This window comes from Myodes glareolus, chromosome 13 (assembly GCF_982192425.1).
Source record: "Myodes glareolus chromosome 13, mMyoGla1.1, whole genome shotgun sequence".
Taxonomy (NCBI): Eukaryota; Metazoa; Chordata; class Mammalia; order Rodentia; family Cricetidae; genus Myodes; species Myodes glareolus.
Window position 1 is genome coordinate 74,970,588 of NC_142038.1, and position 144,179 is coordinate 75,114,766.

Here is a 144,179-nt window from a genome sequence, read left to right on the forward strand (position 1 = left end):
TCATCGATGAGTTGATGCATCTTTGGTGAGTGTCTGAAGTAGACAAGCACACCGTGTACTTATGAGGCCAGTTCCAAACTATAAGGCAATATGAGCTAAGACAGCAGTAAAGTCATGTGAGCTAAGACTGCAGAACAGCAAAGCCAGGTTCATATGGGTGGAGGTTTCCCTTCTCTGTGTCCAGACTGATAGTGAGGGGAAGTTTGGTTCTCAGCTTCAAACTTATTCTCCAGCTTTCTCCTGTCCATAGAAAACTTTGCCCAAAGAGCAGTAGCTCCATTTGCTGACCTCACTCCTCCATCCCCCGTTCTGTCCCAGGTGCGGTGGTTTGGGTTCACACCTCTAGGGTAGTGTTCATGAAAGTCCTTAGCAGTGTTCTCAGCTTTGACTCAAGTTGAGACTCCCTCATCTCTTGGCCACATCTCTCCAGCTTTCTCCTCTTGAGAATAGGTCCTTGTCCTGGCTTCTATGAACCACATCACTCATTGTTCCCATCACTCTCTCCCTTTCTCCCCACTCTTCTTTTCTCTTCTTTGCAGATGCCTTCGCATCTGCCCTGTCATAAGATGTTACTGCCTCTCAAGACTTGGGGCCGTGTCTTCTCTTAACTGCCCGTTCTTTCTGTGGTGTGCGAACTCACTGGCCATGGAAGGATTCATCCAAGTCAAATCAGAGTAGAAGAGAGCAAGTTCTTTTTTGTATCTGTTTTTGTTTTATAATTTATTTTTATTTTATGTGCATTGGTGTTTTGCCTGCATGTATGTCTGTGTGAGGGTGTCAGATCTTGGAGTTACAGATAATTGTTAGCTTATGTGGATGCTGGAAATTGGATCTTGGGTCCTCTGGAAGAGCAATCGGCACTCTTAACTGCTAAGGCAGCTCTCCAGTCCCGAGAGAAAAGTTTACTGCGTGCATTGTAAGGGAGCAGCAGCCAGGGCAGTTGGCTGTAGCGCAGCCTGTGAGGTGGCGGCTGTGGCTGTTTCCATGTGCAGCTGCCCTTCGGCAGTAGGTGTGTGCAGTTAGGCATGTACCATGCAAATAGAGGCCCTGGGCAATAGTTGCCCCTGGCTGGGGGCTGGGTTTCTAGAGCAATGGTTTTGGGTATGAACCCATAGTCAACTTTGGTTGTTCAGTCACTGCATTCCTGCATTGCCCCTGCAGGCTCCCTTCTCCTGGGCACTGCTGTGCATTCGCACTGCTTCAGCCATGCATCTCTCTCGTACAGTCTGGAGCTTTGGACCCAGAGTGTCTCACATCCCCTCTGAGTGGCTTCCAAAGGCTCACAGTTTGGGTTCTGGAGACTTTAGTGTTAGCATTATAACAACAACAACAACAACAACAACAACAAAATCTCCGAGTCCAGGACACAAGGATTTATTTCCCATTGGTATTTTTTTTCTGTTTGGCTGGTTGTGTCTCCCTGTGTGGCATATTAGGTACCAAAACCTATTTTGCCTCTGATTTTTCTTCTCCCTCCATCCTCCAGTACTCAGGGAGAAGAGAGGTATAGAATCTGTTACCCCACCCCCATATGCCCTGCTACAGAGAGATTAATGTCAGAGAAGCAACTCATTCTGCATTGCTTCTAAAAATACGAACTGTGACTTGTGGACTAGGGGTCTGGCTCCTTGAAATCTTGAGTCCCAACTTGGGCTCTCTGACGTCTGGCGTACATGAGAAGCCCTGCTGGCATCAGAGTCTCTGACTGCCTTCTGTGAGCTTTGTTAGGACACCCCAACACCTTTATGGCTATGGTTGTCAAGCTTGGGAAGGGAAAAATGCCACATGAGGATGCCAAATTCCCAGATGGCACCTCCAGAGAGTCTGCTTTCTACAAGTCCCTGGGTGACTCTGAGGACCACACTGAGAAGTGCTCATCAAATGCCTCCGTATCCCCCAGCAAAGGGGCTGCTCTAGAAGAGTAAATTGGTCTCTGGAAACTTTGTTTTTAGATTTATTTATTCTATGTGCATGAGAATTTTGCCTACATGTATGTATACCATATGTACGCCAGGTAAGAAGTCAGAAGGCGGCATCGGACCTCCTGGCACTGGATGGTTCTGAGCCACTTTGTGAGTACTGGAAACAGCACCTGGGTCCCCTGCAAGAACAACTAACATTTTTAACAGTTGGGCCAGCTCCCCAGCCTCCTGTGGAAGCTTCTTTTGGCTACAGTAAGAACCATATCTCTTAGCCAAGATTTTAGGCCAATAGGATTCAGAGATGGAATTTTTCAGTGAGGAAAAGTATTAAGAATGAATAATCATCTCTTCATTCTTTCCCCTGCAGGTCTTGATTTCATGTCTTTTGTTTGTTTTTTTAAAGGCTTTCTGAAAAATCATATTCTGTGGAATATGTGGAAAAATCATATTCTGTGGAAAACTGAGAGCAGAGTCTAAGCATCCTGGAACAGCTGGGTTCGCACAGGTGTCTCACTGAGGCCAGGCTGTGGCAGCATGAGAACTCTAGGGAACATTCAGAGAAAGTGTGTAAAACCCAAATGTTTACATGTTCAGAGGGCCATGGAAAGCACCCAGCCACCAAAGACAGCAAGGCATTGTAGGGACTTCCCAAGTGAGTGGCCAAAGAACTCTCTGTGCAGTTGAGACCACAGGTGTCTGTGTGCTCAGAGTGTCCAGCCTGTCACTTTGCATTCAGTGGGTAATGATGAGTGTAATGTGGGGCTGTGTGCGAGGATCCACGGGACAGTGAGGATTCACAGGACAGTGAGGAAAGGACATGGCAGTGTGGGGCTGTGTGCGAGGATCCACGGGGCAGGGAAGGACGTGGCAGTGTGGGGCTGTGTGCGAGGATCCACGGGACAGGGAAGGACATGGCAGTGTGGAACTGTGTGCTCAGATCCACAGGACAGGGAGGATCCACAGGACGGTGAGGAAAGGGCATGGCAGTGTGGGGCTGTGTCTGAGGATCCACAGGACAGGGAAGGACATGGCAGTGGGGAACACACCAGCCTCAATGGACTCCCATACCTGGTGGAAGCCGAAGACCAGAAAGAGATTGGGGAAGGACAAGAGATGGGACAAGAAATCCCAGGCTTAAGGCAGGTGCAAAGAAATGACATGGAGTAGAGTAGAGAGGAAGAGGGATTAGGTGGGAAGCAGGCTGTGGGGTTGCCAGCATAGGGGACAAGCAACCTGGGGAGTGAGTGACAAAGCAGCTGGCGAGAAGCCAGTGAGGAGGGTGATGCTGGTTGGTTCTGTAGACAGAGGCATGCCTTGGGCTGCGGCATGAGGAAGTTCCGGGGTGGAGTGGAACTGCCAGGTGACCCAGACCTAGAGAGAGTCGCTAGGGTGCAGACTGCCCGTCTGGAAGAGCTTAACTGGGATTTGAACTTGAACCTAAAAGGTACCTTGAGCCGGTTGTATGTAATAATACCCACTCTGAAGTTCATCTACAGCTTAGGGATGAAGCTTAGTGTCCTGAGACCACGTACATACTAGATAGCATTAATCTGAGGGGTTAATGATCTAAAGACCTCAGGTAGACGGAGACTCTCTGGACATGAAAGTTGGCTTCCCTGGTGGCACCTGTGACTGTCAGTGCCTGCTGGGAAGTTCACACATCTCTGAGTGATGTCTTCCACCTTGAGACTGCAAGGTCACTGGCCTGCAGGTGGAATCTTCTATCCCCAAAGTCCTCTTTCCACCCTATAAAATCCCCAGCCCCTACCCCTCCCCCACATACCATGTGGGCATAGTCTCTACTCTGTCAGAAAGACTGTGGCCTTTCAGGTCTTCTATAAAGGGACAGTTCTGTCTCTGCTGATGTCAAGCTGTTTCTTTTATTTCCAAGTTGTCTCCATCAACCTTGAACTAACAGCCAGGCTCCCATCTCTCAGCAGTGGGCTGAGTTGGGTCTTACTGGGTCATGCCTCTTCCCAGTCCACCCCAGGCTCTCCAGGGCGAGCAAGGGCAGACTGGCAGCATTCCTCACCTGGCTCTGACTTAGACAGCCCATGAGAGTGGTGCTTCAGTCACTGCGTCAGGCTGACTGTCTTGTACATGGTGTTAATAGACGTGAAGATCCCCAGTTCACACCCGGCTTTCAGCAAACCTCTATAAAAAGGCTTCAGGTTTAGGGCTCAAGGGGAACACTGAGGCAGATTGTTCTCTTGGGTAAGAATTTTTTTTAGAAGAGTTGCTGATGTCATAGGCATACAGACAGCATGCTGGGAGCTCTGATGAGTGTTCAGGGACAAAGGGGTAGAATGGGGACTCTCTTCTTTCAGGTGTCAGACAGGGAGAGGTTTCATGTATTCAGGCTGTCTCTGATTCCTTGGCTGGGCAGAGGGGAAGTCGGGGAGAGTCTTGGCATTAGGAAGCCAAAGGCCAGCTCTCAACTCTCTGCATGGGGACAGAGAAAGAGAAGCCATAGGCAACTTTGCTGGCAGGTGCCACCAAAGGGCTTCTGGAGGGCTGCTCAGGATGGGACCGGGGATGACCAGCTTCCCTGTCTGTCACCAAGGAGGAAGACTCATCCACAGGGTGCTCTGAGTCTCATGAGCGGCACGAGCGACGTAACAGGCATGCCATACCCGTCAATCTGTCTGTCTCTTGAACCACCTGCCCATGCAACACTTAACTCAGATAGTTCATCCTTTGCAGCTCTTATCAGCTCTGCCTTCTATGGCACTTCTGGAAGCCGCCTTTTGTTTGAGCCAGTGTCTGCCTGAATTATGCGACTCCCTATCTGAACTGGTGTTTGCTTTCTCCTCCTGTCCCCAGGAACCCCCACTGGTAGCATTGTCTTTATCTACCCCAGGCGATGACTGCAGGCTACCCTGCCCGTGGGGTGTTCCCTGCAATCCCCCTTCTTGGGGAGACTTCTTTCTTCACTAGGGGCACAACACCTGAGCTCACCTCTCTTCTCTTCTTGTTTGATTCTTGCAAAGGGGCAGCAGGCAGCCTGGCTTCTCCTGAGTTACCAGAGGCCGCCAGGCCTGGAGGGCAAAGTACTTGGCAGCTGAACACTGAACAGGAAATGTCCGAGAGCGACAGATAAGGAACTGGAGCTGTTGGATTTGCTGTTGCAGGGATGAAGGGAACAGGAAGGAGTAACAAGGAGGGGAAGGAACCTCAGTCCAGTCCTGCTCCCTAGTCACTAAGATGGGACATGTGACACAGAGTGATTTGTGTGAAGTGACCACTCCAAATGGAGCCTGCTGCCTGATGATAGCAGACTCTGGTTGGGTTTCTGACCAGAAAGAAAGGGCTGAGGACAACAAACCCTTGCATTTGATACAGCAGAGGGGAAGTGGCTGGCGGGGCTTCCTGGACGGTCCGGGGAGGCACGGGAACTGACCCAGTTCTCATGGGTACCACTTTAGTGATTGATTCTCAGCTGTGCCCTCGCATCCAGGGCTGACTGGAGCAGAGGTGCCCAGCCTTGCAGACCAGACTGGGGTCAGCCTTGTTGTCTCAAGGAGCAGGTAACTGAGCAGAGTTTTCTTAGAGACTGCCCTAGGGAAGCTTCAGGTCAGTCCTCAGAGGACTTCCCCCTCTGATAAAGGCAAAGGGCAAAGCCACAGAAGCTTCTAGAACTGGCCTTCCTGTCTTTCTCACAGCGCAGGCTCAGGTTTCCTGAGTCTGAGTGGCGTGTGTTCCTGACTCTCCTCGTCTTCTGTGGCCCCTGGAAAGCTGGAGTCGTGACCATCAGCTCCGGAGTCCTGTCACAGAGCCTTGTGCTCATGAAGGCACCCCCTCCGCCAAGGTAAAACAAGACTCCCGCCTCCACACACACAATGCTTAGACTAAAAGGGAAAAGACTAGTGACATCTTGAATCCATGTATAGTTGTTCAAACACGAATCATCCCAAATCCAAGAATATAAATCTGGTTTCAAGATACAGGGAAGCACTTGGTCCCCCAAATCCCAGCTTGGCACCTGGGAACTGTTTGGCCAGCTCTACCTCCAGAAGTCTTGACTACCGGGGTAGTTATCTCTCCAGCAGGTTCTGAATGAGGGGCTGAGAGTCCAAAAGCACACCTGGGTACATGGTGATAGATACCTTCAGCAAAGGATGGCCAGGACATCCTGATGGTCAGGAAACGGAGATTTTGGAGGCTTTGTGCTTCCCAGTTTGCTTTGTAAGCAGTGTGTTCCTTAAATATTAGTTGAACTTTGAGCAACCAAAAAGACCATGTGCCATCATATCCCACCCAACTGATACTTGGATGAGGAAACTTGCTAGCAAGATATTTAGGACTGAATTCAGCTAAATTAAGCCTAAGAGTCTTCATGTTCTCACGGCAGCTGCAGCTTCTCCATCTTGTATGGGCGAGGAGTGCTAGTGTGCACCTGCTGTCCCGGCTACTGGGAGGCTGAGACTGGACAACACAGCGAGACCATGTCTAATAACAAGCTTCAGTTTCATAGATAGGGTAGGGCATGCCTACATCCCACTGAGGCAGAAAGAGTTCAAGTTTGAGGCCAGCCTGGGCTACAGTGAGCGCTGCAAACGCTTGCTTCCTCCACACTTCTCCAGGTAATTAGAGGGTCTCAGCCTGTGACCTCACCAGGACTGCCAAGTTCTGAGGCGGCATGGATGTGAGGAAATTGGCTGTAGAGGTGAGTGCTGGGTGTGTGTGTGTGCTGGGTGAGGTGTGTGTGTGTGCTGGGTGGGGTGTGTGTGTACGTGTGTGTGTGTACTGGATGGTGTGTGTGTGTGCTGGGTGGGGTGTGTGTACTGGGTGGTGTGTGTGTGTGTGTTGGGTGGGATGTGTGTGTGTGTGCTGGGTGAGGTGTGTGTGCTGGGTGGGGTATGTGTGTACTGGGTGGGGTATGTGTGTGTGCTGGGTGGTGTGTGTGTGTGTGTGCTGGGTGGGGTGTATGTGTGTGTGTACTGGGTGGTGTGTGTGTGTGTGTATTGGGTAGTGTGTGTGTGAGTACTTGGTGTGTGTGTGTGTGAACTTGACACAAACTAGAGTCATCAGAGGAAGGAGCCTCAGCTGAGGAATGGCTCCATGAGATCCCGCTGTAAGGCATTTTCTCATTTAGTGATCAATGGGGAGGGCCCAGCTCATTGTGTATGGTGCCCCCTGGGCTGTGTTCTACATGAAACTGGGTTGAGCAAACCATATGGAACAAGTCAGTAAGCAGAGCCCCTCCATGGCCTCTACATCAGCTCCTGCCTCTGGGATCCTGCCCTGTTTGAGCTCCTGTCCTGAGGTCCTTCAGTGATGAACCAACACTCAAGTGTAAGTCAAATAAACCCTTTCCTCTCCAACTTGCTTTTTGGTCTTGATGTTTCGTCACAGCGATAGAAACCCTGACCACAACAAGTGGCTGAGACTTGATCTTCACACACACATTTATGTATATGTAAAAGAACAAAATATTTTAATTCTTCTTTTCCAAGGCCATAAGCTTTCTTCAGTAAAGTTCCACCTGTACACCAACCATGTGACAGCATGGTCAGTACTGCAGGACAGGCAGCCCCAGAATGAGTCAGGACAAGTCACAATTTGTAGTAACAATCAACTTAACCACAGCTTGAAAGGTAGTTTGTCCCAGCTGCAAAAGTCACAAGACTCCAATCATGCGTCTTACCCCCAATACAGACTTTTAAAACATACACACATATATGTATTTAGCACAATAAACGCGCTCATTACGCACTCTAACATAGAGTACAGGAATACACGCTATGGAGTGCAGCCTCATGTCTCCACAGGCAGGAGCTGGAGCGTTAAACAGAAGCCCGTGGTGTGGTGGCAGGAAGTTCGGAGCGCCACTCTACACGCCTTACCCTATACCAGGAACTGCTGCCCCTCCGCTGGGTGGCAGGTACAGTCTCTAAACAGTGTTATTTCCTAAGAGCAGAGATGTCACTCTGGATCTGAGTCATTGTTACCTAGAAATCATTAAAAGTCAGCTCCATAGAGGGTGGGGATTGGCTTGGGAGTCAAGTGTCACGGTGCCCCTAAGACACTCGCGCACCCACACCCTTGTGCCCAGGGAAAGTGCACTTCCGATGGCAGATATAAAAATAGATTGGCACACTCTTGACACAGGGAGAGGGAACTTTAAGCAGCTTCTCCCAACCCTGCACATTCGGCTCCCTCTGTTCTAGCACAGCGCGCTCCCAGTCAGAACCAGTCTGCAGGAAAGGCCCTGAGCAGCTTCGGACTTCACATGCGCCTGGAAGGAATGGGCACAACTGAGTTCCGCTTGGGGACCCGGGAAGGCCTCATCCCAGCACACGCTTCTCCTGGTAAGCCTGAGCGACATCTCCCTAGCCGGTTCCAGGTACGGCTTCTCCGTAAAAATACAGCTGCCAGGAGACTCAGCGTGGTAGGCCTGGCTCTCGCCCTCCTCTCTGGTAACAGAGAGGCCGCCGCACTCAGAGGAAGCATCCTGGCCTTCCTGGGGCCTGTGCTAGGAGCTCTGGATCAGGCGTCTGTAGTGGGGCATGACTTCGTGTTCTGGAAGATGAAGTGCGAACTCCAAGGCCACCAACACCGGAAATTCAAAGGCAATCAGTTCTCTCCTGTTCAGCCGGAACTTCTCTTCCAGTTTCTGTGAAGTCAACAGAGCCATTTTAGTTTTGCATTTAACAACTTGGGCTTTTTTGTTTGTTCTTTTTCCAAGGGCAGTGTTTCTACCATCAAGTTAGTGAGTATCACAGACACATCTGCTCTCCACTGCTGTAAACAGAACTTTGGGTTCTGGGGGATTTTAAAAGAAAAGAGGTTCTGGAGGTCGGGAAGAAATCGGGATGCACAGCCATACAGCCGCACTCCTCACACACTACTCTTGTAGCTACTCTAGTTTCAGGAGACATCAACTCCCAAAAGATGGCACAAGTCCTCCTTGGTGTCCCCTCCCAACACCACTGTAGTGGAAAGCAAATTCTGGTGTGAGTTTCAGGGGTGAGGAAAACATGCCCAGACCACCATCCATCTGTCTGTCACAAGGAAGGTACCGGAGGAAGAGGGGACAGTCAGTACTGCTGGGCTTCCTGCCTTAGCTCTGGTGGTACAGACAGGGTCAGCCGTCTTTACTACTCCACTGATGTTGCGTTTGCGCCCACTTTACAGGTGGCCACAGCTCAAGAGGCCGGAAACTGCTGCGCTGAGCCACCTAGCTGGGATTCTCACTGCACCTGCTATACCTGAGTCAGGCTTAGAGGTCAGAGACCTTGGCTAGCAAGCACCACAGGCAGTCTTGGCATGGCATGAGATTTGTGATTTAGTCTTTTTATCGCTCATGGGACCCCAAGTCCCTATGAGGCTGTCGGCTGAGTAGCAACGGCCCCTCCCTCACCTGTTCACTCGGCAAGGCAGGCTTCCAGGATTAGAACCAGAAGAGACACTGGGGGACAGAAAGTTTCCTCTTTTGCTAGAACACTTGGCCTCAGTTTAAGCTCAGCTTTTGGCTAATGAAGAATCTCACAGGGCAGTGGCTGACGGTACTGAGGTAAAACTAAGAGACCTCACATCAGGGTGCCACATTCAGATCAGAACTGTTGGTCTGTGTTGATACGTCAGCGTCTGCCATGTGACATAGTACTGAGCTCTGATTAAATGTGTACCGTATGAATATGCTTAGAACTGTGTGAGCATTACTTCTAAAGATGCATTTGTTATATGCATAGTATATAAATTTCCCACTTTATCTGGGGACCCCCAAGTAGATTCTGAAAACAAAATACCATATCCTCTAGATACGTAATAAAATAGTATATCTATAGTAAAACTTGACTTATTGTGCCCGATTTATGAGCGAAACAGTAACTATAGTGCAGTGAAGTTCCACAAACGCTTTCTCTGTTGCTTATTCTGGGCTGAGCCATGCAGTGCCTTGTGACGAGAGGAAGGCATTGTGATCCAGGCTCTCATAGGAGTAGGTCGGACATGCACACTATGATGCTTGGGTAGCCAGTCTAGCAAACAAGGTGGCTACACAAGACACATGGCAATTCGTGTCTGAGGTGGACAGGGAGAACTGTCACCACACTCTGAGCCTGGTGTACAGCCTAAAACGTACATATGGCATTTTAGGACTTTCCTATACAGTATTTGGGGCTGTGGTTGCCTTGGGTAACTGAGACCAGGAAAGGCCAATGGATAAATGGGGACACCTGTATAAGCCTATTGATGCTCAGCTTGGATTTGGCACTCAATGGTCACTTCCATGTTCATGTATCTACTGCACACACTGGACCCTGTACCATTTCTGAAAATTAGTAAACCATGACCTAAATAATATTCTTTCTTTAAAAAAAGCAGCAAGTACCTACCTTACTCTCTTCATCAGTAGAGACAGTGGGTACTCAGATACATAAGACATCGTACCAGCTGTCTGCTCGGTGCCTGTAACAGCTTATCCTCACTGCTGTCCCTGCCTTCCCTGACCACACTCCTCCTGCTGCCCTCAACAGTTAGTCACATATCGTAAGCCTGACATGACATCCTGGCAGATCTGCCCTGTGGCTAGGATCGCTTATCAGAGTGTGACTCCTGCCCATAAACCTGGTGAGTCCAGCTGCTCTGAGATCTCAGCCTTGCAACGAGTCTGCCTTGAAGCCCTTTCTTTGGGACCGTCCTGGAACCAGGTCTGCAGGGTTTCCAGAAAGCACAGCAGAGCCTCGGGACTTCAGCAGTAAGCTGGATGATCACTTTTTGTTGGATGCAAAATTGCTAACATTTACAGGGCACTTAGTTGTGCATGCCAGGCTTTGAGCACTTACAACACCCACAGTCAACAGTGGACACTCCCATGAAAGTGCTTTTAAAACGCAAGCGTTCCAGATCCTTCCTTCACGCTGATGAGGCTGCTGTCCACCTGCAGGCAGTCCAGCACGGATAGGCATTCTTCAAACTGGCCACTCCTAGGCCTACACACCTGTCTGATGAGTACCCCTTTCTGGAAATAATAATGAAGACTCTTGCCCACAAGTTCTTCCCTTTCCTTCTGCCCCCATAGGGTTCTGATCATATACACTGAAGGTGTGGCTCTCACAAAGGAACGGTGCTGGCCTTGGCCCCAGTGAAGAGCAGTTAGGAGATAAGACCTCTGAGGATAATTAGGCTCAGAGGAATTGGGTGGTCTTTATGAACTTGGTGACCTCAAAGGAGATCAGATTTAGAAAAAAAAGGCACATCCGGCTTTCACAGCGATATGATGTAAGTTTCTGTTGTTTAAACCAGCCGTTCCATGGCTGTGCTACAGCAGCCCACAGTTTCTCTTGGGAACTGTGAGTGTTAGCATATTTTCTCAGTGGCAGTTGGCTCTTGATCAGCTTTTCTTTGTTTATTTATACACTACAGTACACATACAACATATAATATACATTTGTGTATTAGGAATGGGAACCTTGGGCCTCACACGTGCCGTGCTAGGCACACATTCAACACCGTACTACATCCCTCTCCACTTTTTTTTATTATTTGAGACAGGGTCTCACTAGGTTTCCCTGGCTGACTTTGAACTTCAGTCCTCCTGCCTTAGCCTTGCAAGCAGGGGTTGGCTACCCACCCCGGGCAGTCAGGGTGTCCTTGTTTGGTGGTGCTGTCCTTTAGAAGTAAGGTCATACCATTACACTGAACCCATAATTTCTGATGGGTGTTCTACAGTCATGCTGCTCACAAGACTCTTGTAGTTAACATATGTGGTGGTTTGAAGGAAATGGTCCCCAAAGAGAGCGGCACTATTAGGATGCATGACCTTATTGGAAGGAGTGTGTCACTGGAGTGGAGGTGGGCTCTGAGGTCTTCTACGCGCAAGCCACATCCACGTCACAGTTCACTTCCTACTGCCTGCAGATAAAGATACAGGACTCTTAGCTCCTTCTCCAGCACCAGCACCATGCACACCACCGTGTCCTACTACCATGATGATAGTGGACTAAACCCTTGAAACTTAAGTGCCCCATTTTGCTTTATAAGGCTTGCCATGTCATGGTGTTTCCTCACAGCTATAGAAACCCTAAGATACAAACTTCATCATTCAAGCTCTCTCTGAGCAGGGTTTTTAGGTCATGACTCTAATGATGGCTTTTTAATCTTGTCCAGGTCGATCATCCATTTCCCTACAAATCATTCTACAACCCTCATCCCTTTAGCTGTTAAAGTCTATCTGCCTGCCAGGGGACCCCTGGACTGAGTGCACCCTCAGCCCCCCATCAAGACCCAGCTCACTTACATCAATTAGATGCTTGACTTCATGCTTTTTGAGGTCACTTCCGACCTTGGCTGCTAGCAGCACACACGCTCCTGCACAGAGCTTCCGGTTCTGCTTGTTCAGCTTCCCCTTGAGGGCGAGCTTCTCAAAGTAGACAAAGGCCATGGCCACCGTGGGCTCCTCAAAGCCACAATCCTCCTGGGCAAGCTTCCGCATCTCTCTCTTCAGACTGGAGAAAGACAGGAAGCAAGGAGTTCTAAGAGAGCTCTTGGGACCCACAAGGCGACTATGACACCATCTGGAAAGCATTTTCTCTATTTCCGTCCCGCAGGGGGATGTAGGCTGAGATTAATCCACACTGATGTGGGAGCAGCTAGGGCTCTGGCTCCTCTGTGGGTCTAGTAACACAGACATAGCACGGCCCAAATCACCACTTCCAAGGATTACGGGCAGGCAGAGCTGCAAAGAGCAGGAGACAGATACCACAGAATATTCTATATATCTGAGTCCCCAGGAAAATGGGTCGTGGGGCTCCTCAAAGTGAAGAAAGGGATCCATGCTTATTTTAGAGCTATAGCAGGTGTTTGGTCTAAGTTCTGCCAAGTATTGATTAGACTCTAAGTCAGGTAGAAGAAGTGTTCGGCCAAAGGTAAAACCACTAGGGTCCTCGGAAAGCTGCCTAGCAAAGGTACAAAGCATGGATGCTTAATTCTTTTTATTCTTTGGTTTGGAAAATGCCAGAATCAAATCTGTGTTAGGATACACTAAGTACACCCTGCACATACTCCAGCATCTCAGAGGTGGTGAGCACACGCCTGTGATGTTGGAGGTATGTGGATACCACAAGACAAGTCAGCACCTCTCTATCTTGACAAGGTGAACAGCTGGCAGATGTAGATCACCGCAAACCCATCCAATCATCTGCATGGGAAATCTTGGCCTGTGTCTCTGTTCTGGCTTCAAAGATAGGGCCCTGAAGTCATGCCTAGGTAGATGGAGTTATCTCATGCACTTCTGAGGTGCCAATTCTATGCACTTCTGTTGTGCCTGCATCCCAGAAAGCTGAGACCTGAATGCTGCCCACCAGGGTTCAATTGTTTTTAGACATGACTCTTGTTTTCAGATTTCTGCTCTGTCTCCCAAGTGCTGGGATTATGGGACTGTATAACCACGCCTGGGTCGTGTCTCTGTGCATGGAAGCCCAGCACTCTGCCAACCGAGACCCATTCCCAGTTCCATCCTCTCACTTTCTATAACCTCGGTTTCACTGAGCTGGCAAGCTGCAGGCAGATGGCACGAAATGGTTTTTCTCACTGAATGACTCCCCTAGAGCTGTGCCAACTAGCGGGTCAGGAGTTTGGCCTGACGCCTGATGCCCTGGGCTCTCCCATGACATCCAGGCACGAGTCAGTTAGCAGAGGATGAATGTCTACTGAACGTGACTGTATTTCTTTTCCTGAGGAACAAGGAGAACTATAGTACAACGTGAGCCTGAAGTGGGCCTGGAGGGGGCCTGGCTGGAAAGTCCAGGGTGATACATAGCTCCCATACCTCCTGATTTTGCTGAGTGTTAACTTAATGTGAGGAAACTTTTCCTTAAAAGTTTCGTTCATGTCCTTCTTGAGATCTGAGGGCTTCACGTAGTCAATCACCGTGGTCTGTAATAGAGGAGGCAAGAAACATCACTGTAACCATGGATCAGATGTATGAACAATGTACAAGTTAGGCCCGAAGCAGCCAGTAGACAGACAATCAGGCCTGTGACTGTCTCAACCTGTTGTCCATATGAGGTTAGGATTGAAAGGCTCCACCCTCAGCCCCTCCCTGGCTTGACTTTGGGAGACTCATTTACCCAGCATCTCACGTCCCACCTCCCCTGGTTACCTTGGGAACCATGAGAGGTGCTCTGTACAAGTCCCTGCACATTACAGATGCTCAACACATTCCAGCTGCTGGTTAAATATTTTTTTGTGAAATATGACAAAACATGCATAAAATTCACCATTTAAGGCACCATATAGTATCATTAAGAACTTTCACCTTGTTATGCGACCGTTACCACAACTATATCCGGCATTCCATCTCCCTGTTCACTTTCTTGAGCCCCAGCAAGCATTTTCGTTTGTTTGCTTGTTTTCGAGACAGGGCTTTAGGTAGTCAAGACTGACCTTGAACTTCGTATTATTCCTGCTGGGATTACATGTGTGAGCACTATGTAATTTTTTTACATTTTAATTTTATTAAACATTAATTTGTGTGTGTGTGTACACATGTACATGCATGTGTGTTGGGGGCGGGCCAGAAGATAACTTGTGGGGGTTGGTTCTCTCCTTCTAGTATGTGAAGTCAAGAAATTAAACTCTGGTTGTCGGGCTTGGTGGCAAGAATCCTTACCTACTTAGCCACCTCACGAGCCCCCAGCCAACTTTTGCCTCGTGTAAGTGAAATAGCGTGTTTGCTCTCTCATCACAGGCTTCTTCAGTGTTAATGCAGGTTCCGCCGGCACTGCCCTTCGGAGGCAGAGTGACGTTCCATTGTATGTATGGAATGGTAAAATTCTTAGTAGTCCCTTGATTAAACTCTGCCTAAGACAGGTTCCTTTTGAAGCTTAGGAGTGTCCTGGGCTCCCTTGCTCAGTGCTCTGCATATTTAACCCTGAATTTACATTTTGCTGGGTCATGCCAGTCAATTTCAGCTCATCCCCAGAGTGCACCTGCCAAGGGCCAGTACTCTAGGCTGACAACAGAAGTCACCCCAGCAGGTCACTGCTTTCCACAGGATGTGATGTGGAGGCCACCCAGCCACAGGGATGACCCACTAGCAGCAAGATCCATTCAACATTTCTCAGTGACCCTGACTAAAGTTGTGGATTTTTCTGAACACTTGGTTTGATGTGATGCTTAATGAAATTTTAGATTTTGGCGGTGCTGAGAATTGAACCTAGGGCTTTGGGTATGCTCTGGCAAGTGCTATACCACTGAGCTACACCCTAGCTTGACAAGACTTAGAATAGGCACATGTACTGCATTTGGTGGCAACTAGAAGCCACATATGCCCAATGAAAAGTGATCTCAATGGCATTTTCCTTCCCTGGAGCATAAACACTGTTAGCTATATTAACTTGACTCTGCTAATCCAGCTCACATTTGGGACGACGAGAAATTAGGTGAGTAACACTAAGCAAAGACACCCAATTCAAATGGGCATTTGCATTTTCCAACAGGTCTGTCCAAACATTTGAGGCCCAGATCCTTTCCTGCAGTAAGCACTGCAGCTGGCTGGATGTGGGACTATGAAAGCTCACCTAACGCGTCTCTGAATGCACCCCATCTTAACTTGCATGTGAGGAAACTGAGGCCCAGTGATGTGGGGAAGCTTGTCTCAACCTCAGCAAGCTGCAGGCAGGGCCAGCAGTAAGATCCTGGCCTTCCACTTTGGTCCTTCCAGCTCCCCTTACACACTGTCTTCCAGGCTGTTCTTCCCTAATCAGACAATGGACAGCTGACAGCAGCTGCCTTCTCGTGGGGCTGTCATAAAGAGGTGTGAATACAGACAGGACCAGAGAAGTGGTCACCTTAGCAAGTCAAAGTCACCCAATCTCTGGTCTAGGAGCCAAGATATTTCTACCACAACTTATTTTTTAGTTGGCTTCTATGTCTGAAGTCTAGAGACTTGCGTATCAGATTATCCTTGCCACCTAACAATCCTTTCCATTCTATTCTGTGACGCTGCATCCCGAGACTCATCCAGCTAAGTTCCCTATGACTAACTATGACTACCCTTCTCTAAACATTCTGCTTCATTCTGAGACGCGTTACTCCGTTACAAAGACCAAGAACTAGCAGTTATGTTTCCTGACTCTTGCAGCTGGGATGACAAATACATTTCTGACCGGAGAGGAGGTGGCACTCCTGTTATTTCTGCTACCAAGAGTGGCTGAGCGGTTCTAGTTCACTGGCTGTAGACATCTCTCTTGTAGGTGGAGACCCCAGCAAGGGCAGCATGGCCTGCAGCCAGCAGCAGTACTAGCGGGTTCCCAGCTGTGGAAGTTAGGAGTGGACAACAACCAGAGGACAACCTCAAGTAGCATCTTTAGGAATGCTGTGACAGGGCCCTTCATTGACCCAGAGTTCACTAATTAGATAGGGCTAGTCAGCAGGGAGCCTTGGGGAATCTTTTCTGTTTCTCCACCTCCCCAAAGATGGAATTACAAGTGTGCTGTCAGGCCCAGCCTTTCCACATGGGTCCTGAGAACCAAGCTCAGGTCTTCAGGCTCACAAGGCAAGCATTTTCCCAATAGAACCATGTAGCCCCATCTGGAGTGGATGCTGAGTGGTCTGTAACAGACACACATGTGCAGTTCACAGGTGGTTCCATCCTTGCTGTTGGGGTAAGGAGCTTGGGTGTCCTTTGCTGGTGGTGAGGTGAGTACAGGCTGGGCAACTGAGTATTGGTGTGAGAGCCTCAGCCCAGTCCTTGGTCATCAACTACCAGGATGGCAAAGCTCTCAGGTTCACAGGGATGTCGCTGGCAGACATAAGTGACATCTGTGCCACTCTCTACCTGCTGTGCACTTGTTTCTAGCTGTAGCCCCATGTCCTCTTGACTGTTCGCAGCACACAAGGCTCAGCTCCAAGGTGGCATTTGACTTGCTCATTTATTTGGGCTTCACCTGTCCCCCTATTATCACCACGTAACCCAGGCTTGCCTTAAACTCCCAATCCTCTTGCTTTAGCCTCGAATGCTACCCCACCATGCTATTGACGTTGGGTCTTTCCTAAGTTAGATAATTCATTTTGAGGCACGTGTAGGGTCCTCTGCAAACGTCAGCGGTGGTCAAAGCCCAGTGACAGGCGCTGTGAAGACAAGAAACCCCTTACTAGGCTTCAGGGAAGCTGTCTCTCTTCAAGCTTCAGCATCTGACTGCCAAGAAGTTGGCAGTCCTCCAGGAGGAGTGACAGAGGAAGCCCAAACAAAGGTGTTCCTCACACGAAGCATGATCGACGCATGGCCAGGTGAACCAGTGGCCCAGGACCCTAGAGGGAGGCTGGTGACAGCCCACGTCACTAAGGCAAGGGCCCAGTAACAGCCACGCTAGCCTGTCTGCCTCAGTCTATTTTGGGGTGTGTAGGGGGCAGTGAAACACCTCTAGATACGTTGGGAAGACAGCTGTGGTAAGCTGTGCTCTGCGAGACCGGCTGAGAACAGGAAGTGGCCGCTTTGGTTTCCTGGCCTGCTGTAACAAGCTCCCACCCTCTGGGTAGCTTTGACAACTGCAGGTTGGAGATCTAGCTGAAAGTCTACAATTTGGGCAGGTTGACAAGCTGTACTCATGGAGCATAATGCTATGACTCAGACTCCAGAATGTTCCTTGCTCCTCCCAAGCTTCTGATATCCAAGACTGGCGGATGCCTTATTACAACACCTCGTCCTTTCTGTCCCTTCCTACGATACAATCATGTCAGACCAGGGCTCACATTTCTCTCCACTCACCTCTCTGTACCTCGTTCACATCTACAGAGAACCTGTAGGACAGCAAACAATGTCCTAAGGTCACAGGAAGTCACAGCATCTCTTAGGGGGATGCAGTCCTGGCCACAGTCATGGGATGGACCTAAGGTGCTGCTGTGCAGCCTTGCTAGCCTCTGACCCCACCTGTTCTCTGAGGCTGAGGGTTCAGTCCCCTGTCCAGGGTCATCTCAGCCTCCCAAGAGTCAGTCTTAACCTCGGTCTCGGGGGGCTTCACAGGCACCTCCTTTCCCTGCTTGCTGTGGCAGCTCTCCTGGTCTCATTGTTCTCGCTTCTCAGGGAGACTCAGCCAGAGCTCTGCTTCTGCGCCCAGCTCTGTCACATAGCATCCAGGTAGCCTGGAGCACACTGTTGAAATACTCAGCCCTCAGTTCCCTCCTCTGGCATCTCTACAAGATACCTGCTTTGTGCTGACGGTCACAGGACATCTGATCGGGAGGCTGTCCCTGTGTTCTGCTCACTCACCCGCCTGGAGTTAATTAGGTTGAGTGGGCAGTTCCCAGTATGGCAGTCCAACTCCAAACCTTGTAGAATGCAGAAGGGCTACCCTGTACCCTAGCCACCACTGTCTTCTGAGCTATAGGCCTCCTGGAGGGAGCTGTACAAAGACCACTATGGCTGGCCCTCCCAGTCACCCCAGAGACCGCTGTTCTTGCAGTGATGACATGAGCCAGAGAGGCAGTAGTGGGAGACTCGGCAGCAGGCACGGGATTCCCAGTCCCTGCTAGCCACCCTTTCTGGTGTGGGGAAGAATAAATGAAACAGAGCTGATACTTCAGGCTTACTAAAGGTCTAACACACCAGTTACAAAAACTTACAAGGCTGGATTTTGCCAGGTGTGTTACTATAAATCCAAGTGCTAACCAAACAGGGCACAGCTCCTTCCTGGCCTGGAAGCACACACAGCACATCACCACCTAACTCCAGGCCACAGGGCTCCTCCGGCCTGCGGCTGTGGCTTCTGACGGCAGGGCTGGCTGCAGGATGGACGGGCAGCTCTGGCCCTCGTCACTCACATTCCCAATCAAGTACCCACAGTGAGGTCCCTGGAAGCACCTGCTTGCAGCTTTCTGGCTGCAGGAAGTAGTGTGCACTCAGCTGCGTAAAGGAAAAGAGGAGGGTCAGCTGACGGGAGGAACCCCATCCCAAAGACAACTTTGTGATTCACAAAGGAGCGTGGTCCTCACCAGAGGCAGGAACAGGGAGAAGGGGGAGAGAGAGCGAGAGAGAGAAGGCCCAGAAAAAGATGAGAGGCCTACAGCTGACATTGGGGTACACTGCTTTTTATAGTTACTCCACCTTGACTTATGAAGGAGGGAAGTCTAAGGAGGTGAACTTGGACTCCACTCAGCCACACCAGCTATGATAGAGTGAAGAGAGACCCCTGGAGTGCAGTGGCGGAGGGGAGGGAGCCATATGCCTCAGTAATGATACTGGAGAACGGTAGGATGTTAGAAGCTAACAGGTGGCTGAAGCTCTGGCCTCCTTCCTCGAGGGCTTAGAGTCTGAGCATCCTCACAAGCAGCTCTGAACAGAGGCAGGCATGCTGTCCACTCTGCTACTGTCTCTTGGGGCCAAAATTCACCCTTACCCTCGTGGAAACATTCCAAGGAAGTGAGGCTGCCTCAGTTTCCCCAGAGTGCCTTAAGAGGAAGGAACAGTAGCAGGCAGTGATCTGGGCAGCCCCTTCCAGTCCTGCAAACATCAGTGCCCAGTTCTGCTTTGACTGCACTTGTCCGAGAGCCATGAGCATCCTCAGTTGAGGGGAGCGGTGGAGAGTGGACGTTCTACTTGTTCAGGGTATTAGGTGGGGTGCTGGGGACAAAATCCATCTGACCAACAGCAGTGGGCACTTCCGCTATCCCGTGCATTGAATCCGCTTACTGGAGACAACAGTGACCGATAAGGAGAAGGATGACGATAGGGGTAAGCTGGAGGCCAAGTCTACGCCTGGGATTCCCAACCCTGGAGCCTCGAAGGAAGCAGAGTGCGGCTCACACAGACACAGCGTGTCCGCTGTCAGACATCTGATGGGCAGCAAATGCTTCACATCTTGGATATTCTGCAACCGGATAGGCACCTAAGCCACCAGTATAATTCTTAATGAAAACAAGCAACAAGAATAATTCTGTCTATGGAGGTGGGGGCAGAGTCCAGCCACCAAGCACCAAGCAAGGCAGGCCAAATGAAGCTTTATACTGAGTCCTCCATTTCCCACTGCTTAGCATTTCATAGTGTATTGGAAAATAGAATCCTAACATATATTTCTACAGCTTAAGGGTGAAGCAAGGATGCTGTGGGCTTGCCAGAGGACCAGGATGCTGTGGGCTTGCCAGAGGATTAGGATGTTGTGGGCTTGCCAGAGGACCAGGATGTTGTGGGCTTGCCAGAGGACCAGGATGTTGTGGGCTTGCCAGAGGACCAGGATGTTGCTAGTAAGTAAATGGAATAAGAAGAGTTTCACCAGAGACCCATCTACCAGGTATTCTGTTGAGATGTGAGTATCTATAGACATCATCAAGGATGTCTGTCAGTTTTTTATGTCAGAGCAGAATAAGGGAAGAAAAGAACTTACCAATCCATTCGTCAGGGTTAATTTTGTTGACCTTAGCTCAGTTCTTTCTCATAATCTCTCCTTAATTGCTTTTCACACCCATAAAAGGAGAAAGGAAACCAGGTAATAATGAAACCAACCACTGCCAGTACAAGCTGCCAGGTTCTAAGGATAAAGAACCACTCGCCAGTGAAACTCAATTATGGAGCAGGCAGTGTAGGGCACAGGAAGCACGGTCCTCGGGCTGGACGTTAGCTAATGCCCGGCAAGAGCCTGCACGCAGCCAAGCAGCTTGACGTGCTTTCATGGTTTGTGGTCTCCTTTTATGACGTGCTTTCGTGTTCTGTGGTCACCTTCTAGAAGTTTGCAGGCTGAACCACAGGTGCAGCAGCACTGTGGTTTCCATACTTGCCCTGGGAGGTTTCAAGTTCAACATCTAGCTGTTGCCTCTTCGTGGTGGCTGAGTGTAAGAGTGACCTACTGGGTCATCAATTAAAAATACAAAAGTGAAAGAGAGTGCAAGGTCACCTTAGGGCCACTTCCACTCTGGAAGTGAGGGACTTCTCCTGTGGACCCTTCCAACAGGCCGTCAGTGACAAGTGGCTCTTCGACACATCACCTGGAACAGCATCTATCCATCTACAGCCTGGATGGCTGATACTGAATGTCCACCCATAGGGACTTATCCAGGGGAAAAAGAAATCCATGCCCACAAAAAGTCACATACAGAAATACTGACGGCAGCGGTTTTCAATGATAGCCTTACGCCAGAGACAACTAGGTGGCCATCAGTGAGAGAATGGGTAAACTATGTTCATCTGGCACTGTTCAGCAATTAAATATAACTCTGTGGGTGAGTTTCACTAACACCAAGTTTGTGAACAACAGACTAAAGAGAGTGTATTGCTTCTAATTCCATTGTCACAAACTTCCAGGATAGGTGAAAATCTAAACAAAGTTCCAGAAGTCAGAAGAGTGGTGGCCTTAGTGGAGATGGGGAATTAGAGAAACAGACTCGATCTATATTGGGACCAAAGGTCAGTGACAGAATTCATGAGATTACACACTTAAAATGGCTTTAATGGGGCCTGAAATCCCATGACACACAGTCCCAAGGCCTCAGGCTTGGGTTCTCCACTGGTTTAGACAGAATTGTGGTCTGAGAAGATGATGCTGAGACAGCAGGATCCAGAGGTTGCTGGTCCCTTGCTCCCCTGAGCTGGCAGAAGTGGCAGGAGGAAGCGCTGGGGCCAGCAGACAGCAGAGCCAGCCTCAGAGACCTGGCATCCACCTGATGGGATGGCTGGCAGGGTGCGGTTCCTCCTCATGGGCCTCAGGTTTCTACTGAGGGCCCTTCAGCAACTGCTCAATTAACTCCAACACTTACTGTCCCTCTTGGGAACCACCAGCCTATTACAGATGCAGGCTCGTCACTCTACTGTCTCACCTCCACTCTGCACACATCCCTGCCTTCCACAGGGAACCCACCTCTGATCCCCCCTTGTCAACTCCTATCACTTTTCCAGGACGGCATCTTCCACACCCTCCTCATGACCACAGTCATTTGCTTCCTTGCTTGCTGCTGGGCTTTCCCTCTCATTCTAAGGCCGATGAGAGGAGACTTTGGATGGTTGGTTCTCCAATAAACAAGGACGCACATAGTAGGGTGGCAACTACATTTGCTAAATGAGCAAATTCTAGATTTGCTCCCCAGCATACAAAAGTCAGGCAAACCTGTGAAAAGAAAGAATCCTACACTCTAGTTTCTAGGAGATCAATCTAAATCCCTGTAGGCTATAGGCTCCTCTGAGTTGCAGAAGCTGGCCTGAAGCTGTTTGTCACACATTGTCAACAATTTAACTGATAAGACAAAAAAATGGATGTCCTGTTTTTTTTTTTTGTTTTTTTTTTTAAATCAAAAGTACCAGAATAGATGGAGAGAAGCCTCACAGCTTGGACTAGGATGGAGCTGAAGAATGATGGCATTCTGTAAAACATAGACTCTTCCTGGAAGCCCAGCGTCAGCACATGAAAAATGACCCACTTGGGAACACAGGAGGAGGAGGGCTGGACACATACTCTCACTTGGAAAGTCATCCAAGTGTCCAAGGGGGGCAAATCATCTGTGTCATCTGTGTCTGCACAGACTGGGGCCATAACTTCAAAGCTCACGATAAAATAAGGAGGTATATGGGATCTGGAACCTGCCATTCTTGTCAAAGGGAAGTCGGTGCTGCCACAAGACAACATCTCCTTAGGGGAGTCCCCTGCAGGACCCCACCATCAGTCACAAGCAGTACACCTTCATACTCTCTCAAACCTCTAGACATCTGTTAATCTTCTAGTCAGAGAATGGTCCTCATACCCTGCCCTTAGCCCCCACTGCTGACGGCACAGAGACAGGCCATTCAGAAACAGGTAGGCGAAATCAGCGAGCAGATCCCAACTTAGGAGCCAGGGGCTCAGCACCCCACTTCCTGCCAATAGCAAAGGGTCTCCCTGGGGTTCTGAGCAAGTTTTCTGCCCAAATTAGTTAACAAAGTGGCCATCCATAGACACAGTGGGCCACACTGAAAACAGCAACTCCTCGGTGGTTCCTTTGGCACAAGGCACAGGATTCTGTCACTGGGTTGTCACTTTGATCACTGAGGTGAATGAGTCTTGCTTTGTTCCTTGAATGAACAGGGCATGGGACAGAAACAAACAAACCTGTGAACATTTAAACCCAACAATCCCCACCTCTACACAACCATGTTAGGAGCTGAGGGGTCTGAGGGGTAAGTAGTTAAAAGTGAGGACAGTGGTCACTTTAAATTAAATGACTTTGAAAGTGCATTCTACCCAATATGACACAGCAGGGCTCTGACTACAAACACTGATAGTAACCGGCAAAGGCCCAGTGCTGACCAGGGGTTCTAAACTCTAAACACACAAACGCAGGCAACTTTTGAGGACTTGGAGTTGTTTTGCTCCTTGGCATCTGTAGATGCAAAAGACCTCGGTGAGAATCCTTGGGATTAATGCTGAGGGTAGGGCTTCTCAAATAAGGAGTTAGAGTGAGCCAGGGGAGGAAGTGCCTTGGGATGCAGAAGGCACAGAGAGGCAGGGATCTGGGCAGATGTTCCCTCTGCTGATGCTGTTATTGACAGGCCTGGTCAATCCATTCCTCTGCATAGTAGACTCTTTCCTGCTTCCAGCAATTAGGCAGCTCTACCAGAACCTGCCACGGTAGGGAAGGTAGTCAGCCAGACTGTATCATCAAAATTACACAAAGGAAAACCAGGAAGTCACAGGAAGAACAGTGTTGCTTGTAACACCTGTATCCTACTTACCCGTGATTTGGGGTGTTGTGGAGACTTACAGTCACTGAGGTGATCCAAACACAGCTCAGCTTGAACTTGGTGCTCCCAAGGAAAGGTCAGGCCCTTCCCTGGTGGAGTCTGGGGTGTGTATTCTGGCATGCCCTTCTCAGAAGGGAAGGTCTCTAAAGCTAGGTGGTAGCTTCCATGTCCACTGAACCCAACCTCCTCAGCCTCTCTCTAAGTGGCATTCCTAGGCCAGTTAACAAGAACTCTGTAACTCTGATTAGAGAACTCAATAGAATGTCCCAGGTGCAAAGTCCAGAGACCTCCCCAGGCCTCTGCAGGATGCTGTAGCACTAACAAACCCGCCAGCCAGTCAGCAGGTACCACTCACCATGTACGAAGGGAAAGTCAGGACTCGCTTGTGCTTGCCACAAGGCCACTGGGGGTCGTCCAGGAGATTTGGGTCATAGTCCAAAAAGTCTCCCAGGTCACTTCCTGAAGAGCACAAACAATGGTAATTAGGGGCTCCAGACTCCTTGAGGCTGAGGCTGCTGGGAAAATGCTGAGGACAGTTATTGAAGACAGGCGGCTTCAGGGCCACTGTCTCAGAGTCACACCAATGGCTCTAATGTCTAGGGACCGCCTCTACTTGGCAATGAGGTATATCCACACACTTACAAAAAGACTGGCCAATTCTTACCATTCTGAAGTTTTGCTGTTAGTAAATTATGTGGTCATTTCCCTGAGCCAGAAGAACACAAAGCTTGACACAGCATGTGCCCTGGGCTCTTGTAGGTCACAGCACAATGGTCCTAGACCAGCCTCAGGGAGAACTGCTAAGCTCATCGGTGACCTTTGGGGCCATGACCTGGGTAAATGTTTCCGGACAGGCTGCTGTGTGTGAATCAGGTCCCAGCCGTGATAGCCACTAGGAAACGCAGACACAAATGACTTTTGTAGGTGATGGGGAATTGGGACAGGGGCAGACTGACCTAGGGAATTTCACCTTCACTTGGAATTTCATGTGTGGGTTAGGGTTAGTGTGTGTAAGTGCATGTAAGAGTTTGTAAGTCTGTGTGCAGGTATTCAAGTGTGTGTGTGGAGACCAGAGGTTGATACAATGTTTCTCTCAATCACTTTTTTATCATCTTTGAGACAAGGTCTTTCACTGAACCTTGAGTTCACCAATACTGCCAGACTAGTGACCAGCAACACTCGTGGGTCTGCCTGTCTGTCTCCTTAGTGCTTGCCTTTTACATGGCTGCCAAGGATCTGAACTCAGGCCCTCATGTTTCTGTGGCTGGCAAAGTGCCACATTTCCTAGACCCTCCCCTGGAATTTCGCTAAGAGTTTCCATCCTTGTATGTGCAAACATGGAATGTGCAGCTCATCCTTCAAAAGTCATCCCAGTTCTTAACTGTGGGCGACAGAAACGCTCACCCAGCCCTGCACTCCAGATACAGATGCATACGGAGCTGGAAGGCTGGGAGAGAGCAACGGCTTCGGCTTCCCCCACGTCGGTAGGCCCTGGGCGCTGGTAACAGAGCAGCTAATTAAGAGAAAGGTCTTCTGTGTGTGTTTGAGCCTGTGTGGCCTGAGCTCATACCCGGTGCCTGCCCGCCTCACCTCACCCGTGGACCAGTTGTACTGTAAACTGAGGCACCTCCTGTCACAAGTCACCAGACCCTCTGAGCTAACATTACCTGTGTCAAGGCTCCCCTGGGTGCTGCTGGCCCGGCCTATGGAGAGGCTGCGGTGGCTCAGATTCCGGAACTGGGAGAAGGAGGAGGTGGAGTCTATGGTATTTCTCCGGGTTCCGAAGGCATTGGTGGGCAATAGGAACTGGGTATAGGACACGGTCTAAAAGGGAAGAACAAACACAGAGCGGTGGTTATGCCTGGGGAGGCCAGCTTGTCTTCCTGCCAAGCTCTGTTGCTACTCTAAGATCAGGTTTGCTTTTCAAAACACACGCAATTCTGGAATCTAATGGGACTGGAAAAATGCAACTGGTATCCCGGCCTGGTGGGTCCATCTTTAATCCCAGCACTCTCGAAGCAAAGGCAGACAATTTCTCTGAGTTTCAAGGCAGCCTGGTCTACATAGAGAGACCCTGTCTCAAAAAATAAAACAAAACAAAGAAAAAGACAACTTGTTTGGTATTCATTTTTGCCAAATTGGTGCCACTTTCATACCCAAACCTCACCTGAACAGATTCTGAACTGTGTAGTTTAACTGATCCCATCCGGTCTGTCTACCATGGTGGGTGGCCGAAATGTTCACGTGCCAGACAATAAGGTGACATCTCAGAATGTGCTGGAATGTTATGCCACGTACAAGGTATCTTATAATCCAGGAGAGGATTCAGGATACACCAGGCCTCAGGAGTCTCTGATAAGGACTTCTGGCTCCTCTCGCACATCCCTGAAGGTGCTGGCTGTGACCCTCCGCTCGATCCCAACCTTCCTCCTTCCTCGGTGCACACTCACCCTTTAGGGTGAAGATGAGCACGCACCCCACATACAGCCTGGACTAGCGACTGTGTCTCGGACACAGAGGTGACAGCTGCCCTGAGGTGAGGACTGCTCACCGGCAGGCACACTGGGAGCTTCTGCCAGGAGTGCCGGCTTTTGGAGGTTGTACGGAGACGACCTATTACCTAGTACCAGAGGTCAGCATACAACAGCTCACAGTACTGTGGGTGAAAGAGGAATGTGCCTGTTTAGTGGGCCAGCAAACTGACCACGGTTTAGTGGCCACTGGGCTGGGCTGAGGTGCTCCGGGCTTCCTGGGCTCAGGAGACAAAACTTCACTAGTGGTTGGAATATTGCTCACCAGCACCTCCAGTTCATAGATAGGCGAACCATCACCCCATCCTGGCATGTGGATGTGTGCTCATGTGTGAGTATTGCACAATCATCTGCAAACAGTGTTAGCAGAGAAATGCACATACTTCGGGACCTCCTGCCAGGCCTCTGCTGAGTTACTGACTCGCGTTTCTGCCTGCACACTGGCAGAATTGCAGTGACGTGGTGCAACCTTGCAAGTAAGTCTTACACCCTAGCTCTCTGTGTTGCATCCTGGGCCTTGTGTCGGATTCTGGAAACCTTACCTTCCCATCAGCACCCAGCTCCACACCATCAAGGCCAACGATCTCCTTCAGGCTCATGGCCCCTGATGACTGCCTCCCTCCATCCAATTTCAGGTCCCTAGGAAGGACAAGCCAAGAGGAAATGCTTGTGTGTGTTTCCCAAAAAGTGACACTCACTGTATAGAACAGCACAGTCACTCTGTGAAATACGGTTTCTCTGCCTTTCTCCGGGGGTCGCTCTCGCGTACCGCCTTCAGTGTATGTGAGGTCCGAATGAACAGAACACGGGAGGAGGAAGCGGGCTCAGAAACCCTTGGTTACCAACATCCTCAACATGACCTGTGTTTTGAGACATGCAGGCTTTCCTGGTGAACAGTGTGTCTCTTGGGATCTTGGCTTCTTTTTGAAGTTACCAAGATCACCTCTCCTTGTCACTCTTTGTCAGCTGCGAAAAATCCAGTTACTTGGTGCTGACTAGCAATGAAAGGGTCAGTGCCACAGTCGCTAGGCCAAGCTCCGTAGCAGTGCGTGTCCTCTCATGAAAGGGAAACCCAGTAATAACAAGGAGCCTTCCAACAGCACAGCCTTTCACCATCACATGTTTGGGGATTCTATTACCATTAACCTATTTTACAGAGGAGGAAATTGAGGCTTGTCGAGGCCACCAAGACAGCACGTTGTGGGGAGTGAGTCTTTATATAATGTTCTTCCTGACACTTAACACCACCCTGGAGATGCAAGACAGGGTCACTGTGACTACATCCAGGTAGAATTACTCACGGTGTCAAAGGATGAGCCCCTCCAGAGTCACCTAGTGCCATTCTGACTACCTACGGCAGTCGTACGGGCATCCTGTGTTAGTCAGGACAGGACGGAGCAGGGCGTCCTGGGCTTTCTCTGACACCCCAGGGCTCTAGGCTGTGACACCCCAGGGCTCTAGGCTGCAGCCATGTCTGGTCCTGCCTTCCAGCTTCTGTCAGATACAGTGCTTGCTGGTGAAGGCCACTTTAGACTGGCAGTATGACTCACCATGGGACCCGGATGGAGACTTCTGAGAATCAGCAAGAGAAGCCATATGGAAAGGCCGATGGTAACCCAGGAAGAAGAAAAGGGCTGGGGAGTGATGAGCGGAAGAGAAGGGAAAGGATGCCACTTCCAGCACAGGAAAGCAAACACCTCGGGCTCAGCTGTCACTGCTTTGATCTGTGGGCCTGCCAAGGATAGCCTGGGACGGTCTTCAGAATCAGCCAGCACACCTAGGCTGGTGCTACCTAGGCGCACTACATTCTTAGAGCCATTTTCTTGAGAGGAGATAGTTCACCACGCTCAAAATGATATCAAAGTCACAGGACAAAAGTAAACAAATCTTAGAATTCTCAGTTTATAGGGTCCGCTCCCTTCCCCTCATCTCTCCCTCCCCCCAATGAACATTATAAATACTTCTCCAAGACCTCATGTATGTAATTCCCAACATCAAGCTTGCCTTCCAAGTTTGGGAGTATAGCATAGAAGACTCAAAATAGGAGCTGGGTGGTAGTGGTGCACGCCTTTAATCCCAGGCAGAGACAAGCAGATCTCTGTGAGTTTGAGGCCAGCCTGGTCTACAGAGCTAGTGCCAAGACAGGCTCCAAAGCTACAGAGAAACCATCTCGAAAAACCAAATCAAACCAACCAAACAAAAAAATGTAAAAAGGAGGCACAAGTCATCCAAATGAGGACTTCAAGAATGTTCTAGGCAAGGCAACTGCTTTCATGTGTATCGAAGTCCTTCTGTGATGTCCTCTCTGATAAGGACCACCCTCCTTGAGGGCTAGGGTATCCAGGATTATGTGTGTGGCTTTTCAGAGCTCCTCTGCTGACTTTGAACTGGTCGCTAGGAGGACAGAGCATGCTAGGGAAAGAGAAATCAGTGCCGACAGAGGCCACTGGGTCCCCTGGAACTAGTCAACCCCAGAGAAACATCACCTGACTGATCTGCCGGCACATGAGCTACCTACAGTGATTCTCAAAATCAATCACAATTGTACCATGGCCTCCATATTGGAGGGGGCAGCATGCGTACCATTAAAAACTTGAAGGCTGACATTAATAGAAAGGTAGGTACCATCTTCTGAGGGTATGAGGGCAAGAAGAACCAGAGGAGTAAATTTCAAAGCCACCTGTGTGCAGGGGCCTACAGGAGTGTTTTATGTCTTGTCCATCTGCACGTATCTTTTGGTAAAGAAGTTAAGGCATTTGCCAGTGATGGTGTGGCTGCCTGTGGTGCTGTGTGGCTCCCATCAGGCCTTTCAGCCGCCTGAGTCCTCAGGACAGCCTGACTCCAGTCAGTTATTAGACGCACACAACACAGTGGACAGGGCAAGCCAGCCATGCCTCTTCCCACACCCCACAAGGGAAATAAAGCTATAACAAAACTACACTTCACACAGGATTCCTCCCAGGAGCAGACCCACAATCCCAGTGTAGAGAATCACAGATTCATGGACCCAGGAAATTGTCCAAGTGTCCAGGGACACTTGGTTCCACAGAGATCAGGCTAGGCTCCACCCTAGGCTTCCCCGCATGTGTGAATTCATGTGACCTGCTGGTGTTACCGTCCCCCCCTCCCCCCCCGCTTCCCACTATGTCATTTTACCTTCTAATTGAATATTCGCTGTGACTTGGCCAGGGTCAAGCTGGGTGAGAGAGTAATATAAAGATGAACCTTCAACTATGCCTTGGGTCAGATATGATTCAGGACGGACCAGTTCATGTTCTCCATCTGCACGGTCTCACACAGTGGTCACTGGCCACATATGAACTACGATCTGGCTAAGAAAGCTAATTTTTCTACACATGGAGACTGTGCTTTCGTTTTCTGGCCCCTCCAGACCTGAATAATCACACAGATACTATATAATTATAATACTGTTTGGTCAATGGCTCAGGTATACTCCTAGCTAGCTCCTACATCTTAAATTAACCCATTTCTATTAATCTATGCATCACCATGAGGTGGCTTACCGGCAATGTTCTGGCATCTTTCTCCTTCAGCAGCTACATGGCATAGCCTCGACTTCACTACTCTCACTGTCTCTGTTCAGATTTCCCGCCTGTCTTTGCTCTGCTAAGCTACTGGCCGAAACAGCTTTATTCATCAACCAATACAATCAAGATATATACAGAAGGACATCCCATATCATTTTTCAGTTGTATGAATGTGTGTGTGTGTGGGGGGGGGAGAGGTGAAAGGGAGAAAGAGTCTCACTCTATAGCCTATGCTAGTCCATGATCCTCCAGCTTCAGTTCCCAGAGTGTGGAGTTAGAGGTATGTACCACCACCATGCCCATATCAACTGTATGAAATTTTAATCAGCTTAATGTAAATAGCCATTGGTGGCTAGTGGCTACCATACGGGGCTAACTCGTAGTCCTTTCCTGTCAGGACTGTGGCTTCCATTCATTGGTAACTTCCATGATAATGTGTTTATTCATGTAGATCTGGTCTCCCCATTTCTTTCCCCAAAGTAGCCTGGCCATTTGCTGTCTGTAGCCTCAGGGATGTTTACCTTTCAAACAAGAGTTCTCTGAGGAGGCAGAAAGAACAATGAGAACAGCTAGGTGACCATCAATGGAGAGGAAATGGTGACCTCGGGGTCTTCTTGTTTGGCATTCTATCAGTACAACAAAACTCACAGCTACAAGTGGCCCAGGGCATACTGGAGGGGCCATGGGGTTGTAGTAACCCACAGTGCAGGTGGCACAGGCATACTGGAGGGGCTATGGGGGGCTGTAGTAGACTGTTGGCAGTGTCAGGGCACATTAGTAAGCAATGACCAGTGTGTGGCCCCCAGGTCCTAGTCATTACAAAATCCCCTTAGGCTTTCAACCTATAAGTAGCAATTCCTTTGGGGCTTGAATGACCCTTTCATAGGGGTCACATATCAGATAGCCTGCATATTGGATATTTACATTAAGATTCATAACAGAATGAAAGTAGCAATGAAGTAATTTTATGGTTGGGGGTCACCACAACATGAGGAACTGTATTAAAGGGTCACAGCATTAGCAAGGTTGAGAGCACTGCCCTGCACCTTTCTTTGTATAGTCATGGAGACTGGAAAGGGAGGTGAGGGAGGACAAAAGCATCTTTTCAGCTGTATCTGGTACACACATATGCCAGCCACTCTAGATCGTGACTTTGTGATGTTTGGGGTGCAGGTTTCTGTGCATTCCTTCAGGTTGGCTCTTGGGCGTGAGTTAAGAGCCCATGCACATATATGCCTCAAGGGTCAGATCCAGAAAACAGTTCACTCATGACATTTCTGATCATCACTGAATTTGGCTTTTCCTTTTTAGGATTTGATTTCAAGGCCCAGGCTGGCCTTGAAACTCACTAAGCAGCAGAAAAGTATCTTGAACTTCTGGTCCTTCTGTTTTTACCTCCTAAGGACCGGGGGCCACAGGCACGTGCCACTGTGTCCAGCCATCTGTGGTGTTGGGACAGGGGCCACAGGCACGTGTCACTGTGTCCAGCCATCTGTGGTGTTGGGACAGGGGCCACAGGCACGTGCCACTGTGCCCAGTCGTCTGTGGTGCTAGGGATTGAACCCAGGACTTTGCACGTGTTAGGCGAATATTCTCCCAGCTGAACTACATCCTCAGGCATGTATCCGTTTCCTTTCCTGAATCTGTAGGTAGCAACAATAGCCAGCGTCTGAAAGCAGAAGGATGCTGGCCATCCATCTTCTCTGGGTTGGGTTTTTCCCACTAAGTGCTCCAATAAATGTCACTGAAACCTGACATTAGCATGGATGTGGGAAATTGCCATTGAAGCCATACTTGACTGGCATAATAACAGCAATTTCACAATGGGCTCCCTAATATTACAGATAACTGCCTTGACCTCATGTGTGAGTTAATAGAGCCTTGGGTGTTGCTGGCTGCTCTCTCAGGAGGCTGAGTGACTGGAAGCGCCTGCAGAAAGGAACTGTGAGTTGCATTGATGCACCCAAAGACAAGCTTTAAAAGGAATATCCAGTGAAAAAAAAATTAACCAAAAGTCCCACTAGAGTAGGGATAAAATATTAGTGTTTTCTAAGACCATTGTTCTAAAATCTCATAAAATGTGATTAAAAATATAACGGGACTCACTCACCGCCAGCTGTAAACTCACAGTATGGACAGCAACACAGAGCAACGGCTGAATGAAGCCATTAAAAGCAGATTCAAGCCGCACGTTTTCTGAGAAGCCTAGGATCTTCTTTTAATCCCAGATATATGTAAGGTTCAAATGTTAATTTACTGAGACTGTAACTTCTCTTAAAAATCAAAAAGGCAGTGTGCATGGTGGCGTATGCCATTAATCCCAGAACTTGGAGGCAGGGGTAGGTACCAGGCCTGCATAGGAGTACCTGTCTTTAAAAGCATGGCAAGTTCAAGTCCTGCTTGGGGTATTCCAGCTTTGCACATATTAAGGCTCAAGTGTTGTACTTTTGCCCAGGGACAAATATGGCTTATGAGGTTGTAGGAGAACATCTTACTTCCATGGGAATCACAAAGCACTGGTGAAGAGCCACGGACAACTTCAGGTTCTAATTCCTTGTCGCCCCAGCCCCAGGGGACACTGCAGCTTAGCTCAGCTTTCCCACTCAGCTCAACTCTCAGACTAAACAAACTTGAACAGTTTGCAAATGCAGGGTGAAGACCAACCATGGAACTGGTCAGTTGGGGAATGGGGCGGGGGATAGAGACAGGGCCAGGGTGGGGCTGAGGCAAGATGAGAGGGGGTTATAACAGGAGAGGAAAGCATGTTCGGGGAGACAGCCAGCGGCAGTTACATGCTTAAAAAACCCAGGTTGGTTCATCTGGGGCTACAGCGCCCTTCACAGCACTGTGCCACAGCCCTGAGTCCTCTGAGTAAACAGCAGGACAGCCCCTGGACCCCAGTCTTAGCCTCAGCGGCGACAGTACAAAGCCAGCTCATCACATTCCATCACTGCTGAGTCACCTGATCAAAGCCACCTGTCAACCTACATTATCATGTTCTCAAAGGTTATGCACCCCTCCCCTATTAACCTCTGCATAGCCAGCTTCCAACTCTGTGTTTTCTAAAAGGCTCAGCTGGCTATCATTAATGCTCAGAACTGATCTTGGTAGGAAAACAGGGTTCCCTATCAGAAGAGAAGTTCAGAGTCCTTTCTTTCCCTTGGAGGCAAATATCAATGACCCAATCTAAAAAAAATATGACTGCAAATCAGTGTGTAATGGTGGACGCAATGCAAACCAGCTGAGCTAGTGTGATCCCCAGGACACATGGAAAGGTAGCGGAGAATCACCTGCACGAAGTTAACCTCTGACCCCCACATACATGCATCCCCACATCACATACACTCCCCCACAATAATACTTTAAAAATAAACAATTGAATACTTACACCTGGAAAGAAGATGGGGAAAAGCATGTGTGATCCAGTTAGGGACTTTCCAAGGCTTTCTGCTTCTAAGAGTTGGCTGTCCTGACCTCTGCCCATGGTGACATCTCTAATGGTGTCTTAAGTTCAGACTCACAGAGCAGCTGGGAGCACCAGCTGGGAGCACCACCCAGTGACTTGCTCTTTAAAGGACAACAATGGCTCAAACACTTGGATGTGTAAATAATTTAAGGGCTAATTAAATATTAACAGGATTTCTAAGCCCTTCAAAAAGAAGAGACCAGGAGAAAGCAGAGCTCTGAAAACCGGACTCGGAAAGGAAATACCCCTTGTGAGCGAGTCTTAATTAAGAGACCACACACCGTGGGACTCCAGGACACAGGTGCACTGTCAGGAAGCCCCATTTGTAGTCTGCTGTAGTTTGTCCCCTCAAAGGTCAAGTGCTAAATGGCTTGCTCCCTCACCTGGTGGAGGAGTACCTAGGAGGGCCCAATAGAGGACTTAGGTTAGGAGGTGGCCCTAGTGAGAAAACTCCTACCCCCCGTGTCTCTATCATAAGGTCCATGACTCAGTTCCAGCACCTGTGGTGAATGAAACATGGACTGAAAATGTGTAGGTGCATGTACATGTATGTGAGGGTGTGTATATGTGTGGAAGCCACAAGACAGCTTTGTATGTTGTTCCCGGGAGCGATGCACCCTCTTGAGGCAGCGCCTCACTGGCCTGGACCTTGCCTAATAGACTAGGCTCCCTGGCTACAGAGCCCAAGGATCCACTTGTCTGCCTCTCCAGCAACAGGATTTCAAATATGTGCCACTGCTCCATGGCTTTCTCATGTGGGTGCCAGGAATCGAACTCAGGTCTTTATGTATGCCCTCCCCCTCCTCTCCCCCAGCCCCAGACTGAAACTTCTAAAACCATAAACCTATTAACCTTTTCCTTTTCGTAAGTTCATCATATCTAGTATTTGTCAGTTACAGAGCTAACAAGTGCAGTGGACATCCTGGATCAGTTTCTCTCGCTCGCATGGAGGCGGAGTTATACCACCGAAGTTCAAAGTCAATGAACAAAGGCCACAACAGACAGAAAAAGAAGTGAAATCAAAGGCAGCTTTTAGCTGAGAAATCTTGGCTTCTAAGACTCTGCACATCACGGGAAAGTCATCCCCAGAAAGGCGACTGGCAGACAATGAAGAGGTCTTAAAGGAGCTTATACCAAATTCTGTCTAAAGGCAACTCTTGCAAACAGCCGGATAATGGCATGATTCACCCGTTAGATCATGCAGAATCGGTCGCTGTGTGGGAATACGCTTGGTGTGAGGAAAGAAACAGTTTGGAAAAGAGATGTTTCTGGGGCGAGTAGGTGGAGAGGAGGGGACGGGCTCCAGACCAGGCAGTGCATTTAGGCTTGACAGCTCTCTAAGAATAGAATTTGTTCTGTGTCACAGAATGACCAGTTATCAGGAAATGGACCTAAGCAGATGACCTCATCTGATTGCCTCATGCCAAAAGCTAAGGACACAAACACCATGTGGAAGCTGTTGACAATATAGGACATACCCCCAAAGACACCTTGCACCCCACTGAGCAATCTGCCTCCCGCTGAGTTTGTAGATGGTGGATCCAGTACCTACTGCTCAACTAAGGACTGTCACACAAATGGCTCCGCATCCACACAGTGTATCATAGACTCTGGTTTGGCAGGAATCATCTAGCTTGTTTTTCCAAATAGCTCCAAATAGCAAATCAACCACCGTGTCATTCTTACTTTCTTCTTTCTGGTCAGATGCCTAGGCAGAATCACCCACTGATGTCTGCATATTTCAGGGCACAGATGCAACACCTTTAGCATGGAAACAGTGCTGGGATAACCCTTCACATTCTGCCAACAATCTCACTCTAGTGCATTGTGCTCTAAAACCCTCTGCGCGGTCAGTCTGGAACCAGAATGCACCTTCCTAATGAATGCAATGTTATAAAGGGGGATTGGCCACACTACACCCTTTCAGCCTCTAATGGAAGTGAGCCAGCCTCGAAATACAAGCCAGAGGTTTGAAGTACAAACTCATCTGAGCAAAAGGCCAGGGGGGAGTCTCTCTCTTGGTTTCCTGGCTTGGGACTGACCCTTAACCAACTGTTTAAAAGGTCAAATTTGCAGTATTCTACCTTCCTCTCTGATCTGCTCTGGCCTTCTTTCTCCGAGGTCATTCCAGCTTCCATCACCATTTCTTCCATGTCTATATCTAACTCCACAAATCCTTTGCGGCACCTAGAGGTTCCACTCCTGGTCCCATGGTGGGGGCACCAAAGCCCAGGGTAGAGACTGGAGGGTGAGAGGAGAGGAGAGTCAGGTGGGGGCGCACGGCACACTGGTTATGAAGTGGGGAAGAGTCCAGAAGTGCATGCCAGTCATTTCATGTGCTGAGAGCTTCCAGGCCTGACTGCAGGGCCACGCTACAAGGCACAAGGCGGAGGACAATGACTAATGTGGGTAAAGCCTTGGCAACTACTCGCTGGAGGAGGAGGAGCTGGTTTAGGCTGGGGACTCTTCCAGAAAATGGTACAGTTTACAAGTGCCATCGGAGAAGTGTGCTTACAGCAATGAGAAGGCTTGATGTTCAAGCCATGGGAGAAGAGATGGACCACATCTGTCCCCTTTCCTATTACTGTGTTTCACCAACCAGCATGCTGTGAAAGGTGAGGGTTTGCCAAAACAAACAAACAAACAAACAAACCTGAAAACCACCTCTGTTGTGTCCTGTATTCGTGAAATCACTAGAGGGAAAGACAAGATTGGAGGAAAATGGACCAAAATGTTAACAATGGCTTTGTTGAGGTCTGGCTTGTAATTTTGACCTAATTTTTATGTATTTTCTAAACTTGCTTTAACATGCATATACTGAGATGGAAAAAACAAAAGAAAATCTGAAGGTGAACACACAGCACACTGGCGAACCTCACTGCTGGCTGACTGACTGGGAGCCAGGCTGGATTGCATCTGTGACTGTACAGAATGACCTCCCACTGATGTACCCCATATCACCACAGCCTGGCATGTGCTCCGAACCACCTCATGTGAACACCTGAGTTAAGTGGGGTTGGCATAGCTGCCGACTCCATTCCTTTGCCTGGCTTCATGTACCCATTGACATGGATTGCTAAGATGGCTACGGGAGCAGTGGACTCCCCCACCGCTTTAGAGCAGTTTTATGGGGAACCTCTTTAGGGACTGGAGTTCCAAGTAAACTTGTGTTGCCAGAACTGCTAGGAACTGTGAGGTGAAAAGGTGACAGCTAACTCAATGTCACTAAAGTTCTTCTCCAAGCCTCCTGACCTGAAGACGCTGCCTTTGTTGAAGCTGCTGGAACTGGCATTGCTGGGATACACACCATTTCAAAATCCTTCACAAATGACCTCCGGGAAGGGCTCCCATGTCCTCAGAAGAACTTTGTTCTCGAAGCTCTGCCTGTGAGCTGCTGGGTGAGGTGTAACCTACCCTTGGTGACTATCAGTGGGACATCAACCTCACATCTGGGTAATTTGAAAGAAATGGGCACAACCCACAGCCCTTTTCAGTCCAAGCAGGTCAATATTCCTTCATCTTTCTAAGGTGTGTACTTAGACAGAGATGGTTCTGTTGGCCACTATAAAGAGCCAAGAAGAAAGGGCTACAGGGAGTGATGACGGCAGGAACGTCACTTCACCCCAAGATGAAGTACCCTGTCTCCACCCTGTCTCCACAGCACTGATCTTGGGAAAACTGCCCCCTTCTAACTAGCTGGCTTCCACGTAAAAGGCCTGTTATTTAAACAGAAGCTGGGCACAACTGAAGAAAAAGTGTGTTGATCTGCGGGGAGTGGGGAAGGGGAACATGTGCTATTTATCTTTTGATCTGTTTTAGACACAGTCAAGCAACCAACTCTGACAAAAGTCAGGAGACGCCAGTGGGGCCTAGGAAAAGATAGAAAGCAGGAGCCACGTGACCTTAGCAATGAGCTTGAATGCCCAGCATGGCTCACCTGCCACACCCAGTGAGACAAAATGCAGTCTGCCCCAGCTGTGTGGACATTGGATCATCTGGCTAGTGAGCACAGAGGAGGGGCCTAGCTGGGGTTCACCGGAGCATAGGGTGTAGCTCCGGGTTTAGCAAGTTTCTTGTTGCTGTGACAAAGACACTTGGAGAGAGGCAGAGCCCATGGCCCCAGTTGGATCACCTCGTTATTCCCTTCAAAGCCCTTCAGTGGCCATCTGCCCAGCTCTCAGCTTCTCTGGAGATGGCCCTAAGGAACAAACACGTCAAGGGCTCCACAGAACACCTGCTCTCACCAGAGCATGCTTCCTGTTGCATTTGGTGGCACCATGCTCTGCTTCCTCCATGAAATGAGTAAATCTTCAAAGCCTAGAAATTCAGCCCTGACAAGTCGCCCATCCGTCCAGTTATCTAGGAAAGCGGTGTGTTCGTTGTGTTCCATGCAGAACTCTGGGACTCCTTTGAGAACTAAGATACAGTCCATGTCCACAAGTTAAAATACAGGCTGTGAGCCGGGCGGTGGTGTTGCACGCCTTTAATCCCAGCACACGGGAGGCAGAGGTAAGTGGATCTCTGTGGGTTCAAGGCCAGCCTGGTCTAAAAGAGCTAGTGCCAGGACAAACCCTGTCTCAAAAGAACCAAAAAACAAAAACCAAACCAAACAAACAACAACAACAAAAACCATGCTATGGGCACGTCCTAGGCCTCAGCAAAGGCACTGGACAGAGGTTATTAGCAGAGCCCTGGTGAGGTATGGGGGTGGGGAAGAGGCCTATGGAAGCTGTTTGGGACGGCTGACTTCCTTCAGACTAGGCTGGGATCAGCAAGTGACAGAACAGGATTCCAGATGGAAACCCTAAGGAAGGGAAGCCGGACAAACATCTACAGGCATCTTGCTGGCTCTGAGATGCCATGGGGAGAGACGATGCTAGAAAGATCCTTGTCAGGCCCACAAAAGAGGGCGAGCAGGGGCCTAGGCGTTCAGTGAGAAAGACGATGTGATTATTAAATACCAAGTCCCCCCCCCCCCCAGAAGGCTCATGTCACATGTTGTAGCTGCTATTCTAAATGGCTCTGTCGACTTTGAGTGACGGCACCTAGGTGGAGGGAATGGGTTACTGGGTGAAGGGGGTGTTACTGGGGGATTATATCATTGCCTGCCCCAGGCAAAGAGACAAGAGCATGGGGCTCTCAGAACAGCCACACAGAGAAACCACAGATGAGAGGCTCACATCAGTGCTATGGGAAGAACTGAGCGGGCAGATCAGGGACCAGTGTTCTCATCTCAGACACCACCACAAACCCAAGGCTGAGGGGGAATGAATGGATGGACAGGTGGTTCTACCTGCTGCTGAGCTCAGGGCCCAGGGAATACAGTTCCCTGCACTTGAGAACCCTCCTTAGGTGACTGGAATCTGATGAGCAGGTATCTTAAAGGGGAACACACCTACGGGGGATTGAAATTCTTAGGGATCGGTGTTGCCGTGGGGGTTCCTTTTGCGGACGATGCTGGAAAGGGGGCTTCTTCACTGGCCTCCCCAGGCTCAAAGTGAATATAAGAGGAATCTTCAATGAACTGAACCACTGTTGCCAAGACCACAGGCTCCAGAAAGATGGAAAACTACATTTCCCAGCTCCCCAGAGGTGGCCCAGGCTCTGTTAGAGTTAAGTGCTCCTGTGAAGCCTGGAGGAAATGAGTCACACCTGGGCAAGACAGGCATTCTCGGCAAGCCTGGGGGACCCTCGGGAACTGCAAGGGTAGCGTTTCCGTGGGAGAGGCCCAGGGGTGTGGCATGCGTCTGCCTTGGCTGCACTGCCTCCCACTGGGCTATTCCTGGCACGGGTGCCAGTTTTTGTTTCTTCCTGGAGAGTCTGTGAGGTCTTGGGCGCCTCCCACAACCCTGACCATGATAGGAATTCTGCATTTGCTGTTCAGGACACCGAGTGTCCACTGCGACCCTGCATGCACTCGTGTGTGCAGAGCCACTGTAGGGCATGTCACATGGGTGTCCTACTGCAGGCAAGACTGGTGTTTCTAATGTGAAGGCTCAGAAAAAAAGAGTTATCAAAATAATAATGGATGATTTTCTGAAATGTTACATGTAGGCAACTATGTAAGTCAAACTACACTTAGGAGCAATTAAAAGCTTTGTGGAGGCTGGAGAGATGGCTCAGTGGTTAACATGTACTGTTTTTGCAAAGGGCCTGAATTCGGTCCCAGCACCCACATAAGGTGGCTCACAATCACTTGTAACTCCAGCTCCAGGGGTGTCTGATGCCTCTGGCCTGTTCAGGCACTTCCACTCACACATGCCCCCATACATGAATAAAATCAAGTTTAATAGAAAGAAAACTGTTTGGAAAGTTCTGTCACCCATGGGGCAGTGATGACATCTTCTGCTATGAAGACTGACACCCTTACAGAAGTGCTGGACCCCCAAGAGGGGCAACGGTCAGACTTGGGAACAAACACTTACAAGTCCCTAAATCCCTTCCCAAACTAGAAGAGGAGGCCGGCAGCCTAGATGGGCCCTGTGGGGAAGGTGCCGGGAGGCTCAAGAGGGAGCACTTCAGGACAGCACCAGGAACAGGCATTCCGCCCTCTGTTCGCATCCGCCCTTCTCAGACTAAAGACAGGAAACACCACATGGGGAAATTATTTTTCATTTAAGACTCCACCCAGAGTAGGCATGGTGGCACATTCCCATAATTCCCATTATTCAAGAGCATTATGAGTTTGAGGCCAGCCTGGGCAACGTAGCAAGACCTTACCTCAAAATAAAAACAAGCAAGTAATCAGGGCTGCAGCTGTGGTAGCGAATTTGCTCTGGGTTCAGCACAGGGAGAGGGAGAGTCTGCTCACTGCCACCTGGAGCTACTCTTGGTCACAGGGTAAATAGCACCCCTCACCTTCTGAAAGCCATTGCCCAACAGCCTGACCACCAAAGTTCCCAGGAAGTGACCCCTGCGTGATCCCAGGAAGTCTGACCCTAAAAGTGTGGTTGAGGGGGAGGACAGCTGGGGCTAAGAGCTGTGGACTGAGCTATCTCACGGCAGTGGACAGGCCTGCTACCGTCCTCCCTCACTGTCCTCAGCTGAGGTTGCCGAGTCCCACTGTATCTCATCCTTCTCAAGCAAAAACGGCAACACAGACCTATCTTACCCAGTCCAGGAAAAAGAATTGAGCACACACACCGGGAGGCGCTAGGAAACGGCCCCACGCGGCTCAACATTCTGGTTTTAACACACAAAGCTGTAGCTATACCCTTTAGGAATCATAACAAAAACCGTTCTCCCTAACAGCCTTCCCTACACACTGAGGGAGTCTGAACTTTGGGGCAACTGTCAAATAATCAGGTCATCTGTGTCCACTGGAGACTCCAGCCACGAGCTGGCGTACACCTGGCGGCTTGCGTGTACGCTGAGCATTCCACATTGTTCTCAAGCCCTGTCCCATCACCCAGACCAGAACACTCCAGAACTCACCCCATCTGTGCATGTCTGCAAGTCTGAGAGTTTAAAAAGCCCCATGAAGAATAATTTTTCAGGTGAGTGCTAGAAGCCACTGATTGTTGACAGGTGGGGAGTGTGAGCCACGTCTCGCTCACGACTCTCAACAGGACTTTACTGCTTCCACACCAGCCATGCAAACAAGGACGAAATAACCACTGGACCACAGCTGCCTGGGAGACATGAGCCAAATATTCCAAACATAAGGGAATAGGGGTGAGGGGCTGAGTGATGGTCGGTCCTGTGAGACCTGGGGGCTCCCTATGACCTGGACCCCTGGCAAAGCTCCCTTCAGATTTCTCCCTTACCAGGATGGAAGACTGGCTCAGAAGCAGAGTTCCAGCTTGGACATGGCTCTCTACTGAATTCTTTCCACCAATGCCATTAACCATGCCAGAAGCCAGCTTACCCTCAGACATCTTTGGAAGTTCCCAGAGTCTCAAACATTTCTATGTCCCCAAGGACTCACGCACCTAGCGCAGTACACCTGCACGGAGCAGCACTCTGCTCCCCAGCTGTCTGAATGCTCTCAGTCCCCTCTTCTGGGCTCCACTTGCCCCCAGCATCGGGCAACAGCTTAGGACTCAGCTGTTGGTTGTTTTGTTTGGTAGGAGGTTTGTCTAGTCTCTATGAGAAGAGACGCTTTCACGCTCAACATGCCCACTGCCTTGCACAGGCCTGGCAACCAGCAGGCAGGCTCTGGATTCCAAGAACAAGACCGAATCCTGCGGTAGTGAGGCCTGAACATGCACACAGGGAGAGGAGAGGTGGGCGGGGCCACAGATCCTACACAGCAAAGGATGACCATGACGATTCAGGGCAACGACGTGTTCTCCATCACGGCCTCATGCACACTGGCGACTCCAATGTAAAAACGATGAAAACGGATGGGGAAAGCTCTCTAAAGACCAATCTGGCAGCATTGCTCAAAATCAGTGTTCACTTCAGGTGAAAAAACCACGCACAAGGCTTCGGGCCACAGGAGGAGATGTGGCGGGGTGAGGCAAGAGTATGGGAGACGGAGTTGGGAAGCTGATATGCCGTAAGAGAGGTCAGAAAACCCACACAGGAAGACAAGGCTGCCTATCTGAGAGATGCTTGCCCCGCAGAGGAGGTTCAAGTACATGCAGAGGAACTAGGGAGTTTCCTGTTTTTGTGACCCTCTTGTGATGAAGCAGCATCTCCCCCACTGGTGTGTGCTGTACTCAACAGTCTGGAATACCCAGGTTCTCTCTCTGGTCCACACAGAGAAACACAAAGTAAACATGGGAACCAGAAAACAGCTCAGAGTTCTAGGGGTAATACACAACCCCCACCTTAGTCCCATCTTGGCCACCCTGGAATCAAAGCAGGAAGGGCAGGTTGTCTGACCTCTGAAGGCCTTTCCAGCCTTGGGCTGCGGTGACAGATGGCTACGTCACAGGACAAGCTGTGGGAATGTTTTATATAATAAGTCAATGTGTGCACGATCCAAGACAGCAAGCGCTGTTACTAACAGATACTATCGTAGTGGACTGATATGTATTTTTCTTAGATGTGTCTATTAATATACCTTTATTTCAGCAGTTATTTCCCATTAATCATTAATAAAAGAATTGTAATTATCAGTGGATAATTATGGCAAATGGGCTATCATTTATTTATAAATAGGATGTCTGTTTATTAAAATGTCAAGAGCATAATATACCACCTGGCCACTCACAGTTTCCTTGTTACTTTGGTAGAAGGTAGACTCTGTTACAGACAACAAGCTGGTCCCCCTGTGGGTCTTCCAAAGAAACTGTGTTCTTTGGGTATAGAATTCATTGTTGGGCCACTTAGTTTCCTCAACTAAAAACCTTTGAGAAATGGTAGACTCGAATCTGCTCACATCTAAGACATAAAGTCACATCCAAATGTCTCTATCCAGGGCCACAATGCAGAACAGTCAGGCTCACAGGTGGTTTAAGAGCATTCCTAGCATCAGGGACACCAAGCATGAACAGACGTTGTTCAGGTACCAGCTACCTGGCAGCCTGCATTTCCCTGAGGTATCTAACAATGTGGAAGGCCACATGGAGCCATGTTGAGATAGATGATTCGGATAAGCTCCATTCAAACATTTTTTTAAGGAAAATACCCAAACCTTCAAAGCCACAGCTGAAAAACAGACACTCTTCAAACTTCTCCACACCGACTCTTCATTTTTTGCTATTAAAAAGGGGGGGGGTCTTGACCAGTGGGCCCCCACTCACTTACCTTTCAGCACGGCATGTGCCATGCTGGGAACCTTGTGTCCACAAACTCCCGTGAGCCTTGGGTGCCCTCTGGGAAGGAGGTAACATCAAAGCTCCATCCTGGAAAGATTGCCACAGTAGTGGGACTTATGTGGCTTGTCTGTGGGGGCTGGGGTGGCCAAGCAAAAGGATCCCGTTCCCACTCTTGCCTGGGACCACTGCTCCCACAGATCATAGTGTAAAAGGCTAAGCTCCTGATACAGCAAGGAGCAATACCTGCATATGGAAATTAACCCTTGGGGAATGAATCTAATGTGAACATTTCAAAGAGGAAATGAATGGAGAAGCCAAATTTTCTTACAGAGATAGAATGAGTCCTCGGCTAGGAAGGGACAGTGGTCACCTGTTGGAACATCTTCATCATCTATTTAAAACAGTGACATAATATATATATATGTAATCTGATTTGTCTTCCCCTCATGGATTGAGTTCAGGAGGATGGGTACCATGCCCATCCTCTCTCCATGCATTGCCAGTGCCTGGTCATGTGGTAAGTAGTATGCAAAGAAATGAAAGAATGCGCTGGAGCAGGAGGAAGAGTGCATCCATCAGAAGGGTCAGCCAAGGAGGGCAGAAAAATGAGGAGGCTCCCCAGGACCCATCCAGGTCATGGTCAGAAGAGGCTTTCCCAGAGAGATCCATCGGCCGCCGGCACAGGCCTCCCCGGGGCTGCAGAACAGGCAGGCTGTTCACACTCAGATGCTCTGGGCCTTGCCACAGTTGGTTTCCCTGGAAACGGGCTGCCTTTCTGATACAGCTGTGGCCATGGCAAGTTAGGCAGGTACAAGAAAGCTTCTGTGGGACATCCTTGAAGCCAGCCCATGGCTGCTCCTACATGAGCCTCAAACCTCCAAGCCGTAAGATCTGCTGCTACTTTTTTCTAGAGCACACCTCCTTTGCAAGGTTGTTCTAAGGGTGTGGAAGTAAAAAGGTCGACACTTGGTGCGCTCTGTAAGTCATTTATCTGACCAGTAGATGCTCTTGTAGCGGCTCCAGTCCCTAGTGAACAGAGGCTGGAGTTGCACCCAGCGATGTGTCTGACACAGGTGGCACACTGCCCTCCCCAAATACCAGCAGCCCCCCATGACAGGTGCTAGAGTAGGGCTGAGTCTAGAAAAGGGAGGAACCAAAGGCTGCAGGCAGTGGCGAGGAGAGGTGATCGTGCAAGGCCAGACCCCCTACCACTGCTTTCTGCTCTGAGTCAGAGGCAGGGTGGGTTAATCCAGCGAGGGGAGCTTTGCTCTCGCCAGGCTCCAGTTATGCACATCTGTTCCTGGTGCCACTTTGCTGTGACATGTTTGCCCTGCGGTGGTGGTCCCGCTCTCCTGTCAGTCTCCAAGCCAAAGCCAAGACACAAGATGTAGTCCAGTCACAGGATTGAGCCCTCACTCAACCTACCTTTTCCAACAGTCAGAGCGACCCAGTGGCATACGGTGAACCTCATATTTTTCTTGGTTTATAGTAATGGACAAGGTGATAAAATGGACATTTAGAAATAGGCAGATGGTGGGGAAGTTGCACTCATGAGCATACACACACACACACACACACACACACACACTCACAAAACCAAGGAAGTTTTCTGGCTGAAAAGAAAGTAGAACATACCCCCAAAATCAGACACTGAAATTTGTAACATCAAATCTAGGCAAATTCAGAACAGAGAAAGGCAAGTCACATTGTGCACATTGGTGTCTCAGCTTTTCACCCAGAGAACTGTAAAGCATGCATGCATATACATACCCGACTTGGGTACTGTCTCGGTACGGCAGCACGGAAAATATACTACAGAAGGATCTTCTGCCACTGATAAGGACTATTCTAAAAAGTAAAAACAAAAAACAAAAAAACAAACAACTAACTAAATGCAAAGACTCTAAATTAAAAAAACAAAACAAACTTAAAATAAGTTCTACAGCAAATTAAGCATTCACGGAATTCACAGCAGCTTTTGCACACTCCCGCACCTCCTCCAACAGATGGCATTCTGCTCTCCTTGCAAAACACAAGGCTCAGCACAGCAGAAGTTTACTGCCTTTCCCCACCCAAATATTAGCACGTGCGAGACCAGCCATACGTGAGAGGTGCTGCTGGGACGTGAGCTTGCAGACAAGGCGGAGCAGACCGCACTGAATCTTGGGTGGCAAGCGCAGGCATGGTGAACACCACATCAGGACTACTGATTTCTGCCCCACAGTAAACAATGTGAGGGCAACCGTGCCCAGAACCGTAATTTGGAAAGATGTTCAGATCCATTACCATCGTTAGCTTTTCATATTCTGGCAACATGTTAGGTCTGAGAATAGACCGAGGGAACAATTATGTAATCAGCCTTAGCCACCATCCCTGCTATAAAGAATCTGCTGGAGTGATTCTACCCGATGTTCTTATGCAATCAAAGCCACTTGAAAAAATACTGAAAACAAAAACAGAAGCCCTCAAGGCACTTATCCCGCCATCTGAGGATAACTTCTGCTCACGGAACTGCTCGTGAAAAGAAAAAGTGAGTGGAAGAAAACAAAAATCGTTGTTTTTGGCACGAGGTCAACACAGCTCACGAATGGAGTGATTTACTTTTCCAGTTTCCTTCAGTATCACAATGTCACAAGCAGGGAAAACAGCACTACTGAGTGAATCGGGGTTTGGAGATCTTAACCTTGTTTTGGAACTATGATGTTAAACTGCCCACAGCCCTGGGATGAAGTCAGCTCACACTGCCGGCCCTGTCTCTCCAATGTAGGTGACACGTTTTTTCCCATGCGTCTTACTGTGTCTGCATGCTGAGCACTTGCAGCGCTCCACCCACAAAAAAAGCCAGTTTAATCCCGTGTCTTTACATACTATTTCTCTGGTCTGTGACGTCCTGCTTAGGCACGCTCACCAAACTCCCACTGAGTCTTCAAAAATAATTGGGAAGTCACCCCAGCGCCAGGTGAGTGGCGCACACTGGGGGAGACAGGCTCCTAGTCACTTGTCTCCTCTCCTAGAGGGCGAAACTAAGGGGTCAGCACCGGGCTGTCTCTCTACAGATGTGTACCCAACGTATCCGACACAGTCTGGATGCAGAGAAGCACCTAAGCACCATCAGGGAGACCTAGGGCTGTAGCTCTCCAATGGCCTTATAATGGTTCCTATTTGTAGGGACAAAGAGGATCAAGGAGCTCCCAGCTCCTGATACCAGCCTTGTCACCTTGTCTATCTTTTGAGCCTTGATTTCCCCACCTAAAAAATGGTATTGAGTTGGGCACGGAAGCACATGCCTGTTTTCTCAGTACTTGAGAGGCAGAGGCATGAGGATCAGGCATCCAAGCCCAGCCTTGACTATACAAGTTTGAGACTATTATGGGCTACACAGGATCCTGTCTGAAAAAACAAAACATATGTGAGTGAATTAATGAATAAATGAATGAACAAATGGGTGAAATGAGGTAAAATTAGTAATGGTCTTATTGGGATGTTGGAAAAGAAAATGAGTTTGTAGTAGAAAAACCCTTGGGGCATTGCCTGGCAGACCAGATGCATGTTGTATAGGATTCATCTTCAGTGTAGACAGGCTTCTGGGTGGAGTTGCATTTAGAATCTCTCCAGACCTCAGTGCTGCTAAGAGGAAGAAAGGCAATGCTGGAGAAACACACAGAGCTCATTAGCTCTCAGGCCCAGTGGAAACAGGGCGAGGGCCAAGACTGTCACACCTGAGTGGGCCTGAGTCAAACACATCACACCTGCTGGACTGTTACACATGAATCCCAGAGACAACTTCCCACATGGTGTGTCTGTGCAAATTTACTTGCACTGACACAATCATCACTGAAACGATTATGTGCCGGGAACTAAATGCTGGCGCCAGTAAGGCACAAACTAGTGAAGAACTCACTGAAGGTGAGCAGGTGTGGCACCCCACAGATACGAACCTGAGCTCTTCCTGGCCATGAATTCATCTCCCTAACTTTGTATAAGATCTGCCTTCAGGCACTTAGCTGGGCACCCACTAAGTGGGTTCCTGGACACCAACGAGCCTGCCTTTACCTACGTCTTCCATAGTAGCTTTCTAGTCCTGCCTGTGCAGGTCACCGTGAGAGTGACGGATTACACACTACCACCATCAGAACTGCTGGAGCCACAGAGGCTCCACCCTCCACTCTGCTCAGCCTTGACCCTTGCTCCCCACACCCCCAGTCACTCAACACCAGGGACCCTGAAACACAGAGGAAAGAGGGCGTTGACCAAACTCAACGGTCTTACTACTGCGGCACCTTCCTCATTTCTAGTACTGATGTGTCTCTCTTTCCCACACACCACATCTGTTTGGACATCTCTAATAGAAGAAGAAAATGAGAGATGACCAGTACCAGGAACAATCCAAGTCTACCTAACATTTTGCCCACAAAGGCGCCCAGCAGGAAAAGGGCTGTATTGTTCTATAACCTGAAGGTGTACTCTGGGTGTTCCTCACTATTAGGTATAGGAGATGTTGATACCATGGATCTCATTCAGAAACTTGTGTTACTGTATTAGTGAGCCAAGTTTAGCAATCAGGAACACAGACTGCTTCCCAATGATTCCACTGGGGTGGGTTTCTCCTCGGCCAGTCTGGAGAGAGTCGCTCCTGCTATTTCTGGGCTCAACTTTCCCATGGACTCTGCTCTGGACAGTGACCAGAGGAAGAAGCCATAGCAGAGACCTGCATGGTAGACTCATTACAACACCACAACATCGCCTCTGGAGTTCCTGGGAACATGTCTTTCACATTTCCCGGAGTGGATGTGGCCTCCAGCAGGGACTCCAGGTCTCAGCCAGAACAGGCAGGCAACAACAAGTCTAGAGACTCCTCACGCAAGCAACTGTAGGCATGCTAGAATCAAAAGGCTCACGGGAATGTGCAGGTTGGCTCTGCTCTCAGGAGCCATCTATCACAAGGGAGACGCCTTAGAAGAAAATTCAACTTGTTTGCCTCCTTCGAGGGTGTCTGCTCTTTCTGAGAGAATTAAGTGCAACACTGGTGGTCATGAACGGCATAAGACAACCACATCCATTTCCAGTGGGCTCTGAACTGAACACATCCGTGTCCTTACCTCCAACCGCAGATGCTACCTTCGTCACACATGGCACACAAACGCTCATACGATCTTCCCCATCTGGGACATCTAACACTATACTGAAGTCAAGATGTCCTGAAAGCTTATTATGATTTCAATAGTGGAATTAATCCCAGGAAGATGGGTCTATGAGGAAGCAAAGGTCACATTTCCATATAAATGTCTCCAGAGAAAAGAACAAAACAGCTAAGGAGAAGCCTCCTTGGGGCTGTGGGTCAGGCTGCCTCTGGATACACACAACGTTTTCTAAAGCCTCCAGGAGGTTCCGAGCACGCCCAGCAGTCTGGAACAGGCTTGGGTTTCTTACCCACAGAGGGTCATGTCCATGTTCTTGGGAAGTACAGTCTCTCAAAGTGGATCACAGAGGATCCACAGAGGATCATGCCCATGCTCTTGGGGTGTATAGCCTCTCAAATGGATCTTTCAACTTCTACACACAAACTTTCCGTGGCCATGCTTTTTCATGGAATTTGCTTTCACACCTTCGGTGTTGGCTGCCTTGTATACCACCACCCAGGATCTTTATGTGCTGCTTGATGCCAAAAACCACCTTTCTGTTCCATTTCCTTGAGGAGTCTGCTGATCTTGAGAAATTTCATCCTTATTCTATAACAGCAGAAATATTCCATAAGGATATTAAAAATGACAAGCAGTTCAATGGCATTAAAGAAACAAATATCACACTTGTAACAGTTGGGGCAGGTACGACAGTGTCTAAACACAATCCAGGGCTATATCAAGGACTGAACATATGCAGATACACATTTTCCAAATTCACTCTTTCCACGCTTGGGAAGGAAGAGGAAATAGTGACAACAGTGGTACTGTGCGTTGACCTGTGAAGTCCCAGCCCTGCCCTCTGTGGATACAGCCCTGTGTGGAAGCAAGGATTTTCAGACATGGCTGGGTTAGGATGAAATGCTGCACTGAAGCAGGTCTCATGTGCAGGGTCTTTACAAGGAAAGAGTGATCTAGGGACACCTGGACATGCACGGAGGGAGAGATCACGTGACTGTGAGACAGAGACGAGGTGATGCTGCTGAGGGCTGAGGATGCCTAGGACTACTGCCAACCGTGATGATGACAGAAGTTCTCTCCAGAGCCTCCGGAGAACACGGTCCTGCATGCCAAGCCTCCAGAGATGACAGAACTGTCTGTGCTGTCGTAATCACCCCGCTCTGGGAGCTTTGTAAGGCAGCCCAGGAAACGAATATGGCTGCCATTTGGTTTTGTTCCTTCTGGCTGGATCTGTGCCCCCACCCCACCCCGGGTAGATCTTCTGAGCACACACTGTGCTTGCTGTGCCCAGAGGAGGTCAAAAGAACAGCACGGTATCTGGAAAACCCAGTCCCTTCTCAGTTCCACTCAGACCGCCTTTCCCACAGCCGCTCTGCTCCTTCCTCCGCACACAAAGCTCAATTAAAAGCGGGAAGGACTTGACCCCTTTCTCTTGTGCCTGAAGCTGGCAGTTACATAATGAGTGTTGAATGAACACTGCCACAACAAGAAGAAAATGTTCTTCTGTGCCCCATTTACACACTCGCTAGCCACTGGGGGACAAGTTCCCTCCTTTATGTCCCATACCCTCTCCCTATTGGATGGGCCACTGAGGACAAGGGCAAAGCAGAAGTCTATGGGGCTTCCAAGAACATTCTTCACAAAGCAATATGTTCCCATCCATCCAGAAATGGGATAGAGACTGTTTCTGTGTGGGGAGTTGGCAGGAAGAAGGAGCCCTAAGAAACGGTGCTGGAACCCTGCTGTGGTGTGCACAACTAGCCTGGTGTGAGTGTTCGGGACCTGGGGCAGGTTCTAGAGGGGCATGGGATTCTAGCAGTAAGACTATTGGGGCTGAGGCAGTGACGTGGAGCTCCAAGGACCTCAGGAGCCCAGGACTGAACCAGCTGGTCCGGGTTAGGAGGGAGGACGCACTGAAGATCTAAGCTAAGTGTCCCTGATTCCTGCAGCGGAGGTGTCAGTTTGCTCCTCTATTCCTGCAGCACCTTCTCTGCTGCTGCGCCCTTCACTCCTAACTAATCCTACCACTTCCCAGGTCCTTAGAACCTAGGGAGGTGAAGCTTATCTTGCCATCTAGGGAGTGGCAAGAGGCTTCTGAGAAACAAGCTAGCTGATCCTCCTCCTCCCTCTCTCCTCCGCGGACACTTCCTAAGCGCACCTTCTACCCAGGCACTGGATCTGAGGATCTGAGGAACTTCCCTGTGCCCAGGAAGTTGACTGTTGGGTGGGAGACAGATTGGCACCCTGACACAGACACGGGCATTCTGTGATGGGCAAGCAGAGGGTACTGCTGAAGAACATCCCAACTAGATGAAGGCAGGCTGCCCGAGGACGTGACCTATGGGCGAGTGACACGCAGCCTAAGATGAAAAGATCTGCTAGTGGAGGGAGCCGCCCCGGGGAGGTAAACAAGGCAGAGCTAAGAGAGCATAGAGGGCCACAGTGTGGAGAACAGCACTCACTGCCTCTGGCCATCCGACCTGACTGCAGCGTTCCCACTTAGGGCCTGCACACTTACTTGGCTGGAAGGCTGACCACACCAAGCCCGGCACATTAACACTGAGTTTTATGGAGGCTCCATTTCTAATTAAACGTGTCCCCTAAAGACTACAAAGATAAATCAAGTATGACGGCAAACTCCTGTAACCCCAGTGGGGCACAATTACTGCGCGTTCAAAGCCAGCTTGGAATACACAGTGAGTTTAAGGTCCACCTGGGCTACATTTACCCCTGAGTGGTTTAAACATCATGATTTCTCTCTCAGTCTTGGGGACAGAGGTCCAAGATCAAGGTGTGGAGAGGGCCATGCGCCCTCTGAGGAGAATCCTGTTTCCCAGGATGGCTTCCAAACACAGGGCTAAGGCCAAGGTCCTCCCTGAGCAGGGTCTGCTTCTTAAGGCCATCACTCTCACTGGACTACGCCCTCTAATCAATGACCTCAGCTTATCCAATTACACACGCAAGGACTCCGTTTCCCACCCTGAGGGATATGGTTAGGGTGTCAACACATGAATCAGGGGACCCACCAGTCCAGGACCGTGAAGTTTGGGGATTCTGAACACAATGTCATTGAAGTTAGTCTCCTAGGAAAACAAGCTCCTCCAGAGAGCAGTCGGAGCCACAATAGTGTGGCTCTGGCCTGAAGCCACTGGCCAGAAGTAATTATAGCTTTTCCTCTGAGCAATATCACCTCACTGGCCAGTACCAAAGCCTGGCCTCCCCCAGCTCCAGGCCACCTGGAAACAATGGAGAGGATGGACACTCACCATCAACCAGAATGATGGTGTGCACCTGCAATCCTGGCACTTGGGAGGCGGAGGCAGGAATATTTTAAGGACTCCCATTACTCCGCGGGACAATCATAAGGTCCAGACCGACTGGTCTGGGCTGCACAGGTGGTCTCCACAATAATACAATGACCTGATACATCCAAGAAAGATTTGGTTCAAATGGAACTGGTTCTAACCTAAAGCTGGCTGCCCCCTGTGACGGGAACTGGTCCCCACCTAAAGCTGGCTGTCCCCTGTGACTGGATTCTTGCTTCTTATAAAGTTCTAGCTGAAAAGAGCAACAAGGACCTACAGGCAGCAAAGACAGGCAGACACACACACTCACACTTACACACTCACTCTCACACACCACAGGGAAGCCGTGTCACGGCTATGCTTTCTATAGACTGGTTTTGTTTGTTTTGGGACAGGGTCCTGCTATGTTGCCCAAGCTGTCCTCAAATGACCCTCCTACGTCACCCTGGCAAGTCACTGGGAGTAGAGGCATGCATGTCTGTGCCAGCATTCTGTACTCTTCCGGGACTTTTAAAGACAGGCTGGCCTACAACTTCCGATCCTCACACCTCAGTCACTTGAATATGTGACTACGGCATCCCCACCACACTCAGATGACTGCCACACTTTTTTTTTTTAAGCATACTTTCTTTTAAAAAAATTGTAAGCTCAGTGCATCTGTTAGGTACTGAGAGCCTCCTACCATTCACCAGCACTGGAGGCAGCCACAGGGAACGCTGCAGGCAGGGGCTCCTCTAGGCGACAGGGATGGAGGTGTCACCCATATGCCTCCGCACGTGGCCGTGAGATCTAGTCTATTCATGAGAACAGAACTCTGGGAAGACACACACCATCTACACAGTAGACGGATTTCCTCCATCAAGAAGGGGCAGTGCCATCTTCTTTGGAGGCTGTCAGGTTGCTTGTAGGTTTTTTAAAGTGCCGCTTCCTCGAACTCATTTTCCCAAGCTGTGTTAGTCTTGTGGTTAGAACGAGGAGATCACAAGCCAGGTCTTCATGTTTTTCTGACCAAGATGCCCCTTCCCCTCCAAAACTCTCTGGTTCACAAAGGAAAAGCCACAATGTCATTTCAGCTCCTGTTCTCCTGTCCCCTTATTCTAAAAAGCTGACAAAAAACGGGTCCTTTTAAACACTTTGAAAGTTCCTCTCACAGGACACAGTGGCAGACGGCATTTCTTGATCTTTCACAAGGAAATGATTCTCAAAGCAGTCCCATCAGGAAATGACACTTTCAGAGCGCCGTGGCAGCTACACTGGGCAGCAGGTAGGCACTCAAAGCCAGCCAGCTTAGGGCTCCACACAGGTGCTTATGGGACTCAAGGGCTGTAAGCACCAAGAGGCGAGGTCTTTCTTTCCTAACAGGACTGTGCAGGTGAGAAGTCACGATAGCCGTGTGCTCAGCGTGGGAGCCTGTCAATCTGTGGGCTCAGTTCTGCTCTCCCAGCAATGAACTCTCACAGAGGTAGCAGATCCTTGCTCCTGTGAGGCTCTGTGAGGGCCTGTCACTGTCCCAGTGTATCTAACCTGACAGAGACGTCTGTTTAACCTTCGCCCTCTGGTGCACAATAGGACACTCAGTGAAGATGGAACTAGCAGAGCTGACAGCTCCTCTAGCAACCACCTCGGCCCAGGGCGTTCAGTATTACAGCATGGGGCAGCTGGCCACCCTTCTTTCTCCACAACGGGCCGTCTCGTCAAAGGGCTGGCACACATGTCTGCAGATGGCTTTTTACAATTTCAAGTTGTTTAAAAACTTCACATCGAAATGAGTTCACTTTAAGGAGACCATTTACACCACTCTTTAGTTTTTGACAAAGGTCACTCTAAGTGACCCCTACTATTTGTCCTTGGCTTCTGGTTGCCTTGACAAAGACAAGCCAGACCATATCCTCTTGCCTCCATTCATGAAGGTTCTTGCATTGCCAGCTCTCTAAGTGGACAAAACCCCAGTTCCCAGGGCTCAGCTTCTCTTTGTCTCCGTTCTCACTCTGTTCCACCTTGCTGGTTTTCCTGCAGTTTCTCAAATACACCCTACATGTTCTGTGTCCACTCACTAGATGCTCCTCCTACTGGCTGCCATAGGGTTGGCCCTTACCTCCTTCACACCTCTGCTGCAAGGCTTCCCATAGGCCCTCAGCATACCTCCGATGTCTCTCACTCACCACCCTGCTGTATCTCCTGGAATGTATTAAATCATTTACCGCCCGCCAGTCTCTCCAGCTAGACTCTGACTCCTAGACACAGGGCCATATTAAACCATTTACTGCCTGCCTCTCTCCAGATAGGCTCTGACTCCTAGACGCAGGACCGTTGTTTAGTTCATGAACTCATCCTACAAGACCCACACAGAGCAGTACCAGCAAGATGCATTGAATTGCATTGAATGAACTGCACACATGCACCACTGCATCCCATGCAGGCCGTAAACTGCTAACTAGAAAAAGGGAGGTGAAATTTCAATGCAATCGCCTAACTGCAAAACATACTCCCTGTATTGAAGGGGGCGGTGGGAGGGGCAAGCTGCACACTACAGCACGTGATGGCGGAGTGCGGAACGAGCTCCACTGACTCCTCATCCTTTCCCTTTTAAGTGTGTGTTTGTGTGTGGTACATGCATATGAACATGGAGGGCATGTGCTAGGAACGGAGGATATCACATGTCATTAGCACTCTTGGCTTTATCCCCTTGAGACAGGGTACCTCACCGAACTAGGCCGGTCATCTCTGAGGTCTCCGGATGCCCCCGCCTCTGCATCCCAATGTGGGAATATAGCTAGGAACAATCATACATGAATTTGGCATGGGTCCTGGGGCTCTGTCTCAGGTTCTCATACTTATTATACAAGCACTTTTGCTCCCATACTTAAAAAATGATTAGTCAGTGGTCAAGGATTTAGGAAAAACTGGCTCAAGTAAACATGTAAGAGTGGTGGGAGCAAAGAAACAGCAACCAGAATGGACTCTGAGAAAGGAAACAAAGTCAGACTCCCACAAGGGCACCTGGTGTCCAGGCGCATGGGGCTTATTCCAGGAAGCTGACTACCATGGGCCATCCTGTTCTAAGCTAGCATCCTAAGTAAGACATGACACTCACGTCAGCCACAGTGTGACTGTTGGAACTGACTCTAACCAGGTACAAAAGCCATACATGTATCAGGGCAGGCAAACGTAGGCTGTACTGTGGTTAAGTCAGCATCCTGTCCATCTTAACACCGACAGCCTTTGACATGTCGTCTCGTCTATACCACAGTTGATAGCCACTAATCACATCTATTCTTGATAAACTTGATCTCGCTGAACTAGGCCCAGTACTTCCAGCTGATGAAGCAGTTGTACCTTGGTTCCCGTCTGTAGCAGACATTCTCCACTCTGGTCCTTTGCGGGCTGGTCACGAGAGTCATAGCTTAGTGTCCCATCTCTATTCCACACGGCAGAGCTCATGCTTACCACATGCCAGTCTACTCTAGGCCCTATGGTGGAGGGTGATCAACCAGCTAGCAAACCAGCCAGTGCACACACACAGTGCCAGTGCACACACACAGTGCCAGTGCACACACACAGTGCCAGTGCACACACACAGACACACAGAGCCAGTGCGCGCGCGCACACACACACACACAGAGCCAGTGCACACACACAGTGCCAGTGCACACACACAGACACACACATACACACACACACACACAGAGCCAGTGCGCGCGCACACACACACACACACAGAGCCAGTGCACACACAGAGTGCCAGTGCACATATACAGAGCCAGTGCACACACACACACACAGTGCCAGTGCACACATACAGAGCCAGTGCACACACACACAGTGCCAGTGCACACACACAGACACATACACACACACACACACACACAGAGTCAGTGCACACACACAGAGCCAGTGCACACACAGAGTCAGTGCACACACACAGAGCCAGTGCACACACAGAGTGCCAGTGCACAGCTGCCCCTCCGTTCCACCCACTGGGATTTGCTGTAATGAAGAACAGGCTCACATTTTGCTGAAATCAAGAAATGCAATGTCTATAGCACTCTCCTAATTTACTAACCTAGTTATTCCATCAATGAGGAAATGAAGCTAATTTAACAAGACTTCTCAGTGCACTCATGTGGATGGCTCAGAACCTCCACACTCTTCTAAAACACACACCATCTGTTTCTCGTCTCTGCCAGCCACAGCCGGAGGCCTGTTGGGCTGATAATTAAAGTTTACACTCTGCCACCATCACGGACTCCTTTAGACTTTCTTAAGGTAACGCTTGCTTGGCATTAGGCTTAGAACTTTAAAAATTCTTCATGGTGTACCGAAGATCATTTCATATTGTTAATTCCCCAGGTTCTGGTCCTGAAGCTGCAGCTCCGCTTCCACGGGCTCGTTACTCAGTTTGTCAGTATATGTGAGTACCTACTGTGTGGCTGGCACACTGCTTTGTTTCTCTGCTTTCCAGTTCTCATGAAGAGACTGTAAGTATGTCAGCCTCCTCAAGTACATTGTTCTTCTTTCCTCTGAAAGGGCTTTTAAAGTCCTGTCCCTATGTTGTCCCAGTGTTTTGTTATTTTATCTTAGCAAAATATAAAGAAATGTAAAACATGCCATTAGACAATTTGTCAGTACAACTTGGGGTGACAGCGTCTAGTCACAGTGTGTGCACATGTCACCCCAAGCTCTGCGCCCTCTCCTTGTGACATTAACCTCACCTCTCTGAATTTTTTCTGAATATTTTCTGCCTGGCTGGACCCTTCTTTTCAGTTCCTGTAAGCATGTGCCTTGCAGTCTGTTACAACCACTTGATGCTCTGCTGATTGAGCAACTTCCAATTTGTTTCTAGTGGCAACTAGACCACTTCACAGTCCCACCTGTGCTGCAGTGGATGGACAGCCGGCTCTCACATGATGAAGAGGTGCGCAGTCACCCAGCTGGGCTGCAGCTCCGCCTCCCTCTTTTCAGTATTTGCTCTGTTGGCTAGCAGAGTCTGTAATGTACTGGCTTAAACAACAAAGCTATATTACCTTCTAATTCTAGCGCCAGTCACTACTATGGGCCTGCAGGCATCTGCACCAGGCAGTCTCCGCTGGAAGCTGTGGGAAGAACTGGTTTGACCGTCCTTTTTAGCTGCTTGTGGCCACTTGCATTCCTTGTCTTTAGCCCTATTTCTGCCTTCAAAGCCAATCAAGGCAAGAAAATGTCACATCCCGTCATAGATTCCCTTTTCCGCCTTGAAGGACTTTGATTATAAAAGCCCTCACCTCCAACTTAAGGTGAGCTCTCATTAGTAACCTCAAAGTCTCCTTGAGATACAGCTTTCCCATGCTCAACAGGTATGGAACAAAGAGGGAGACATCTTAGTGGTGACACGCTATTGTGACAGCTGTCTGTGCCCACAGGTGTGTGGAGGGGGCACCTTAGTGGTGAGAGGCTATTGTGACAGCTGTCTGTGCCCACAGGTGTGTGGGGCACCTTAGCAGTGAGACGCTATTGTGACAGCTGTCTGTGCTCACACGTGTAGGGGGGCAGGGAGGACACTTCAGTGGTGAGACATTACTCTGTTTAACCACAAACAAGAGAGTCTTCTTTATAAAAATCCAAGGATTACTTTTCCATTTGTGTTTATTGGAGATGAAGCCCGGGTCTCACACATGTTAGGTAGGTTCTCTAGCACCAAGCTACAGCCCGAGCCCTGATTATTTGTATTTATGATTCTTTCCATTCCTTGAGTTCTGGTCCTGAAAACTACAACTCATTCCAAAGGCACCTACTCGTGTCCAACAAAGACTGACAGTTATTTTTTTTAGTGCTGGCATCAAACTCAGGGCCTTCTATCTGCTAGGCACAGCTCTACCAATAGGCTACATCCCCGGCCTTGGTTTTTGTGACAGGGACTCCCCTCCCAAACGCTGAGATCACAGGCATACATTACCACACTTGGACAGCATATTGAGGTTCCTGAGATTTGAGACAGGCTTTACTATGTTGCCCAGGCTGGCCTGGGACTTCTGCCTCCTGGGTAGTGGGACTGACGAAGTGTGGCAGGCCACCTGTTGAGTTTTTAGTTGATAAAACAAAACGTATCAAGGGCTTCCAGCCTGGCACCCCTGCTACTGAGCCACCTGGTGCTAGTGAGCGTTACTCACTGGCATCTCACAGGAGCAGCTACTCTCTCAACTCCTTGGCGATGTAATCTTTGCCACAGGAGCCCACTTCTTAGCTGGGAACCACGTTGTTTCCCTATTATAAACCCACAACAACCCGCTTCCCCCAGGGCTGGAGCATCAGCCTGCCTCCCGTGTGAGGCCTAGAACAGCAGGCCCCATTCCAGTTCCCTAGCCTGCCGGTTAGGTGAGGGATCATGGCTTCCTCCTCTCTCAGAGGCTGGCCTGTGATCTGGGTCAGGGGACAGTCCCTTGCAGCTTGCCCAGTTGCAGGAGGATATCAGCTGTTTCCCTCTGCACTTCTTCCTCACACACTCCAAATGTGAATCCACCATGCAACCTTGGGCTTCTTCTATTCAAGTTGCTTGCGTCTACCTCACAGGCCTTACCTACCTCAGGTTTATTTTCGTCACAGGGACGCTGTTCCCCAGTAGGGAACGGGGAGCCACCTCAATGCCAGGGATTATTCTCCAGCAGACACCCTGATGCTGCCAACTATGAGGCCAATTCAGGTTTTATATTCCTGTGTGTGTGTGTGTGTGTGTGTGTGTGTGTGTGTGTTTGCTTTCCAATGTTACAATACTGTCTCCCATTATATATAGTTCTCAGTTTGGGGGGGTACCTTTCTCTCATTTCCCTCTAAAAATTATGTGTCAAACTCATTTCTAGCCCAGAGTCCTGTGCTGACATTCTTGTTTGTTTTGTGAGAGGCCAACTGGCTTCAATGATGGCCTCTATCACACTGCCAGACATCTGGGGGTCAGGAGAGCCCCTACCAGCATCTTCAGGGGAGATGAGGCAAGGGCCGCTGATCTGCAGTTAAATTAAGAAACTAGACTATGAGTTTAAGAGAAATCACCAGAAGGCCTGGGAATTGTGCACAGCAGTAAGCAGGCAGTCGCCATGCCAGAGCCATGACCGATACTGCTCAGATGGAAGCCAAACATTCACACCCTACTCCTGAGGCAGGATACAAGGAACTTCAGCCACCCCCCCCCCACACACACAAAAGCACATGACTAGAGGTCCCTCTACCCAGTGGGGCTGGGCCTGCGGCTCACCTGAATGTATGGGCAAATGCACAGGAGACCTCATCCAGGCAAAACTGCTGTTCTGCTTTCAGAAGGGCCGGCCCACATTCTCCCTTCCCTCAGCCCCACTCACTGATCCCTTCTCTGCCCTCAGAAACCCTATTTTCTTCCTGGCTTCCTTTCGAGTTTTGTTTCACACAAGGACAGCCCGGACTTACTAATAAATCCCAGGGTGGAAGGTGAACCCCAGTGGCCCTCTCAGGTAGAGCATCCCTACAGCCTGTGGTTCTTACAGCTCTGGTTCCCACCTTTATCACCTGTCCCAGTTCTTCAGGGAGGCTGAGTCCTTGACAGCGGCTCCTAGCTCACTAGCAGAGGTTCTGACCACAGCCTCTCTGGACTGTAACTGTTAGTTACAGTGGTGGTGGTGGTGGGGTCAGCGCCACACTGTAACTTCAAATCCCATTCTATTGATCCTTCATTAGCTACATCCTCTTACTGCCTGCCCATGCCTGGGGACCCTCTGGTGGTGTGCCTGGGTGGTCAGGACTGAAAGCAGAATCCTTTAAACTGGCTCATCTCTCTGGCTTTGTCACTAATTTTATTTGGGAATAACACAGCCTTTCTGTGTTTATATTACAGTTAAAGAGATACTGGGGAAAAACCCCGAAGATGTAAATAAAGACTAAAAATGATATAGAAACAGCCTCAAAAGCAAACAGAAATGGTGAATGAATGAATGCGGCCCAGTGATTTGGAAAAGACAGCAAACATCAGAGTCAAAACAAAAATTCAAAAAAATCGCACAGTGTGAACACTGGCTGGAGAACCATAATGGGAAGATCACATAAAGTCTCGGAAGGTATGAGGGGACCCTGATGGTGCAGTTCCGACACCATCACAACCGTTACAAAGTTATGTTCTGATAAGCCTCAAAAAATAAAGATGTAAACCTAGAGAAAGTAGGCCTTTAAAAACCTACTCCCCAGTGTCACTGCACAAGACGTAAACTGTGTCTCTTACCCAGTGTCACTGCACAAGACGTGAACTGTGTCTCCTACCCAGTGTCACTGCACAAGACGTGAACTGTGTCTCCTACCCAGTGTCACTGCACAAGACGTGAACTGTGTCTCCTACCCGCAGAAGAACAGGAAAGCTGAGCCTCAGTGAGCATCACTGAGAGACATCTCAGCTATTTCATTTTGTAAGAACTGGCGAGTGTTAAAAAGACCACGTGGTCTTCTAGAAATCCTATCACATGAGGTGGGCTTGGCACCAGGTCCTCTTCTCTCAGCATGCTAGCTAAGAGGACATCCTTTAGGGTCAGGGGGCATCAGTGGACACCAGAGGTCTTGGATGAATGGCTGGTAAACATGCTAGCAGCAATGCTATTCTCTGGAGAATTTTAATATGAAGGTTGTACACTTCTCGACCATAATTGTTATTTAGGGAAGGGATGGAGAAGGCTTTCCAACAAATGTCAGCAGGCCCAGAACCCGCTGAGGAAAGATCTGCCTGCCAAAGTCCAGATTCCATCCTCCTAAAGAGTTGCCCACACAGCCAAGGCCAAGTTCAGGCACAGATCTGGCAGCCTTTATTGACCAGCCCAGACAGTCTGGTCAGCAATGAAAACAAAACCAACAAAGCAGAAAAACAACAACAAAAAGCAGTTGTTTCTCTGTCAAAGAACCGCTGTTCCCCAGGTGGAGACGTCTGGGCACGTGGCATTGGCTGTGACCTGCTGAGCTGTGGTCACTAAGCGGTCCTCTCCCGTCCCCTGGCCACCCTCCCGGTGGCCCTGGCAGTTTGGTGCCGCTGAGGTACCTGCCGTTCCTGGTATCATGCTGGCGCATGTTCTTGATAAAATGAATCTTCTTAAAATTCTTTGGTCTGGGAGAACCTGAGAGTGTTCGACATCTGAAAAAAAAAAAGTCATTTTAAAAAACACTATCCTTGCCTACTGGACAACTGAGCCATCTCCACACAAAGACAGGAAGGAAAGACCAGACAAATGGTTGAGTCACCTCATGGCCGGCAGGAGTAGGGGTGGGGTGGCCTAAGGAAAACAATACAGCCAGCCCAAGCAGGGAAACTTTAAAAACCCAATGACAGACAATGTCCTTGCTAATACTGATATCATTTTATATGTGTCTCTGAAAAGTTAGCTAACTACTGTCCCCAGTTACAACAATATAACCTAAATGGGTCCCAAGGACATTAGTTTTGTTGTCATCCTAAATCAACACAGGTAAAGGGAATAGAACATTGCAAATTTAAAAGATTTGGGGCTGCAGGGATAACAGGCAACATTCGTTTTAAAAATAAGTCTGAGTCATTTTCTTCTAGAGCAGGGTCTGGCCTGGAAAACTTGGAGAGCTGCCCCAACTCCTGACTCTACTTGGGAAGTCACAGCTTAATTTGAATGAGAATTAGGACCTAGGTAGTTTCTGTTTCATTTTATTGCTTCAGAATAAATTTTAATAATCAAATACTCATTGAACCAAAGAGACCAAATTTAAAAAGTAAAATCCCTCCTGAGAGTAGGCAGCATTGCTGACTGTGCTTCTTTGCCAGACCACAGCTGAGGAGACTGTTGAAGTAACCCGGGAAGGCTGGCTTACAGAACCACATGGACACCACTGCCAGAGCCAAAAACACCACCACAAAGAGGCTGAAGTTTTGTCTTTATTATGCCCAGATTGCGGAGCCCCCCAAACCAACAAGGAGACCGAGTTCTATATGTAAAAGCAAAGACCCTTTATTCTTATTCAAGTTCTAACTTGGACTCTCCGTGTGTCTAATGCATCGGGACGATCAGAGAAGCCCCAACTCAGTTGGGGTGGGGTTTTTATAACAGCAGAGGCTGGGGTGAGGGATTTCTAAGGTTCAGGACCCATGGTTGGCTGACATTTGTCTGGGTGCCCTGGTTAAAGGGGATGGGAATGTGCTGGGCTAAGGGACATCAGGTGATCTTATCTACAGTGGCTGGAATGTTAGGTACTTTCCCCTGTGGATGCCGGTTGGTCCATTCCTGGGTGGTCCCAGTTTGTGCTTTTTTCTGGAGTCAGGTGTTGCCTTGGAGTAAACTAGAGTCCAGGCCTGCCTACTCTCTGGTTGTCTCTCTAGAGCCTGTCTTGGCAGGTGTGTACCAAGCTGCCCAGGGCCCTACAGTCTTGTCTTGACAAAGCGAAATGTCCCTTCTATTAAAATCCTTCCTGACTCTGAGCCCCAGGACTGGCTCCTGCCATAGGATGTGGATGTCTAGAACCTCACACCTTCAAAAACAAGTTCTGGAAAAGCACTCCACACTGAGCTCCGGGGTCTCAAGGCCACAAGGGGGAAGGTGGCAGGAGGGAGCTGAACTGGGGAAAAGAAGGGTTCTAGGCTACAGGGCAACTCCAGCCTTTACTCTCCCGCAGGGCAATCTCCAAGATGGGGGTGGGTCTGGTCCATCCCCCATCTACCCTGACCAACCCTTCTAGCAGAGGCCAGCCTTTCTGGAAGCCCTTCCTTAGAGTACAGATCACAATATATTTAAAACAAAACAAAACAAAACAAAAAACCACCCTAAACTATAACCTCACTTGAATAAATCCCACGAACGTGAATCAATGCAGGCCTAAGCAAAGGCATTACAGCCGGACAGGATCCTCTGGTGGTTTTCACTAGAAAACACCCTCCCGGGGGCTATGTGTCCAGAGGGAACCCCACTTCCCATCACTGTCCATTCCAGTGGACTGAAGCTTCAGCAGACGCACGTGCGGTCCTCCCAGCCTCCAACCCTGAAGTTACTATACCCTTGATCACGACCACTCAGGGCTCCCAACTAACTAACAACTCTATTAGCAACACGTCCAGTCCCCACCGCCATTAACACCGTGAGAACTAAATGAATATGCACACATGTGTGTGTTTCATAAATGGCCAAGTAACCATTGGCATGAAGGCACTTACACACATGCATGCACACACAGTCATATACAAATCCCAAGTATTACTTTATTAATAAGCTGTGAGGTGGGTGGGGGGTGGGGATGGACCTCAATATTCTCAAGACAGCAACCCTTACTGAAGGCTTGGAATTCAGAACTTTAAGTGGAGTTCCTTGGGAAGCCTTGCAGAGTGCTGCCTGAAGAAATCAAGTAAAGGCACAACCAGAGGGGGCCTCCATCTTCTGGGGCTCAAGGGAACACAGAGTGAAACAGACCCAGAACCCCAACTGCTCCCATGCTGACTGACACTGCTCAGGTACCAGCCACTCGAGGCTCCCGTTGTCTTACACAGAAGGGGTGGCTGAGGGGAAAAGAACGATTGAGCCTTAGTCATAAAAGCAGCTATGCCTCCAGGGGATTCTGGGTAAGTTTAAGGCTGTCCTGTTCTTCACTCTGCCCCAACCCCAAACCAGAGCTTTCTGTGCCAGCCATTCTGACCCGAAGCAGGATGGTGAGCTCACCAAGTCTGTCACCTGACAAGCTCTAGGTCCTACTGGGCCCTGATGACAAAATGAAGGGGAGCAACCCGGGAGCTGCCCCTACCTCTAGAGGAGCCCTCATTCCTTGGGCTGCCGTGCAGACTGGAGGCCACAGCTGGGTGAGGTCGCAGTGACTACAGCAGAGGTAGCTCCAACACCCACGTCTAGGAAAGCGGCAGATGCTGGTGACCGCCATGGCCAGAGGCCAATCAAGGCTGCGTCCCTAGTGTGCTGTTTGGGGGTCCTCGGGGATCACCGGGCGGTGGCAACTTCCCCAAAGTCAATCAAGGCTGCCTTCCTAGTGTGCTGTTTGGGGGTCCCTGGGGATCACCGGGCGGTGGCAACCTTCCCAAAGCCCTCCCATTCTTGGAGCTCTGGGTGTGCTCAGGAAACACTGACTGTGATATACTGAGAAGGATAACAGTAAAAGTCCTATCTCTGGGTGTCAGTTCCATGCACCCCACTAACCTAAGCCTTACTCAGCAAGCTGTGTGCTATGTTGCTTCTTAAAAAGCATCTAACCCAAACACCAGGGAATCAAAGACGCGCTTTAAGAGCGCTATTAGCAACAGTTGCCAAGGAAACTGGAACACTGGGCCGCAGGTGACAGGTCAGGCAGGGGAGGATTCACAAAGCTGGCTGCATTATCATGTAAATGCCTATTTAAAGGCATACACTTTGAGTGATGCGAAATTAAATGAGGAGAGAATTAAATTAAAAACTAATTCAATGAACATTTAGCTCTTCCTTGTTAGCACTGATTATAGGATACACTTAATTACGCTTTAATAGGTACCAAGGAGGCAACTGTTTTGCATACTAACCTTAAAAGCAGACTAGGCTCAGAGCCTTCCTTACACCTTGTGTCGTCAACCCTTCCCCAGGACACTTCAGTGCCATTATTGGGACATTTCCTGTCAGAGGCGGCAAACCGACTTCACATGTCAGCCTTTCTGGGCCCTCCCATTTTACGGATGGGAGAACCGAGGTTCCACTACTGCCAGAGAGTCCTACACTCCCAACTAGCATGGCTTCTTCTACATGGCTTATTTCTTGGGAGCAGGACATCTAAGCAGATATGAACGCCTTTTCTGTAGTGGCCACACTTATTTGCTCAATTATGTATGTCGGTACTGACTAATGGCACACGTGGGCCACGCAGCACTTGTGTGGAGGTCTCCAGGGACCAAACTCCAGTCAGCAGAGCTGGTGGCCAGTGCCTTCACCCACTGAGAATTTCACTGGCCCTGAGAAGTTGGGGTTTTTTATTGTTTTGTTTTTGACGTTCATTTGGAGAAATAAAGACTTATAAAACTGCCTTGATTTTAGGTTACTTTTAGATGTTTACGTTTACACAAGTTCCCTTTGAGATTCAGGACAATCTTTAGTAAGCACGGTTGGGAGAAGTCAGTTACAGCAGGACAGGCTGTTCTCACTCCAGTCTGGGGAAATCTAAGAGAAGGTTGCAGGGCTAACGGGGCACCCAAGCCAATCTCAGCCCTCTGACGTCCTGGGGACAAAAACGGCCTGGTCTTGAACCCTAGTGAGGGCTGGGGTTCTTCTGCTAACAACTGTCACAACTCCAAACATTGGCTCGTAGAGCACTAGGCCCCTCTCCTTTCTCCTCGTGGTTTCCCCACCTGCTGAGGTGAGGGTGGAGGCTGAGATGACCTGCTGCTCTGAGGTCAGTCACGTGTTGCCACCTGGGAGCACTGCCTTCCTCCCTCCTCCCTGCTCACCAATTAATTGGACCAAAGCCAGTTTCCTGACTTGCGTTTTAATGGAGCTGATGTATGGTGCCTTCAGGGAAGCGGCTTCTTCCGTCTGTCTCACAGAACAAGTCCTTGGGGGCTTCTGGGAGTCTGGTATATTTCCAGAGACTTCAAAAGTAGAGACCAGCCTATCAGATTGGCCTTCAGGATGATGTCAGTGACCAGATTCACAGTCACCTGATATCTGGGTTTGTTCCTCTGCTTCCCAGATTGGTGAGGAGCCCTCTCAGGACATCGCTCTGCCCTCCACAATGGCACGGCCCAGGCTCCAGGGAGAAGCTACATCCTAGAGTGTAGCCAAGCAGATGGAACCCAGATGCAGGCTCGGGAAGGGCTGAAGTCAGTCCGCACCTGTCTCCTTGGCCTTGGCTATTTCAAAGGCTGGAACCAGACACTTTTGCCTTGCCAGCTTGGAGCTGCAGGGAGAAGGCAAGAAGGCACAGCATGCGAGTGTTTTCTCCTTCACCAGGAAAGCATGGCCAGAGCTCTGCATCCATGTGGGCCAACGGAGAGGGCAGGACGAGGGGCGGGAACCTGCCAGTCACAAGCAATTGCTGTCATCCCAAAAATGTGCTTTGCTAGCACGCTTTCTAATCTGGTAGGGAAAACGGAATGGAATGCTTCCAAACCCAAGGGAGTACTTGCAACTATCTTCACCAGGTTGCCCCAGCAACTAGCTAAGGAGTGACGTCACCATCACCTCCTGAGGAGATCTGGTTGCTTCTCCTGCTGAGAGTGAAGCCTAAGATCTTAAGTACTGTGTAATGCCAGGGTTAACATGGCTCTGTTTCCATAAACATCCACTTTTAAGATGCAAAGGGCAGCTGGGGCTGAGACTCAAGAGCCACCACAGATGCCATGAGGAGGCCTTGGGTGCCATCCTCAGCTCCTCAGACCAACACCAACCACAAAGCACATGGAAAAGAACCACCAAGTCTGCGAGCAGATTGGCCTCCTCCAGGCTATTGATGGAGCATCCTAGTTTTCGGGTCTTCAGGGTTGGGTTCCACACAGAACTCTCTGTCCCTGGGAGTCAATTACTTAGTCTCAAAATTTAGTTCAGAAGACTAGAAACTAAAAACTGCCAGCTGTTATAATGTACACATGCATGAAGTATGGAGAACTTACCTCCGGAGAGGGGCATTCTCCTCAATATCTTCCAGGGTCTCTAAAGACGATCTCTGGGAGATAAGGCGACGCCTACAGAGACAAAAATCCAGGAATTAATAGTGCACAGTAAAACTGATCAGAAACTGTGGGAATTTCTAACTATCAGAAAAACAAAAACAAAAACAAGACCCAGCATAATATGGCTCTCAGTACTTTCTAAACAACTGCCCTTTGGCCCACAGGCAGTGTGGTCCTCACCCCACATCAAGGAAACTTTGTGGTGATATTTCATTTGCATTTGAACAAACAAAACTTGCCTGAAGATCAGAGTGCAGAGTTAAGCCACTAGAGGTCAGGGAGTGTTGGCACACACCTTTAATCCCAGGACTTGGGGAGACAGAGGCAGAGGGCCACTCTGGGATACATTAGATTAATCCAGTCTCAAAAGAGACAGGCAGTGGTGGTTCACACCTTTAATCCTAGCACTTGGGATCCCATGCCTTTAATTCCAGCACAAGGGAGGTGGAGACAGGAAGGGATATGGAGACAGGAATATAAGGCAGGAGGAGACAGGAGCTCAGTGCAGTCTGAGGTTTGGTGGAGACCGATGGAGTCTGGAGATGCGGTCTGAGGACAGCCTGATCTGGTGGAGCTAGCAGGTCTCTCTAGTGGCTGCAGCTCTGCTTTTCTGATCTCTCAGTTTTTATCCCTAATATCTGACTCTGGGTTTTTACTAAGAACAATTAGAATCCGTACTACAAAACTTCACTTTGCAACAGATGCAGACCACTCCAGAAAGTCACAGCCAATCAAAACGCAAAGCTGTGGAGCCCAGGCCCAGCGGACACAAAACACCCCACCCCTAAGGGTCACGGAACATTGTGGGAGAGGCAGTGGAAAGATTATAACCTGGCCCAGGAGTGCTGAGCCGGGGTCCCCAAGCAAAGTGAGCCTCTACCCCCGGAAAGCCTCACCAATAGGACCGCCTAAACAAGAGCTGAACAGGGACAGCAATGGGCATGTGCAGTGTCCGGGGTGGGAGGGGGAATAAGGGGTCTCAACCCTACACAAACTAAGAAATGCTGAGAGTGGGGAAAGTCTTCCCGGGAAGGAGCATACCAAGTAGCTAGCCTTGAAAACATGTACCTAGAAGTAACACTATCTAGACTGAGCAGGCTATATTTATGTATTTAAGAATATATATGTATATACATACACATATACGCATTAACAACAACTAATGGAAAAAGAGGTCAAGAATTAGAAAGGGCAGGGAGTCCTTCATGTGGGAGGACTCGGAGGAAAGAACAGGAAGGGGGAAATGATTTTATTACGAAGAAAGGAGTTCTGGCAAGATTAGGTGGGTCCCGAGAGTTCCTTCCCGTGCGGGAGAATGGACGCCACAAGCTTGCCCTCTGACTGCTGCACGGCCTTGGTGGCACGTGTGCACCTGGCCTACACCCCACATAATAATAATAAACAAAATTAAAACAAAACAGATTAAGACAAAAGCTATCTTTAAAGAGGCTGCTGTGCCCCTGCCATGCAGGGGCTGCCACGCCCATCTTGCGTGCCTGCATCTTGATAATGCCACTCAGGAACAGGCCTCTTTGTGGTGGTTATAGAAGTAGAAGACCTGTTTCAAGCATCCATTGCCAAAATAAAACTTTGGCATTTTTTTTCCCATGAAAATTCAGGACAAAAAAACCAACATGATGCCTCTTACAATACACAGGATTGCTGAGGCACCATGAACTGTTAAGAATTCAAACGCTGATCATTTGAACTGAAGAAAATTCAATTTTGAAAGCATATTGTATTATTTGTGTACCTGTGTCTGTCCACATGTGTATGTGGGTACATGCATGTGCAAGCCAAAGGACAACCTTGGATTCTGTTCCTCTGGGGAACTACCCATCTTTACTGAGACAAGGTGTCTTGGTTGGGGTTTCTATGTCTGTGAAGAGACACCATGACCACAATAACACTTAGAAAGGAAAACATTTAATTGAGGTGGCAGCTTACAGTTTCAGAGGTTCAGTCCATTATAATCATGGTGGGGAGCATGACACATACAGGCAGACATGGAGCTGGAAAAGGAGCTGCTCCATGCTGATATGCAGGCAACAGGAAGTAGACTGAAACACTAGGAGGTGTCTTGAGCACAGGAAACCTCAAAGTCCGCCCCCACAGTGACACACTTCCTCCAGCAAGGCCATACCCATTCCAACAAAGCCTTACCTCCTACAGCCACTTCCTATGAGATTATGGGGGCCAGTTGCATTCAAACTATCACACAAGGTATCTTACTAGAAGTGGGGTTTATGGGTTCAGCTATGCTGACTAGCCATTAGGCTCCAGGGAGCTTTGTGTCTCCACCTCGTCAGCACGTGGAGGCATGCCAGCCTGCCCAGCTGTTGACATGGGCACTGCGACTGAACTCAGGTCTTCATGCTTGCATGGCTATTGCCTGAGCTCTTGTCCCTTGTCTTCAATCATGTGTAACAAGTTACTGTCTCAGAAAGGCCATGACACTTCTGGAGAACTGGAAACAAATTATTCAGGCTAACTCAGTGACCAGTGAGAATGAATACTTAGCCTGACAACTTTTTAGTTGTCCAACTGCATATGGCTTTTCCAAATCCCCTCAATCTAGTTTCTTTTGGCAGGCCGAAATAAGACAAGACCTTGTTAACTAAGAAGATCTGCCTCCATGCCCTGTCTTACTGCCCATGTCTCCATGTCTCCCATGTCTGTGGAAGAGTGATGTACCCCTAGCACCACCCCAAGCCTTGAAGTCAGAAGTAAAGGACTGATAGATTAATATGCATCCCTAAACATCCCTAGACACAACAGTCACACACAGAAGGAAATGTAAGCTGCAGACACTTAAGTCTCAACCAATCCTGTTATGCTCTCAGCCTCCCTTTGTAGAACAGGATTCTGGGGTGAGCACTGAAGGGTGTGCCCCTGGGAACTGTCCTCTCTCCTGTAATCACCCTTAGCAAGTCCCTGTAAGCTCTGTAGCCACTGCTCAAAAGTAGGCACAATCCAGGTCCCAGTCAAGCTCAGCCAGGCTCCCCCCGTCCCCGAAGACACTGTCTGTCCAGTTAAACAGTGTGACCGCTGGCCTGGCTTTGTGACACACGGCCTACCATTCTTTAGGGGCTTGAGTTCAAGCGGGAATTCACAAAACCACTGGAAATTTCCTTAACCTTTTGAGACTACCTTTCCTAGCGACAAAAGGAAGAGCAGCTAAATTTGCCCGGAACTCAGGAGCCCCCCTCCCCAGGCTTCTCTGCCAGCCCGCTGGTCCACAAAAGTGCAGAATCTAAAGGTGCTTCTGTAGAAAAGCGGCATTCGGTTCAGCTCTTCCCACCCAGGGAAAGATGGCTGCATATTCGGAACACACTGCCTTAGAATACATCTTCTATACTGTTCTAAAAACTTGCTTTTTTTTTTCTTAATCAGCACATTGGGTATTTTCCTCGTAAGTTGAACAGGTATAGAGTCACACATGAACGCTATTACAGACTAAATGTTTTCCTTCTCCACCCCAACCCCACAGCTCACATGGACTCCTAACTCGCAATGTGACAGTATTAAGATGTGGAGTCTGGGAGGCAATTAGGTCACAAGGGAGGAGCCCCCAGGAGTGGGATGGGTACCTTTCCGAAGAGGCCCCAAGAAAGCACTTCAATTCCTTTTCGGCCACATGAGGTCACTTGGGGAAGTCAGCTGTGTGTAAACTCACCAATCCAAACACCAAGCTAGCAGACTGTCTATCGGGTTTCAGGCCCTTACTGTAAGAATGTAAATTTCATTTCTGGTGGTTTATTTCAGTAGCCTAACTAAGACAGACAGACCGACAGAGACAAAGATAGACTGCACTCAAGAGTTCAGCCTTTAAAAGAGAAAGAAAAATCTCAACCTTGAATGTTCACCTATTCCTTTAAATCAATGGGCACACTTCCCTTGGTCACGAAGATTCCTTGAGATACAGATACGCAACCTAGAGAAACCCACTATCAGTCACGGTGAGAAACTCTAACATGGTGCCAAGATAAGCCAGCAGCAATGCTTGCCTTTCTTAAGATAAAGACCTGTTTGTTACTAGCAGGCTGTGTCCTGCGAGCTCGCCGAAGTGATCATCTCCACCCCTTACCATGCTAAACCCTTCCAGGATCCATGGCAACAGCTTTTCCCTGCCCTTCTATCCGCATTCTATCCGCAGGGAGCGTGTGGACGAGGTAGCTAAGGGCAGGCAGCCAGCTTCAGCAGCCACTTTCACCCTGCAATGTTTCCTAGGCTAAGCGCATTACTGGGCCACCCTTTCCCATAGGCACAGCTGATGGGAAAAGTCTCTGCATATTTTAATGACTGATAAAGACTACTTAGCCTTTAAACAGCATGCTACTTTATTAACCACACAGACATTCAGTAACAGACCCACAAGACTCAGACACAAGCATTATGTGCTGAAGTCACCAAATCAAAGTACCTATGATTAGCAGACCGAGCCACACCTAGGGACCGCCCTCTTGTCTGATAATTATATGCAAGGACCTACCACGCCGGCCACACTGACCCCCAGTCCAGTTCACACTTAACGTCCAGTGTTAGCTAGCTTCCTAAAAGCATTTCGGACTCATCTCAAAACACTCAACACAGGACGCTGAGCAAAAAAGGAGCTGAGATCCACGACAGTAATCTACATATCTGAATACACCCACACGAACCAAAGTGTTCTACTCGTAATTAAACATACACAGCTCATCTGCAAGAAGTCACTGGATACCCCAGGGACCTGGAGATGGGCAGAGTGGCCATGTTCTAATAAATTTATTTGCATACACTGGAAGCTTAAGAGGAAGTCGCTGAGTTACACAGTAGATAATGAGGGTGAAGGAAGAGGACCCAGGGCAGCGCCAGCATTCCTAATGCTTCTTAGCACAAGAGAGCCATTATCTCCATCTCTAGGGCAGGAACAGCTGTCATCCATCCAACCTGTCCCGCACAAGTGGGCTCCACGGTCTGACCATTCTGAAAGGCTCCCTAGTGGCTGCCATCTTCATCCTGCCCAGCAGTGACTCTGAGGACCCTGGGAGAGTGAAGGTAGAGGGAGGCAGAAACCACAGTGGCCAGGGCATCTTAGAAGGACAAGGCCAAGTAGTGAATACTGTCCAAGGAGTGGAAAGCCCTGGCCCAAGAGTAAGGACCAGGATATAACGTGTTAAAAGTTGACTCCTGGGCCTTGGTGTATGCCCTCGTGTAAAACGAGGAAGGCACCGTAAGCCAATGCACTTGACCCTCGCTGCATCTCAGAACGGCCCTCCAGAGAGTCTGCTTACTTATCTGGGCTGGGCTAAAAGGATTTTCTTAAACCACCAGAGGATTCTAATGAGAAGGACAGTTGATCCCACTAAAGGAGGTCACCGTCAACAGTCTGCTCTGGTCAAGGGTGAGTGACTCTCATTTAATTCCCTTACTCACCTGCATCGGCGGCACACTTGGAATTGATGTTATTATAACCAGCTCCAAGCAAGGACCTGTCTCGTTCATCCTTGCATGGAAACCTTACAAAGGTCACCGAGCAAAGGAAAGTAGGTCACTGAGGCTAGGGAGGACACAAGCAGAGACCTAATACAGTGCACTTGGATGTCACACACATACGAAGGGCCAGAAGTCTGTTTTCTCTGGAACCAAAACTGGGTGGACAGGTAGGACACTTGGGGAGCAGACATGTCAAAGGTTTCTTGCCTTGATGTGCTGTCTGCCTGCATGGACCTACTCACGCAATGTTCTGGGCTATGAGTTGGGCTACTGGAGGGCAGAGTTAGCTCTTCACAGGTGTGGGAAGTGATGGTAGAGACCTTAATCACACAGGCAGGTGACAAGCTGGGGACATGATGATCACATCTGTTCAGATGGTTGTTAAAATAAAAGAAGAAATATTTAGTATATCCTCAAGCATATAATTTATCTGCCTTAGTGTTGTACCATGTGCCCATTGATCAATCTCATCTCTCCCCACGACAAGACCAAACAAGACAAGACAGAGGACTTTTGTATTAGTTAATTTTCTCCTGCTCTGATCAGACATCACAACCAAGGCAACATACAGAAGAGTTGTTTGGGGCTTACAGTTTCAGGAGCCCATGACCGTGGTAGCAGGGAACAAGGCAGCAGGAGGCAGGTGTGGAACTGAGCAGTTCAAACCTCATATACCGGTCCAGGCAGAGAAAGATAATTGGGAATGGCAGGGACGTTTATTTGAAAACTTCAAAGCTAACCCCAGTGACACATGTCCAACAAGGCCACACCTCCTAAGCCTTCTCAAACAGTTGCACCAGCTGGAACCAACTGTCTTAGCTAAGGTTTCTATTGTGAAGAGACACCATGACCACAGTTGGGGTGGCTGGCTTACAGTGTCAGAGGCTCAGTCCATTATCATCAGGACAGAAAGAATGGTGGCGTGCAGGCAGACATGGTGCTGGTACTGAGAGTCCTACATCTTGCAGGCAACAGGAAGCTGACTGAGGCATTGGGCAGAAACCTAAGCATAGGAATCCTTAAAGCCCGCCCCCACAGTGACACTTCCTCCAACAAGGCCATATCCACTCCAACAAAGCCACATCTCCTAATAGTGCCACCCCCTAGGAGATTATGGGGGCCAATTCCATTCAAACCACCACATTCCACTCCCTGGTCCCATAAGCTTGTAACAATATCATAATGCAAAATGCATTTAGTTCAACTTCAGAAGTCCCCATAGTCAATAACAATCCCAATCCTGCTTCAAAGTTCAAAGTCTCTTTTGAGATTTAACTACAATCCTCTGTAAAATCAAAATCAAAAAGCAGATCACATACCTCAAACACATAATGGCACAGGATATACATTACCATTCTAAAACACAGGGAAGGGAGAATAATAAGGAAACACTGGATCAAAGCAAGACCGAAAACCGGCTGGGCAAACTCCAAGCTTTGCATCTCCATGTCTGAAGTCAAAACACTCTCAGATCTCCAACTCTGCTCATTTTTTTACTACAACACACTTTCTCTCTTGGGCTGATTCCACTCCCTATTAGCAGCTGTTCTTGGCAGGTATCCCCAGACTGGCATCTCTGGCATCTTGGGTTCTCCAAAGCAACCCAGGCTTCAACTCCACAGCTTCACACAATGGCCTCTCTACTAGGTCTCTATTCAGCGATAGCCCCGGCACATGCCTGGCCTCAGCAGCTTGGAGGTCATGGAGGCAAATTCCATAGCTCCTTCCTTCTATCCTTAACTCTAAAGCCAGGAGCAGGTGGCTGAAGTTGCCAAGTTCTGCTGTTACTGGGGCAGGTGCATGGCTCCCTTGTTTAATTACATCTTCACCAGCTTTCTGTCCTTTACTGCCTAACCTTAGTTGTTCTGAAACTAGATCTCTAGACCAGACTGGCTTCAAACTCAGAGATCCACCAGCCTCTGCTTCCTGAGTGCTGGGATTAAAAGTGTGCACCACCACACCCAGCTCTAAGCTTTTCTTTGTTTCTTTGCACACATTGGAAATTTAGCTGGGTGGGATCTTGCCCTGATATCACCACTCCCTTTATTCCATTTCTTAATCCATTTATCTCCTTGAACACAGAATTTAACTCCATTCCACTTCCTGGTGCTCTTTTTCTTCTCAAAAGTTATATTTTATAATTTACCCTGCTCAGCTTGATCCTTTTCATTATAAATCTTCATTAGAGTAATATCCACATAATATCATAATATTATTACTAGCAATATTCACTTGACAGAGTCTATACTTAGCTGTTTTGAGATTTCTTCTGCCAATGGAATCAATCCGAAACTCTTCATTTTAACCTCAAGCAGACACTTTGGACAACGGCAAAAAGCAGCCACTTTCTTCACCAAAATATCACAAGAAAGATCTCTAGGCAACATATTAAAATTCTCGAGTGAGCCCCAACAGTTCAAATAACTCTCAGCCTACTTACTGTCTTCCATGCTCCTACTAGTATGGTCCATTACGCATCACTTAAAGCATTCTACTGCTTTTATAATCCAAAGCACCAAAGTCCAAATCTCTCCAAAAACATGGTCAGGCCCATCACAGCAATAACCCACTTCTGGTACCAACTTCTTAGTTAGGGTTTCTATTACTGTGAATATTTAATGGAGGGGGCTGATTTAGAGTCTCAGAGGTGCGGTCCATTATCATCTCAGTGGGGAACACGGCTGCGGCAGACATGGTGCTGCAGTAGCTGAGAGTCCAACATCTTGCAGGCAACAGGAAGTCGCCTGAGACCCTGGGCAGTATCCTGAGCATAAGAATCCTCAAAGCCCGCCCCCACAGTGACACACTTTCTCCAACATGGCCATACCCACTCTAATAAAGCCACACTTCCTAATAGTGCCACCCCTATAAGATTATGGAGGCCAATTACATTCAAACTACCACACCAAGCATTCAAATAAATGACCCATGGGAGCTATTCTCATTCAAATAATCACAGCTGCCTAGAGAAGGGTTATGCCACCCTCTCCTGGGTATTCCTGAGAAGGTACCAGGCTCAGTCAAGCCTGGCTGGCTACAGAAGTCCTTCTTTAGGCAGGTGGGCATCCCCAACTTCCCTTAGAATGATACTTGTCCTTCTCCTTTATATATAACTATATATATAACTTTATATATGAACAATGTTTGATGTTTGAGCCTCCATTCTACTTCCTAAGACCCAGAGTCCATTCTTGGAAAGTTCCCCACTGCTGAATAGGGAAAAGGTGGGGCTGGATAAAGCAAAACCCCACCTTTGTCTTATAAACTAGGGAAGCTTGAAACCCTAGGCTCCTTCACAGACTCAGAGACTTTAAAAGTCTCTGGCCCTTGAGTTGAGGCTTGCTAGCCTAGAAGGCAGAGCAGGCCTTTGTAAGATGTGGGAAAATCTCTTATTTTTTGAGCACAAGCCTCATGCCCTGACTCATGCACCCTGCCTCAAGGACATAGTCTTTGCTCTGCCAAAAAAAGGTTGTAGTGTCCTAAACACATGGCATTTCTCTGCCATCTGTCGCTGGTTTACTATGGAAGTCTGCTATTTAAAGGAACCCTATATACAGTACAGCGCTGTATAGAAACCTACATCTGCCATCACTTCTGTGTTTCTTGTGAACATGATGTTTCGCAAAGACAAGGCTCTCAAAGCAAAGCCAAACTCCCGATCGTTCTGCTGTTGCCTCTTTTTCAGCGTTTTAAACTCCTAAGAGCCACAGCCCTGAGTTGGTGCTGTAAGTAAGGTAAGGTAACGCAGGCCAGGCGCTGCAAACTTTAAAGTCACAATTCCAGAGGATTCTTAGTGGATGCCAAATCACTTTGCTGAGATAGGTCTTAGGTCCTAAAGCAAAATGGCCTTCACTCCCAATCACCAGATATAAGCTTTGTCCTGTCACTACAGATCTGAAGCTTCATCAAAAGAGCTGCTGAACTAAGCATAGCCCCTAGTTGCTCACCTAACAACAAGAAGTGTTTAAAAGAGTAGAGGGAACCTCAGGCTAGCTGTGGAATCTGACAGGGCAGTGGCGTACTGCCTGGGCTGGGTCAGCAGTCTCAGAACCAGTCAGGCTAACACCTCCCCAGCAGTTTACTGAGCAAAGGGCTCCCAGCGGGCCTGCTGCACGCACCAGCCTCCTTCCCACATTACTGCTGACTGTCCTGGTGTCAGAGCCATCCCAGGATACAGACCACAGTGATTAGAAATCCCCAGGGGCTACTGGAGTCTTCCTCAGAAAGGAAGGAAAACAGGTTCATTTTTTTATGAAAAAAAGAGAGGTTCCCTAGAGAAAGCACATAACTGGTTGTCCAATGTCAAACAGTCACACAAGAAACAACATACTAGGGACTGAGCAGGCTCTATTTAGGAATACATAAGTACATACATATATGTATATTATAACAATGAAAAAACTCCATGAGTTTGGAGGCAAGAAGGGAGGACATATGGGAGGGCTTAGAGAGAAGAAAGGAAGGGAGAATGTTATATTATAGTCTCAATTTTTGTTTTGTTTGTTTTTGTTTTTCAAGACAGGGTATTTCTGTGTAGCCCTGGCTGTCCTGGAATTCACTGCTACCTCAGAGATCTGCTTGCCTCGGCCTCCTAAGTGCTTGGATTAAAGGTGTCGGCCACCACCACCTGGCTCAAACCTATTTTTTTTTAAAAGACTCCATCTGATGAATCAGGCAAAGAAATCAAATTAAAATGAAAACACCAGGTGCTGCGACCAGCTTGTTCAAATAAGATCTGTTTTTACATTGTTCTAGATGGGTTAAGAAAGACTCTCTAAATGTTTGCAGAGAATACAAATGGTGCTTGGCTTCTTATTCTTGCTGCAAGGGTTCTCAGTAGACTTGCCAAATCCTGGAAAGCCCAGGTCTGAGATTAGTGCAGTACTTCTAGCTATTTGGGACAGACAAGCTGTGAGCAGATTTACTATCTGGCTAGGCACTCGCCGTCAGCCCTTGCAGGCCACCCCGTGCACCCAGGCCCTGCAAATGTGATACAGAAGCCCACAGTGACTAACTCCCTCTGGGAGGGACAAGTTCAAACACCTCTCCCAGGGGTTGGAGGAAGACTTGAGAAGCTACTACACAGGTTACCACGTCACTTTGAAGATATCGATGTCTGGTATACTTTTGATGGTCAGGAAATGCAGGGGCTGGCCCGGGACCACTAGCTCTGTTCCAGACCACGTAGACCTGACTAGGGAAGGGCCCATGCCTGCAGCTGGAGGACACACGCTGATCAAATGCTCAGAACAAAACTAGGGAAAGCAAATGCACTGGCTCAGAAAGTCGGGACCCAGACCAGTCTTGTGAACCTGACGAGACAGATGACAGCAGTCTTCCTATGGAACAAACTGGATTCCCCTTTGGTGACAGAGGTGACATGTGGGAGCCAAGACAGGCCAGGGTAAGGGTGGGAAGGAAATAATAGGGGGAAAAAAAGCAGTCAAAATCTAGACTCAGAGTCACCCTGGGGACTGAACGCAAACCCCAGAAGCTCGGGGACAGGTCAGGGTGTTCTGAGAGGACATCCAGATTCCAGGAATCGAGTTCTGCATTCCCCAAGCCAGCCAGCAGCCAGGTACTGGCAATGCTGTACTCCCAGCAGGTGCTAAGATCAGAAGAGTCCAGGTGTGAAGGGGGCAGGCGGAGTAGGCCAAAGGCTAGACAAAGCATAGCCAGAAGCAGAGGCCCTGACAATGGCAGGAGGTTCTGGGAAGATAGGACTCAGGGGAGTGTGAGGCATGGCGTTCCTTGGAACAAAGTCTAGTCTCAGGAAGGAGCCCAGGGGGCCCAGCGATGGGTAGGTTCCCAGGCTGATGGAATCAGGAGACACAAGGGCCCAGGAGCCACCGTGGCTACACGCAAAAATGTGTGGGAATGGTGTTAGTCACAGAACAGCTGTGCACACACTGTGATTCAGAGGTGGCCCAGAAACACCTGCAGCGGGCTGGAGTACTGGGGAGGGGGCGTACAGCAGTCACTGTAGTGAATGGCGGTAGTCCCATCCCTGAGAAAGGCTTCTGAGTACTACCCCTGGCCCACAGCTTCAGCCTCCTGGGAAGCCAGTTTAATTCTCCATCCCCCTGCTACACACCCCAGCCTGACAATGCCCTGAGCCCAGGTGACATCACCTTTCTTAGTCTCCGAGTTCCCGGAAGACCCCTTCAGAAGCTGCACATCTTCCTAAGCCAGACACACATGCATGTTTCACTAGAAAGCACAGAATCGGTGCCTGATTCTGTGAAGACTGATACACAAGGACGGAAGATGCAGAAAGAAAAGGCAGACCCTGCCTGGAGGTGAGTATCCCACCCTTCCTTAGGGCTGGCGGAGTCTCCTGTCCACAAGGCGCCACGGGACCTTTGGCAGACAGATCTGGCGAGGACACCACCATTTAAGCTGCTGACTCCTGGTCTGACCTTTCTCTGTGCTGAGGGACCTGCAGCAGCAACGGATGGCGACAGCTCACAACTATTTATAGCAAATTCAGGATCAATGGGGTTCCATAAATCCCAGTTTTCTAGGCACTGTTCAGGTGAACTGCAGTGTATCTGCCAACAGAGCATCTGCCTCAGCCCCAGCATCTCCAATCCAGGCACTAGGAGAGGGCAGCTCCTTTCTAGAAACTTACTGTAAAATGCCTGTTTTTCTTTGTTTCTCACATTTATCTCTTCTTGCCAAAAACTTGACAGGGACCAGGCACTGAAGCATTAGTCTCATAAGTGGGCTTGGGGGTAAAAGATGTCCCAGCTGACTAAATCCTTGTTCAAAAGAATTGGCAGCATCCTCTCTTCATCCACAGAATGCCACCTTCATCTTCACACAGCACAGTGTCACCTGTTCCAGGAGGCTGTCCTTGGTGTTTTCGAATTCCTACAACATTTGGTGTATTGGCGCTACCTGCAAATATTAACACCTAAATACTCATACTTTGGATGACTCTGCTCTGATTGTCTTATACTTACCTCCATCCAGGCTACAGGCATCTTAAAAACAGCTAACTTGGTCTTTCCTTCTTTGGAATCCCTTCAGGGACTAGCACGTTGTATTCAGTGGACTTTCAATAAATGTGCAGTCACAGATGGCGAAGAGGAGCAGCGGGGGTGTAACAGTCCTGGGGATTCAGAAGGTCCTCATTGGAGTGCTGGGGACGTGGTTCAGTGCTAGGTAAAGGGCTTGGCATACAAGCATGAAGACCAGAGTTCAAATCCCCAATACCCACAAAAATGCCAGGTGGGTGTGGTGGCCTGCCTGGAATTCCAGCACTCTGGCAAATCAGCTAGCCAAACTAGCGAGCTCTGGGGCAAGCAAAGGAGTCTCTCTCAGTATTTAAGATAGAAATGACAGACAAAGACACCAGCATCAATCTCAGCCTTCCACACAGATACCTATTCTTTTCATTTGTTTTTCCAAGATAGGGTTTCTCTGTGTGGCCCTGGATGTCCTGGCACTCACTCTGTAGATCAGGCTGACCTTGAACTCACAGAGATTCACCTGCCTCTGCCTTCCAAGTGTTGGGATTAAAGGTATGGGACACCACCACCCAGCAATTCCAAATGTTATAAGCATAACTGTTGCAATATTTACCTATGGCCCAATCATGATTATAACACATAAAATCTGTTGATATTTAAATTATTTACTATTTATTTATATGAATGTTTTGTCTGCATGTATGTCTGTGTACTATGTGTAGGCCTAGCACACAGGGAGACCAAAGAGGGTATTCCATCCCCTGGGACTGCAGGTTGAGACACTATGCTAGGGTGCTAAGAACTGGACCACGTTCCTCAGGAAGAGCTCTTTACCATCAAGCCATCTCTCCAGCACCTTCTTTTGATATTTAAAAAAATGTGGAAACATGAAGACAAGAATGCCCTTTTTTGAGTCCAAGGTGAATCTCTGCATCTCATTTTTCTTTCGGTGCTGCGTGTACAATGGTGGTATAATCCCCACTGGCAAGGATAAGCAGAACCTGTGGTAACCATTTTCAAACATTGGAACCCTGTTCTCTTTAGTATATGCTCGAGATGAAGCTTAACTGGATAAACTCTACCTGCTCTGGCAGCATGAGTTAATTAGTGCGTAGTTAGTTAAGTAATTACTGCACAGGTCGTCAGTGTGTCAGGCTTTGTTATAAAACAGTAGGGTTCGCTTTATTTTCCTGTAGTTTTAAAACACCTTATTTACAATACTGTATTTATTCAGTCCTTCCTGTTGCTTTAAAAGTACACTGACACCCCTCCCCCGTCAATGCACCTTTAGCATATAATTCCAAATTATATAATTCTCCCACATTTTTGGGAGAAGACAGGAACTCAAGCAGTTAATCACGTATCACATCCACAGTCAACAGCAATGAGGAAGGAATCACCTATACTTCCTGTTTACTTTTTTGCTTTATCTTTATCTTCTCTTCTAGTTCAGGGTCTCGCCTAGGGAACTGTGATGTCCACAATGGGTTGGGCCTTCCTGGATCAATTCTCAAGACTATCTTCCCACAGATAAGCCCACAAGCCAACCTGATCTAGGCAATCCCTCAGCTGAGACACATTTCTCAGGTGACTCTAGAGTGTGTCAAGCTGACATTTAAACTTTCACAATACGGACATGTTACATACATAAGCTCACTAAATTATACCTAGCATGTGAAGCAGCTACCTTACAAACCAACAGCTCCACTGTTCGACATGATCCAAGAGAAATGCAAGCACTGTGCACACAAGCACTCACAGGCACGCTCGCAGCAGCAGTCGGCACACAAGCCCACATGCCCATCAACCAATGGATGGCCAAATAAAATGCAATGTCAGTCAGCCTTAAGAAAGAAATAAAGTATCGATGTGTGCTACAACATGAACTTTGAGAACATTCTAAGGCAGAATTGCCTAGGAACCCATTTCGATGAAATGTCCAGAGAAGCAGAGCCATAGATGAAGCAGGTTCACAGGGCAGGGAATGGGGGCCGTCCGTGACTACAGGGTTTCTTTTGGAGGCAATGAAAGCTTGCTAGGATCAGATAGCAAAGATGGTTCCATAACTCCATGAATGTGCAGTAAGTGCAACACTCATTGGCTTTTAGTAAACAGATGGCAGCAGGGTCTACTGCAATAAAGCTGTTACAATATTTATGTATGATACATGAAATCTATAGATGCACAAGAATATGAGAAAAAAACACATATTGAAAATGAACCAACCATTTGTGGAACTCCAAAAGCCCCTGCTGAGAGACTCAGAATGTCACTGTGAAAACTATGGGGTTCAACTTTTCCTCCCTGGGAGGTAGAACGGCTTGCTCAGGTCTGCAGTAGACAGTAGGGGCACCAGGTTGAAGGCCCCTGTAACACTAATGGTTCCTATGAGTCCTATTGCCAGTGCACTACAGCAGGCACCAGGTTAGACCTGAAAGCTACTGATGTGGGCATGTGAGGGGCCCACCCACAACTTACATGGACACTACAGCATTGACCCCAGGCTGCTTAGAGACCCTTTTGCCTCGAGCACAGGACTGTCACCCAGCTCTGCACAAAGCTCCTTGCCACTTCTGTTCTCTCCTCTCTCCCTTTCCCCTGGCCTTCGGGAGAAGACATCTTTGAAAATCAGCACCCTTCTTTCAGGCTTGTTCTGGTCTGTAGAAAATGAGCCACGCATATCTTCGTCATCCAGGCTGCTCCATCAGCGTCTGCAGAGAGGAAGCATCCTCCCAGCCTTTGGAAGCTGTGTTAGTGCAACTGCCTCACTGCATATATAGTTAGCAGCTGCAGTTCTAATGACGACGCTGTTGAGGGAAAGTTTCCCAAGTCACCCTGCAGCAAGAGAACTGTGCCTAATGCCACATGAAGTCACTCAGATGCAGTGAGGATTCTACCACTTACTGGATTCAACAGCTTATCTCAAAGGTCTGAAAAGCCTCTTCATGTCAAGGCTTTGGGGCTTTCACAGCATCTCACACAAATGCTGTGAAAAAGAATATACACATACACACACACACACACACACACACACACACACACACACATGCACCTCTGTGTGTCAGAGAGAGAATGCATATGTGTTTGGAAGTGCCCATACAAGCCAGAACCCCTGCTCTAGGGCTTAAGTGACAGAGAGCTGAGAGGAAAGCTGAAAGCCAACCGCTGGAGGTAAGGTGCCCTCTGGGAGACGAGTAGATCCAGAAGTCATAAGGAGAAATACTATCTAGACTCGAATGAAAAGCGGGGATAGCAAACTGGAGTGGGCATGTCAATCCTGTCGGGGGGGGGGGGGGGCGGGGGCGGGAATCAGCATGCCTGAAAACAGGGAAAATATAGCATGCACCACAAAAGGTCAGGCAGCATGACCCCTCCATCAGCCCCAACCCCCACCCCCGGATTCTGAGCGAAACAAAGAAGTCACCCTTCATTTCCTACACACACACACACTGCAAGGCGCCAGAGTCACGTGGATGATGAACACCCTGACTGTCAGACACAATAGGAGCTAATTACAAAACAGACTGCAGTGAACCCTGGGTGTCACGGGAAGAAGAGAACCCCAGCCTAGCTCAGGGTAACACATGGAGGGAATCAAAGACTTCCTGGATGTTAGTGTGAGCATAAACCCCAGAGGTCACTAACCTGGGTGGGAAATCGTGCCCAGGCACACCCTTCATGTGTGCACTAGCCCCACCTGTAAGAATAATCTAATCTGCAATCATTGCTCGCTCCCTGTACAGCTAATGGGAAAAGGAGGTCTCAGCCTCTCTTCTACAAAGCACAGCGGCCCCTCCCACTGATTCCTGCCTCAGGCTCAGTTTGCATTTTCACAAAGTCCTTTGAAACTTAGGCTGGGAGCACTAGGACATGGCAGATTCATCCTGGTGCTAAACTGTGTCTGCTAAATCAGGTCTGAGATTTAAGGTCTTGTAATCATTAAGAGGCCATTTTCCTGGGTTCATAAAACCCTAGTGGTTTAACTTCAGCTATTAGTACAATAAAAAGCATATGCTTATAGACAGACCTGAAATGCCGCAAGTCACCTAAGGGACATGGAACTCACTGGTAAGGTTTGGAAGCAACCCTGTCCATCAAACTCTTCAGTTGGCAAATGTGGCAGAAAGGGAAATTTGTTTTGCATGTGGCCATATAGTCCTTAACATAGCATTGAGGTCTGAGGAAGAACATAAGGACAGTGGTTCCTTAGGCTATGAGATGAACCACGTCTTCTGCTATGGGCTTTATGGATGGGGCAGTGTTAACTTCTCAGGGCACCTCAACATGAGTGCTATTGAGTTCTAATTTGCAGATGGAGAAACTGAAGCTCCCATGGGGCATAGACCTTGCCCAAGGCCTCAGATCCAAGAGACAAGGGCTGGGGAAATGTCTGAGGTCCCACTCTTCAAAGGAGCACAATCTTTTATCTTCTGAGCCAGCAGAAAACATGAGGGCTGTCTTCCAGAGAGAGAGGGGAAGTGACAGGCACACAACATTGTCTGACCAACCTGTTCCCTACAGGGGTTTGCTGCCCCTCCTGATGGTGGCTCTCTGCTCTGTGCCTATGCTGGGTCAGTCTGCAGGCCAACATCATGACCTCATCCAGACATGACTCACTTACCCTTCAACTAGCTGTCTCTGTGACCCACAGAGGAGCAGACCCTGGTCACCATGGGAGACTGCTGGAGAATGTTCTCTCTCTCTCTCTCTCTCTCTCTCTCACACACACACACACACACACACACACACACACACACACACACACACGTCTTTGTATTTACAGGATAACAGTGCCATAGTTTGATATCATGATCAAGTCACATAATTAGCATGCCTACTTTTGCAAACATTTGGCTTCCAGAGTGTCTGAGAGCTTCATGGCTTCACAGTACTTCAAACCCCCTTAGTACTTACTCTAGGGACCAGGCTCCAGCCTCCCTTCTCCTCCTTTTAAATTCTCCTCAGTCCTCCTGAAGTTTGTTTCAAAAGAAGTGAAGCTCTTTCCTGCTGCTTCTGCCGAAAGCAGGCTCTTTTACCTTCAACTTCACAGCTTATTGCCAAGGGGGCAGTGACTTTGCCAAAAGGTAGAAACAATCTAAGCTTTAGCCAAGTGAGAAGATTGGCTGGAATTGCAAGAAATAAATCTAAGAAGCCTGGGCTGGGCCGGGGTAGCTTTACCCCCACAGTTCTGGGGTGTCATCATGAGAAATAACCTCTTCTCTGGCCAGAGAGGCAGTTGTCTTAGAAGCAGGTGGCAGATGACATGTATTACCTGATACGGTCAGGTACTCAGGTGACTCTATTATTTTAGGTACCGAAAATAATTCTTCTGAGGAGTCCCTAGTGCTGAGGGGCACCGGACGACCCCAGCAGGAAATGCAGCACCCTGAAGAGCGGCGGTGAGCTGTTTTCCTCCAGGCTCCACTGCAGTCTGAGCTGCAGTCATGCTGGCTGTGCAGGTTAACTCTGTGGCACATGTGACGCTCACCATCATGGTCACATCTACGTGTGCTAAGTACGGACGCAGAGGCGTACACACTGTCGCGCAGTCATCAGTACCATGTATCTCCTGTTTCATCACCCCAAACCCTCTGTACCCACCAAATGCTAGTTTCCCATCACCCCCTCCAGCCCTGGCTGCCATCTTTAAACTCCCTGTCCCTTCATCTGACCATGCTAGGCAACTTAGGAAGTGGAATCACAGCATCTGCCCCCTGGGTGAACCATTTGTTCAGCCAACATAATACCGCATCCCTCTCCCTTCTCCTGAAGACCGGACGAGACTCTGATACTCCGCTGCATGCACAGACTTCACCATGCCTGTGCTCGTGACTCCTCAGTGAACACTTGGACTGTGTTCACCTTTGGCAGTCAACAACGCTGTGGGAAACACAAGGGTACAATATCCATTCTCCCCCCACCCACTTTCTCAGGACAAATTGAAGTCAGTCCCACCCACTGCCTCAGGGTTAGACTTGTCCCTGGGTGACTTCAAGGAGCCTCCAGAGTGAAAGGAACAGAGGCAGCCTCAGAAGGTCTACTGTCTTCCTTCTCAGTGATTGGTGGCACCCTAGGAGCCACTTGCCTGCCTTCTCTGTTGTGTTTAAGGGTGGCTGTATGTGTAGAAATTGACTGCAAGCTTGTATCACTACACACCAGGGGCCCTTCCATTCCCATGCCCCACAAACAAATGTTCTCTTCCCTTCAAGGTTGTACCAGGTGCAAACTTCTCCAAGGCACTAAATGCAAGGCCTGGGTTAGAATGCCCCCCCCCCCGCCTTCCTCCCAGCCCTCCCTGCATATAGAGCCCTATGGACACTGCCCCCCCCATGCCTCAGCTGCAGCCCTGCACTGCAGGGCAGATACTCCGGTCTTGGCCTCCTAGGAACTTCGGGCTCCTGAGTACACAGCAATTGTCTGCACAATGACTGTACTTACAAAATATTCTACACACATACGCTCCCAGTCACCAAATAGCACCAAATTACCACTCACAGATTGTCATCAGTAGAATCTAACCAATGATTCCCATATGGACGCTATCTGGTCAGCCCTTTGAAGTGCATTTCGAAACCACTAATAAAACAACAGAGCAAAGCACATAGTAAATAAGACGGACCCTGAATCTCCAAACAGCTTTTGAAAACAATGGCCCTCGGCTGAACTGTTGAGAACCTGAGGACTCCCGGGGTGGGGGCAGACAGTGTGAGGACAGTAAGGGGCCTGCCCCTTTAGCCCATCTTGGTTCAGTTCATGATGTTCATTCCTATCATACATAAGGAAAGGCTTCATGAGTCTCCAGAAGTAGCCTAAAAAGTTTTCATCTTTACTTAATTAAAAAAAACGCAGAGCCAAATTATCATAAGTCAGCATAAAAATATTAAAGCATGCTCCCAGGAGATTAAGGGAAATAATTTCCGCTGATAATGATCTTGAGGCGAGCTCTATCACACGAATCAGGCAGACACAGGAGCGATCTGGCTTCTATTTCCAGCTTCCTGCCTCCTGGTCATTCAGAGCTGGTGCCAAGTCCTAAGTCCACTTTGCTATAAAATGGGGAAAAGAGGCCCCCTCTTTATTAAAGAGGACACTCAGCAGAGATCATATACAGCACAGACCGTAGGGCACACCGTTTTTGGGCAAGAAGTCACTGTGGGCAGTGTGCACTCAAGAACTCAGCTACCTCCAGACACACATTGACTGGAGCCCAGCATGAGCACAGCTTACCCTCCCCCAAGTGCATACAGTCTGCTCTATCATTTTAAAGCAACTGACTTTTTATGCATATAATATAACTGGCATTACCCAACCCATTCATATGTGCACGTCCTAAATCAAACATTAGCTGGTCACCTCTGGAAGGGTTTAACGGGTCATCTGATTGGCATGCATGGACCTGAGGGAGAGCCGGCCCAATCCTAAACTGCCAAGTGAAGTTCCTTACTGATGCTGTCTCTGCCTGGTATGGAGTGGAAAGGGCTTCAGAGACTTCAGAAGAAAGCCCCTAAAGCATTACCACTTCTGAAAGCTAACCCGTTCAACCACTAAGCCCTGAGACGGAGGCACCATGCTTAAAACCTCAGCCCCAGACCAGCGTAATAGCCTCTTGGTCCTGGAGTCTTAATGTTTAAAGTAACACTGATTTATTATGTGTATGGTGTGTGTGCAGGTCAGAGGACAGCTTCCGGAAATCGGGTTTCTCACCACCACGTCAGTTCTGGGATTTGAACTCATGTCACCAAGCTTGGCAGCAGACACCTCTTCTCGCTGGGCCATCTGACCAGCCCAGTCCTCAGAACCAAGAACCAAGCTCCCTTGTGCCTCCCTTCTTCATGGATAGGATGGTAGTAACTGGACCTACCATAAAGGACACATGCCACACACTAACATTTGAAAGCAAATGCTTTTAAATCTTGATAAAGAAACAAATACTAATAAACATCCATGTGAGCACAGCAGAGGACTGTTGAGAGAGACACATGCTCATCCGGGCAGCTTCCCAGGCTGAAGAGACCCTTGGTCTCAGCAGCTACAGGCTCTTCTGCTGTCAACCAACCACAGTCAAGCTGTTTCTGTCATTGCCACTGCAAATTCATCTCTGCCAGCCTCAACTGGGATTGCCTCTGTGCCTCTGAGCCTCGGGCATCTGTGCAGCTACACCCTCTCTTGCTTGTGTATCCCCACAGACTTGCTTCTCCCCATTCACAGCTGCCCTCTTCCTCCACACGGTGACAGTACACGTTCTGACCCCAGGCTTTGTGAACTGCTCTAGTCAACTGTCACCTCGGTCCTTCTACCCGGGTCCACTGTCACAACATTTGAAGCATTCTTTATAGACTGATGATGCCTAAGCCCTGAGCCCTCCTCAGTTCCCAGAGGTTTCTGCTAAGTGGCTCTCGCTCACAGGCCAACCTCCGCTCCCGGTGAGACCAGTTCCCTCAGGTTGCTCCACCTCAGGACAGTCGCTCACCTCCAAGAGGTCAGGTCACAAACTCAGCAGTCACTTCTGACAACCTTCCCTTGTGTATTTCTGAACTCAACCACAAAACATCCACATTCCTGCCCACTCCTACCTGACTAGTCACTGGCCCCCCCCGGCTCAGCCTGCTGGGACCTAATGCAAGCCCATGCACTTACATGCACTGCAGTAAGAAAATGCTGCAGGGGTTGGGGCTGTGGCTGAGCTGAGAAAGCACACACCCAGCAAGCATTCAATCCCAGCACTAGGTGATGTGCCTGCATGCAATCCCAGCACTGAAGAGGCGGAGGTGGGAGGATACAGTTTCATACTGCGTTTGAGGCCAGCCTGGGCTACAGAAGACCTAAAGTCCAGGGTCTAAACAGCCTTGTCACCTCTTCCAACTGCAGAGCTGCCCTAAATGTTCTTGATTGCCACATGGCCTTGGCACTCTTTCCTCCCCATTCCACAGCTGCTGGCAGGAAATAAGATGTTTCTTCCAGAACACCTAACTGTGGCCTATATTTGTAATAGTTTATTTACTCCTTTGTCCTCTGTCCAGAACAGCAAGCTCTCTGAGGGTAAGAATCAAGGATATCTTTGTTTAAATCCTATGCCCAGCCTTTGGCACACACAGGTAGACTCAACAAACACACCCCAGAAGCTGCAGGTCTGTGGAGGGCTTGGGACACTGAGCAGCTGCCTAATGTTTGTCTCACCTTTGTTCCTGGTCAGCTATGGTGTGAACAAGACAGTTCCCACTGCCACAGTTGGAGCCATGCCTTCCCCACCATGGTAAACCCAAGTCCTCCTGCCCTCAACTGTTTCTGTTAGGTGTTCTGTCTCTGTGAGGAGAGAGTAAGAAACACAGGGGCCTCATTCTGAGGCCTCTCCTCCTCTCTGCTAGTTGTCTAACCAATGTCTGGCTTTAGAAGTTCATAATGCACTCAGGACAACTGCTAAAGGCAATTATCTATGTCTTATAAAATAACTAAAACTTTCCTATTGTTTTCCTGGCGTTCTATTTGTTTGCTATTGTTTTTCTGAGACTGGGTTTTGCTATGTAGCCCAGGCTGGTCTGAAACTTGCAAACCTTCTGGAGCCTCCTAAGTGAATGCTGGGATATTACAGATATGTGCCACCACACTGTGCTTGCCTGGTACCTTAAAATGTGATAGGGGACTGGGCACACAGCTCCATGGTGTGGTATGTGCTCAGCACGTGTGTGGCCCAGAGTTCAAGCCCCAACACCAACCATGTTCCCAGATTCTGCTTTAAGTAATGAACAGAGCAACTCAAAGATGTGCCAAGCACAGCACCAAAGTGTAGAACAGTGCAGCTATGTGGGGAGTCTCAGACAGTAGCCCTCCATGAGGGCTGGATGAAGATGGAATCCACCCAAGGAGCACACACACCAAATTAGCAATGACGCCATTACCGACATCTAATAAAGTTTAATCAGTACAACTCCAGACAGAACTTTTCTGGACACAGCACCCACACAAAGTACTGGTCAGTAATTTTAGGGCAAATGTTGACAAGCCATGACAGCTAAAGTGGGATGGACTATTTCCCCCTAAATTCACAAGGTGTTTGCTTTTAATGAGGTTCTTGCTGGGATGCCCAGCTGCCCCAGACTCTTAGTCTTAAAGGCCTCTGGTGCGGGAGAATTATCTGTATTCTGTCAATCATGTATTTTAATAAAACGCTGATTGGCCAGGCAGGAAGTATAGGTGGGTCAACCAGACAGGAAGTAGAGGCGGGGTGGGGGGGATGAGAACAGGAATATTCTGGGAAGCAGGAAGCTCCCTCTGCCATTCCTGCCCAGACCACTGAAGAAGCAACATGTGAGCAGACAGCTGAAAAAGGTACCACGCCATATGACTAACATAGATGAGAATAATGGGTTAATATAAGCTATAAGAGTTAACAAGAAGCCTGAGCTAATGGGCCAAGCAGTTAATAATCTTATGGAGTCCTGTGTGTGATTTTCTTTGGGGTATGTCGGCTGTGGGGTGCCGGGTAGGACAGATACCCCAAAAAGCTGGCCCTTCATGTTACAGGGCTCTGTCTTCCCCCAGCCTCCCAAGTAGCTGGGCAACAGAGTGAGCACCAGTGGTCACAGGCCATGCTTCATGCAGAGGGACTTGCAGAACAGAGGAGTGTCTGAGTGAGGACTGGGCCCCTGTGGGCTGACTCTCACCTCACTGCGACAGAAGAGCTAGCAGAAACCACTGGGATTGCTGTGGTGGGGAGGCATGGCTCCACCCATGGCAGTGGGAGCTGCTGCTTGTTCACACCTTGGCTGACCAGGAGCAATTTTCATCAATGGAGTGACATCAAACGCCAGCTGGGGCATCTCGTGCACACGAGCTGGAGCATCTCTGGGTGCAGAGGGCCCACACTAGCCAGACTACACTGAGTTTTCTGACTTTTTTCTTTTGTTTTTGTTAAGAGAGAAAAAAAAAACATGTTGTTGGGTGGGTAGAGAACAGGGTGGGGATGGGTAGGGAGCAGGGTTGGGGTGTGGAGGGAACAGTTCGGGGAATTAAAGACTATAGGGTGAGTTAGAGGATAGAAAAGAAGGATATAAATACACTGTATGCAATTCTCAAAGAATTTTAAAAAATAAAAGGCTCACCCTGGTGGTCTATGTCTGTCAGTTCCATGTCCTAAAGGGTCCATAGCCTCTCAACACAGTCCACACCTGTGAAGGACCAAGCATCCAAACACATGTGTCTAGGGACCTTTCAAGTTCAGCCCACAGCTGTTCCCTCATGGTACATCTTGAGCATGCTCCTGCCAGTGGCCTTGCTGACTCAGACAGTGATGTGTTTGATGACCCTGAATATCTGGCAAGCCATATAGGTGCTTCCAGGAAGTTATCTGGTCATCCACAGCAGATGCCCATGGCTTTCTATACATGCTGTGCCTAGGCCTGAACCTGTCATGGACAGTCTTCTGAAAGACAGCTTTGCCTGTGCCTCTGGAATGGTTGGTGTGTGTGTGTGTGTGTGTGTGTGTGTGTGTGCCTGTGTATGGCCATGTGTGGTCACACATGGTGGTCAGAAGACAACGTTAGGTGTTGGTTCCCACCCTCCACTCATCTGAGGCAGGCTCTCTCTGCTGTAATGCTCTCCTCCTTAGGAAATGTCTCCAGCCTCCTCTGGGCCATGTCTGAAGTCAAGCTTCCAGCAGTGAAATCAGCATCTCACCAAAACCCTCACTTGGGCTCATCTTCTCCTAGACAAGGAGATTTCAAAATGGCAAAAGGTGAGAGTTATCTCTCGGTCTCCAGAAGATTCCAGGGCTGTGGAAGGCTGGTATAACTAGGTAACTAGATAATGAATGTATCCTTGAAAGGAGACAAAGAATCAAATTTTAATTTTCTTTACATTTTTATCTTTAAATGAAAATTTAAAAAAAAAGATTCTTTTGAGAGACGTAGAAAATGCCAGTGGACAAATTAGTCTCGTTAGGAGTAGCTTCTGTCCGAGTGTGTGTTAATTACTTCTTTCAAACTTAAACAGCCGTCTTTTAACAAACTCACACACTTGGGGTCATCTGACTGGGCTCTATTTGGCAGACCATCTCACACCATTGCCCCAAGCAAAATAAACAGACAGAAAGAAAGATGCTCTTGTTTGCTGATAGGTAGTGTATGCTGCAGAAAAATCCTCACCTAGTGCAGGTCAACCTAAAACAGGACACAGGAGGGACGCCCTCTCCTCTCCGGGAGAAAGGTTTGTTTTTCTGAGCAGTCCTCCTGCGAGTGTGAGCATGCGTTAGTTATGTAAGCAGGTTAGGCCGAGCCGTTTCATCAGATGACAGGACAAATGTCGACACAGGAGAAGCTCCCTTGGCCCCTTTGACCGAAGGTTAGGAGACCCTCTGCGGAATCTCCTAGGCTGCACCACTGGCCTAAGAGCCTACTGAGTTGTCCCCAACTACCCCGTACTGATTATGTGCCACTCGGCTGTGAGGACATGGTCAGAGGAGGGAGAACTGTGTAAGTGACAAGAGACAAGAAAAGGACATAAATTTCTCGAATTATCATAATTACACAGGTGTGGAAATTGCCCCACCGTTTGTCGCTGTCGCAGGAAGGCACCCTACCCAGTGCATGGGTCTGCCTGGGTCCAGGGTGCCTGTGGCTCTCTCCGCCCCATCCATGCTGTTTTACTATTGCTGGGCAGCAGAAGGGAGGGAGGGAAAAGGGGCAAGTTGGTTAACAGGGGGCGGGGGGAAACAGCACAGAAATGAATGGCGCTCTTTCTTGTGACCTCCTGTGTTCTAATCCTCCACTGCTCACCCTGTCACAGGTCCTAGGCGGGACCCAGCAGGTGCTCCTCTGATTAACCGTCTACTCATCAAAAAATAAATAAAATTAAAGTGAAAAAGAGGCACAGTCTAACCTGCTAGCTGCTGGCAGTCAGACTGAGGACAGAAAGCTCAAAATGAACTTCCCAGGCTCAGAAGAAGCCACATGTCCCAAAGGGACTGAAATTTTTCAAAATCCTCCTTGACTTGGAGCCATGAAATCATAGCCATACTGTGTCACTTCTGTGTCATTCGGGGCTGCAGGTGATGGGCTGGGCTCATCTCTCGAGTACTTAGTATACTCAGTGCAGTTCTGGGTTAAAATATAGGCTCTGTGGGTGCATGCCCCAAATAAATCCATATTTCTTCATAAATAGGGAGTCAGGAATCAGTCTCTCAGTCTGTGTGTAAGTGTCACGCACATGCGTGTGTTCTGAGGCTACAAGTCACATTGGGCATCTTCCTCTCTCACTGGGACCTGGGGCTGGCCTTTCAGGCAAGGCTGGCTGGGTTCTAGGCCCCAGAGATCGGTCTCCCCAGTGCTGGATTACAGGCGTGTGCTGCTGCGCCTGGCTTTCTACACCCCTGGAGGTGAAACTCAGGTTCTCCTGCTTTTATGACAAACTCTGCCACCTGCACTGTCTCCCTGGTCCTGTTCTACTGTATTTATGAACCACCCCAAGTCCAGACCTGAGGCCACAATGCCAGCACCCAAGCCTGAGAATTTTGGCTCCAGAATTTAGACTCTTAATCACAAGGAGAATATATTATACAGAAATCATTAGGAGAAAGTTTTTTTTTTTAAAAAAAAAAAGGTATCAAGATATGGTGTCATCATATGCATCCTCCATCGTACACATCCCCTTCCCCCGTCGCACGCATACCCCCATCACACGCATCCTCCATCGTAGGCATCCCCCCGTCGTACGCTCCCCTCCCCCCCCCCCCCCCCGCCATCATACGCATCTTCCAGTCGTATTGCATTCTTTCTGTCTTGGACTTTCCTTACCAGCACAGCACCACAGGCTAAAAACAGATCGGAGCCAAGAGGTCTTTTATTCTGTTGTGACCCCAGTCATGTAATTGTTCTCATCCTCATCCATGAAGGGAAGAGGACGAGGCTAGCCCTCGCTCCTTAAGAGGCTGGTGAGCAATGCATGACATTAGATGAGGCTGGCTTTTTTAAAAGGAACAGACTTTTTCTAGCCCTCGTCCCCTGAAAACACATTAATAAGTGCCTGATAGAGTCCTCACTATTTACACATTCTAGGGGTCGGGTATGTAGTAGGCTCCGTACCCTTGTTTTGGTCCCCAGCACTAAGTAAACTGATGGAGCTATCACAAAACACAAGTAAATTTGCAAGTATGGAACTCATCTATTAACTTCTATATCAAAGCCACATCCTGCTCACGACGAGGATGAGCACAGACCGAGCGGCAGAGCATGAGCCGCCTGGGGCCTGAGGGACACTGTAACACCGTGTCCTCATCTGCTGGCTCAGTAAGCACCCGTCCTTCCCCTCCACACACACTTGGTAATTCAGCTATTTTTTTAATGTTTGTGTATTGTGTCATAATTTGACTATTTAAAATGATCCAAACCATAGAACTAATGTTTACTTTAGTGTTCCCAACCACAAAGAAGCTCTGATATGCCCTGGGAACAAAACATGTACGAGCCCCTTCATTCAGGCATGAGTCCCAGGCTGTCATGTGTGGGCTCAAGCACACATCAACAGCACGCATTCATCAAATGTCTTTAAACACATGGAGAACAAGGTTACGTACTGACTGAATGACCAGAGGTTCTCGGGAGACTGAGCCTGGCGCGGTGGTTCAGGATTCCCCAACTCAAGTATTTTCAATAACGTTGTTAAAACAACAACAAGAGCATTAAGAATGCATCATGAGCAAGACTTTTCTTGTAAAAAGTCACCAGTGTGGTGAACAGGTAGCTGTGAAGAAGGCACAGCACAGACACTGATGGGCACTGGCCAGGCTCCCAGGACCTCTGTGCAGAGTGTGGTGCCCACTGCCCTCTGGGTGTCCTGTTCACAGCTTGAAACCTTTGGCCAAGATCAGCCAGAAGTGCAGAGCTGAGCTGTCTCATCCTCTCGTTCTGTGTTCCTGTGTGAGAGTTCCCAGCCTGACCACCGGCTATGTCACAGCCCAGATGTGACAACTCATTTCACTGTTCACCGACTTAACCTCATGTTAGCACACACGCCTCTCACAGTGATTCCAGAGAGGAGCAAAGTCCACTCTGGATGCGGGAGGCACCACTACGTGGGATCCCAGACTCAAAGTAAACTGACTCCCAGCATCCTCTTCTTCCTGCAGCACACAGCTGGACCCCCTGTCTCATGCTTCTGACACTGTCTCCCCACCATGCTAGAATGTAACTTCTCCACCACGCCCCCTGCCACCAAGTTGTGTGTAGCATCCTTTGTTACAATGAGAAAAGTAACTGTGTTATTTGGTTTTACCTCAACTGGACACAAGCTAGAGTCATTTTGAAAGAAAGACCCTTCAATGAGAAAAACCTCCCTACCACACTGGCCTGTGGGCAAACCTGGGCTGCATCTTTTTGTTTAATGATTGATGGGGGAGAGTCCAGCTCACTAAGGAAGGAGCCATCCCTGGACTGGTGGCCCTGGGTGCTATAAGCAAGCAAGGCTGAGCAAGCCATGAGAGCAAGCCAGTGAGCAGCTCTCCTCCATGGTCTCTGCATCAGCTCCTGCCTCCAGATTCCTGCCCTGGCGTCCCTCAGTGATGAACTTCCAAGCTGTAAGAGAAACCCTGACACAGTTTCAGCATGCCATTCTCCAGCCACAGCCTCATATGCATTCACTTTCTCAGGCTGAGTCCCAGATTCTCAAAGTCTGATGGCACCCCAGCATCAAAACCAGAGCAGACTTGACTCCCCCCTTCACAATGGCATGCCTCAAGGGAAATCAGCTCACAATGGCATGTGGTTGCCCCTCTGAGAAAGTGTTCCGGGTCTAAAGAGGTGTTGGACCATTCAACCTTATTTTATAAGGCATTTACATCCAGCAAGAAAAACCGCCTGCAGCATAAGAAAACACGCTGAGACTAAACCCAAGGCTCAAAATGAAAAGCCACTGTTTTCAACCACAGGGAAAGTGCACTCAACCAAGCCATGATCCTGGGATCCTGCCACATGTAGCCCACAAGGGGCCCTAAAGTCCAACAGAGGCACTCTGTTTCTCCTGTGCCCTGAGGTTGGAGGACGATGGAAACAGAGTGGCCAGGGTCAGACATGGCTACCCTAGGCTGAACAAACTCCTAGTTTGAGAGATGCCTGCCAGGGCTAGAGAAAGAAGCTGGAGCCTCCCCTGGGGCATCCCTCAGTAACCACCATTCACAAAAGCGCTGCTTTGGAGCTCTCTGGTGTGCATTCCTGTTCCTTTGAAAACAACAACAAAAAATTTTCTAAACATATCAAATGGCAGAGTGATTTGCTGTCTAACTTGGAGTCTCTCAGATCAGCTTGTGAGTCTGTCTGAAAAGGCAGGCATCTGCTACCAATTTGTGACAATAAAAAGAAGATCAATGCTGAACACTCATGTAACTCTTTCCTCCTATGCCAGGTTCCACCAGCCTGTATGTGTCTTACCCATTTCCTTGTATTTCAGTCTTGACTTTTCTTTTACTGCTCCAAAGAGCTAAAGTTAAGCAATTTGAATGTTGCACCTTTTCACTGAGCTATGCAGGCTAAATTCTTTCCCTGTGTAAAGGCCTGCAGGGTAGCTGGAATGAGACTGACCATTCCTGATGCTTCCAATCTGCCTGACCCCCATGAAACACCTATGTCTGAAGAAAGGGGTCAGTTTGTAAACTGTGGCCTCCTTATCCTGCACGCAAGGCAGCTCCCTGTCAATACACCTTCATCAAACACCACATTGTGGAGTGACCAGTGTATATCCTTAAGACAGTGTTACGAGGGAGAAAGCATGGCTTCTGGGGTCAGGTGGGGCCCCAAGCCTGGTGGTTTTAGGGACTTGGGGAGAAAACCAAGCTCCAGCAGGTCCAGGTCTCCTACTGATGTGATGACTTTGACCTCCATAAACTCTGCAGAGAATCAAGAGGGTATTTCGTTTCTATAACCACTGCAGACTTAGTGAGGGTTACAGTCCATGTACCTAACAGGGGTCATGGTCATAGGGTTTGGGCTTCAAACTCACTACAGTACCAAGTTCTGGCCACATCTGTGGGGGTCTCTGTGGTCTTAACAGGATGCAGAGAGATGAGCCTTAGGAGTCAGGAAAGCAGGTTGGCTCAACACAACTCAGGAGCTGGTGAAGGTTCAAACTCCAGGAGTCTGATTCCAAGTGGTTTATTTTAGGCATATTTAAGCACAGCACAATTTGGTGAAAACTATTCTAGTGATGATTAACTCAATCCAGCATGAACAACAAAGCATCCATAAATCTCCTTAAGGGACAAAGTAAGCTAAATGCAGATAAGATATGATACCCGGAAACTCTTTGTAAAGTCCATAAAGGATGGGTTCTATAGACTAAGAAAAACAAATCGTGTTTTTCTTAAAGGGGGTGGGGTGGGGACTCGGTGTTAGAAAAGTCATTAGCCACATATGCAGGGCAAAGGGCCCCAGGCTAGTGATGTGTCTAGATGCCCCTAGACTTCTGGGCAGACAATGGGTATTGTATTCCTTCCCTTGAAGGGACAGAGCCCTGTGTGCTGAACATTCCAGATCCCTCCAGTGCTTCTCTGTGAGCACAAAGACCTCTGTGCCATCTACACCTGCCCTGAAGGGTGCTGCTAGGGAACACAGTCAGAGAATTACTGCTCTAAGCCAGCCAAAGATTTGAACAAAAACGTCAATATCCAGAATGGAGTCTAGATTCTACCCCCATCTCCCAATCAAACCCCACAGCTCAGGCACCAAGCCATCTCCTTTACCCTAATTTTGGTTTGGTGACAGATTTTGCTGTAATTTAGATCTGGGATGTCCCTCAAGGGCCATGGTGTTAAATGCCTGTGCTCTGGTTACCTTTGGCTCCTTTGGGAGCATGCTCATCAGAGCACTGTAGGAGCCCAGGCTCTCTCCTCTCGTCTGCTGGACATGAACCCCACAGCTCTGTGCGATCATTTCTCTCACTGTAACAGTTTGCCTACCAGTGGCCCAAAAGATCACGACCTGCAACTTCCCAAACATTGAGTCAACCCCCCCACGGAGGTCATCCCAGCTATTTGTTAGAGTGACAGAAAGCTTACTTCTGTCCATCCTGCAGGCAGAGGAGAAAGGCTGGTACATTCATGTGAGAACCAACTCCTAGCTCTGACTAGTTCTTAGTTCCGAAGACGAAAGTTTAAACTCAAGGTGGGGTAGGTAGGGCTGATTCCCTTGGAACTCTAGGGAGATTTGTGCCCTCCAGCTCCCAATGTTGCTAGCATTCCGTATGCTAGACCAACCTGCCTGTTTGTCTGTCTTCTTGTCCTGTGTGCTCGCATGGCCTTAGAAAGTTACCATTTGGAGCTCCCTGGTTCAGTGTAAGCTCATCTGAGGTAATCAACAGTTACAGCCTCATTTCTGCTAGGTCTCATGCCTAGCAACTACTAACTGAGGTGCCTATGTAACAAAACAAGTGGACCTGGGGCCAGGTTCTCCCAGCATCCCTCAGTCCATACCTGTCACAGGGTGTGGCTGGCACCCCCCCCAACTCTCCAGCCCAGGGCTGGGGTCTTCCCACCAGCTGCCCTTCCTTATACAATTCAGTTGCTTTGGTTACCTACTCCTTTTGTCTACCTTTTACTTTCCTGGCTTCTTAGCCCAGGTCACCTCTCAGTCTGGGGCTCCTCTCTTGCTCTCCCCTCCCCACGCTCCTCTCGTGGTCCTGTTTAGTCTGCAGCCACGTTCAGCCTGGACTCTTCCCTCTGCCTGCTGTCTCCCTTACAGCTACAGTAAAATTCTCTCCATTCTTTAAGAGCAGCCGGGTCCCCCTCCTTTTGTTTCAGTTCTTCATCCCGAGAGGTTCCACTCTGCAACTCCCAGTGGGCACAGGGAGGGGACACTGTTCACCTGCATACACCCTGCAAGAGCAAAACCTAGGTGCCACAAAAGCAGGTGACTGTTGTGGGCTCTTCCTGGAGAGTCTGTCTGTCCACTCCAGACAAAGAGGGCATCAAGAGACCAAAGGGACAATCCCACCCATGTCAAGCCAGGCACTTATTTGGGTGACTCGTGCGTGCATCTCTGAAAAGCTCAGAAGTGTCCCTGTTCCCACTGAATTGAGACTCACTCTCCCTAAGGGAATATCCAATGGATGGCAATGCCCGGTGCCCTCCATGATACGGTATATGTTCTGTAGGTCCAACTCACAGGTCAGTCATCTCCAAGACTGTCACTGGCTCCCACCTCAGCCCGTGACAACTCACACAGGCTGTCTCACTGGAGTCTATAGTGATATTTTATTTAGGTTTTAGTAAATAAAGTTTGCCTAAAGATCAGAAGGGCAAAGTTAAGCACTAGAGGTCAGACAGTGGTGGCACACACCTTTAATCCCAGGATTTGGGAGACAGAGGCAGATGGATCTCTGTGAGTTCAAGGCCACCCAGGGCTGAAACAAATCCAGGTGGTGGAGGCTCAGTACTAATCCCAGCACTAGAGGGATATAAAATGGGAGCAGAGAGGCTGAGTCTGTTTAGTTGGCTCAGTCTGTGGTCGCCCAGCCTTGGTAGAGGTGAGGCTTCTCTAGTGGTTTGACTGCTTTGCTTTTCTGGTTTTTAGACTGAACCCCAATATCTGACTCTGGTTTTTTACTGCTCATGATAAGGGAGTCCTCCACTCCAGTTAATCTTACCCTCCTAAATACTCTGTGTCTCCCGAGCCCTTGTGTAGCTGGTGCAGAATTGCATGCAACTCAGAATCAGTGCAGGAGGGAGCAGGAGGCTGCATGCAATCTCAGTAAAGGGTCTGATGCCCTTCTCCCAGCTCCTTTATGAGACAAAGGTAACAGACCCAACCTGTGAGGGTGTCACTGGGCACTCTCACTGGGTACTCACGGTTGCTCTGATTTCAACAGTAAGGGCTAGCTTGGGCTCAGAAGGACAAAAGAAGTGTCGTGTGTTAGGAACAGTCACATGTCTCTGGACTACCACTACATTCAATCCTCCCCTTTCCCTGAACCCCTCCATCCTCTCTCCTGACCTCCTTAGGGAGACATTTCCAGGGCCCTTCTTCAATCTCCTGAACCCTAAAGTGGGAAAGGTAGATGGAAAATTGAAATTCTGGATATGCCCAAAGGCATTTTCCTGAAAGGACAACTCTGATACCAAAAGAAATAAGCAGTTTTCCTGTGAGCTCCATTTCACTGGTGGCCCCGACTTCTGCCACCCGGAGCCCAGCTGCCAGGGCACTGACCCCACCTCAGGACTGGTGGCCCCGACTTCTGCCACCCGGAGCCCAGCTGCCAGGGCACTGACCCCACCTCAGGACTGGTGGCCCCGACTTCTGCCACCCGGAGCCCAGCTGCCAGGGCACTGACCCCACCTCAGGACTGGTGGCCCTGACTTCTGCTTCTCTTCTAGAAGAAGAATTGGGCCCCACTTAAATAAGCCAACCCTGTCTGGATCAGACTCCTGGGCACACTGATCCTAAAACTGCTGCCGTGCCAATGATAAACAGACTACACCTAGAAGCCTCAACAAAGTTCTAAGTGTTTGGCTGGGGTGCAAAAGGGGAGGTGGGGGACCGTGAAGAGGAACTTACAACAGGAGTCAGCCACGACCCCGAGCAGCAACGGACTCAATGCCAGGCATCACAGTCGCACTGTGCTGTTCATTCCCAAGGAGCCCGACAGGAGCGGGTAAGCCACTTAGAGCCTGCAAGCTGAACAAACAGCTCCTGACCACAGGGAAGAAGCCTGCAAACGGAGTGAGGAAAAGTGTATCTCCCTGGCTTGCCCTGAGAGTGCCCAGCAGGGGTGAGAGAGACCCTCCTGGCATGGCATCTCCTGACTGTGCCTTATACACACAGGCAAGAAGGGCCTCACCACTGCCCGTGCTGAGTCAGCAATGGCAAACAGGATACATTGGGTCTTGCTGTCTTGGGGATGCAGGGGCACGGTTTCCTATATAGGCTGGTCTTACTACCAATTATAAAATAATTCCAGTACCTTAACCCCAGCTCCCCACTACCTTCCCAGGCCTGACCCAGCTTCTCAATTGCTTCCTGGTGAAAAGCATGGAGTAGTTAGTGGGGTTTAGTTAAGTGGATAGAGACTGAGGCTTCAGCTCCCCAGCCCAGTCACCTCTGTGATAATTTGCTAACAGGGCCAACGTCATGGAAACACTGGTTTCCACATACCTCTGGTCTGCCAGGGAGTTTCTTGGGGTAAACTGAGAAGGAAACCTACCCTGAATGTGGGTAACTCCATCCCACACTGAATAAAAAGGAAGAAGGGAGAGGGCCGAATGTCAGCATTCATTTCTCTTTCTGATCCTGCTGCAGAAGCCACGTGACCATGAGGGACCGCATCCCTTTTGACTGTTAGCTGAAATAATCCATCTTCGAATTCTTCTTGATAGATAATCAGTCACAGCAACAGGAACCCAATACGTTCTACAAGGCAGAAATCACAGCCCCAACCTACAGACGAGGGACCACACTGGGGCATAGGGAACGTGACTGGCGGTGGTTTGCTAAGCAGCAGCGCTGCGGGACTCCACGGCTGGTCCTTCCCTTCTCAGTCCATTCTCCCACCGTGATGGCAAAGCGGGGGAGAGGCCGAGGAGAAGGCAGAGGTGCCAGGGCTCATTCCCCATGGGAGAAGCTGCCCTTCTTGGGTTCTTGGGAAATTTTCCCATCACTCCTTCCAACCCAGGGTGCTGCTGGCCTGCCCAGGAGGCTATCACCACACTTGAGTGGACCTGAAGTTAAGGCGGCTGTGGATGGACCGACGAGGGTGCTGGGGTCCAACTCAGGCTCTCTGCAGGAGCGGAGCATGCTCTCCACCACCGAGATGTCTCCACAGCCCTGGAAGATTCAGGCTCTCTGCAGGAGCGGAGCATGCTCTCCACCACCGAGATGTCTCCACCGCCCTGGAAGATTCGTTTTAAATTACACAGACCAAACTCTTCTGATGGGTTCGCCTTTTGTTTCCCTTTGTGGTGCTGGGGACTCAAACTCGGGGCTTCCTGTACGCTAGGCAAACACGCTGCCAACTGATACAACCACAGCCCTTGTACTGGGAAGTAGAAAATATGACAGTAACCCTGGGGACATTCAGATCACCTTCTGTGGCATATTCTTTTTTCCCTGAAGTATTTTTGAGGCAGGGTCTTGCTATATAGTGCAGGCTCGTCTTGAACCCACACTGGCCCTCCTGCCTCCACCTTGTGTGTGGCTGCAGGCATGAGCCACCACGTCCAGCTATCCAGCAGATTCTTCAGAAACTGGTTTTCCATGCATTTCCTTTGATGTGGACACTAGCACAGCCTCCAGAGGGAAAAATTTATGGGTAGGCCTCAGGGCACACCAGCTCCCAGGAAGCCAGGGAAAGGACTGCCTGGCGGTCTGGTGGATTCCTGTGGTGTTAACCGTCCTGTCCCATCAGCTCTGTCAATACCTCCTGTAGGCAAACCCCGCTCCCCTTAGCTAAGGGATTTTCAAAACATGCAGCATTGGAAGGCGGTGAGAGCCTTGTCCCTGTTTCTCACGTGCTGGAGGAGGGCAGGTGGGAGGTACAGGCCACACAGACAGCCCCAGCTAAGGTTGGGATGGGACCTTCAGGTCGCAGGACAGAGTGGGAGGTGGTTAAGTTCCCTGCTTTACCAAACAAGCTGGGGCAGGACTGAAGGCGTGGGGACCGGGGGAAGATGGTCTTGGGGGAAGAGGATGAACTTGCACTTGGAAGAGGCTTAGTTGCGCCATCCAGTGCATGGGGGTGGGGACGGAAAAAAAGCAACCAGGGGTCAGCCAAGGCCACTCTGTAAGAAATACGAAGAATAAGACTGGTGGGGGCTTAGATGTGGGTCTTAGGTGAGTCTCCCACCCAGGGAGAAGGACACATGTCATCTAGAGGAGAGCTGCCAATGGTGGACAGAAAGGGGCCTGGGATACCTGCACACCCGGACACTGAGAGCCCACCAGGTCACAGGTGCCGTGATTTTGCTAAATCAAGCCAAGGAATAAAGAGCTGAGGCTTCTGCTGGTCACCTAGTCTCTGTCACAACTCCTCGATTCTGTCATCCTAGCACAGAGAGCCAGAAACAACACAGACATGTGAGGGTGTGGCTGTTTCCCGGAAACCGATATGTGAAAGACCAGTGGACCACACCTTGCTGACCCCTGGCTGGGACCTGCGCGACACTGAAGACAGAACGTTAGACAGAGGGCAAAGGCCCCTTGATGGAGGCAGTGTGATCAGCTAGGGAGGGCAGCAGGGATGGAAAGGGGACAGGGCCACCTGAGCACGGGATCCCAACCAGGTACCCGATTTCACTACTGTGGTCACAGAGAGTCCTGCTTGCCCTGGCCCACAGAGTTCCTCCTTAGATGATACAGAGGTCAGAATCTAAACAAAGACATCAGGGTGGGCAATGATCTTTGAAGTCATCAAGTCAGCATCTGTGGGCTAAAGTTGAGAAAGAAAGTGTGACACAGAGGTGTGCAGGCACCAGCAGATTCCAAGGCCTTAAAACCATGTTCCACGTATGGACTGAGGAACCTCAGGAAAGTTACTTAACCTCTCTACACCTTAAAACAGGGCTGATACACTGTCTCAGGATAGCCATAAACAGGACTCACCGAATCCTCATAACTTACTACGCGTGTGTTAAATAATAATACTGTGTCTAAGACCTTGCTCCAGGAGGGTGAAAAGTATTCAGGCTCTGAGGGAAAGAGCTTACCTACCATCCCTCACGGGGCTAAATCACGTGTTTACCTGGGTCACTCAACACAGAGAGGGGCTCAATTTTATGTTTATACCTCCTGTGTTCAGCACTGCGGGGCTGCATGATTGAGTTTAGCCACAGTCAGCTTTTGTTGAATCATACTTGATGCAGGAGTCAAGACAAGTTTCTTCTACACACCTGACAGATAAACAAAGTACCCAAGGTCGCCCTCTGCCTGCTGCATGGCCTTGGACTCCTGCCGGACACTTGGCTATGGCTGCCATCCACATCCATCTACAAAAGCACTTTATAAATGGGCTTCCTTGATGAGGGAGGGGTGCCGGCTGGGAATGGTCACCCAGGGAGGCCAAGGCTTGGGTGGCCTCCTGGAGTCGGAAGTCCAATGTGACCCTCCAGTTTCTCAGGTGGCACAGCTGGGAAGGCTCCTGTGCTCTATAACCCCAGTTCTTAAAACACAGGAGTTGGGAGGGGCAGAAAGTCAAGACCTTCCTTGGGGGCAAAGCAAGCTTGAAGTTGGTATGGGCTTCTTGAGACCGCTCACCACTCTCAAAAAGTAAACAAAAGTCTAGCCTACACCGAAGGGAGCCCCACCACTCACTCGCGGCTCCCTCAGTCATCCGTGCACGTTTCCCAAGCGGGTCCATGAACAAACTCACCACTCCTTTGCATCTAATTCCATAGTTAAATTATCCTACGACCCCAGGACAGACACACCCTTGCCCTTCGCAGGCCACAGGCCTTACACTAAGGCCCTGGACAAGCAGGCTCACTTATCTAAGCCTTTACTACCGTGAGGAACAGGTCGAGAGCCCAGAACTCTCCAAGCTGGTCCTGGGTCAGGTCAGCAGCTCTCACTGTTCCTCTTACTTGTCTTGGAATGCCCATTGTCACTGGCCACTCCTCCTCACTTCAACTCCCCAGGGAGGTGACTCTGGGTTAGCTGCTGGGTGAGCAAGACAGAGTGGCTTCCACACCTTTCCTGGAGAGCAAACACTAGGCTTCCCATTTGCTCAGCCTCCCCGGCTCACACACACTGCAGATTTTGTCACTATAGAAACACTGTAGAGGCCTGGGCCTGCGACACCAGCCAAGGCCATATGCTAATATTCCTTAGCTCATTAGAGAGCTCAGTGGTCAGCTCAGCCTTCGGAAAGCACCTGCCTAGAGCCTGGCTCTGCCAAGGCCATAGCTCTGGATTCTGGAACTCGTGTTGCTGGAAACATGGCTCAGAGGTAACCTGGGTTTGCTGACAGCTGAGGAAATCAGCCACAAAGCAAGGAGGTGACCAAGTTAGGGGAAATGACCATGTCCCCTCCTGGGCTCTGGCTCTCAATCCCGGATGGTTTGCATTTTTCTTCACTCTAGAATCTCAGAGAGTACAGTGTACAGCGGCAGGAACCAACTTCCCATACTGCTGTGAGGGACAGCGCAGAGCAGGAGACAGAAAGCCTGTGAGTGGCTGGAGGAGCAAACGGCAAAGAGTTTGAGCTCTTCCCTGAAAGGGTGCATAACCCAAGCCAGGAACCTCGGAGCTCAGGCCTGCGGTTCGGGAAGTTGTCAGACCTGGACAGTGCCTCCCTCCACGGTGACTTCTCCTTTATCCCAAGGCTGGTTAGTTGGTCAGAAAGGACAACTAGCTTTTGTTTCCAGCAATCAAGGCCAGCCTTGATCCTCCTGCATCGGGATCCTGAGAGCCAGTATTACTGATAAAAGCTACCCTGCTTAACCGGACCACCTGCTTTTTAAGAGCAGATCCCAGGACAGGTTAGCTGCACTGGCATGCGACAGCCCTGGCCCTAGAGCACACTTCTTAGCATTCAGAAAGGTAAGTATAGCCAAGGCATTTGCAAGGGTCCAAGACATAGGCCAAAGAGCTCAAGAGGAAAGTTGCCGATTCACCTGCCAGGGTCACACAGCATTCCAACCTAGGACATGGGTCCTCCATCATATGACTCCTTCCACCGTAGACGTTGTTCTGCATGGGACGCAGTGATCATTACACACAGAGCTAACTCAGGTGTTCTAAAGGCCAAGACTGTGCTATTTTTAAACAGTACAGTTTAAACACTGCCTCTGGCTGGCACTCACGCCTGAGCCCCACTCTGCAGCCCTCTGGCTGGCATTCACGCCCGAGCCCCTCTGGGAAGCCCTCTGGCTGGCACTCATGCCGGAGCCCCTCTGGGAAGCCCTCTGGCTGGCATTCACGCCCGAGCCCCACTCTGCAGCCCTCTGACTGGCACTCATGCCGGAGCCCCTCTGGGAAGCCCTCTGGCTGGCACTCACGCCTGAACCCCACTCCGCAGCCCTCTGACTGGCACTCACGCCTGAGCCCCTCTGGGAAGCCCTCTGGCTGGCATTCATACCTGAGCTCTACTCTGCACACCATTTAGCAGCTTCCAAGGTTCTCTGAAGCCAGCTGTGGCCTGGGATGATGTTTTTAAAGTAAAATACATTTTAAAGCCTTAAAATACATTTCCAAAAATCTGCTCCCTTTGTCTATTAACACCTCGCCCATATGGGGCTCAGCAGTTAAATTGCAGCCCAGAAACCCCAGAGCTGCCAGAGATCCCTTCACAAAGGCTGGCAGGATTCTGGAAGCCCTGCAAACACAAGGGAGCCCAGGAAGTGGCAACAAAGTTGGAGGATAAAACAGAAAAAAAAAAAAATCAGACCATCAGAAGAGGCTACAGAATCACAGGGCAGTTGTGGGGGTCAAAGACCTTTGATGTCCAGTTTCTGTGTACAGCAGTGGTGACCACCGCTGGTATTCATGGCTACTGAGCTCGCACCCTAAGCTCCGACCACAGAAATGCTCCTCTCACCACAGTTCAAACACGGACAGCAAGGCGATTCATTCTAATTGGTTTTATGAGTCCAGATGAGCCGGGGTTAAAGCTGAGTGGCAGAAGGCTTCTCTGGCTTGCCTAAGGAGCTGGGTTCCGCCCCCAGTCGCTCAGGAGTGCAGAGGGAAGAAACCAGAAGCAGTTTTAAGAGTCCAGGCCTTGAAGTTGTGATTTTTATATATCCTTGACAAACTCAATATTGAAGCGCTTCAACTCACTATGGCAGCACTTATGAACCACCTGGGGAACATGGGCAAAAACCCGCGCGGGACATAGTGGAAACAGACAGACTGCTCTCCATAAGGCTAAGGGTCCAGAGTTCACAATCAGGAAAAACAAGGCTTCATAGAATTTCTTACAGAACTAGGGAAGAATCCACAGAAAGTCCGCATTGATTGGCTTCTCACCTCCCAGGAGATTTTGTAAAACAGTGTATGGAGAGAGCCTACTGGCTACTGGGCTTCAGAAAGCCAATACACCAGGAAGGCAAGAGCAGCAGAGGCCTGGCCCTACCCAGGCCACAGGCTAGCAAGCTCAAGCGTGAGCAGGTGAAAGTCCTCTTGAGGGGCCATAAAAGTGACACACCTCGGAAAATGTCTCCACGGCCACAGTGACCTTCCTCAAAACACTTCAGCCTTCCTCTGCCCTCTCCCCCAATTAAGAACTGCCAAAAATCAGGTTGCCAAATGCAGGCTATTCAGAAATAGTTTGGTCAAGTATGACTGTCAGGCAGACACATCTTTGAGACTAGCAGACACATCTTTGAGACTAGGTGTGTTTGGATAGAAGAGATCTTAGCCAGGTGGTGGATGGCAGTGCACATCTTTAATCCCAGCACCTGAGGCAGAGGCAGGTGGATCTGTGAGGTCAAGGTCAGCCTGGTCTAAAGTGAGTTCCAGGATAGCCAGAGCTACATAGACACCCCGTTTAGAAAAATAAAATAAATAAATAAGTAAAAACAAAAATAAACAAGTAAATAAGGCACCCTAAAGTTTTCCAGGGCTAGGATTAGCAAGGGAGCGGAGGGTGTCCTTTGGTTTCCTGGAGGAAGTGTGCAGGGTAATCCCATTTCCTGCTGCTGTCAGCACATCTGCCCTCCAGGCCACAGGCTGGTTTAGCACAACGCCTGCTGCGGGGCTTAGGCTCAGACTCCAGAGTCACTAAGAGCCTGGGTGGGATGTCAAGTGCTAACACAGTTCTACCAGCCTAGGGCTGCCCATCCACTCATGGGCTTTCCAGAAGATGCATGCTCTGACAAGGAATGCCAGGGCAGGATTCCCACTTGTACCCAGAATCACTCATTCATTGGTGCAATCAGGAGGCTGCCTCCCCAGATCCCCACCCCCCCATCCTCACCTCCCGTGCATAAGGCCCCTGTGCACTGGAACTATCAGACCCAACAGCAGCATGGTTCTGGCTACAGCACTGGGAAGCCAGCAAACTTCTGCGTGAGCCCAGCTGCTTCTTCTCTCATTCCATTGAGCAAGGAAGTTTTCCAACAGCGGTCACCTTCTTATTCTGGCCATAGCAAGTCTGAGCCCTCGCTGAAGCGTCAAGGAGAGCATGGGCAGCAGAGGTGGTCTCCCTGCCTACCTAGATGCCCACAGAACGTTGGCAAGGGCCTAGCCCTTAAAGGAAACAGAGGCTCTGATTCCCTAAGTTTCTGCTAGTTAACTAAGATAGTCGATGGGATAATTTCTTAGGAGGTTTTTATTAGCTAGGAAGGACTCATGCTGCAAGCCTGCAGAACCCCACCTGCAGTCTCTCTATTCCACACGGAACCAAAGCCAACTGCCCCAACATACGGCAACGGACTACAGCTATTTCTCCACTAACCAGACTTCACGGTTTTGCTAAGATGTCACAAATCAAATAATTCACAGGAGCATATAGCAAGCTTCTAACTCTCGCCAGTTTTTCTCCGAATGTAAGTCTCAGGCCATATTTCCTCTCTGTCCCCCACATCCTAGGCCTGGACCAAGGAAATGCCAGAAAAAAACTTTCCACTTCTTAGAAAAACAAAAGGAAAACACGATTTCCCGGGCTCTGCAAAGTTTTCCAGTGGGTTCCCACGTGTCTGCTACTAGTTGGGGCTCCGGAGCGCCGCCCATTCCCGGCCCCACCCACTGCACCCGGCCTGCTTGCCCTGAGCTGGGGACGCGCCTCCGGGTCTGGACTGGTTTTCAGGAAGCTTGCACCGGAGGCTTGAGAGCAGCTTTTTAACTGCTTCTCTCAACTCTCTGGCTAAAGCAGGGGCATGGTGCGCCTGCTCTGCTAGTGCCGAGTTCATGCACACATGTGACCACATACTCCCTGGGCCTCTTCCCCTTTTCATATGCCCTAGTAGTTTGGGATTCTGGCCAGGAGCCCGGGATCTAGTCAGGCGCGGGAAGGTGGGAGCGACCCCGGTGGGGTTCCTGTCGTAAGGACACCGCAAAGTTGGCCGCGCCTGGCATCCAGGACACTCACCGGGACCTCTGAAGTTGCTCCAAGGCGCTAGTGCTGCCGCCCTGGCCTGGCTGCTCCAAGGCGCAGTAATTTTGCGAGTTCTGCCTGGAGAAGGCGATGGGCAGGATTCCCTGAGTGAACGAGTTGAGGCGGCCCCGACTGCCGCTCGCACTCCCGGGGGTTCCAGAGCCCAAGAAGCTGGCCAGAGGCACCTGCACGTTGGTGAAGGCATCATCCTCCTCCAATTCCTCCTGTCCGACGCCCCCCGGACCGTCGGGCAGCTGCAGTTGAGCACCCGTGACAGCTGGGGCTGAACGGGGAGGCAGCGATTCCCCCGACAGCCGGGGGATCAGGGACGGAGGCAGCGTGCAAGGGCTGGAACCGGAGACCGCGGTCCACGGCGCGACCGCGGTGCCCGGTGCAGAGAACGCGTTGCAGCCGGCGGCCAGCAGGCTGATCCTAGCCCTCGCTCCCGGTTTGGTCGCGCCGCCCTCCTCGCCGCCGCCCCACTCGTCGTCCTGCAGCAGCGGCCGTCCATCCAGAGAAATGTTGGTGAGGAAGGACAGGGCAGCCTGGCGGCGCCGCGGGTCCACGCGCGACTTACGAAGAGGCTCGGGTTTAGCGGTGGTCGGAGGCGGCGGCGGCGCCTGCACCCCGCTAGTGGCCGCCGAGTCCGTGCCGCGGCGGCTGCTGCTGCTGTTGCTGCTGCTGCTGCTGCTGCAGGCGGCCGTGCCCGCGGTGGCAGTCGCCGCCGCCATTGTGTCCGTCTGCGGCGTCAGTTCCGCGGTGCCCGAGAAGCGAGTGGCGGGTGCCTAGTGCTAAGCGGCGGCCGCGAGCCTCGGCGACCCGGGCTGGGCAGGGCGCGGGGCGCAGGCGGTGTGCGAGGCGGCGGCCCTGCCCTCCCGCGGGCGGGCCATGCTCGGTCCTGGGCGCTCGGGCGCCGCTGGGACTCACGCGCTCCTGGTTCGCCCTCCACGCCCGGGACCCACGCGCACTGGCGGGCCCTGCGCGCCGCGCAATCGCGTGTTCCCGGGCCCGGTCGGCCGTATTTATAGGTGCGCGCGCCCCGCGCTCGTGCTCCGAAGCGCTCTTTGCAATAACACAGTATCACGTGTGGGGAATGAGACCTGGGAGGAAAACAAAGCCGCAGGCGGAGTCCGCAGCGGCGGGAGGCGACCGAGCAGGAGGAGGAGGAGGTGAAAGAGGAGGAGGAAGGCAGAGCCCGGCGCGTGGCAGGGCGGGGGCTCGCCCAGCCGGTCCTATTCCTGGGGCGCGCGGAAGCCAGGTGCTGGAGGCGAGCACGTCACCTCGGTACGCTCGGGCGGATAATCGCGGGTGTCCACAGAGCCCAGTGAACCACAGCCCAGGCTTATGCTCCCAGAAGAGTTACGGGGAGATCACCTGGAGCCTTTGCACTGCGACCTAGTAACCGAATCTAGCGTTACCCGTGGGCCTGGACACACCGGTCCTTGTTAACAGTTACGTGGGAGGGCACACTTTTCTACGTGGACATTCCCACCGAAAGTGTCGCTAACCACTGGGTTGTACCCCCAGTCTTTCGCAGACCCAGGGGGTGGCTGCCAAGATTAAGAATGAATAAAGGCATCTAGCTGCCTGGGTTTGTGAGCACCTTCTATGTGAGCCAGCTGTTTTACAAACACACCCCGGACACTCTTAGCAAAAGATAGCAGGATTTTCATTTGGTCCCTGAAAATGTATTGCATTTTCTTTGAAGATCTGGGTGGGCTAAAATAATCTTGCACTTATGTTCCTGTCGTCACCCTTAAATGTTTGCGAGTGTAATCTCTTTACTCATCTGTAAACGGGGACAGATAAGGACAGTTATTCCCATTTCTCATAAACATCCGTTTGGTTCCTGGTTATATGTTCTAGAAATATGGGTTCCTACCTAAGGACACTGTGACTCTGGACCCACCCCGCAACAAGTGGTTTTAGGGCTTGCAACTGTGGGACTACTCGGGGGCTTCCCAAAACGTCCACCCAGCTTTCTACGCCCTTTGGGCTACTTACTAAACACAGTATGGAGCAACTGTCTTCCTGAATTAGGTTCTGCGACACCTAAGAAGCCTTGCTACACTTCTCTGCGGGAGAAGTAACGTGTTTAAGGTGAACGGATTAATTTAATTAGAGGTTTAAATTTAGCCTTGGAGCTAATGGGTAACTCTACATTGAAATTCCACTCTATTTCCGCAGAGTAAATTAAGTAGCGGAGAGTAAGCATACACGACTCAGATGTGCAGCCAACCTGGACTCAGAAAGGTGAGTTTGAGTTACCCATACAGGGGACAAGCAGGTCACGTGGCTGTTTGCATGAACAATTGTTCATATGTAATTCTGAGCCATATTTAGACCTGTTAAAAAAGTAGGCCTGTTGTCTACTGCCAGCTCACAACAGTTAAAGTCTAGCGACCAAGTCTGGATTTTATCAGGTTTTTAATTACTTTGACTACCTTGAAACTTCAAGTCACTTTATTCCAACTGACTTAATTTACCTAACCAATTACCTAGCTTTTCTGGAAAGCAATGTTAAGTGAGACTCCAATTCTGCCCCCTGTAAAAGAAAAAAAGTTGCACTATTTTATAACAAAAAAATGATAAGTTTTAAATAAACAGGATGGGGACTCACTAACAGTTCCATTGTCTATGAAAATATTTTAATATTTTTATTATTTTTTGTTTTGAATATTTTTAGTTTGAGTAAGACAGATTTTTTTTTTAATTCTGTCCTGGGCATATTTTCAAACAAAAGGGAAAGCAGACTTCTTGTGCCTTGGGAGTTTGCACGTTGTATGGGGATTGTCTTTCCACATCGCTGTAATGGTTTGTGGTACTCAATTTGATGGAGCACTTTTAAGTTACTAAACTCCTGTGTTAGTAGCGCAACAGTAACAATCTTTCAGTCTTTCGACTATGAAATATACCTACCTATATCTGTCTATCTATTTGTTGCCTTTGGGCACTCAGGGTTGCACTCATTCTTGGCCCCGCTGAGCTTTATCCCCAGCTCTCTTCTTGCTTCTAGATTTTAGACAGAGTCTCTGGAGTCTAGGGTGGCACTTGAGGCAGGCCTTAAACTTCTGGACCTCCTGCCTCAGCTCCACACACAGCTCACCACAGGCTCACGCAGCACCCAGACTATCCTGCAACATTAGCATGTTTTAGTTTAAACCACTTCTGGTGTGGATGGCATGCCCCGTTTTAAGGTCTTCTGTCCAGAGATCTAATTGCCTCCTGAAATTCTTGCTGGGTACTAATACCTTTCCAGCAAACCATTTATTTGACCATTTGATGTAACTGCTTATTTTAAGTTTCAAGTAGGCAAATTGATTTCCAATGTTTATTAAAAGCATCAAACAGGAACCAGTGTCTGTTTAGTCTCCATGTCTCTGTGATCGCCTAGTGGGGTCCTGAGGTATGGTTTATTGTTCCCCCGCTGTGTGTCGGCCAGAGGTGGTGGTGAAGGGCATTGTTGCTGGGGTTTTAAAGACAAAGCACAGAAAAACTCAATCAAATTGCTCATGGCCCCACTGGCTCCCAGACACAAGCAAGTTTCTGCTCCCTCTACTGGTAAGGCTGTCTTATAGGCAGAGTCAGTCTCCTGTTTCATCCTTGAGAGTCAACCAGAGTGGAAACCCAAACTGTGGAGTAGGAGATCTGGGTTCCCAGAGGAGTCACTTAACCTCTCTAAACTCATTTCCTCTATGGTTGCTCTGTTTTCCAGGGGCCGCTGCACAGGAAGAGTCGGCTCGTCCCCGATGCACATCAAGTGCCAGGCCTTATCAACACTGCCCAAATCCTCGAAGGTCCTGAGCTATTTCAGATCCATTCATTATTGAGCGATTTCTGTGTGTGTAGAGCCCGTGTGAGACAAAGGAATAAAAGAAGTGTGGCTTGTGTGCACTTGTACCCTTGCTGTACAAACAGCAGGCAACACGAGCTACATTTAAAGAAATGTTCCAAGCCTGCCGATTGTCAAATGAACAATGGGTTATTAGAATGGGAACACAGAGCTTTTAGGGGTTGGGGGAGATTCGAGACAGGGTTTCTCTGTGTAGCCCTGGCTGTGCTGGAACCTGCTCCCTTGACCAGGTTAGCCTTGAACTTATAGAGTTCCACCTGCTTCTGACTCCTGAGTGCACACACCCCCCCCCCCCAGCTTTGGAAAGGGAGTTTTAAATTTGAAGTGAGACCTGCTTGAGGAGGCATTAAGCAAGGTCAGAATCTGAGCTGCCCTACAAAGTTACTGTGGTCTAGACCCCACAGGTCCATGTGATAAAGGGCTGTCCCTCAAGCAGTCATGGTTAGGAGCTGGGTTGGGTTTTTGGAAGGTCAGCATTGCTGCGAGGAAGTTAGGTCTTTGAATGACCTAACTCGGGAAGGTTGTGGGGGTTCTGGTGCCTTCTGCCAGTCATTTAGCATCATTTAGTAGGGGTTCTGCCTACCTCATACCCACCTCATTGTGCTGCTTCTTCATGGCTCGAAAGCTTTTGGTGCAATCATTTATGACAGAAAGCTTCAAAATGGTGAATGAAAACAGACCTTTCTTTTAAAATGTATGTGTGTGTGTGTGTGTATGTGCCTGTGTGTGTGCATGCATGTGTGCCTGTGTGAGTGTGTGTGTGTGTGACAGTACACATATGGAAGTCAGAGGACAATCCTAGGGAGCTGCTCTTCTCGTTCCACCATGTGGCCTTTGGCATTAAATTCAAATTATCAGACTTGGCAGCTAGAGCTACCTCTCTCCAACCTTTTCTCTATAAGTTGATTAGCTCAAGTATTTGTTAGAGAAATAGGTAACCAACTACACAATTTTGTGTTTAAATTCCTTATGCACTGTGGCCATATAGGGCCAGAAAGTGAAATGTAATTCTCCCCTCAGCCCACCCTCATTTGCACTTTCATATTTCCTCTTCATATTTAGGTTTCAAGTCTGGAAGCTTCCTTTGCCTCCACGGACCCAAAATGCATGCACTGTTTCGATCAACAACTTCAGTACCTGGGCTTTTACAAAAAAGAGGCAGGGGGGAGAGCCTACATAGCTGACCCTTAGAAATAATACAATGAACCTACAAGTCTGAAAATTGGCTTAGAAATGGTAGTGGACATCACTCAGAAGTTCACAAAGGAGAAATAAGTGTATAGACTCAGAAACATCCAGGGTCTGGTGCCAATTCAGACAAGCAGGTCTCCTGCTGGAGTAAGTTCTCGGCTCTGTGTCTCAGTGTTCTGGTATGTCAGGTGAAGCTGGCGGCATTTTACCTTGCGGGCTTGGGAGCATTGCTGGTAATGTGAGTTATATAACCAGCACCGGGCTGTCTGGCACTCACGGTTAAGTATTTTTAGAAAGATCCAGCCTATAGGAGCTTCATAGGAGGACCAGGATGCTTTGGGTCCTAACATTTGTAGCTTCCCTCGCGCAAGCAGGATCAGAAGAGCCTGTGGCCCTTGGCTCCAGTTCAGATCAGGTTATTTTATATGTGTTCCACCAAAACAGAGGCTGTCCCCCACTGCTGGGACACACAAACTAGTGTATCTAAAATCGAGGCCTGGTGTCCTAAGAGGCCTGCTTTCCTGTGCCCAGTGAAATGCCTTAGGCCAAGGCCCCAGGCTTTGAGAAGTTGACCTTGCTTGAATATGTGTCACCTCTGTTGACTTGAGAGAATGGGGACATGTCCACCGGCTCCCCGTTAGTAACTTGTCATGAATATCTTCATTTCTTTCCTTGGTTTTCCCTGGGACTTCTGGGATGCGATACAACATTCGAATAAAATGAGAAGTTGAGGGACAGTAAGTGAAAAACTAAGTCGCTGGGTAATCACAGCCCCAGAAAGCAGCTTATGAAATGTGACTTGTAACTCTCGTCCCCTTATTTCCTAAACGCCAGTCCCTTGCCAGGATCTCCTCTAAGAGCAGGTGAGAAGTGGGCCTCTCCTGGACCTTCCAGTGGAGAACGTCGCTGTCCGCACTGTGATGTCTTCGGTATTGAAGAGAAAGGGACGAAGAAAGCAGGGAAGCGGAAAGCCCCGTGCCAGCCTCTGGCATCGCTCCTAGAACGGCGCTTTGCAGCCTCTCTACCCAGGCCACTCTTCAGCACAGGGCTTCTTTGTGTAGCCCTGGCTGTCCTGGAACTCGCTCTGTAGACCAGGCTGGCCTTGAACTCAGGCCTTTTAATGAACTCAATAAAAGCATGCACCACCACTGCCTAGTACAGGCCAGGGCTTCTTAAACTCTTCCACTTCACAACCCCTTTTGCCAAAGAAATTTTTATGTGACCACAGTACACAGGTATATAAAATAGGTAACACAAAACATTTGCTGGTAGTAAGTCATGAAATTTGCTTAAAACGGTTTTGATACTCATGTAAATTTGCCATTTATTAAAAATGAATTCAAATTTGCACACTAACAATGTATTTAAAGCTGAACCTTGACTGATATTTGACCCTTCAGGTTGCAAAGCCTCTTGGCGATTTTCAGAATTGACCCATCAATGCTGAGAACACCGCTTCACATAGATAACGCAGCACCAAACAGACGCACAGCGGTTAAAGGCCCTTGTTGCTCTTGCAAGAACCCAGGTTTGGTCTCCAGCAACCAGTTGGTGCCTTACAATCATCCTTAATGTCAATTCCAGGAAGTCCAATGTCACACGTAAGATAAATAAATCCTTATATTTTTTAATGACAGAAGTATCTTCAGAGCCATTTCAGAAACTGTTGAATATTCTGTCTTAGTCCCAAGTCAAAAGTTGTTTAATGATTGTAATTGTTGTCAATTTGACTGGATTTAAAATCTCTGAGGAGACATGACTCTGCATAGCCTGCGAGGGTTACAGAAGAAGGATGCGGGCAGCACCAGTCTTGCGCTGGATGCTGCTCCATCACTCCCTGCTACCTGCTTGCAGATGCCCCTGCTGCCAGGTCCACTGTGTCCTGCACACCTTCCAGTCCTTTCCTTAAGGTTATTTCATCAGATATTTTGTGAGCCCAGTGACAAAATAATTAATATGATTTTCTAAGAAACTCATCAGCAACTCAAACAGCAATTTTTAAAACCAAATATTCTAACAGTACTGGTGTGGGAGAATTGTCTGTATTCTGTCAATCATGTTTTAAATAAATGCTGATTGGCCAGGCAGGAGGTGTAGGCAGTAAAACCAGACGGGAAGTGGAAATGATGCAAGGAGAGCAGGAGAATTCTGGGGAGGAGGAAGTTGATTCCTCCTACTCCTGCCCAGATCACCGAAGCAGCAGGATGTGAGCTGCCCCACTGAAAAAGGTACTGAGCCACATGGCTAAAATAGATCAGAATAATGGGTTAATCAAGATGAGAGCATTAGCTAATAAGAAGCCTGACCTAAAGGGCCAATCAGCTTTATAACTTACGGAGTCCTCTGTGGTTGATTTTCTCTGGGACTAAACAGCTGTGGGGTACTGGGAGGCACAGAAAACACAAACAAGCTGGCCCTCATGTTACACAGTACAATCGGAAGATACACTGATTTGATACTATTATCCTGAGGAGTACCAGAATATTTAAAGTCTTTGACTCTCATAATAAAAACGTTTTATTTAAAAAAAAATGTTTTATTTCTAGAAGAGCAGAAAACTTCGGGCGTACAATAAAAACACTTTAACACAGCGGGGTTTGGAAGCACCTTTTCTTCTCAGTAGTCAGGAGAGGCTGAGGTAGGAAGATCTCTGTGACTGGGGCCAACTTGGTCTTCATAGAGACTCTGTCTAAGAAACCAAGAGAAAAATGAAAGAAAAGGCAAAACCACTGTAATGCCTAACATACAGGTCTCAAACCTTTAAATCTGAGCTGTTCTGGCAGTGATCAGTAGAGCTGCTGGTGAGACGGCATGCGTGGCAGAAAGTGTGTGTGTTCTGTGTTCAGAAGCAAGGTCTCAGTGAAGTCACGGGGCAACGCAACAGCCCCAACTCTGCTAGAAATATCTCCAATCTGTTATATACTTGATTTTTTAAATTTTTGGTCATTGATCATTCAGAAACCTTTTACTACTGATGAAGTTTTTTTGCAATCTCCATGTTCAGTTACTTGGCCCAGAGTTAAGAAGCAAGGGTCTAGGACACCATCAGTATCTCCCTACTTCCTCCCATGGTTTTGACCTCCAAGTCTCTGCTTCCTGCCTAAGAGCTCACCATTTTCTCATCAATGGCACCAGCAACCTCCAACACTGTTCAAGCCAGGCTTAAGTGGGAGCATTGTTAGACACCTGATGCCCGTGGAGACAAGAAGACCTTGTTGTGGGATAATCTTTTTGTACACTGTGAAAATGTGTCTTTGCTAAGGCGCCTTCTGATTGTTTAATAAAGATCTGAACAGCCAATAGCTAGGCAGGAGAGGATAGTCAGGACTTCCGGGGAGAGAGAGAGCTCTGGGAAGAAGAGAGGTGGAATTTGCTAGTGAGACCCTTAGGGAGTTGGATGTACAATATGGAGGAAAGACAATGAAGACATGGCAGAACTTAGATTAATATAAACAGGTTCATTTAAGTTCTTAGAGCTAGTTAGGAACAAGCCTAAAATAAGGACAATACTTAATAATATGTTTTCATGTCATTATTTGGGACCTGGCATTTCAAAGAAAGCCCAACTGCACAGTATTTTACTGTATTTTACTGTGCACAGTCTTGTGGTTTTTATGACTTGTGTGCAGAGCTGAGAAAACTAGCCAGCAGGTTTACTCGCGTGGAGGAATGGACTGCTCCGTAACTGCATGATGGTTTGTGAGGAGCCGTACTCTATGCCAGGCATGGGTGTCAGTCCCTCACCCACCTGAGAGCACTTCTGGGCAGCCCTTCCTCTCCTCAGTCTCATTAAAGGACAATGACAGCAGTGCAGGAACATTTAGTCTTTAGTTTTCCTCAGATTCTTTCCTGGGTGTAGCTCAACCAGTTGCAGAAGGAAGAGGGACACACAAAACCACCCTACTTCAGTCAGTAATTAGTTTCTCCTCCTATCTTCCTTAGTTCATGGCCACTGGGCTTCTCCTCAAGTATGATAATTTGCTATGCTGCCCACAGAAATCAGGGAAATACTCATGTCTACCATCTTATTAAGTAGGATGTTATCAAGGATCCCTTGAGCAGCCAGGTGAAGAGGTGCGCAGGCGCCAGGAGGGCCTTCATGGAAGCGGTGCACACCATCCTCACACAGTATGGATGTGTCAACCACCTGGAAGGGATTCAGACCCAGGGACTTCTGTGGAGGATTGATCAGACATGTGTGCTGGATTACCTCTGGCCCTCTACCCGGAGGAAAGGGTTGAGGCTGAAAGTTCCAAGCTTCTAATCATGGCTTTATCTTTTTGGTGACCAGCTCCCATACCGAAGCTGTCCAGGAGCCAAGGGTCACCTCAGTGCTGCAAAGTGTTCTATCACACAGGCGATTTTATAGATTGTAGGTGCTCTGAGTCAAGACTCAGCTTGAAGACGAGTATTAGAACAGTGTATTTCTAGGCGCTTGTTGATCAGAGACTTATGGGGATGGGGATCTCTGTGCCAGGGACAAGGACCAGAAATCAAATGTGTGCTTCTTAGTGTACTACACTGCCTCAGGCATTGATTGCCATGGAAGAAACCAGGCAGAAAAACTGTTAGAAGAACTGCTTCAGATGCTTTTGTGAGGAGGTCTCAATCGGGTACTGTTCATTGCCAGACTTCCTCTGTGATCAAGATGCAGAATTTAAATGATATTTTCACTGACATAAGAAAACTCACAAATTTTCTTTCTTCTATACCATTGCGCTTAAAATATAGCAAAGGAAAGGTAGTTTTCTTTTCTTTGAAGTTATACTGGGACAAATGAAGAGCCAACTTATAGACAATAAGAAGCCACTTTTTCTGGAATTACAGCTGTAAACACAATGGCCTCTGTGTATGCATGGACCTCTAGACAGACACAGACTACACACACACACGCACACCCACATACACCCCAGCACAAACATGGCAAGGCACGAGTCAAGGCTGGCCTCAGGTCTCTGTGTCCTCCAACACAGCCAATCCCTTCCGTATTTGCATTTCCTTGGATCATTTACACATCCAAGAGGGACTGAGGCGGCCAAATTCTGTGGGAAGTGTTGCCAGCGTGCCTGCTGCTGGGATGCTAGAGGACGGTGTTGCTCCACCCCTGATGATGGGGGTCCCTAGGGATACGTTGCTGTAGAATTACACTTCCAGGGAGAGGCAGTTCACAAAGGCGAGACACAGATGGCTCGCAGTCATCACTTGAGTGTGGAAACTCATGTTATTAGGGAAGTGTAGATCAGAGTGACCTCTCTGAGGAGCCATTTGGCCATTGACTGTTGTGAATGACTGTTGAGCCGGTGGTCTGTTCCTGGACTCTCAGAAACTTATACAGGAGGATTGCTATTAGTTCAAGGGCAATCTGGCTACATGATGAGAGCCTGGTTCAAAACAAAATGAAAACAAAAATATAAGAAAATGTCCAAGACTGAGCACATGGGTTTTTGGTAGGAACAAGGTTAACTTCCACTCTTGCTGTGGTGTGAATATGACTTGACCTCACTGAAACTTATGAGTATTATGTTCAATACTCATTGTGCGGCATTGAGAGGATAGAACTTAACTGTATTCCTGAGAGAATGTTGAGCACTGAAGACACTCCACTTGGAACTTGTTTTCTTCTTGGCAAAACTCGCCTTTGGGTAAGGAAATGCCCACGCATTGACCACTAACAAAATGCACGATGCTTGGACAGGACAAGCAGGATACAAGAAAAAAGACTGTAAAAAAGACTTTCCAAGACAGGGTAAAACGGTTTTGAAAATTTTCAGCCTCTGAAAATGGTCTGTCAGTTACTCTAGGCCTTATCCAAAGTTGGTTGCTCCAACGTTGCAAATGAGACTTTGGGTGACTGTCCAGGTAGTCAGTTGTCTTTGTCATTTGTTGCACATTTTGGAAGTTGCTTGATTGCACTTCCTGCTTACCTAGGTAATATTATATTCTTCTGGAGTCTTTGAGGGAGTTGAAGAATAAATAGTTATAGTTTTCCTTATATATGATAAAGTATAAAGTAGATGTAAATATTGTAACTGTAATTCTTGCTTGATACCTGTCTTGCTATATGTAATTTTACTATGTTAAAGTTAAAATCTTCCATTTTATTTAAACAGAAAAGAGGAAATGGTGTGGGAAGTTCTTCTGTCTATGTGTTTCTTTTATTGGTTAATGAGAAGCTGTTTTGGCCAGTGGCTTAGAAGAATAGAGCTAGGTGGAGAAAACTAAACTGAATGCTGGGAGAAAGAAGGGCAGAGTCAGGGAGATGCCATGTAGCCGCTAGAGGAGAAAGATGCAAGCTACCAGCCGGACCTTGCTGATAGGCCACGAGCCTCTTGGTAAAATATAAAATAATAGAAATGGGTTAACCAAAGATATAAGAGTTGTCTAGCAAAACACTTAAGTGATTGGCCAAGTAGTGATTTAATTAATACAGTTTATGAGTGATTATTTCATGGTCTGGGCAGCTGGGAACGAACAAGCGGCCTCCCACTACGATAGTGTTTAAAGATGGAGGCTGGGGCAGGAAAGTTGTCTCAACAGTTCAGAGCACTAGCTACTCTCTCAGAGGATCTAACTTCGATTGCCAATCCCACACAGAGGCTCACAACAAACTATACCACCAATTCCTGGGGCCCTGATGTCTCCGGCCTTTGTCAGCAAATGGTGCACAGACATTCATGTAGGTAAAGTGCCCATGCACACAAAGTTAAATTAGTAAAAATGTGAAATTTATTTTTGAAATGATCAAATCTTTGGAAGATTATTAGGATGAAATAAAGTCCTCAGGGTGAGGCCCCGAGAGTAAACCAGGTTTCTAAGAAGTACCAGGCAAGTAGAGGCTCGAATGCACCTGCTTCTTGCCCTGTAGAGTGATTCCCTGTGCTGCTTCAAGCTACCAGCAAGAAGACCATGAGCAGATGCAGCCGTTTGACCTTGGCACACAGCCAGGAGGAAAAACAAACATCTCCATTACTCACCAGGCCTGAGGTGTGATGGTATTAGCAAGAGAAAACAGACAAAGCCAGCACACTCTCAAGGTGTGTGGAGAGCATTTCTCTGCTTTTGTCCTCTGTGGGGTGGAAATATGATAACATCTTTTCGGAACACGGCTTGAAGGTCCAGGGCATTGACAAAGAACTTTGGGGGAGAAATGGAGTCACGGCTATAGTTCCCAAATGTTTAGAGAAAAAGGGTCAAAGATTTATGCAAACAAATATCCATGCTAGCACTGTTTAACGAAATAAACTTGAAAAATGACTATATATGAAATACCAAGAAGACAAGTCTATGGGCACTTACTTAAACCAGAGACACTATATGTCTATGAAGAAATATGCATGAATCGTTCCCACTATTGTGAAAATGATTTTGAAATAATGCTAAGCAAACAAGTCAGGGTAGAAACTAGGTCGATTATAATATCTCGATTTTGTTTAAAATGAGTGAGATTATTTAAACAACAAGATGTGTCTCAGAATATAGAACCAGAAGGTCAAACCACTAACTAGCAGAGATAGCCGCTTTCACTTGTCTCCTTCTGCTTATATAAATAGAAATAAGTACATGGTCAAATGATATTTTAAACAAGAAGTGACATGCTTGTTGAAAACCAAATTGGAAGAGCACCCATCTGGCCACATGCAGAAGGGATTGAAGAGAAGCCGGAAGGAATAGGAGGGTACATATTCATTCTTAATTCAGTGCCTGCACAAAGGACCCGGGCTCTGAAGAGTTAAGCAAGCAGAGGGAGCAAGGGCGGGCTAGCCTTGATGTTTCCATATATGCAATTTCTTTCCGTCATGCTCAGCCTGCTTTTTACTCTCTGTGAGATGAAGTCAAGGATCTACAAAGCTAAGAGTGGTGATGCCCCTCAGGTCACGCGGTTGACAGCCGGAAAGGCAGCCGGCGTTGTCTTAGGAGGTTTGTACTGGGGACTATGGCCATGACTCCTAGGAGCCAAAAAATCCCCATCGGGAAAGTCACATGTGAACAGGGCCCAGTTTACCTGTGAGACAAGGACGTTTCAGGACGCACAGAGGCACAAGGGCAGCAGCGTGGTGGCTACTGTGGCAGCTCAGGCCCAAGGCAGTAAAACCTGGACTTGGCAATGAGAGTGGAAAAGAAGGGTCAAGGGTCAGAGACATTATGAGGAAAAACTGGCTTCAAGATCTGCAACCTGGGGAGCAGTAGTTACTCCCCAAAGAACCAAGAGTGCCAGAGAATGAAGGACAGATTTGAAGGTGAAACACTGGCGCATTTGGCATTAGTTAATTGTCTACCTTCACAGAAGGGACAATGAAGAGGCTAAAGCTTCCTGTGATAATTCACGATTTTACCCATCTTCATCCTCTCGAAGGAGAAGTAGGCTTTGGGTTTTACTGGCATGACCCTCCAGCATGGTCAAGTGTCCTCAAACCAAGGCCAGTTGAGGACATTGGCTTCTGGAGACTCCTACCCTCAACAGACCTCACATAGTTCTTTATCTGACGTTGCTCTTTCTACTTCTGCGTTACTACTGATCAACCATGATCCAAAATATTAAAATTTGTCTGACTCTTTCAAGATAGAGCAGTTATGTTCACATAAATCTTGTGAAACACTGCTACAATGGTTCAGCTTTATTATTAGTGTTTATCTCTGTGATGAATGTATAAGCTGACATTGTCATAGGGATGTGTGTGTAGGGTTTAATATCATCTGCTTCAGGGACTCACTGCAAGGTTTAGGATGCACCCTTTGGGTAAGAGGGGATAGGTGTTTTGTGAATTTGCTTTGTGAATCAAAGTAGAACCAGCATCCTAATACTTTTTTATTTCAGTGCTGGAAACCAAACCCAGGCCCTCACACATAGCAGCCTGTAGTCAACTGCTAAGCAACAGTTGCAGCTCTTTTAGAAATTTTTATTTTGATGAGTCTGGGGAGATAGTGGAGTTAGTCAAGTGCTTGGCATATAAGCATGAAGACCTAAGTTCATTCCCTGGAATGCATATTTAAAAACAAAGCAAAACAAAGCAGGCATGGCAGAATGACCCACATTTATAATCTGGGTGCTTGGCGAGTGAGGAAGACAGATCCCTGGGCCTGAGTGGCCAGCAAAATTAAGCAGCCTGGCAAGCTCCAGGCTAGTAGGAAGCCTTGTCTAACAGAACAAAATAAAAATAAAAGAACCAGAGGGGAATGAGCAGTGTTGTGGTTCATGCCTGTAAGCCAGCACAGAAGCAGAGAGGGAGGGAGAATTGGCCTGGTAAATATAAAGAATTATGGGCCAAGCATTGAGATTCTATCTCAAATGAACAAAACAAACCAAAACACAAAACCAAAGAATATTAGAGTCAATAGTATCAAAGAAAACTTCATCTGGCCTACACACACATGCACGCACACACACACATACACACATGTATGTACACATACATATGCATACATGTACACACTTTATTTTGATACAGAGCCTTGCTAATAGCATAGGCTAGCCTTGAACTTGTGATCCTTTTGCTTTGCCTTCTGAGTAGCAGGGATTATGTCATCTGTCCTGCAGTCTTGTCCCGTCCCTCCTCCATGGTATGCCCAGGAGAAGTTATTGAAAGCATTTCAAGGATGCAGGAGGGCTAGAAGAGCACAGAGGGAGATACAGCCTGGTGAACTCGAGCAGAGAAGAGCACAGGCTTGGAGAGGTTGTCCTGTGCCTGCCCCCAGCTCTCTCTACACTCCTCATGCCTCTGGGGTCCACTGGGCAAGATGTGATGCCCTGACAAACTCCCAATTTCATGGTTTCTAATGAACGGCCACTCTAAGTTTCCACTGCCAACTTAGAAAGAAAGACTATGATCGGCAAGGCTAGGGGAGTAAGCATGGACTGGCCAGGTGAGCTGAGAAGTATATTCCAGAGCATATTCCAGGCAAAGAGATGTGGACATGGAGTACATAAATAGACAGGGATGTCTCACCAAGGCTATGGCTGAGTCTTCTGTAGACCTAATTTCCTCACTGCAAAGTGGAGATAGCTCTCTGCATTGCAAAGGACTGCTAGGATCATTAGAGCACAGACATGGGTTGATGAGATGGCGTGGTGGGCTTGGTTCCCAGGAGCCACGTCAGGCATTTCACTGGTAACTCCAGTGGGCACCTGCACACAGGTAGTATACACACAGACACACCAGACACACACACACAGACATACACACATAGACACACACACAGACACACACACACACAGACACACACACAGACACACACACTTACACACACACAGACATACACACACAGATATACACACACAGACACACGCACACAGACATACACACACAGACACACACAGACTTACACACACATATACACACAGACACGCACACACAGACATACACACACAGACACGCACACACAGACATACACACACACAGACATACACACAGACATACACACACATACACCCACAGACACACACACAGGCACACGCACACAGACATACACACACACAGACATACACACAGACATACACACACATACACACACAGACACACACACAGACACACGCACACAGACATACACACACAGACATACATACACACAGACATACACACAGACATACACACACATACACACACACATACACACACATACACACACACAGACATGCACACACAGACACACACAGACACACACAGACACGCACACAGACACACGCACACAGACATACACACACACACACACACATACAGGCACACACACAGACAGACACAGACACTCACACACACATTAATGCCAGAATATTTTTAACTGTCTCAGGTATGGGAGCAGCGCTTCTAAGTATGACATTAAAACCCAGAGCATGAAAGCAAAAGGCAATTTGACTACAAAGTAGTCACAAGTGCCACAAATGACAACCTGGAGGGGAAATAAAAGACGAACACTAGAGGGAAATATTTGCTATTCGTATCACCAAAAGTATATTTCTTCCCATTTCTTTTCAGGCTGGGAAGTTGTCCTAGGACTTCACTCATGCTAGACAGACACTTAACACCGAGATACACTTCTAGCCCCTTGTCTTAAGAATACTACTATGAGAAATTCAAAATGTTGACAAGAAAAAGCCAGCAAATACCTTTACAAGGCTCTTCAACACAAACAGATGCCCGACTTGGGCTAACAGGCAAACAAGACTCACGAGCAACAGATATTGCAGCACTCAGATTGGTGTGTGTGGGAAGGGCAGCGGTTGCAGAACCTAGCACTGGGTTAGAATAGCACAGACGGTCGATTCAGTGCCTGGATGACATGGTCTGTCTTGTGAGTGTTTTAGGAACACACCAGCAAAATGCACCACCAGCATGGGTAGAGATGGAAGACATCAAGGGTTGTATTGGTTGGGCTCTTGTATTAGACTAAGCTGGCTATGTGTTAGGACTCGGTCATGATAGGGCCAGTTAAATTCCAGCACATCCATTTCATGAAAGAGCTGAAGTGTTAAACTAGGCAAGTGTCTTAAAGATGAGCAAGATTTGTCAATAAATCAGCGGAGGAGGGAAAAGATAATGGTCACTGTGAAGGCTAACTTGTCTACATCTGGACTCAGCTAAAACGCTTAGCTGGGCACACCTGTGAGGGAGTTTTGCTTAATTAAATCACTGAAGTGGTGAAGTGGGGAGAGCCACTTCTGATCCAGCTCGCTGAGGTGGGAAGATCCAGCTCTAATCTGGGCCACACAGTCTGCTGGCAGCCCAGATAAAAGACATGAAAGAAGGAAGTGTGTTCTCTGCCTGCTTGCTTTCCTTCTCTGCAGTAAATCCATTCCTTCACTGGCATTAGCGTTTACTTCTTTGGGATTCTGATGTATACTGAAGATAGCTGAGACATGCAGCCTTGTGGCCTGAACAACTACTGAGTTCTTGGACCTTCTGTTGGTAGACAGCCATTTTTAGACTAACCGGACTGCAGCCTATAAGTCATTCTAATAAATCCCACATCGTGTGTGTGTGTGTGTGTGTGTGTGTGTGTTAGTTATCTCTGTCTATATATATTCTATAACGTCTGTTGGTTCTAAACTTTCCTAATGCTGCAACCCTTTAATATAGTTCCTCATGCTGTGGTGACCCCCAGTCATAAAATTATTTTCATCGCTACTTCATAACTGTAATCCTACTACTATTATGAATAGTAATGCGAATGTCTATGTTTTCCGATGGTTTTAGGTGACCCCTATGAAAGAGTCACTCGACCCGCCTAAAGAATTCGTGACCCTATTTATGTCAACACTCCTCACACATCTACAAAGCCTATTATGAGCACCTGGAGTCTAGACTACTCATTCCTGTTGGGTACCACTGAGTTTCAAGAAGACTGTAGGACCCAGTACATGGACTGTGTAGCCCCCACAGATGTAGTGCAGGCGTGTGACTTGACATCAAGCTGGTCTGGGTCCTGGGGGTCAAACACTGAGAAGCAAGGTGAGCGGCTGCTTGGCCGCTGGGCTACATCTCCAGCCCTGGAAACAGCCGCTTTGAGACTGAGCCCTGAAATCCCTCCTCAGGTATGCCAGCGTGGAAGCTTGGGGTCCCGAGTTATCTACCTGTCTCTGTAAGGTCTGTGGTCTTGGGCTCTGCTTCACAGGCCAGCAGAGCAGCTGCTAGTGTAGCAGGATACAGGTCACATGGTGCCCTGCTGAACCCCAGAAGCAGGTGTGCGAAGCAGGCAGCAAGGCAGGGAACTCCTCAAAAGCCCCTCCCCAGAGCTCAGTGAAGCTTAGAGGTGACAAATTAAACACAGCAGCATTATCCACAACAGCTGGAAGATGGAGGTGCCCACGTGCCCATCCTACGATGTACAAACAAAGAACGAAACTTGATCATGATGAAGTAGGCGGGCCATACATGATAAATAACACTCGATTCCACTGCGCTGGGGCCTAGAACTGTCAAGCAGAGGTTACCAGGGCTGTGGGCGGAGAATGGGCGTTTGATGGAGTGGGAAAGTTTGAGTGAGTAGTGGGGCTGCAGAGCAATGTGGCTGAAGATGGCTCAGTGCTTAAGGGCATTGGCTGCTCTTGCAGAGGACCTGGGCTCAGTTCCCAGCATCCACATGGTGGCTCACAACCCCCTATAATTCCAGATTCAGGGGCTCCAGTCCCACTCTGGCCTCTGTGGACACTGCATACCTGTGGGGCACATATATCCACACAGGCAAGTGCTCGTTCACATAAAGTAAAAATAAAGAAAACTCTAACAGTATATGTCTAATTGAAAATGGCGAGGACCATGAACTTTCTGCTTTGTATGTTTCCCCACATCTATTTTGTAGGCTGCGCTCTGCTCTGCTGTTTACCAGGATGTCGAGTGAGGAAGAAAGCCCGAGAAACACTCTCTCTACATTTAACCACCCCTCACCATCCCCACATTCCCAGGCAGGGAGAGCTGGTAATTGCTGTTGACAGCAATAGCAGTTCATTTTCTTTTGTTTGGATTAAACAATAATTTGATTGGAAAGTACTTCCTAGTGCAGCAATTAAGGCCTAACTGGAGGTAAAGCCTAGGGCACTTACCTAGCTACTCATTAGCTCCAGGAAGTGTTAGCCCTGCAGGGCGCCCACTGTCAGTACCAACTCCAAACGTGGGAAGAGAAAGGGAGAGGTGGTAATGAAAAGTTAAAAACTGGAGTGGAGAATCGCCATAGACACGACCGACTTCTGGCTGGCCGGGGACTGTCCTGTGTCTGCGGCAGGGACACAGTGAGTGGACAGTTTTTAGCACCCACAGCTGCACTTCCCAAGGGCTACAGTGAATAGCTCTAGGCTCCTACAGAAACCTCAAGCCTTTGCTTGTCACGGTAATTTCCTTGGAAAGTGCTTCTAAATGACAGTTCCCGCTGCTTGCTCCAGGTCACAAATCACATCAAACCACAAGGCAGGGATCAGACTCTGGAGGGGTCCAAATTGCCTTGTAGTTGTTTTCAGCTGAGGAGTAAGCATTAGTGGGCGGTGAAAGCAACATTTGCACGGGCCAAAACAGCAGTAAAGGAACAGCATGGATCTAGTTGTCTGCAGTCCTCTGCCGGGATCAGAACCTCTCTGAGCAGGACCTCTTTATGATGATAGATGTCCCAGATGTTTGCTTTAACCAAGAAGCTCTGGCTTGTTTAAGACAGAGTTGACTACTTTGTTACCTGGGAATTACTATTGATGGTTTAGTTTCTTGGAAGTGAGAACATCATGACCTGGGATTCTCAGAGCGGAAGAGATTTTCTGAGATAGATGTCAATGCTTTTCAGCCACTCTTGGGGCACAGCCTAGAGTCAAGAATAGCCCAGTCAATGTTTGGAAGAGTTTATTTGTTTAGAGTTGAGCAAATTCTCTGACTCTTAGAAAGGGCAAAAGTTGGTTTTCTAGAAAGAGGGTTTAGGCTGCACAGTGTAGTTCCAGGCCTGTGGCTTTGTGTGGGGGAAGAGGGGACCTGCAGGGTGGATGGAGGACTGAACAATAGCAGAATGACAGAAGGTAAAGCCAACAGCACTTGCCCTAGCTGGTCTCTGAGGAAGGGTTAGGAACGTGGAGGTCACCACTGTCACTGTTGGTACCAACTCTGAAACTGGTGGGACCAATTGGGATAAACTCACAGCTAAGCTACATGTCCACCCTGAGTGTGAGCAGCTTGGTTTGGATTGTGTGGGTGGTATCCAAGCCAAGTCTCCAATACATCAATCAGTCACTCTAAGGCGGAGCTGTGGAACCTAGGACCACGGATACAGGCTAGCCTGAGGCCAGCATCACTCAGGGAAGGTTTTGGCTGATTTTCCTGACTTAAGAACCTGTGCTATGTGAAATAAACCAGGACCTGAAAGTCAAGTAAAGAACAATTTGCTTATGGGAAACTCAAAACTGTGGAGGTGACATGGTTGTGACCAGGTATGGGGACAGGGTATCTAATGTGTGGAGCTGATATGGTGGTGACCAGGTATGGGGACAGGGTATCTGATGTGTGGGGTGACACGGTGGTGACCAGGTGTGGGGACAGGGTATCTGATGTGTGGGGTGACACGGTGGTGACCAGGTGTGGGGACAGGGTATCTAATGTGTGGAGCTGACATGGTGGTGACCAGGTATGGGGACAGGGTATCTGATGGCTGTGGAGTTCAGTCGTACAAGGAAAGTGCAATGGAGACAGTTGTACGACGGATGGCACATGGAAGTCCATGGAAGAATATACTTTAAAAACTACTAAAATGGTAAATCTTGTATGTATTTTTTCCATGATTTAAAAAAAATATATATGGGAACTGGAGGTGGGAGGAGAGGAACTTCTTCTGATACCACTTCCTAAGAAACTTAAGCCAGAAGTGGTAGCCAGTGCAGGAAGTGGATTTAATCCAGCCTTCCTTCTGACCACTGGCTCCTCGGAATGCTGAGTCTTCAGACCAGCCTAGGGTTCTCTCTTGCTCCCTAAGTCGCTCAGCTGCAGTGTTCTGCATGAGATGGTGCTGTCCAGAGGTGGTCTCGTGACCCGCCCTTCAGAGAATAATGTGAATATTCCATCAAGAGAAGGGGGGCTGCAATGTTGGATCTGAAATGAACCCCAAAGGCCACATAGTAAAGACTTGGTCTTCATTGTGCTGCTCTCGAAAGGCGGTAGAAAATTTAAGAGGGAGTTCTCAGTGGGTGGCTTGGGGGGCATTAGAGGTGTGACCTCAAAAAATTATGAGATCCAGCTCTCTGTCTTTTCCTCTTTCGTAGCTCCACCATGAAGTGAGCCATTTCACCAAATGCCACCACCATGCCATGCTAGCGTACAAGTCCAAAAGCAGCAATCCCATCCTGAAAGAGCTGTGGATAGGTGTTTGTGTGACAGCCCCGGGCAAACAGAATCTTCCGCATCATCCAAATCATTACCTTCTGAGAAACAAAACTGTCGGCACACCAAAAACACCACAAGCAAAATGGAAATGAAAAACAGAAGTTAGAAGAATATGAATTCAGGCTGGAGAGATGGCTCAGGACTTAAGAGCACTGGCTCCTCTTCCCCAGGTCCTGAGTTCAAGTCCCAGCACCCACATGTGCTCCCAGCCATGTGTAATGGGACCTGATGCCCTCTTCCGACCTGCAGGGATACATACAGAGCACTCGTGCGTAAAATGTACACAAATTGCATTCTTTTTGGTTTTTATTTTTTAATTGTTTTAATTGAGCTATATTTTTCTCTGCCCCTATCCTTTCTTCTCCTCTCCCCTCCTACCCTTTGCCATAGTCCCATGTTCCCAATTTACTCAGGCGATTTTGTCTTTTTCTACTTCCATGTACATTAGACCCATGTAGTCTCTGTTAGGGTCTTCTTTGTTGTCTAGGTTCTATGGAATTGTGAATTGTAGGCTGCTTTTTTAATTTGCCTTATGTCTAAAAGTACACATGATATTTGTCTTTCTGGGTCTGGGTTACCTCACTCAATATGATGTTTTCTAGATTCATCCATTTGCCCGCAAATTTCAAGATGTCATTATTTTTTTCCGCTGTGTAGTACTCCATTGTGTAAATGTACATTTTCCTTATCCACTCGGTCGAGGGGCATTTAGGTTGTTTCCAGGTTCTGGTTATGGCAAACAATGCTATGCACATAGTTGAGCACATGTCCTTGTGGTACGACTGAGAATCCTTTGGGTATATACCCCAAAGTGGTATTGCTGGGTCTTGAGAAAGATTGTTTTCTAATTTTCTGAGAAGTCGCCACACTGACATCCACAGGGGCTGTACCTTTTGTTAGTTTGAGAGCCTGTAAGACAGTTCGGTTGGTGACAGTGCTTGCTATGTCAGCCTGGTGACCGGAGTTTAATGCCTGGTTCCCACAGGATGGGAATGAACTGACTTCCAAAAGTTGTTCTCTCACCCCCATGTGCAAGACTACAACCTATTTGACAAAAAATGATTGTCTTATTGAACAAATTACCCCCAGAAAATGCTAAAGGGTGTTGTAATAGCCCAAGGTTCCAGCCCTCTCTCTAGTGTCCAGAGATCTTCATTTGCCCTCAGCACTGTCTCTGTAGACTCGTTTTCTCGTTCTTCTCTGACATATTTCCTTTCTCCCTGTAACTCTCCGTTCTTTTCTCTGCAATCCAATCAAGCCAAGCCTGGCCCTTCCTATTTCCTAACCGTCCACCACCTCCACACAAAAAGGATGCAGAATTTACCCAAACAAGTAGAATTCTTATTAGATGTGATAACTCAGGGTTACATGCAGTCAACTGTTCCTAGAAAAAAACAAAATTCCAGACTAGGGGTAAACAACTTGTCCAAGGCCACATGGCCAGCGAGAGCAGAAGCAGACTCCATACTTCCTGCTCCCCAAACTTGGGCTGCTTCCAGAGCACAAGGAGGCAGCCCTGGTGGGGGTGGGGGGATGGGGGATGGGGGGAAGGGCTCTTGGTGGATGAGGAGCAGAAATGTGATGTATTTATCAGTCACCACACACCTTCAGTTTCTGGGGTGGATCTGCTTCCATGTTCAGGACAGGAAATAGCCCTTCTCCCAGAAAGCAGGACATGCAATGACACATACAATTGACACCTCTTCTGGGACACTGGTCCAGCTATGACCTTCCAGTAGCTGGGGTGGGAATGGAGGGAGCCCCGCTCAGCCTGGTCTGGCCCAGCAGGCACTGCTTCCCCAAGCACAGTGCCCTTGTCATTGTGAGGTGCTTGGGTCCTGGCCACACAGTCCTTTACTCCTCCGGGTGTTTTGAAGGAGAACTGGGATGTCTACTTGGGACTGTTTCCCAGCTCTGCGGAAGTCCAAGGCCCACGGCTGTTCCAGAGTCATTAGTTTCTGAGCCTTCCCACGAACCTTCAGATCAGCCCCACCCCTAAGCACATGCTGTCAGGAGCTTGTGAGAACAACTGCTCTAGGAGTTTGGAATATTTCAAAAGTTCTGAGAAAAGGCTATCTCAAAATACTTAGGTAAATATGTGGCCACGCTCTCTAGAAGTCACTGGTGGGAACTTCAACCACGGTCACTTTTAGGGGGAGTCTGGGAGACATTTCTCCACATAAAGTCTTGTGCAATATGGAGCATGCACTGTTCCTGACATCTTTGGGAAGGGCTGCCTGATTCTGCTGCTCTTTCAGGAGTCAGAATCCCAAAGGATCACTGTGGTTTCTCAGTCTAGCTGCTGGCAGCTGGCGCCTGGGTGAACAGCAGCTGCAGCAGGCGCCAAGGAGGCCTTCTAAGCCCAGGGCTACCTACCTCAGAAGCCGCCTGTCAGCCTGGGGACGGAGCTCAGTGGTAGGACGCTCACCTAGAGTGAGGAAAGGTCTGGCTCTGTTCTCCATTTGTCGTGGCCATGAAGGATACCATCTGCCAGTGAGTTTCTCAGACAGGATTAGGAGTCCTGAGCAAAAAGAAGGGAGAGTGGGATCTAGTCCCCTGTATTCCAAATCAATACAAACAGAAGACTCAGAGTAGGGAAATAACTCAGTAGTTAAAGTGCCTGCTGGGTTTGTGTGAGAACCGGAGTTGGGAAACCAAAACTTATCCAAATGCCTGGAGGGCATGGTGGCTTGCTTGTTATCCAAGCCTTAGAAGGCAGATGCAGGAGATGCCCAGAGCAAACTGGCTGGCCAGACCAGCCATACTGGCAAGCTCTGGCTTGATTAGGAGACTCCACCTCATTTAGTAAGATGGAAGAACGATTAAGGATGATTCCTGACATTCTTGGGCCTCCCTCCGTGTGTACTCACTTATGCACGGGAGCACACCCATGTGTGCCCACAACATAAAACATTCATACACACAGCATCATACACATACACACATACACGCACACACACACACACACACACACACATACGCGCGCGCGCGCACACACACACACACACAGAGAGAGAGAGAGACAGAGACAGAGACAGAGAGAGAGAGAGAGAGAGAATGCAAGAATAGAAAAATAAAGCAACTAGCAAACTTTGTTACAAGTTTTATGTTTTGAGGACTGAAGAGTTCTAAAGCCGAGAAAGTTAGCCAGCCTGGAAACAGGGAAATAAACGGTGGCAGCACACTGAGCCGGTTCCTGGCCGGCTTAGCTCTTATTTCCCTTTCAGTGATTAGGGAAAATGGTTTTAAACAGGCTGTTTGAGAAAATGACTTGTTTACTCGAACTTCTTTGTGAGTTAAATGAGAACTGATACATAGTGGCACCGGGGCATCCTTGGAGTGTCCTGCCAACTCTGTGAATGGTGAGAAAGGCCTGGCATTCTGGAACCCAGATATGACCTGCTGGCAGGGTTGGTGTGTCTAGACAAACAGCCAGGCTGTAGACAATACACTTAGGAGTGTTTTCTCCTAGCCTGGCTCAGGGGCCTGTCTGGAGCTGGTAGGTTGTTTTCATAGTCACGGTAGGAGCTATTTCCAGCAGGTGATGCTACAAATCAAATATATCCACATACATACTCAAAGTTACTTACAAGCGCTCCGACAGTAAGCTACAACCCGCCCTTGATGTTTTGGTATATGGTCTCATTGTGCATCTCAGGCTGGCCTTGAACTCACAACCCTCCTGCCTCCAACTCATCAGCACTAGGGTTCATGTTATGCCACCGTGCCCTGATAGTCATGTTTTTATGCTCTAAAAATTTAACAGTATTTTTATCATTTATGTTTTTTAGAATTGATATGTAAACCATGTAGAGCTGACAACATATTCCCTAAATGTAGCTGGAAATTTTTAAGAAACTAAAATAAGATTTTTAAAAAGAAGCACAGTTGCTTTAAATGAGGCTCCATGTACTTAATGTTGAAATAAATCTAAAATTTGCTATTTATTTTTAACAGTTATCTTTGATCTGCTTTTAGCATAAGCAACTGATGGACACAGGAGTGGTACCTGAAGAGCAGCTGATGCAGACACGGTCATGTTGGGGTCACTGTAGCTCATATCCAGCAGTATAGTGTACAGAAAATCTCTACATCCGTTTATTTTGGTATTAGCAGCTCAGAGTCCCTTAAAATATGGGCCAGAATAAGACTAAAACCTCAGACTAAAGAACTGAGTACAGGTCTTACTTAAAGCTCCACAATCAACACACGGACACTGTGGGTCCAGACTGCAGCTTCCCTAGACACTGTCTCAAAAACTGTCCACTCCATTATTCCCCCCACACACACACTGTTTCATACAGAATTAGCAAAATTTAAATATTGTCAACTGTTTTGTGTCTCTAGTTGCTTTTCTCAAGGAAAATCTGCCATTGTTACTGAGTGTTTGTATGCTGTGAAAAATTTTAGAGCCTTTCAAGAGCTCTTCTTTATGAGAAATGTGTGCCTATAAAGCACACGCACATGTGTGTGTGTGTGCGCGCACACACACACACTTCCAGAACATCCATGCCTATGTTAGCAGGAACTCAGAGGAGCACAAACCCTGCTGGCAGAGCACTCAGCAGAGAAATGCTTCACTGCTCTCCCTCGTCACCTTGTGTGCCCTGTATTCTTACTGGACATGTTTTTTTGGTGTTGTTTTTTGAGACAGCCCTGGTTGCCTGGAACGTGCTCTGTAGACCAGGCTGGCCTTGAACTCACAGAGATCTGCCTACCTTTGCCTTTCAAGACGTGCGTCACCACTGTCTGGCTGAAAAAGTGTTCTTAATTACAGTCTGTGAATGGCAGTTACTGAAGGTTGAAAGGCCTGAGATAGGCACTCTGAGAAACAAACACGATGCTCCATCACCAGATCAGCACGGACGTCACTGACTCCTTTTAAGACTCAATGACTTTGGGCAGAGCTGGAGGATTAATGATTTAAATTGTTTAAATTTATTGTTGTACATGAACATGATGTGCGTTTGCAGGTGTGCCACAGGCATGTGTCTGGAGGTCAGAGGACAACTTTGTGGAGCTGGTTCTCTCCTTTCCGGCTCACCAGACTTGAGTGGTAATCACCCTAACTCACTGAGCCATCCTGCTGGCCTTGAATTAATGCTTTCTAAGTTAACTCTAGGTATATTAATGCTTTCTAAGTTGACTCTAGATATATTATTGCTAAGAATTCACTCACCAATACTTTTATAGACCTTCAAATTATTGTACCATTTATGATACACTAGGGGAAATTTTTCTGTCATCTTTAGTATGGCTTTTTTGAAAAGAAAAATAATTTAAAAAAATTTGTCTACGCATAGGGAGAGAAGAAAAAAACGACCTGAATGTCAAGCAGTGGTGCCCCTCCCTTCCTCGTAATTACATCTCGGCTGCTGGCTCAGTTGTTTCAGGTCAAGGCATCAATGGCTTGCGGCCAAAAGAGCTGTGTGGGAAACGTGACAACCCACGGACCTGAGCAGCCGAAGCAGAAGCAGGTGACCTGTGAGAGTCCAGAAATACTGGAGGGAGGGGCAAGGCAAGGAGGCCAGAGTGCATGGACCTGCCATAGGCAAGAACCTGCTTCCCTCCCCTGCTCCGTGTCCCTGCTCCGTGTGACCCTTCCACAGGGCACCCTCTCCTCACAACACACTCCCTCCGGTTCCAAGCCACAGACATACGCCTCACGGCTGTGACTTAAGTCATTTACCGTCTGTACAACTCTCAGGATTTACTCTCACGCCGCCTTTGGACATACTCGGAGTTGTTTCCATGTGTCTTTGTTTCCCGCAAACAAGCCATAAATGTGTTAAGGTTACGACCCGATCAGTAGAGTGAAGCTGGACAGGACTCGTACTTCCAAAGGTCACATGCTCGCCCGTGGTGGAGCCACTGCTCGGTTAAATAGACACACAGAAACGGTAGGTATGTTCTCTCAGACTGGGAGGGAGAGGTGGAAGGACCATTCTGAACTTGTTTTTCCCAAATCTCTTAGATATGGAATCCAAGAAAATTACTAAGTATGAACACCCTTGAAAATTTTGAACTCAAACTTTAACTATGAAAAGGGAATATTTTAGGTAGTGCCTCCCAAATTGATATGTACATTTGGGGAAGAGGTTGAAGCTGGCTTTGACATGTTGCCCAGGCTGACTCAGTCTGTGTGCCTTGTTGCACTAATGCTAGCACTGTGAGAAGAAGGCCGTGCTGGCAATGTGAAAATTAGTTTTAAAATGGCCCTGAATGGAGGCAGTTTGCTCCCTGAGTCCATGGTGGCTGTTGAGTCTTCAAGGGCTAAGTGGTTCTAGTGTGTACTTCCTGAGCACACGTGCTTACATCCCTGATGGTGACTTCTGATCTGCACACACCTGAGTACATGTGTTTACATCCCCATGGTGACTTCTGATATGCACACTCCCACATTTTTCCTCTCTTTAACTATGTTAACCTTTTCCCGATTACAAGAAATTCTTCCCTCTTTCTCAATCCTGCAAATATTTTTTTTCATGATGTGTTGATTCTTCAGTCTTGACAAGTCTCTGATTGGTCAGGGATTTCAGAATTACTGCCTTTTTGCCTTTGTGGATGTGTTTCTTACTGTTCTGGGTGTGTCTGTGGGATTCATTTTTCCCTGTGCTAGGTCCCGAATGTGGACCTCACACTTTCAAGACGGAATCAGTAGAACGACTCAGCCCTGGCTCCTGCGGAGCATCTGTTCCCTCACCTCAGTGATGCTCAGCTGGACATTCATGAGAGGTGAAGATTTCTATGTTCTTGGTTTAAAGGACTTTAGATTCCTAACCCCTACCCTCCCACCCACTGAGAACCAGTATTGCTGCCAATGAATAGAAACAAACATGTCCCCCCAAGCTTCCAAATGTCCCCTAGGGCAGGTGTGTCGTGCCCAGCTCAGTCAGCTGCTTTAGACGCGGTCTGTAGCCTGTGTCCACACTGCATCCACTTTCTCCACAGAGGGGATGATTGTGTGGTTACTGAGAGTTTCCGTCCTAAAGCATGTCCTACCTCTGTCATTCTTTCCACGTTTCTCTTGCTTTAGAGTGAGCCATATGGGACAAACTAGACACCTACGCAAATAGCGTAGGGTTAACACACCTCTGTGCTCCTTTCATTTCATTTCAACAATTACCAACTTACAGACGATGCTCTTCTTTCTCTGCCAAATCTACCTGCCCCCCAGGCCACTAGAGAACTGTGACATAGCTCACACGTCATTCACTGTATGCAGCTTTGGGTTTGGGATAAACGTGTGTGTGTGTGTGTGTGTGTGTGTGTGTGTGTGTGTGTGTGTGTGCTTGCGCGTGTGTGTGATGGACATGTGCAATGTGCACACGCAGGTCAGCAGTGCTAAGGTCACACTTGGGGGGTCACCTTTCTCTATCAACCAGCATTCCTCTTGGCATCGTTCCATACAGTGTCAAAGTTTCTGATTCGGTTTCCTCTGTCTTCTGGGATAAAACTGTGCCGACAAGAATGATAAACAGAAGGACCCTTCCAGCAGAGCTCTTTGGAGTGTGTATGTTTTGTTACTGTCTGCTTATCTGTGCTAGTTCAATGATCTGCATGGGGCAACTGTCGTCCATGTCTTCACTCTCTAGAGCAGGCTCTTAACCTTCCACATTATGCTACGACCCTTTAATACAGTTCCTCATGTTGTAGTGATTCTCCAACCATAAAATGATTTTGCTCTACTTCATAACTGCAATTTTGCTGCTGTTATATCTTGTAAATATCTAGCATGTGACCCCAAAGGCTGAGACCCACAGGTTGAGAACCAGCGCTCTGGACAGTCCTCCAGGCTGGGCATGCTGACTCGTGGTTTTACCAGCCCTCCTGTTTTGCTCCGTGGCAAGGCTGTTGATTTGGGAAAAGTGTGCCCGTCTGCTGAGCCAATGGAGGGAGTGGCTGCACCACCGTGGTACTTAATGAATTGTTGCTTTTCAGTTTTGTCTACAGAAATACCTAGAAAGTAGGGTGTGGTGTGTTGAGTCAGTTAAAGGTGAAGGTCAACGAGCTACCGAAGGTTGAAAAGCTGGTTCTGTCTTGATTGCTTCTTAAATACAGCCGACACTGAGTGACACATTGTTCTTCTCTGCCCCCTCCCCATCTGGGGACGTCTTGCTAGCCCTTTGCTGGTTAAACTTGATTGACTCCACTGATTCTGGCCGGAAACGGCCGAACCCTGTGAACACTAAGCTTGGCCTTGGGCCCTGGTTGTTGTTTCTGCTGGGACTCCCACACTGAGTTCTTTAGGCACCATCTCACTTAGTCCTTAGAAAAGTCACAATACTCTTGCTGGGCTTGTTATTTTTACTTCTGTTATAAAGAAGGAGCTTGTATTTAGCGACAGGTTTCTGTGCTATAGGAACTGGTTGGTCGATCTCATTTTAGTCCCTGAAGTTGACTAGAAAAGCACCAAGGGGACAGAGAAAGTCACTGCAAGTGAACCAGTGCACGTCGGAACCCGGCCTTTGCTGGCATCATCTGCCACCATAGCAAGGATTGGTCCAGTGACTGAAGACTGCTTCAACATACGGGTGAGAAGAGTTTCATTGTAGTTATGAAGGAGAGAACAGAGGCGTCCGGAAGAATCAGACTGAACCAGGCCATGAGCGGAGGTGGGGGATGGTGAGAAAGAAAAGAGCCAAGGGGGCAAGAGGCCAAAGGTGGGGAAGGAGGGGAGAGAGAGGAAGATAGATGGGGCAGATATTTGGGGAGCAGTTTTAATGGATTATGGATCATCAGATCTATAAACAAAACATCGTTTATGAAAGTCTCTTTGAGGTATTTTCAGAAAAGATAGGCCTGTGAGCTGATGAACCAAGTGGCACCATCAGTTGGCTGGCGTAGTGAAGGAAAACTCCCTCTCCTGAGTTGGGACATTCTTTCCTCCTGCTCTTGGACAAAAGAATTTTAGGCATGAAGTGCTCTGGACTCTGGGCCTTACACCAGAAACTCCTCTTTCTTCAACTTCATCTCAGCTGAAGGTGAGACCCAGGCCTCCTTGGGCCTGACGTAGACTGACCATGCAGCCGGCGTGCCAGTGTATCCAGCCTCTAGGCAAGATGGCTGCTGCAGGCTCCTGGTCAGCTCTGTAACTGAGTGAGCCAAATGACCTAAGAAATATATTTATATATGAAATATACTTATCATATATATTATATTAGTTCTTTCTTTCTGGAGAAGCATGACTAATATACTAAACATCTAATAATACATATCCTTAAAATTATAATGTCAGTAGTGACATCATTTTATATAGTGACAGAACTTATTGTACTCAAAGCCATCATTTTAACATAATCCATCGCCACTTCTGTGATTGAAATTACCATTTATTTATTTATTTATTTATTTATTTATTTTAGTGTGGAAAAAGGAGAATCCACTTAAAAAAATAAGTGGATGGATTTAGGGGCTGGAGAGATGACTCAGTGGTTCAGAGGTCTACAGTTTGGCTCCCAGCACCCATTCTGTATGGCTCACAACCACATGTGACTCCAACTTTGGGAGTTCCTTCTTCTGCTTCCTTAGGCATCTACACGAACATGTGTGCACACGTACATGTGTGCACATACACATGCATGTACACACATGCAAATAAATCTGAAAAATAAGTGGATTTGGAAACAGAATAGGGCTGGACAGAGAGAGGAATATGAGGTGGGAGGAGACAGGAGCTCAGTGCTGTCTGAGGTTTGGTGGAGGTTTGATGGAGTCTGGAGATGCAATCTGAGGACAGGATCACCCCTTCAATCTGAGCATTGATAGAGGTAAAAGAACTCTCTAGTGACTGGTCTTCCTGCTTCTCTGATCTTTAGAGTTAACTCCTATATCTGACCCTGTGTTTTTACTATTAAAACTAACTAGAATTATATATATATATATATAATACACACACACATTTGGTTCCCAGTTGGTGGAATTGTTTGGGAAGGATTAGGAAGTGAAGTGTGACCTTATTGGAAGAAGTTGTTGTCACTGGGGGTGGACTTTTAGGTTGAAAAGGGGATGGCAATTCACACTGAGGGGTGCTGTGCTGGTAAGGAGGTTGGGGGTGACAGTTCACACTGGTGTTGTGTGGTAAAGAGGTTAGGAGTGAAAGTTCACATTGGTGCTGTGTGGTAAGGAGGCTAGGGGTAACAGTTCACACTGGTGCTATGTGATAAGGAGGTTAGGAGTGACAGTTCACACTGGTGCTGTGTGGTAAGAAGGTTAGGGGTAACAGTTCACACTGGTGCTGTGTGGTAAGAAGGTTAGGGGTAACAGTTCACACTGGTGCTGTGTAGTAAGGAGGCTAGGGGGTGACAGTTCACACTGGTGCTGTGTGGTAAGGAGGCTAGGGGTAACAGTTCACACTGGTGCTATGTCGTAAGAAGGTTAGGAGTGACAGTTTACATTGGTGCTGCGTGGTAAGGAGGCTAGGGGGTGACAACTCACACTGGTGCTGTGTGGTAAGGAGACTAGGGGTGACAGTTCACACTGGTGCTGTGTGGTAAGGAGACTAGGGTGACAGTTCACACTGGTTCTGTGTGATAAGGAGGTTAGGAATGACAGTTCACACTGGTACTGTGTGGTAAGGAGGCTAGGGGTAACAGTTCACACTGGTGCTATGTGGTAAGAAGGTTAGGAGTGACAGTTTACATTGGTGCTGCGTGGTAAGGAGGCTAGGGGGTGACAACTCACACTGGTGCTGTGTGGTAAGGAGACTAGGGGTGACAGTTCACACTGGTGCTGTGTGGTAAGGAGACTAGGGTGACAGTTCACACTGGTTCTGTGTGATAAGGAGGTTAGGAATGACAGTTCACACTGGTGCTGTGTGGTAAGGAAGTTAGGGGTAACAGTTCACACTGGTGCTGTGCTGGTAAGGAGGCTAGGGGTGACAGTTCATGCTGGTGCTGTGTGGTAAGGTTAGGGGTGACAGTTCACATTGGTGCTGTGTGGTAAGGAGGCTAGAGGGTGACAGTTCACACTGGTGCTGTTTGATAAGGAGGCTAGGGGTAACAGTTCACACTGGTGCTGTGTGGTAAGGAGGTTAGGGGTAATAGTTCACACTGGTGCTGTGTGGTAAGGAGGCTAGGGGGTGACAGTTCACACTGGTGCTGTGTGATAAGGAGGTTAGGGGTGACAGTTCACACTGGTGCTGTGTGGTAAGGAGGTTAGGGGTAATAGTTCACACTGGTGCTGTGTGGTAAGGAGGCTAGGGGGTGACAGTTCACACTGGTGCTGTGTGGTAAGGAAGTTAGGGGTGACAGTTCACACTGGTGCTGTGTAGTAAGGAGGCTAGGGTGTAACAGTTCACACTGGTGCTGTGTGGTAAGGAGGCTGGGAGTGACAGTTCACACTGGTGCTGTGTGGTAAGGAAGTTAGGAGTGACAATTCATACTGGTGCTGTGTGTTAAGGAGGCTAGCGTGTGACAGTTCACACTGGTGCTGTGTGGTAAGGAGGCTAGGGGGTGACAGTTCACACTGGTGCTGTGTGATAAGGAGATTAGGGGTTGACAGCTTGCACAGGGCAGTGGTGGTGTGGTTTGAATGAGAAGGCTCACATGCTTCAATACTTGGTCTCCAGCTGATGGAACTATCTGTAAAGAATTGGAAGGTGTGTTCTTATTGGAGGAGCTGTGCTCTGCTACAGTGTGGGCTTTGAGACTTTGAAGACCTCTTGTCATGCCTGGTATTCTTTCTGTTTCCCAGATGTGAGTCAGGATGTGTTCTCTCATCTGCTCTGCTCCCTTTGCAGCCTTCATGGACTCTAAACTATGAACCCAAATAAATGTTTTCTTTTATAGGCTGCCTTGGTCATGATGTCTCAGAGCCACACTAGAACTTGCTGTCACCTCTCTGATGGCATGCAGAGGTCACAAGAGTCTGGGCTGTTATGTATAGAGATAAGAGTGGATCATAAGTATATGTTGCAAGAAAAACAGAAGTTAGCTAATTAATAGTACAGGTGTAATGGCAGTTAGCTGGTGGGATGTTTCTTGTGAGAAGATGTCCATTTCCTCAGGAAGAAGACTTCTGGTGCCACGTAGCCTCAGACAATGCTGCACCCTTGAGAAGAAATGTTTGGGGATTTTGGTACCCTAATTTAATAAAATTTAAATAAAGCCGAGAGAGAGGAGGGCATCTCCCATGGCTATGCTGATCACGGTGAGGTAAGGAAGCATATGTGATTTTTAAGAACCACTCAGGGATAATTACTGGCTCCTTTTTAAAATTTAAAATTCTCAACACTGTACTTATTGCATTAGGATCATAGTGTGTGGAATAAAAGAATTACCATCTGCTGCAGTTCTCTCACCAGGGGAAACCTGTGTGCAGAGGCAGACAGCAGTTACTACTTGTGCCTCACAGAAAGGAGGAAAGCTGGGCGGTGGTGACACACTTCTTTAATCCCAGCACTCGGGAGGCAGAGACAGATGGATCTCTGTGAGTTCAAGGCCAACCTGGTCTACAGGCTCCAGGACAGGCTTCAAAACTACAGAGAAACCCTGTTTTAAAAAACCAAAAAATAAAAGAAACAAAAAAATAAAATTAGAAAGAAAGGAGGAAAGCAAGTTCTGCTCAGCCCACAGTGGCCAAAATGTATTTCTTGAATGAAAGTATACATGTCTCAAGGAATCAATAAGTGAAAATGAGAGATTCATTCTGCCCCAGACAGTATGTTTTTCGCTGAGCTTTGGGAAATCATGCTGGAGAGTGAATGCCCGCGGGATTCTAGGAAAACCTGAGTTGTGACAAAGCAGCCTGGAGGCCAGGTTAGAGGAAGGGGCTGGGGCAGGGGGTCTGGGGGTGGAAAAGTGTAGGCCACACTGTCTTTTTTGTCTGCACTTTGTGGGGTTTTGGGGGGAGGAAGGGAGAGAAGACCTTCAAGCTAAGGAGTGGCATATTGGACCTGAGATTTCCAAGGCTGCTGCATGCATAAATTCCATAAATATTTGTCAAATTGACGTTTCAAAAGGTAATGGAACTGTAGCTAAAAATTCTTCTGAATATAATTATAGTGCTTTAGGTTGGGAACATTTTTATGCTAGGTATGGTTAACACCTATTGTTGGTTTCCTAGCAACCCTGCATCCTTTCATGGAGAAATCTGAAGGGTCACTTGAACATCTCCACTATATAATTACTATAAGAAAATGCTCCAGAGAAACATTTATCAACTTTGTTGTCTATGTCCAGAAAACTCATGTCATATGCCAGAGAGATGATTGAGGTTTGCTATGCGGTGGGATAGTGCTTCTGCAGGGCAGGTTGGTAAATGTAAGAAACGAGACATACTGGAGGGCTCTTTAGGTCTCCATCACTGTGAGACAGCTTTAGGGTCACACAGGTCGTCAGCTGGGCTCCTGGGATGATCTGAAGGAGGAAGACAAAGACGAAGGAACTAAGGGCTTATTAGGAAATGTCATCAGGCTGACAAGCTGGCTCAGTGGGTAAAAGGGCCTGCTACAGCAGTCTGGGACCCGAGTTCGATCCCTGGAGCCCACACAAAGGTGGAAGGAGAGAACCAACTCCACAAAGTTGTCCTCAACAAAATTGTCCTCTGACCTTTCTTGGTTGCATGCATGCATGAGAATAAATAATAAAAATTTAAGACATCAGCAGGATGCTGAGCAATTTTTTAGTTATTCTCAAGAAAGGTAGGAGAATATCCTCAAATATGCGGCTTTGACATAAGGGTTATTTTGTGTTGGGACAATTAAGAAGCAATTACACAGAAACCTTTGGCCTCTTCCCACAAGCAAAGTGAAGTGATTTGTTTCCTTAATCAACTCTAGAGTCAACCCGAGGGATCTACATAAAGAATCATGCTGATCTAGCCCTTGTCCTTGTCACTTTTAGTAGCTCAAAGTCACTTTTCTTTGCTATGTCCCTTCTCTAAAAAGTTATTAGAGGTACACACATCTATAACCTGGTGCTTTTTGTTTTCGGAGGCTGAGGCAGGAGGATCTCAAGTCCAAGGCCAGCTTAGAATTGACAGCGACTTCAAGGCCAGCCTCAGCTAAACAGAAACATCAGCCTTAAAAAATAAATTAATTAGCCTTTGGCTGAGCTACAGCGTCGGCCCCTGTTGTAGTCGCCCGTGGAGTTTCTCCCACTGTCTCCGTTGAGTACCCCACGCCTGTTTCTGACACAAGTGTTGATAAACTTCTAGCTTTTATCTATTAGTCTCTGTCGCTTTGATTTACTGGGCCCTCGCCAAAGAACCTAAAAGGGGTAGAAGAGAGAAATTTAATTTCCTACATTGTGTAGAGCAGTCCTTCAAGAAGTTATTATCCTCAATCTATAGATTACAGATGCTGAAGGCTTAAGCAGACTAGACCAGACCAAGGCTTACTCACCCAGAGACATGTATTAGATTTATCTCCCCAGACACAAAAGGACCAGGGAACAGTTTACCAACTCACCATGGGTAGCTGTGATCAGCTATGCCCAGTCAGTGCACACACTGCTCTACTCTGACCCCTCCGTGATACAGGGCTCCGACTTCTCCTCAAAGCATTACATGGCTCCTCATGGCTCCTTTCTCCACCCACCCCATTTCCCCATCCCCCTCCCCTCCTTGCTGCTCTGACTGTTTCTTATAGACATCCTTGGTGTGGGAAGTCTTTCTGTGTATGTGTTGCTTTAATTGGTTAATGATTAAAGAAGCTGCTTTGGCTTGTGATAGGGCAGAATAGAGCTAGGCAGGGAAGACTGAACTGAATGCTGGGAGGAGAAGGTGGAATCAGGAAAAGCCTTGTAGCCCTGCCAGAAACAAATGCCGGATGGAAGCTTGCTGGTAAGCCACAGCCACATGGTGATATACGGATTAGTAGAAATGGGTTAATTTAAGATATAAGAGATAGCCAGAAATACACTTAAACTATTAGCCAAACAGTATTGCAAATAGTATAGTTTCTGAGTGATTATTTTGGGTCTAAACAGCTGGGAATGAACGGACAGCCTCCCCCAACACATCCTGGGTAGAACTTTCCTTGGTCATCTCTTCCTTTAACTAGAATCCCCGGCCGCTTCCTCACAGTGCAAACCTTCCAGCCCCATCATGGCCACCTCTCTGCCATCCAGGCTTCCAGACTCTGTCCACCTATGCAAGAAGAAGCCTTCAGACCAGCAGCATTGAGGACGAATGGAAAGATGGAAAATTAAAGTAACATAAGAAAGAAAAGAGGTCTTCTCTCACCTGGGTCCACGACTCCCATTGGCTAAAAGTAAAGAATTGGGTATAAATTGTTAGAAATAAGTTGAGATCAGCTGGGTGTTGTGACTCATGCTCTAACCCCAGCACTCAGAGGCAGAGGCAGGTAGATCTCTATGAGTTCCTGGCCAGTGAGCAGCAATCTCAGACCAGAAGTTCTATAATTATTGTTCCCATTTTGGGAGCATCATCATCTCCTGGAAAATTATGAGAAATGCAAATTTATGCCAGGAGGTTGTAGTGGTGGGGCACCCTTTTCGTTCCGGCACTAGCGAGAAATTAAGGGCATGAGACACGATCTCTGCTTAGTTAGGGATGCAAATTTTTAAACTCAGGAATCTAAGCCAGGTCATCTAAAGCGTGATTTGGATACACGCTTAATTTTGTAAACTAGGTGCTTAGGGTTCTTTAACATGTCTAAAATTCTAATTATCTAGACAGCCTTAAAATGAGTAAAGCCTCAGCCATTTCTAGAGTCCAGCTCAGTGAGTCTTGAGTTCAGCCAAGGCCTCTGGGTATTAAGAAGGATGCAAGTAACATCTGAAGCCAAACAAACAAAACCCCAAACCTCCCAGGAGTGTAACATGCGGCCTTCTGAGACCTTGACATACCTTATTCCCAGATTGTCTGTGTGACTGAGTCACACACAGCTCTCTTTGCACACACTGATCACCACTGACAACTAACTACATTGTCAACACTTCAGACAGTGGAGCTGCCTCCGGCCCTCTGGTTCTCGGATTTGTACCTGGCTACCTC

General features: G+C 48.5%; 1 protein-coding gene and 1 long non-coding RNA gene across 5 annotated transcripts; one reads left to right on the top strand and one right to left on the bottom strand.

The window, feature by feature from the left end:
* Positions 1–7,330: 7,330 nt before the first annotated feature.
* On the bottom strand, positions 7,331–108,295 carry Cables1 (Cdk5 and Abl enzyme substrate 1). Of its 4 annotated transcripts, XM_048448002.3 has the most exons (10): positions 107,334–108,291; positions 65,833–65,904; positions 60,286–60,378; positions 44,591–44,668; positions 26,642–26,738; positions 25,236–25,392; positions 23,924–24,027; positions 13,696–13,802; positions 12,166–12,373; positions 7,331–8,538 (listed from the first exon to the last, which is right to left on the bottom strand). In XM_048448002.3, the coding sequence occupies exons 1-10, from the start codon at positions 108,068–108,070 to the stop codon at positions 8,398–8,400; spliced, it is 1,794 nt and encodes a 597-aa protein (XP_048303959.2). In that variant the 5' UTR covers positions 108,071–108,291; the 3' UTR covers positions 7,331–8,397. The 4 variants fall into 4 exon arrangements, with proteins under 4 accessions (XP_048303959.2, XP_085532443.1, XP_085532442.1 ...); XM_085676317.2 differs by lacking the exon at positions 60,286–60,378 and having other exon boundaries at positions 107,334–108,295; XM_085676316.2 differs by lacking the exon at positions 44,591–44,668.
* On the top strand, positions 107,736–111,289 carry LOC125409120 (uncharacterized). Its single transcript, XR_015734745.1, has 3 exons — positions 107,736–107,864; positions 109,527–109,592; positions 111,055–111,289. It is a non-coding gene; the product is annotated as an uncharacterized LOC125409120 (long non-coding RNA).
* The last annotated feature ends 32,890 nt before the right edge of the window (positions 111,290–144,179 follow it).

What these genes read in the sequence shown, in the direction of transcription:
- Cables1 (XM_048448002.3), bottom strand. Translation starts at nt 108,070, where the DNA reads ATGGCGGCGGCGACTGCCACCGCGGGCACGGCCGCCTGCAGCAGCAGC. An exon ending in CCAGGGGAGCCTTGACACAG is followed by an intron (nt 24,028 to 25,235) that starts GTAATGTTAGCT and finishes TGTGCTCTTCAG; the next exon opens with GAAGTGACCTGGGAGACTTT. An exon ending in TGACTTTCCCTTCGTACATG is followed by an intron (nt 13,803 to 23,923) that starts GTGAGTGGTACC and finishes CCTCTATTACAG; the next exon opens with ACCACGGTGATTGACTACGT.